The sequence below is a fragment of the Coregonus clupeaformis genome, chromosome 9, assembly GCF_020615455.1.
Source record: "Coregonus clupeaformis isolate EN_2021a chromosome 9, ASM2061545v1, whole genome shotgun sequence".
Classification (NCBI taxonomy): domain Eukaryota; kingdom Metazoa; phylum Chordata; class Actinopteri; order Salmoniformes; family Salmonidae; genus Coregonus; species Coregonus clupeaformis.
The window spans coordinates 8,895,807-9,039,985 of NC_059200.1; the positions used below are offsets into that span (position 1 = coordinate 8,895,807).

The 144,179-nt window shown below is 42.8% G+C and overlaps 4 protein-coding genes, 1 long non-coding RNA gene and 2 pseudogenes across 12 annotated transcripts; 2 read left to right on the forward strand and 5 right to left on the reverse strand.

The window, feature by feature from the left end:
* Nucleotides 1–18,396: 18,396 nt before the first annotated feature.
* LOC121573687 (gap junction delta-2 protein-like) lies at nt 18,397–49,117 on the reverse strand. Its single transcript, XM_041885851.2, has 2 exons — nt 47,685–49,117; nt 18,397–20,097 (listed from the first exon to the last, which is right to left on the reverse strand). Exons 1-2 carry the CDS (start codon nt 47,759–47,761, stop codon nt 19,242–19,244), a joined length of 933 nt encoding a protein of 310 aa, XP_041741785.1. The 5' UTR covers nt 47,762–49,117; the 3' UTR covers nt 18,397–19,241.
* A 7,544-nt stretch (nt 49,118–56,661) lies between these two features.
* Nucleotides 56,662–89,070, reverse strand: LOC121573690 (ras-related protein Rab-6A). 4 transcript variants are annotated; one of them, XM_041885858.1, is made up of 8 exons: nt 88,803–89,070; nt 73,520–73,578; nt 67,281–67,334; nt 66,055–66,160; nt 64,784–64,895; nt 63,463–63,556; nt 57,414–57,480; nt 56,662–57,185 (listed from the first exon to the last, which is right to left on the reverse strand). In XM_041885858.1, the coding sequence occupies exons 1-8, from the start codon at nt 88,870–88,872 to the stop codon at nt 57,121–57,123; spliced, it is 627 nt and encodes a 208-aa protein (XP_041741792.1). In that variant the 5' UTR covers nt 88,873–89,070; the 3' UTR covers nt 56,662–57,120. The 4 variants fall into 4 exon arrangements, with proteins under 4 accessions (XP_041741792.1, XP_041741791.1, XP_041741790.1 ...); XM_041885857.1 differs by lacking the exon at nt 63,463–63,556 and adding an exon at nt 64,051–64,144; XM_041885856.1 differs by lacking the exons at nt 63,463–63,556; nt 66,055–66,160 and adding exons at nt 64,051–64,144; nt 66,347–66,452.
* A 13,000-nt stretch (nt 89,071–102,070) lies between these two features.
* Nucleotides 102,071–107,874, forward strand: LOC123491593 (annotated as a pseudogene).
* A 2,278-nt stretch (nt 107,875–110,152) lies between these two features.
* On the reverse strand, nt 110,153–114,405 carry LOC121573693. 4 transcript variants are annotated; one of them, XR_006002083.1, is made up of 5 exons: nt 113,515–114,405; nt 112,521–112,674; nt 112,106–112,304; nt 111,102–111,727; nt 110,153–110,862 (listed from the first exon to the last, which is right to left on the reverse strand). It is a non-coding gene; the product is annotated as an uncharacterized LOC121573693 (long non-coding RNA). The 4 variants fall into 4 exon arrangements; XR_006002082.1 differs by lacking the exon at nt 110,153–110,862 and having other exon boundaries at nt 111,101–111,138; nt 111,219–111,727; nt 113,515–114,403; XR_006002080.1 differs by lacking the exon at nt 110,153–110,862 and having other exon boundaries at nt 111,101–111,727; nt 113,515–114,399.
* Nucleotides 114,406–114,600: 195 nt separating this feature from the next.
* dnajb13 (DnaJ heat shock protein family (Hsp40) member B13) lies at nt 114,601–121,208 on the forward strand. Its single transcript, XM_041885860.1, has 8 exons — nt 114,601–114,781; nt 114,924–115,027; nt 115,131–115,292; nt 115,413–115,570; nt 115,824–115,937; nt 119,389–119,502; nt 119,880–119,956; nt 121,016–121,208. Exons 1-8 carry the CDS (start codon nt 114,714–114,716, stop codon nt 121,167–121,169), a joined length of 951 nt encoding a protein of 316 aa, XP_041741794.1. The 5' UTR covers nt 114,601–114,713; the 3' UTR covers nt 121,170–121,208.
* Nucleotides 121,209–121,304: 96 nt separating this feature from the next.
* Nucleotides 121,305–124,840, reverse strand: LOC121573694 (mitochondrial uncoupling protein 2). Of its 2 annotated transcripts, XM_041885861.2 has the most exons (8): nt 124,685–124,840; nt 124,352–124,504; nt 123,478–123,678; nt 122,657–122,870; nt 122,353–122,550; nt 122,160–122,261; nt 121,903–122,083; nt 121,305–121,659 (listed from the first exon to the last, which is right to left on the reverse strand). In XM_041885861.2, the coding sequence occupies exons 3-8, from the start codon at nt 123,601–123,603 to the stop codon at nt 121,545–121,547; spliced, it is 936 nt and encodes a 311-aa protein (XP_041741795.1). In that variant the 5' UTR covers nt 123,604–123,678; nt 124,352–124,504; nt 124,685–124,840; the 3' UTR covers nt 121,305–121,544. The 2 variants fall into 2 exon arrangements, with proteins under 2 accessions (XP_041741795.1, XP_041741796.1); XM_041885862.2 differs by lacking the exons at nt 124,352–124,504; nt 124,685–124,840 and adding an exon at nt 124,208–124,333.
* A 9,047-nt stretch (nt 124,841–133,887) lies between these two features.
* On the reverse strand, nt 133,888–134,738 carry LOC121574181 (annotated as a pseudogene).
* Nucleotides 134,739–144,179: the final 9,441 nt, after the last annotated feature.

The window sequence follows — 144,179 nt, forward strand, 5'->3', positions numbered from 1 at the left end:
AAAATGAAGGACAAAAACTGATAAAAGATACAAAAGATAAAAGAGACAGAGGTATAGAGAAAATGGCAAAAGAGGTGAAGGTGACAGAAAAACTAATGGCAGAAGTTAATACACCTTTCTCACATACGGATTCAGCAAAAAGACCCCCACCTTACGAGGAAGAAGTAGAGTTTAAGGACATCTATACTCAGCTTCCAGTGATCATTCAGGAGGGTGATTATTGCATCAGAGATGAAGATGAACGAATAATAGAGAGAGGACAAGCAGAAACGACCATAAAGATGAATCCAAACTCCAAAAGTAAGAAGAAAATGAGATGGAACTTGAAGATGATGATGATGATCAGAGTGATTCAGAAGAGATCATGGGTGGATATGACCCTGTGATCAGACGGAGGTTGGCCAGAGCGGAAAGAAGAGGTGATGGAAGTTGGAAGAAGAAGAATACAAGAGATTCGAGTTCTGATGAAAGTGAAGATGAAGACAGTGATAAAGATTTGGAGATTAAAGGTGCTTCATATTCAAGAGGATTTTATCCTACAATGACTAGCACAGAAGAAATAGAAAGAGATATAGACCGATGCATTTTATGCTTGGATAAGGCCAATAATTTAGAAGAGTAAGAGAACTGGAAGAACAACTCAAGAAGCTGAAGATACAGAAGAAAAAACTGCTGAAAAAAGGATCCCAAGAATTGGAGAAGAGGTATACATTGAGGCCAAGACAAGGGAGCACAAGTAAGAAGATGATGCCAGTGATAATTCGAGGACAGAACCTGGAGTATAAGCCTTTGCAGAATATCGATATGTCAGATACACTTGAGAAGCTGCCTACTCTTCAAGATGGAGCATATCCTTGGATTTCAAAATTGGAAGAAATTACGGTGGGAACACAGTCTGCCATAGGAGACATTAAGAGACTTTTGGCTAATCTCCTTGGGATTCCAGGTATGGAATAAATTTTTCAGAGAGCTGGACTTCATCGATATGTGGGGACTGCGGTGAATGATCCTGAATTGTTGGCTGCAAGTAGAAATCGGCTGTGGAGAGCACTGAAAGATACGTTTCCAACAAATGTGCATCCTGACAACATTCTGATTGACCCACTAGGACAACAAGAAAATCCGAGAGCCTATGTGTCAAGAGTTCATCAAGTGTAGAGAAATATTACCGGAAATGATCCAGATGTGAGTCAAATTGAGCAGTCAATTTTGAGAGCTAAACTGCAGATGGGACTGCCCTCACCAGTAAGGAGCAAACTGGCAGAGGTGGTTGGACTTGGAAGCATGACAAAAGGTGTCTATACAGATCATATAGCCCATCAAGTGGATCTGTACCGGAAAAAGGAACACAACCAGAAAGAACAGGACCAAGAAACTCTCAGAAAACTCAATCAAATACAACTGGTGGAGAATAAGAAGGAGAAGAAACAAGCTTTGGTTATGCAGAATCAGTGTGCACCAAATCAACAATCACTGCCACAGCTTCAACTGAACCAGTTCCAACCGCAATTGTACCAGCCATCAATAGCGGGACCAGTTGTTTCATATCCACAGCCAGTTTATGGACAGACACAGAATTGGAGAGGAAGAGGACGAGAAGGCTTAGGAAGAGGAAGAGGAGGAAGATTTAAGCCATACTTCCAGCAATCTTCAGAAGTGTGTTATAATTGTGGACAGGTTGGTCACTTTGCCCGTGAGTGTAATGGGCCAGAAGGAAACACAAGAGGGAATTTCAGAGGAAGATACAGGGGCCAGTCAAGATCATCTGGAGGACTGGTGAACCCTTATAGGGGCCCGGAGCAAGGATTCTAGAGGTGCCCAGAAGATCCGAAAGGGGGGTGTCAGCTGGTAGCATCAGGACCGGAAAAAGATCCAACAATTGAGGTGAAAGTAAACAAACGACCATTGGAAGTGATGGCGGATAGCGGAGCTGCTTTTACCTGTGTTCGGCCTGAAGATGCTACACATCTCCCTATGTCCAATCAACTAATTAGGACAATCGGATTTGAGGGAGGGAAACAGCTGATTCCTCTTACGGAACCAATTGAGCTCTGCTATGAAAATCAGAAAATTACAATACCCATACTGGTATCAGCACATACACCTATTGCATTGTTGGGAAGAGATGCATTGTGTAAATTGAACTGTACAATAAAATGTACACCAGACGGCTGTCTGGTAGAAGTGCCAAAGGAAAAGGTTTACCAATTGTTGATGACGACAGAGATGGATTCTTCTTCAGTATTCTGGATTGGAAATCTCAGTGAAGATTTTTTGAAGCAGGCTAAGATATGGGAGAAATTCATTGTGGCAAACATGCCAGATGCGAGGCTTCCGGAATATCAATTTCATTGTACGCTCAAGCATTTCAAGAATGCTGCCCAATCGAACTCAGAAGAATGGTTGAGTCATCAACCAAAGAAAGTTCAACCTAGCTCATGTTAGGTTGAACTGTGGTCCTCTGTAGCTCAGCTGGTAGAGCACGGCGCTTGTAGCGCCAAGGTAGTGGGTTCGATCCCCGGGACCACCCATACACAAAAATGTATGCACGCATGACTGTAAGTCGCTTTGGATAAAAGCGTCTGCTAAATGGCTTATTTATTTATTTATTTATTTATGTTGCATAATTTTAGGACCACAAGGAGCAGCTATGAAGATAAACATAGACGATTATCTGGATAAAGAATTTGAGATTGAGAAGAGTGTGCCACATGTGACCTTGTTGGTTTCTGAAGGCTATGAGCAATAGCAAATAGGAGAAATGATGACAGAAGCAGAGAAAGCTGTTTTCGTACCGATGAAAGAGAAGTTGGCGATTTGGAGGAGTGAAGATCAGCGATTTCTCAAAATCATGATTTCGGCTCAAGGACAAGGAGAGCCACAAGCTGTACGGATGACACATTAATCTATTTGCAGTGCGAAGATGGATTCAGACCCTATGAAAGAGGAGATGTTGCAACAAGTTCCAGAATGTTTGTGGTCTCAACACAGTACCGATATTGGACTTGTGAAATCAGCCCAATTGAGGTGAAAGTTGAACTTCGACCAGGAGCAAGACCTCCTTGGAAGAATCAGTATCCATTGAAAGATGAAGCAATCCAAGGGATCGAACCACAAATTGAAGGACTTTCGAAAGCAGGTGTTTTGAAGACAATAAAACATCTTCAAAGTTACATGCCTTTGTTGTCTTTGGAGAAACCATGAGGGGTTGATAGTAGCGCCTCTAGACCTATTAGGTCTGATGATTCAGGAAGCACATGGGTTAGCTCATGTTGCAAGGGGGGAGGTTAGGAGAAAGATCACAAAGGAGTATTGTTTTTGGGCACCATATTTGCTTGAACAGGTTGACTATGTCATAGGCAGGTGCACAATCTGTCTGAAAAATAATGTTCGCAGGGGTGTGACTATTCTTCCTGGTCACATTCCTACACCGAGAGGTCCTATGCGTGAGTTGGTTATCGACTTTGTTGATATGATAAAACCAGTTGATGGGAAAAGATACATGTTGGTGGTTGTAGATAGATTTTCACGATGGCTGGAGGCCTGTCCAACCAAGCGAAAAGATGCTCAGTCGGTTGCTAAGTTCTTGTGTAAAGAAGTCATAAGCAGGTGGGGACTTCCCGGTCGAACATCCTCAGATAATGGGAAGGAATTTGTGGATAAATCAGTGAAATTGATGTTGCAAAAATTGGTAATTAAGCAATGTCTTGGAGCAGTTTATCACCCACAAAGTCAAGGGATTTGTGAAAAAATGAACGGTGTCTTGAAAAATCGCATTGTCAAAATGTGTCAGCATACGGGTCTAAACTGGATAGCGGCGCTTCCTTTAGCATTAATGGTGTGTCGCTCAAGTGAGTTGCGTGATCTACGTATGACACCCCATGAACTGGTCACAGGAAGAAGGATGCCTACGCCTTGTTTGCGAACAAGCGGAAAGGGTCCAAGCTTGGTCTTTTGGAAGATGAAATGAGAGCGTACGTTACATATATGGCCAATTTTCATAAGAAGTTGTCCACATATGTTTCTGACAGGCAAAGAAAAGAAGAGGTGCAGGAGAAGCTTGATGAGCAAAAAAGGAGTACAGTGCAACCTGGGGACAAGGTGTTCGTGAAGGTATTTAGAAGGAAGTGGTATAACGAACGCCGTGAAGGACCATTTGAAGTTCGTAGTACTGGAACAGCTGTCCAGGTTAAAGGGTCTCCAACGTGGTATCATTTGTCACATTGTGTTAAAGCGCCTGGAGAAGAGGTGCCACGCGCAGAGAGACAGGATGTTGAAGGCTCAAGAGAGCAGGATGAAGATAGGGAAGAACAGGCAGAAGGAGAGATGCATGACAATATACAGAGTCAAAACCCAGAAGGAGAGATTGTCCATGTTGTGGACAACGTTGATGATAATGTGTACACTTCTGATGATGTCAGAGATGACTCTGCAATGGATGGAAAGGAAAGGAGATTTGGGGACATTGATTTTCAATACGTCCCAGAAACAACAGGGAATATTTCAGTGGAATGTGAAACCATGGAGATCACCAAGGGCAACTATGTTACAGGAGAAGCTGGTGATTCAGTTAGACAAAGTAGGCACAGACCAGTTAGGAGAAAAGTCAGACCAAAACGTTACGAAAACTAGGGTTGAAGTAACTCTAGGAAAGTCAGCTCAGCTTCCATGCCAGTGCACGAGAGAGAACAGTGGTGAAGGGAAATTTAGAGTTCAGTGGGAAGATAGCTATGGCATGAGTTTAGATCTGTTAGGAGCAGTTGCATTGAGAAAGTATGCGTTGCTGAATGATAAGAGAAGACTGAAGATTGAGGGTGATTGCAGTCTCTATGTGTACAATTCCCAGCAGGAGGATCAAGGTGATTATAAATGTATTTTTTATAATCCACAGTTTGAAAGTGAGGGATTACAGTCGGGACTGAGAGTTAATGTAGTGACACTAGTGGTGATAGATGGAAATACAAGTAAAGAGCTCCAAGCTGTAGGGAAAATAGATGAATCAACAACAATGACATCAACACTTCAGCCTAATACAACAACAGTGAGAAGCAATTCAACTCTTTCAACATTGACAGTTATTAAAGCTATACATGTATCACATTTGATTACAATGGCGCCTCAGAAAATCGCTCCAACACCAATTTTAGAAGAAAAGACTGTCATTAGGGTTAGGATGGGTGGTACAGCTCATCTTCCTTGTAGATGTGAGAGATGGAGTGGGGGTGGTGACATTCCTCCCACGTGGAGAGATAATTATGGAGAAGAAGTGTTGTTATCAGGACCAGAAGTAGAAGCTGTGCTACCTAGTCAAAGGAAGTATATTTTGTACAACGATATGAAGTGGAAGAGGGTTATGAGTGATTGCTCACTTATTTTGCGTAATGTTACATGGGAAGATCAGGGAGAATATACTTGTACTTATTTAGAGCCAGCGTTCAAATTTGTTCCGGTTAAGAATTATTGGTTAGAAGGCTATGTAACTCGTAAGGTGACGCTTATGATGGAAGATTTAAAGTCTGTTGAAGTTTCCACAGTCACCAAAGGAGTTCAGGAGCAGTATATTACAGTAGCCACTCCAACAGTAAATAATACACAGAGGACATGTCACTTTGCCACTGGAAATAATTAAGAGTGTTAATACATCAACTAAAGCCACTATTTTAACAGTAACTTTGAAAGAGATGAATGTTACGACGGCGATAACAAAGTTCGGAAATGTGACACAGACACCAACAACAACTTTTCTGAAACTAAAGGATGTAGTAAATGTGACTCAGAAGTCTTTGATACAGATGGAGAGTGCTGTAAATGGTAGTAAGGATAGTGTTGAAATAGGAGAGCAGATGGTAGCAGAGAATGATGTAGATTCATCTGAAATAGTGCAGAATACTATCCCGGAGGTACAGGATGAGTTCTTTAATTTTGATGGAACACCAGAAGATATATCTGATCAATACCGCTCGTTAGGGAAGAGAGAAACTAAATGGAAGGCATATGGATTTGATTCTTCTGTTTTGCAAAGTAAAGATGGATGGGCAGGTAGGAATCTATGGTTCCAGCAGTTAACTCATTCTGTAAGATCAGTGAGGAATCTTGAGGGTCCACGTCTGTTGAGAATTCCAGCACCAGGCACATGGGGTTCAATCTTAGAGACGGTGGCTCAACCTCTATCAACTGCGTGTCAATCTTATGCTTTATCATGGCTGTTGTATCAACAACAATCATTGACAGATATAATGATGTCGTTGTCGAAGCATTTGTTTAGGCCTAGGTTTAATTGTTCTTGGTTAAATGAATTACCCTATGTGAATTTGTTAGATCGGAAGGAAAATCAGTTAACAGCGATTCCTGAAGCATTGGAGGTGAAACCCGTGAGGGCTAAAGCTGTTTTTGTTCAAATAAAACATATGATGGACCGGGTATGTTTATGGGAATATCAGATTGTGATGATTATATGATGACTTTGGGTAAGCATGAACGTAAGGTTAGTGATGAGAAATATAAACTAACTTTTTATGTTCCATTTAGTAAGAAGAGCAGGACTTTGATGGTGAAAGATCAGCTTTTGCCTGGCAATGTGACTATTGGGAATTTTCGAGATATTTGGTGGGTTTGTGGTGATAAAGCCTATATATTCTTACCCTATGGATGGACAGGATGTTGTTACATGTCGACGTTGAAGCTTCCATATGAGGTTTATACCATTCAAAAGGGGGAGGCACCGGACACTGCTAAATCTGATTCTAGGTCTGGAAATAGGGTGAAAAGGGAAATGGCGAAATTTCATAATTTGGAATCCTACCATTGGAGGATAAGTCTAGGAGAGAAGTGGGGACTTGGACTTTTTCCATGGTATGGTGTAACATTTTTGGCAGATCACATTGATAATATTACCTATACTTTGCAGGGTTTTGCAAATGAAATGATACGAGGGTTTAACCTTCTGTCAAATACTCAAAGAAGTCACAGACTGACGCTGTTGAAACATGACATGGCTCTTGACTATATTTTAGCCAAACAAGGTGGCTTATGTTTGGCTATGAACTTGACGGGGGATGATTGTTATACTTTGATCCCCGATAGTTCCGATAATATCACTAGTGTTATAGGTGCATTGAAGAATATAAGGGATGCGTTTTTGTCGATCTGAAGGAGCTGGATGGTCAGCGAAGGCTTGGTTGCAGGATCAGTTAGGCCCAGTGGGAGCAGTGATAGTTCAGATTTTAGTAGCAGCTCTTGTAGCGCTGTGTGTGATGTTTTGCTTTTGTACTTTGTTATTGACTTTTGCGAAGGCTATGATATTGAGATGGGTTGGAGCTGTGATGCCTGGAGACAACACTCAGATGCCGTTGTTAACTGTTACTGATCTAGATGGAGATAAACAAGTGGGACTGGATGGAGTATTGATGGATAGATATCCATTTAGAATATCCGATCATTTTTCATATGTCTTTACATATTATTGTGATATTTAGTATTTTCTTATGAATCAAAGGTGGGATATGGAATGTGATTCATTTTATATATCATTTTATATATCATTTTTATATTATTGTTGACATTGATGTTTTAATTTGCATGTGTTGTTTTGCAAAAGATACTGGTTGGTGTTTTCTTTTCTTCCAGAAGCATATGGGGGATGTGTAGAGTGGGATTCAAATACTCAAACATGGACAATATGAATGGACTGGAGGAAGTGGAACAAGGAAGGTGTGGAAATGTTCAGATTCCATCATCAACGTTGCATTAAAAGTCGACACTGCTGAGGAGATGCAGTGTAGTGGACTACATTCCAGTGTCTGCAATGATATATAGACATATTTGTATGTGTAATACATAATTTGTGTCATATTCTTTCTGTATTAATTTTTGAAGAATTATGTTTTCTGTTGTTGGGTACATGTGGGGACCTCAGATGTTTTTGTTTTTTTCGTGGATGCTTAGGGATATTGGGTCTAGGCAGGGACAGAGAGAATCCACAGGAGGGTCCGATGGGTCGACCAGCCTGAATGTGAACAAGTTTGATTGTACTTTGTTTTCTGAGGTTTTCATGTGTTTTCAATTGCATCATAGTTTAAAATGCATTGATAAAGATTTATAAATTGATCTGGAGTACTTAGGTGGTCGCCTGGGGCAGAGGGGCCGTGAGAGAATTTTACTGTCTTTATTGATTGATGGATATTTGGAAAGAAAGCTGCCAGACAGGCTTTTCGCTCTTACACTCCATAATGATTTGTTTACACTTCATAAAAATGTGTTCACACTACATACATTTTGTTTTATTGTTAAAGTTACACAAGATTTGTCATAATCCTATTCTTTTTGTTTTCAAGACTTAATTAGTCTCGAAGGGGGGAAATATGTAGTATCTAAACAGTTTATGATTTTGCTGACGTTTGCAAATGGTGTGTTAGAGGAACTTGGCTCTGCTTGCGGAAACATCTGGAAAACATTACTATAGGGGCCCCCTAAAACAGAGGAGAGTCTGCTATGTAGAGGCCAGGGATTGGCCTATTAAAACCACCCATATTATGCTATATAGGATATAAATACCATGTTTTTAAACAAAGGATGGAGAGAAGCACATATTAGAGATTGGGTCAGTTGTTCTCCAGATTTCTGCAAGAGTCTGTAAATTGATACTGTAATCTTTGATGTAATAAACCATTATAATCAAGGACAGTGTCAGCGGATTTCTTGTCATCACAGCATATCAGCATCGTTGTCTCGACACCACAAACGCTACCTGCCCCAATGCATAGTGCCAACTGTAAAGTTTGGTGGAGGAGGAATAATGGTCTGGGGCTGTTTTTCCTGGTTCAGGCTAGGCCCCTTAGTTCCAGTGAAGGGAAATCTTAACTCTACAGCATACAATGACATTCTAGAATATTCTGTGCTTCCAACTTTGTGGCAACAGTTTGGAGAAGGCCCTTCAGACACATGTAAGAAGCGGTGTGTTATGATGAGCCTCTGTTGGCTGTCATGGACAAAGTGGCATTTTTATATTATGGTCTGTCGTGGAAATTACCACCAGGGACACCTGAAGTCAATATTAAATTAATCATTCTTTATTATCAGCAAGCTGGAGAGGTTCCAAAAAACGTAATGCACCATAGTACACGTCGGTTGGGAGCTCCGCCGGGGCTGTCCCGTTAATTCTCTTATATACTGCTTACACAGACAAGTTATATTTGCATGATTTACATTATTCATTATTTATAATTAATTAATCATTAACTTTTGGTTCATGCATGTGACCGACCAATACCTCACGAGGCTTCTTCTCTCCAAGCTGAGACCTTGAAACTGAGATATCCCCTTCCGTTGTGATGAGTGTGATAGAAGGAGTCAGGCGCAGGAGGGTAAATCACTGAATACAGAGTTTATTCCATCGTACACAATTGCGCTGGATAGCGACAAACGAAAACAGGCACAGGGGAAACTATCTACTCTGGCAATACACGGTACGGGTAGCTCCAACAATATACAGGCACAGGGGAAATATCTACCCCGGCAATACAAGGTACGAGTAGCTCCACCGAGCTACACTACTCTCACAATAAACAATCACCCACAAGGACAAGGGGGGCAGAGGGAACACTGATACACGGACTAATGAGGGGATAAGAACCAGGTGTGTGTAATTGACAAGACAAGACAAATGGAATGATGATATATGGAGCGGCTGTGGCTAGTAAGCCAGTGACGACGAACGCCGAAGCCTGCCCGAACAAGGAGGGGATGCAGCCTCGGCGGAAGTCGTGACATCCGTTCTCAAAGCAATGTTCTGGGCGTACTGCCAAATTGCTTATACTGATAGTGAGGATTCCTCCCAGGCACGATCAATCAGTCACTTGCATGAACCCAGTCAAATTGGTTATTAGAAAATCACAAACAAAACATTTCTTCACATTCCCTCTTATCACTTTGTGATAATTATCGTAAAATGTTGAGGTAAGCATTAGATTATAGCTTCTATCAAAAGGAGGTTCTGTACTTCTATTAAATTAAGCGAAATCAACACACAAATCCAGACACATCATCCTTTCAAACCCTTCACTCTGGGTTGTACAATCTGAAATATACACAAGGGATCTGTAGACTCGAATTGTTTCCATAGCTCTTACCTATAAAACCAATGCACATATGCTTCATTACACATTTATGGACTCTGGCAATGACATTTCAGCTGGAGCTTTTGTCACCAGTGGCATGTTAATGACAGATCGGTATCTCAATGCATCTTTTGTCTAAATTACTATACATTTTGCAGTGTGCAGACCTCCACAATCAACCTGATACCCCAAATAAACAATTTTGGACAAGCCTAAATCAATTACGGGCACGGTTAACCATCCCCCTCCTCCCCGGCACTCATTCTTCTGGCGTTTCTTCATTTTCTTCTTCAGATAGTGTTTCAGTTCGTCCTCCCAATGGCACATATTCAAAGTGGATGGCCCTTGATAATGTCCCAATTCCAATATCTGGGGAATAATCTAATTTTCTCAAGCAGACAAATCTCTCACCTGAGCCGCCACCACCCTTTACGGTCCATTATGCCTTGTCCATTTTCCGACCAGTACACCAGCAGCATGAGAGATATGAGAGAAGTTTGGACGGGATCTCTCTCCATGCTCACTCCACATGGACTCATGTCGCAATCCTGAGAGAAAAGGCATGAGAGAAAAGGCAGTTGATAGCTTCGACTGGATGCTGTGTACATGTTGCTGGCTCGGACTCCGGTAGAAGTGGTGAAGGACAGGGCCATAGTGAACGCCATTGTCGCCATTACTTCAGCCGGTTAGAGGGGGTGAGGCTCACACTGTCCTTGGTCGAATTATCCTTCCATGTATCTAGATACCATCTGTGGTCACCTTCGCCATAACCTCGAGAGAGGACAGACCAGAACAGCAGTTGAGTTTAGGGCATTTCTGATTCAGGAAATCGAGACAAACTATTCACTCTATGACAAATTATTACTTCTACCAATAATCTTAATACAAATGTCTAAGACAAATGTCAAAGAGAATAACAACACACAGTTGAAACCATTTTTGCAAATTGGCTCATACTCCCCTAACATCTTGGCGAACTCACCGCAGAGTTACAGGTCAGGGAGTTAGAGGGCTAATCCTGAGGGAGAAATCCCGACCATCCAGCAGATCCAATCTGGTGAGATTTGTATTGAAGCAAGACAAAAAATAAAAAAAATAAAAAATAACAACAACAATACACACAAAACAAACAATGCAAATAATTACAAAAAAACTAACAAAAAACAACAATACACAAACAAATAAAAAAACAACAACAATACACTTCTTCCCTTTTGACACGACTCACATCGTGATTCACGCGTCCCAAAAAAACAAACAACACTGCTGGTTAAATCAAAATAACAAATAAAATTAGAATTACAACCCTTGATAATTCCATCTTAAAATAATTGTATCGCATAAGGTAATTCAAGAAATAGTGAAATAGACTAGAGACAAGTGTCCCTCATTCAGCGGCAGCGATCTCTCTCTGTCCTTCTTGTGGTCCGAATCACACATAGGACTATTGTGAAACTTATATTAGTGTTTACATATTACATTTAAATCTCACCCAATGTCTCTAGCCTTTCTAGTGAGGGTGATCAGGCCTCACCAGAAAGTCAGAACAAAGGTCAGAGGTCATTCCACCCCATTAAGTGAGTATTTCTTTCCCTTTTCTTTCCCTGTACCTCAGACTCATTATTTAAAGACATTTCAAACATTGCAAACAGTTTGTGTACCAGGTTTACATTGGGTTTTTCCAGTACATTTCTTATCAAGAGAATGTACATGTGTGCAATCAAAACTTAGACAATAGATACTTCCGAAAATGTAATGTGTGTACCCCTTAAGGTGCATCCTTTCTAACCCATTAAAAACCCACTAAAACCAAAATAAATAAAAATCACACAATAAACACAGTATTAACACCACTAACAAATATTCATAACAGGTGGGTTGTGTGTGGGTGCTGGTGTGTGTGGTAAAACGTAGGGTAAAAATAAACAAAATGGCCAGGCCTTACTTAATTTGGGAGCTCCCATAACAGCCGGATCTGGGTACCTTTATACTGTATAGTACACAGTCTCAATAACTGCTCTCCTAAGGCACCCGCCTCAGGAAGCCTTTCAAAGGGAGAGATACAGAATCATTGGTAAACTTGGTAGTGGACATTCATCAGTCGTGGAATAAAAAAAATAAACATGTACTTAGTTTTCACTATGCTATTTTTCAGTCAGTCCTAAAAATTCTTAATCTTAATCGAGCTTACTGCATCTTGGGCAGAAAGTCTTGATAAAACCATGCGTATACAGAATCATACTTTAGCACCTTCTAAAGTAAACAATCCTAGAGCCCCTTTCTTGTAATCTTGTCATTTTTACCTGTTGCATTGATATATGTCCTGTACTGACATTGTATGGTTTAAAAACAAAACAAAACAAACAAGATCACTTTCTGCTTATTGGAAGGCATTGTTTTCATTTTAGTCTACCCTAACAATGTTACTGTTAATATGTATTACCAATTTCTGTTGGATATTCACTTTCCGCTTCACACTTATTAAATGTATATTATTTTAAGATTAACATGTAATGCGCCGAAATTTATAAAATACATCGGCCAACTCAGAAGGGAAGAGAAAAACTTTCTGGGATCAACATGTATTATAACTGGGCTGTCACTGTCTATCAGTACATTGTAGATGAAGTGCTCTGTCCATAATAAGTCTGTCACCTGAGACAGGATAGACTGGGCCTTAAGTTTAGTTAATGTTCAACATTAATTGGTTCTATTTAACAGGGAATGGGTTTCGTTTCAAAATGTATTACCGGGGTGGAGGAAATCCCATAAGCGTTTACAGTTTTATTGGTTAGGGATAAGTCAGGTCCTGTATCTTTACCAAAAGTAGATATGCGCCAATCTTTCTCTGAGAATTTATTTCCCAGACCCTTTAGACAGTCATACAATGCTTTAACCTTATCTTTATCAAATGATCCATAAAGGGACCACCCTGAACTTCTCAGAATACGTTTTACACCACTTACGTACGTCTACGTGTGGGTGTGCAAGTTGTATATTATTTAAATAATAATAATTTCTTCCATTGTTATCTCTAGTAACCCATTACACTCTTCTTCACAAATTCCTCCTTAACACTAGAGTCCTATTCATACAGGGGTTTAAATATTTACACTAGTGTTCTATTTAACATCGTATTCAGGAATAGTACTCTCTCCTTTCATATCTTCACATACAGATTCCCTATATAACGTTATAAATCAACTTAGGTATTTACATCCACACCACCAGCAATGATCACAGCGCAGCCAGCCCGAGACGTACACATATCATGTTCTCAAGAACATATCTGTGTCTGGGGGCATCAATTAACAGCCCTTAACCATCTTAGCTGTTACCAACTCAAACTTTTCAATGGCTTGTCCTGTCAGTGTTCACTACCTGTATATCGACGGGCGGTGGTGGACAGAACCCCTAGATAACATCATAGATCGAAAAACTCAGCTCACACAGAACTGGTTGGGGTATTCATTCAGACACGCACCTCTTTCACACCGGAGCTAGTCCCCTGACAGCTCTCATTCACTCAGTACTTAATAGTAATAATATCTCTTATTATCTAAATTTCAAACCTCTTAATATCCACATTTCAATCCTCTTATTATCCCAAATGTAAAACCTTTGTTGAACTCATCTTACCACTTATTATCCAAATTTCAATCTCTTAACACTAATAATGTATTTTATAATCCAAATTTCAAATCAGCTTAATATCCACATTTCGATCCTTTTATTATCCAAATTTCAAATCAGCTTAACACGTCCTTTCCACATTCACTTAGTACTATTCCCAAACACACTAAGTAGTCCCAGACTACAGTAGTCCCAGACCACAGTGGTCCCAGACCACAGTGGTCCCAGACCACATAGACAATTCCCAGAAATGCCTATAGACTTGCCGCTACTTCCTATACATATAAAACAACACCCTGTGCTCAAAAACACCTAGTGCTATTACTAGTAGTCCCAAATTACGATGGGTGGTACAAAATCCAATGGGGTTTCCCCGCACAGGTTCGAATCCTTTTCATGACGCCAAATTGTTGTGGAAATTACCACCAGGTACACCTGAAGTCAATATTAAATTAATAATGATTTATTATCAGCAAGCTGGAGAGGTTCCAAAAAACGTAATGCACCATAGTACACGTTGGTCGGGAGCTCAGTCGGGGCTGTCCCATTAGTTATCTTATATACTGCTTACACAGACAAGTTATATTTGCATGATTTACATTATTAATTTTCATAATTAATTCATCATTAACTTTTGGTTCATGCATGTGACCGACCAATACCTCACAAGGCTTCTTCTCTCCAAGCTGAGACCTTGAAACTGAGATATCCCTTTCCGTTCTCAAAGCAATGTTCTGGGTGTACTGCCAAATTGCTTATACTGGTAGTGAGGATTACTCTCATGCACGATCAATCAGTCACTTGCATGAACACTGTTGAATTGGTTATTAGAAAAGCACAAACATAACATTTTCCTTCACAGGACAAAATTAGGTCCATACAGAAATGTTTTGTCGAGATCAGTGTGGAAGAACTTGACTGGCCTGCACAGAGCCCTGACCTCAACCCCATCGAACATGTTTGGGATGAATTGGAACGCTGACTGTGAGCCAGGCCTAATCGCCCAACATCAGTGCCCAACCTCACTAATGCTCTTGTGGCTGAATAGAAGCAAGTCCCCGCAGCAATGTTCCAACATCTAGTGGAAAGCCTTCCCAGAAGACTGGAGGCTGTTATAGCAGCAAAGGGGGGACCAACTCAATATTAATGCCCATGATTTTGGAATGAGATGTTCGAAGAGCAGGTGTCCACATACTTTTGTAGTGTATCATTCTAATAAATAGGGAGAAAGCTAGAGGCATGTTTTAAGTGGTAGCCATTGTCTTCCGGTCAGTGGCAGGCATAGTTCAATGTCAACTAGAAAACTGTATAGATGTAAGATCTTAATTTGATCACCCTGTTGCAGCAGTACTTTCCAGGAAATGTAGAACTTGTTTTGTATTTGAGGTTTTAAAAGGCTTCTGAAGTTTGTAATTTCCACATTGAAATTTCAGATTTGTTGCTTCAGGATTATTTTCCTGCTGTAGCAAACTGGCTCAAATTAAGATCCTACATCTGTAGTTTAGGTGCAGAGCTGGGGTCAGGAGAATAAAAACTATTGTTGACTCTGAATATGATGTTGGTATTTGGAACAGTGTGGATAAGAGTTATCGTTGTAAAGATGAACACAGTGAATTATTTAATGATAGAGTTTTATAAAGAGGGGAATGAGGAGGCATTGTTGCTGTCTGAGTGCTGATACTGTACTTTCCCTCAGTACAATAATCTCTGTGGTGCTAAACATTGTTACTGTCCTCTCTCCATCACCACAGCAACCGGCCCGGCAACCAGACTGCTAACAAAATCAAATTCAACTTAGCTTCTGTGACACATTACTCTTTTGATTAGGAGTTGGATGACTTGTGACTTGTGTTTGCTGAGGTTGTGCCTGCTTGTCTTCCGCTGTCATTGATATGATGCTTATATGTTGGTTTTCAGCGCATGTACTCTGCACGTGCACACACTCCTAATTTCCTCCTGGCCACGTGTCAATGGGTTCATAACAGGGTCTTGATGTGAATAAACAACCCCTACATTCATTACTCCTCATATTGTTATGGATCAAATTGTCCACACGCCTTCAATCTTTACTGTCCCTCCTCCAATCCCACACTGTTTCCAGTGCCCCCCGAGGCACCCCAGGCCCCAGTCACATGGCTGTCTCCACTGACTGGCTGAAGGTTTAATCTCACTAAAAGGCTCCACACCCTCTATCTGGACCACTCTTATCAGCAAAGCCATTAGGTCTAGGATCACTACCGCTCTTATTTCCAATCACTATGTCATATCAGAGGAAGGATTAGGATTACAATAGATTATTCATAGATATTGATATTGTTTTGAAAATACGTAGTTTTGTTATTTGGTGAAATTATCATGTGTTGTATTAGGTTCTGTCTGCTTCCTGTGTCTTACCCATATTAATCCAACATATTTTGGTGTTTGAGGAGGAGTTGAGGCCAAGTGACAGCTGTGGTGTACTGGGAGTCAGTGTGTGCGTGTCAGCAGGAGTGAGTGGGAGACTGGGGGAATCACGTCTAGGTAAAACACACCATTGCATTACACTACATTACACCCAATAGAGTAACTGTTAGCACAAGGTCAGGAGTTTTACTTTCATATCTAGACTGAACGGGTGAAATATCAATGATTCATAGAAACTCAATCTATACACAATAATGTAACCTAACCTCTGAGAGAGATGTACCATTTTTGTTTCTTTAATAATTGATGCTAAAGCAGGTTTTGAATCTCTGTGCAGCTAAAAGCCGCTGGATTGTTAAGTTGTCACTGTGTATTACGAGATAAACTGCAGAGCAGAGTAAGGAGTGCAGTGTAAACATTTCCCACTCTATAGAGAGCTACTGTTGCCAGTCAGTGCATGAGTAGAGTGTACAGTAAAAGTGTAAATTTGAAGTAGGTTAAAACGTTTTCACACATGATCGACCAGTGATTACCAGTGACAGTTGTCCATCCATGACCTCTGACATGAGAGCCAGAAAGCCATTGAATCACCTAACCATAACAATAGGCAGATTCTGAAACCTGACCAGAGATAGCCAGCCACTCCCAAAATGTGTATAGTTGCTTATCTCTTACTCAGAAGACTGAGTGAGATCAGTTGGAATAAGTCCACCTGGGAATATAAATGTCAGACAGGAGAGTGCTGCTGTCTGTCGCTCTTCCTGGACTGCATGAATCATAGTCTTCCTCACACACACACACACACACACACACACACACACACACACACACACACACACACACAGCTCAGTTCACTGAATCCTCCAGTGGGGACACAGGCCATAAGCCTCCATCAAAGAGCCCTAGATGAAAGCCCAAATCAAAGCACCTGGGTTGTGATTTGTGATTAGCGCTTGGGTCAATGTTTGGATTTGATCAAAGCCAGAGCCTGTTTGTGTGGATGTCTCTGGTCTGCTGTGGACTCTGCTCATAGGTCTGCCTCATGATGTGTACTGAGTGGATTTTGGGGCCATGGCAACTAACTCTGCCTGGCTGACTTTGTTTAGCGTACTTATTAATGTTGTTTCCTTTTCATTACCAAGTACTTCATGTTTGCCTGTGGTTTGTTCATGTCTGGTCTGGGTACATAACTTTAATCATACTTTAATCATACCCTGTTATTAGAACAATACTAACATTGTCATAAAGTATTTGCACGGAAATTCAAAGTATCTATGCGTATTCACTACTGTATATTTAAAGTTAGGAGTTCACCCAGTTTATTATATCATCAGTGCCTATAAATGTGCTGCTGAATGTTGGTATCCACTCTGTAAACACATCCTAGTCTTTCTGCTGCTCAATGTATGAAACTGTCCTCTTGATGTGATTTTAACCTTGTGCCCTCTCATAGCCTGCACACTGACATTGGGTAGAAAGCTGAGGCGTTTTGATAATTATGTATTTATTTGTAATTTTTTCCCACATATATATTATTGCTGCAATTCCGGAGCCATTCCAATATTCGCTCCCCATATCCCCATAACAGGCTGCTATGTTCATATCTGATATATCATTTTTCATCTAACGCATGCTGATGATTACATGTCACAGGAGCAGGATGCAAATAAATTAAACAGTCTATTTTTTAAATTACATGTCATGACACAATCTATCCATTCTATGAATGCTTCAGTAACATGCCTTTTTCAAAGTCCATAGGAGAAATAAACATACAGTTTCCATTAGAGAACAAAATCTTTACGAAGAGCACATTAATATGATATATTCTTAAAGCTGGCAATCTATGATTAATCTCCAGCGCCACCCAAATCCCAGCGCCCAACCTGACACACGCCATGCCCCCCCCCCCCCCCACCCACCCATGCCTCATAGGTCAAAAATAAGACTTTATGCAATTATTATTACATTAAACTATTTACAGTAACTTGGAAACATGGCACCAAATTTGGTAATAAAGAAAACAACTTGTGGGTTACACGTTAAAATAATCTGTGAGTAAATACTTCTGTTTCATGTGTAATGGAAAAAGAAGGGCTTGTTGGAATTCCATTAATTCCTTTAGTGCTTCATACTGTAGTCAGTCCATTAAAATAATGCATAATTTTACATTTTAGTCATTTAGCAGACGCTCTTATTCAGAGCGACTTACAGTTAGTGAGTGCATACATTTTTCATACTGGCCCCCGGTGGGAATCGAACCCACAACCCTGGCGTTGCAAGCACCATGCTCTACCAACTGAGCTACAGGAGGGCTACATAATACAGCGCGAGAGGAGGGTGTGCTAGTGGGGGAGCGGGGATGGGGAGAGGAGGTTTCCAGTTTGTGCTGAGGTATAGTTTAGTGTTGATTTTTGATTTTTTTTTTAAGGTGCATCTCCTCTGCTTGGCTCCTTACAGTGGAGCTGCCGCAGGGAAGGAAAATAACTGAAAGAAAGATTTCATTCCCTCAGCAACTCAACTTTGCCCATCATCCCTGCTCTGACTCTGCAGAACAAAGACATACATACTACCTTATCTCTCGCACACACACATGCGCATGCATGCACAGGCATACGTTCTTGCATATGCACACATACTTAAAGAAATGAAGGGACTATGTTTGACCTCTCGCAAAGGCAAAGGATATAATTTTTTAGGTGAGACTTATTTCTTAATTAACTATCCTTATTTCATAGTCTTACAGTAATTAGTCCTATGTCCTCTTTTTACAGTGTGTTCTCTTGGAAGGCACCTAGTGTCACCTAGGATTCAGAGCACAACTCCCCCAACAGTTCAAATCTAACTTTAGTTACAGCAACAAAACTGCCCTTGACATACTTTCTCTCTCTTGTAGAGTCCAAAAAGCTCTTCTCTCCAATAATCCTCCAATATGACCATGTGAAGTCCCTCTGCGCTCCTGAATAATGTTGCAGTGTACATAGAGTTAGTGCCCCTCAGGGTGTGGGGAGCTGGGCTGAGTGTTTGTCCTCCCCAGAAAAAGCTTGCTTGTTCCAGAGGTCCAGGTCCCCCCATGTGGAGGAACCTCTGTCAGACGTAGGCTGACTCACTGGACTGAGTCCTGCCCAGGTTGGGGGCCTGGGACAGATGCGGCACGTCCTTCTTACGCACCTCACAGATGGACTTTCTGCGGGCCTGAACACCCCTGACGGCCGTCTTGATCTTCCTCCAGCCCAGGTGGTTGAGCTCGGCCAGGTTGAGCAGCACACAGATGCCGCTCACCGCAAACATGAAGATCAGGAACACCGTCTTCTCTGTGGGGCGTGACACGTAGCACTCCACCTCCTTCACACAGGGGTAGCGATCACACTCAAACATCCCTGGTACGTTGAAGCCATACAGGAAGTACTGGCCGGCTAGGAAGCCGATCTCCAGCACGTTACGGAACACCACCTGGATGACGTAGAAGCGGGAGATGCCCTCCTGCCGCCGCACCTTGGCACTCTTGGCCTGTGTGAGCCCTCGGGACACATTGGGGATCTCCTTGACCTCCAGATCCTGCTCCTCCTTGCCACTGTCGGGGTTCTGCACCAGGATGCCATTGATGTTGCGCAGCTTGCGGGCGTGGTGATCGCCTCCACGACTGTGGTGACTTGCGTGACCGTGGTCTATATAGGGGTGCAGGATGGAGTAACTGCGGTCACGCTGCTTGGCGGACTGGTGTACGGAGTAGGTGATGAAGCACAGGCTGGGCGTGCACACCAAGATGATCTGGAAGACCCAGAATCGGATGTGGGATATAGGGAAGGCCTTGTCGTAGCAGGCCTGGTTGCAACCCGGCTGCATAGTGTTGCAGATGAACATTATCTGCTCGTCCTCATAGACCTTTTCACCCACTATACCTACTATCAAAATACGGAAGATCACTACTACTGTCAGCAGGATCCTGGAGAGAAAGAAAGAGGGGGGAAGGAAGGGGGGAAGAAGAAGAAGACATAATTTCAGTTGTGTGTTAACAGGAGTGTAAAATGTCCCTGTAAGAAATGTGTCACAGAGCAGAACAAAGAATCATTGTAAGTACTGTGATATTGACAGTATACTGTATGATGTTACTGGTCTATTATAATTCATTAAAATTGCCTCGGCACTGTGTTCGCATGTTGGCTTTGGCTTTTGTCATGCGTGAGTTAGAGTAACATCATTTGTCTTAAGCCAATAAAGGCTGTGATTATGTACCTCAGCTCAACCACAGCAAATCAATAGAGACAAAAGCAGCTCTCACACCAAGAACAAGTTTTATCAGATGTGTGTAGTAGTCTGTGTGTGTGTGTGTGTGTGTGTGTGTGTGTGTGTGTGTGTGTGTGTGTGTGTGTGTGTGTGTTATGTGTGTGTGTGTGCGTGTGTGTGTGTGTGCTTACGTGTGGATGAATCCCTCAGCTGCTGCAGTGTGTATGAAGGGGTGGAGTTGTTGCGCTCTAAATAGCATGCTCACGTGAACACACTACTGAATGTGCACACACTGCTTGAATCAACGCTGTTTCAATGTAATTCGTCAACATATTGTGACGTGTAATCAATGTGGACAATACATTGGATTTAAAAAAAGTCATCAGTATGGAAGCTGATCAAGGTCTAAATGTGTTGATAGCACAGCGGAAATTAGCACAGGTGTTTCCAAAGTTAGGCAGGGTACATAGAGGTAGGCATCTGGATGTTCTCACTGAAGTGCATTACCCCTGATATATCAGTATGAGTCACTGTTCAGACAGAAATCATTGGATTGTGCCTTCACATTTTATTTAAATATACCTCTTTATTTAGGTTGATAGCATGACTTTGAAACAATGATGTTGATTTAAACATACCATTTTACTACCAACATTTGAAAAAGGAAAATAAAATATTTCTAATCAAATCTAAAATTCAACATAATTTAATACCAGTTGAGGTATACCAAACCTTTTTTGATATACACAGTGGGCCGTTTATACAGTGCCTTGCAAAAGTATTCATCCCCCTTGGCGTTTTTCCTATTTTGTTGCATTACAACCTGTAATTTAAATGGATTTTTATTTGGATTTCATGTAATGGACATACACAGAATAGTCCAAATTGGTGGAGTGAAATGAAAAAAATAACTTGTTTCAAAGAATTCTAAAAAATAATTAACGGAAAAGTGGTGTGTGCATATGTATTCACCCCCTTTGCTACGAAGCCCCTAAGAAAGATCTGGTGCAACCAATTACCTTCAGAAGTCACATAATTAGTTAAATAAAGTCCACCTGTGTGCAATCTAAGTGTCACATGATCTCTGTTCTGAAAGGAGAGTCTGCAACACCATTAAGCAAGGGGCACCACCAAGCAAGCAGCACCATGAAGACCAAGGAGCTCTCCAAACAGGTCAGGGACAAGGTTGTGGAGAAGTACAGATCAGGGTTGGGTTCTAAAAAAATCCAACATCCCACGGAGCACCATTAAATCCATTACTAAAAAATTGAAAGAATATGGCACCACAACAAACCTGCCAAGAGAGGGCCGCCCACCAAAACTCATGGACCAGGCAAGGAGGGCATTAATCAGAGAGGCAACAAAGAGATCAAAGATAATCCTGTAGCTCAGTTGGTAGAGCATGGCGCGTGCAACGCCAGGGTTGTGGGTTTGTTTCCCACGGGGGGCCAGTATGAAAATGTATGCACTTACTAACTGTAAGTTGCTCTGGATGAGAGCGTCTGCTAAATGACTAAAATGTAAAATGTAAGGAGCTGCAAAGCTCAACAGCGGAGATTGGAGTATCTGTCCATAGGACCACTTTAAGCCGTACACTCCACAGAGCTGGGCTTTACGGAAGAGTGGCCAGCAAAAAGCCATTGCTTAAAGAAAAAAATAAGCAAACACGTTTGGTGTTCGCCAAAAGCCATGTGGGAGACTCCCCAAACATATGGAAGAAGGTACTCTGATCAGATGAGACTAAAATTGAGCTTTTTGGCCATCAAGGAAAACGCTAAGTCTGGCGCAAACCCAACACCTCTCATCACCCCGAGAACACCATCCCCACAGTGAAGCATGGTGGTGGCAGCATCATGCTGTGGGGATGTTTTTAATCGGCAGGGACTGGGAAACTGGTCAGAATTGAAGGAATGATGGATGGCACTAAATACAGGGAACTTCTTGAGGGAAACCTGTTTCAGTCTTCCAGAGATTTGAGACTGGGACAGAGGTACACCTTCCAGCAGGACAATGACCCTAAGCATACTGCTAAAGCAACACTCGAGTGGTTTAAGGGGAAACATTTAAATATCTTGGAATGGCCTAGTCAAAGCCCAGACCTCAATCCAATTGAGAATCTGTGGTATGACTTAAAGATTGCTGTGCACCAGCGGAACCCATCCAACTTGAAGGAGCTGGAGCAGTTTTGCCTTGAAAAATGGGCAAAAATCCCAGTGGCTAGATGTGCCAAGCTTATAGAGATATACCCCAAGAGACTTGCAGCTGTAATTGCTGCAAAAGGTGGCTCTACAAAGTATTGATTTTGGGGGGGTGAATAGTTATGCACGCTCAAGTTTTCTGTTTTTTTGTCTTATTTCTTGTTTGTTTCATAATAAAAAATATTTTGCATCTTCAAAGTGGTAGGCATGTTGTGTAAATCAAATGATACAAACCCCTAAAAAAATGCATTTTAATTCCAGGTTGTAAGGCAACAAAATAGGAAAAATGCCAAGGGAGGTGAATACTTTCGCAAGCCACTGTAGCATGTTTTAACCACTCCTACAGTGAGGGAAAAAAGTATTTGTTCCCTGCTGATTTTGTACGTTTGCCCACTGACAAAGACATGATCAGTCTATAATTTTAATGGTAGGTTTATTTGAACAGAATAACAACAAAAAAATCCAGAAAAACGCATGTCAAAAATGTTATAAATTGATTTGCATTTTAATGAGGAAAATAAGTATTTGACCCCTCTGCAAAACATGACTTAGTTAGGCTGAGGGAAGGAGGTTCTCACCCAAGATTTGACGGTACATGGCCCCGTCCATCGTCCCTTTGATGCGGTGAAGTTGTCCTGTCCCCTTAGCAGAAAAACACCCCCAAAGCATAATGTTTCCACCTCCATGTTTGACAGTGCGGATGGTGTTCTTGGGGTCATAGGCAGCATTCCTATGACCCCACTTATTTTCCACCATAATTTGCAAATAAATTCATTAAAAATCCTACAATGTGATTTTCTGGATTTTTTTTCTCAATTTGTCTGTCATAGTTGACGTGTACCTATGATGAAAATTACAGGCCTCTCTCAACTTTTTAAGTGGGAGAACTTGCACAATTGGTGGCTGACTAAATTCTTTTTTTCCCCACTGTATAAGATGGAAGTAGAGACCTAAGCGTTGTTGTTCACTAGTTTACTCCAATTAGTGTACCCCACCTCTTTAAGGAATACCTGGGATAGGATAAAGTAATCCTTCTACCCCCCCCCCCCCCCAAAAAAAAGAAGAAAAAAAAAGAAAATATTGTAAAGTGGTTATCCCACTGGCTATATGGTGAATGCACCAATTTGTAAGTCGCTCTGGATAAGAGTATCTGCTAAATTACGTACATGTAAATGTAAATTAGGGGAGGGGTGGCAGGGTTAGAAAGTAATAAAGGAAAATATATATTTTAGAAATGTCCTTGTTTTCAAAAGAAAATCAATTTTTTGTCCATTAAAATAACATTAAATTGATCAGAAATACAGTGTAGACATTGCTAATGTTGTAAATGGCTATTGTAGCTGGAAACAGCTGATTTTTAATGGAATATCTACATAGGCGTACAGAGGCCCATTATCAGCAACCATCAGTCCTGTGTTCCAATGGCACGTTGTGTTTGCTAATCCAAGTTTATCATTTTAAAAGGCGAATTGATCATTAGAAAACCCTTTTGCAATTATGTTAACACAGCTGAAAACTGTTGTGCTGATTAAAGAAGCAATACAACTGGCCTTCTTGAGACTAGTTGAGTATCTGGAGCATCAGCAATTGTGGGTTCGATTACAGGCTCAAAATGGCCATAAACAAATAACTTTCTTCTGAAACTCGTCAGTCTATTCTTGTTCTGAGAAATGAAGGCTATTCCATGCGAGAAATTGCCAAGAAACGGAAGATCTCGTACAATGCTGTGTACTACTCCCTTCACAGAACAGCGCAAACTGGCTCTAACCAGAATAGAAAGAGGAGTGGGAGGCCCCGGTGCACAACTGAGCAAGAGGACAAATACATTAGAGTGTCTAGTTTGAGAAACAGACGCCTCACAAGTCCTCAACTGGCAGCTTCATTAAATAGTACCCGCAAAACACCCGTCTCAACGTCAACAGTGAAGAGGCGACTCCAGGATGCTGACCTTCTAGGCAGAGTCGCAAAGAAAAAGCCACATCTCAGACTGGCCAATAAAAAGAAAAGATTAAGATGGGCAGTCTGAGATATGGCTTTTTCTTTGCAACTTTGCCTAGCAGCCCGGAGTCGCCTCTTCACTGTTGACGTTGAACGGATTATCTCCACATGTGTAGTTCCCACCATAAAGCATGGAGGAGGAGGTGTTATGGTGTGGGGGTGCTTTGTTGGTGACACCGTCTGTGATTTATTTAGAATTCAAGGCACACTTAACCAGCATGGCTACCACAGCATTCTGCAGCGATACGCCATCCCATCTGGTTTGGGCTTAATTCGACTATCATTTGTTTTTCAACAGGACAATGACCCAACACACCAGATTAAGTGAATGTATTTAAGTTGAAGTTTTACCCTAATTTCAATGTTTACAACTTTAGATGAAAACAGTACTGGTTGATGACTTTTTTCAAATCCAATGTATTTTCCACGTTGATTCCATTTCACAATACGTTGACAAATTACGTTGAAACAATGTTGATTCAACCAGTGTGTGCCCAGTGGTTATGCCTGATACGGTTCAGGTGGAAGAGGAAATAGAGGGGATTTCACACTCATCAACACTCCTTAGCTGAATGAGAACAAACAGTCACAGAAAAACTATTCAGACTTACACATACAAATGTGTGTGTGTTTGTGTCTGTTTGCATGTATGCATGTGTTTATGTGTGTGTTGCTGTGTGTGAGTGGATAGAGAGAAGGAGAGTCTCAGTCATTGCTGTGAATAATGAACATGTGGGTCCCTGCATGAATATCCAATATCCAAACATTAGACAGATAAGAGATGAGCTCTCTCCCTCTCAGCTCTGCCTTTGGAGACATGAGCTGAGAGCCTAATCCCACACCCCCTCAATCTACCCAGAACTACTACATCCACACACAGACACACAAGATCTAAACACCATTATATTGTAGGCTACTGTACTTTATCAATGCTTCCTCACCTAAAAATTGTTTATGTACTGCAATATGCACCACTGGCATCAGTGGATATGTAAACCAAATGACATCAGCTATGTTTAAAATTCACTGCTAGTGCTGCCCTGGAGCAATGCTCCGCCCCTCCTGCTTTTTCTCCCTCCCTTTCTGTGTATTGATTATTTAGCACACAATATTGGTTTGACTGATGGGGAAGTGTTCAATGGGACATTGATTGAGTGTGTGCACTTTATTTGGACCACTAGCCTGTAGAGTTCCTCAGAAGATGCAGACTTCCATGTCCACTGTAGCTAAGCAGCTTAGATAGACTCCATTTACGTGCCATAGGCAGCTACCAGTGGCTGTTCAATTAACTGTAGCATTGCTGAACACATGTGCTGTCTTTTTCCCCCTCTCTCTCTCTCTCTGTCCCTCCCTCCCCCTCCATCTCTCCTGTTCTTTCTCTTCTAGTTTTTTAATAGCGCAGTGTCAAAGGAGATCCCGGTGTGTCTTTAAAATTAGCCCCACACCCACTCTTCATGGTTGGTTACCACAGCAACCACCTACTGAACCAGTCAGAGCGGAGGCTCAGAGAGAGAGAAGAGAGAGCAAGAGATGGCAGGATCATCAGGGTCGAAGGAGTAAGAGAAACAATAATTGTGTGTGAGGGGGTGAGAAGTGACATAAACCTAGATAAAGGTAAGAGACAGGCAGATGTACAATTAGAAAGACATGCTGAAGCAGACGGAAAGAGAGGCAGAGGTGATGGAACAGATTCCTAGCCGTGCAGCAGAGCAGAGGCAGACAGGGTATAACATGTGTTACTGTGGTACAGATTAAATAGAGCAGCATGCTGCTGCAGGACTGTTCTCACACCACCTGGGCCTTGTGCGTGTGTGTGTGTTTGCGTAAGCGCATGTTTGTGTGTGTATGTGTGTTTGCATATGTATGTGTATGCGTGTGTACTTGAATGTGTGTGTAAGTGTGTGTAAGTGTGTGTGTGTATATTCCATGTATATCCCTTGTTTGTGCAAGATGGCATGTGCGTCTGGCCGTTTGGAGCAGCTGTGAGTGTGTACGCTACACTGCCTCTCATTGTGTTTGAAAATAAAATAAAAGAGATCTTTATGCCTTTGGTATTTCAGAGGTGAAATGCATGCCATGTACATGCACATTGTCACACACTCCCGCTCTTACAGTACACAAGTGTATGCAGGGAATAACACAAGCAAACACACAATACACACGCAGACACACAGCCATACATACAATACACACACATTCGTTTTCTCATGTACAGTTGAAGTCGGAAGTTTACATACACTTAGGTTGGAGTCATTAAAACTCGTTATTCAACCACTCCACACATTTCTTGTTAACAAACTATAGTTTTGGCAAGTCAGTTAGGACATCTACCTTGTGCATGACACAAGTAATTTTTCCAACAATTGTTTACAGACCGATTATTTCACTTATAATTCACTGTATCACAATTCCAGTGGGTCAGAAGTTTACATTACCTTTAAGCAGCTTGGAAAATTCCAGAAAATGATGTCATGGCTTTAGAAGCTTCTGATAGGCTAATTGACATAATTTGAGTCAATTGGAGGTGTACCTGTGGATGTATTTCAAGGCCTACCTTCAAACTCAGTGCCTCTTTGCTTGACATTATAGGAAAATCAAAAGAAATCAGCCAAGACCTCCGAAAAAAATTGTAGACCTCCACAAGTTTGGTTCATCCTTGGGAGCAATTTCCAAACGCCTGAAGGTACCACGTTTATCTGTACAAACAATAGTACGCAAGTATAAACACCATGGGACCACGCAGCCGTCATACCGCTCAGGAAGGAGACGAGTTCTGTCTCCTAGAGATGAACGTACTTTGGTGCGAAAAGTGCAAATCAATCGCAGAACAACAGCAAAGGACCTTGTGAAGATGCTGGAGGAAACAGGTACAAAAGTATCTATATCCACAGTAAAACAAGTCCTATATCGACATAACCTGAAAGACCGCTCAGCAAGGAAGAAGCCACTGCTCCAAAACCGCCATAAAAAAACCAGACTACGGTTTGTAACTGCACATGGGGACAAAGATAGTACTTTTTGGAGAAATGTCCTCTGGTCTGATGAAACAAAAATAGAACTGTTTGGCCATAATGACCATCGTTATGTTTGGAGGAAAAAGGGGGTTGCTTGCAAGCCGAAGAACACCATCCCAACTGTGAAGCATGGGGGTGGCAGCATCACGCTGTGGGGGTGCTTTCCTGCAAGAGGGACTGGTGCACTTCACAAAATAGATGGCATCATGAGGAAGGAAAATTATGTGGATATATTGAAGCAACATCTCAAGACATCAATCAAGAAGTTTTAATTTTTTTATTTTTAGGGGGTAGATCAGCTTTAATATTTCAGATAGATTGTAATTGTCTGCATCACTTCCAATCCCCCATATGTTTTTTATCTCGCAAATATATATATATATATATATATATATATATATATATATATATATATATATATATATATATATATATATATATATATATATATATATATATACACACATTACATTTACATTTTACATTTAGCAGATGCTCTTATCCAGAGAGACTTACAGTTAGTGAGTGCATACATTTTTCATACTGGCCCCCCGTGGGAATCGAACCCACAACCCTGGCGTTGCAAACACCATGCTCTATCAACTGAGCTACACGTATATATATATATATATATACAGTGGGGAGAACAAGTATTTGAAACACTGCCGATTTTGCAGGTTTTCCTACTTACAAAGCATGTAGAGGTCTGTAATTTTTATCATAGGTACACTTCAACTGTGAGAGACGGAATCTACAGAAAATCACGTTGTATGATTTTTAAGTAATTAATTTGCATTTTATTGCATGACATAAGTATTTGATACATCAGAAAAGCAGAACTTAATATTTGGTACAGAAACCTTTGTTTGCAATTACAGAGATCATACGTTTCCTGTAGGTCTTGACCAGGTTTGCACACACTGCAGCAGGGATTTTGGCCCACTCCTCCATACAGACCTTCTCCAGATCCTTCAGGTTTCGGGGCTGTCGCTGGGCAATACGGACTTTCAGCTCCCTCCAAAGATGTTCTATTGGGTGCAGGTCTGGAGACTGGCTAAGCCACTCCAGGACCTTGAGATGCTTCTTACGGAGCCACTCCTTAGTTGCCCTGGCTGTGTGTTTCGGGTCGTTGTCATGCTGGAAGACCCAGCCACGACCCATCTTCAATGCTCTTACTGAGGGAAGGAGGTTATTGGCCAAGATCTCGCGATACATGGCCCCATCCATCCTCCCCTCAATACGGTGCAGTCGTCCTGTCCCCTTTGCAAAAAGCATCCCCAAAGAATGATGTTTCCACCTCCATTATTCACGGTTGGGATGGTGTTCTTGGGGTTGTACTCATCCTTCTTCTTCCTCCAAACACGACGAGTGGAGTTTAGACCAAAAAGCTCTATTTTTGTCTCATCAGACCACATGACCTTCTCCCATTCCTCCTCTGGATCATCCAGATGGTCATTTGCAAACTTCAGACGGGCTTGGACATGCGCTGGCTTGAGCAGGGGGACCTTGCGTGCGCTGCAGGATTTTAATCCATGACGGCGTAGTGTGTTACTAATGGTTTTCTTTGAGACTGTGGTCCCAGCTCTCTTCAGGTCATTGACCAGGTCCTGCCGTGTAGTTCTGGGCTGATCCCTCACCTTCCTCATGATCATTGATGCCCCACGAGGTGAGATCTTGCATGGAGCCCCAGAACGATGGTGATTGACCGCCATCTTGAACTTCTTCCATTTTCTAATAATTGCGCCAACAGTTGTTGCCTTCTCACCAAGCTGCTTGCCTATTGTCCTGTAGCCCATCCCAGCCTTGTGCAGGTCTACATTTTATCCCTGATGTCCTTACACAGCTCTCTGGTCTTGGCCATTGTGGAGAGGTTGGAGTCTGTTTGATTGAGTGTGTGGACAGGTGTCTTTTATACAGGTAACGAGTTCAAACAGGTGCAGTTAATACAGGTAATGAGTGGAGAACAGGAGGGCTTTTTAAAGAAAAACTAACAGGTCTGTGAGAGCCGGAATTCTTACTGGTTGGTAGGTGATCAAATACTTATGTCATGCAATAAAATGCAAATTAATTACTTAAAAATCATACAATGTGATTTTCTGGATTTTTGTTTTAGATTCCGTCTCTCACAGTTGAAGTGTACCTATGATAAAAATTACAGACCTCTACATGCTTTGTAAGTAGGAAAACCTGCAAAATCGGCAGTGTATCAAATACTTGTTCTCCCCACTGTATATACATACATCCATACACAGACACATATCCTTTTTTAAATTATATTTCCCTTCATTACTTTCCAACCCCACCACCCCTTCCCCAATTAGAGTAAACTAGTGAACAACAACGCTTAGGCCTCTACTTCCAGCCCATACATACTATATACATTTTATGGACACAGTCAAATTCTACAATAATTATATTTTGTTTGTTGTTACTCCTGAACTTCCTCCGATCGTTTTCATGACGTCCATCTGGTTTGCTTCTATATGCCATATTTTTCTAACTGTGCTCTTTCACAAAAGCTCTCAACCTATAACCTATATACGTATTATGGGCACAGTATGCTTTACATGAGTTATCTTGTTGTTATTAGTTGTTGTTATTAGTCCCATCCTTCAGCTCCATTCAACACCTCCCATCTATCTCTTAACACCAACCATATTGGATTTCTATTTGCCATATACAGTGGGGGAAAAAAGTATTTAGTCAGCCACCAATTGTGCAAGTTCTCCCACTTAAAAAGATGAGAGAGGCCTGTAATTTTCATCATAGGTACACGTCAACTATGACAGACAAATTGAGAAAAGAAAATCCAGAAAATCACATTGTAGGATTTTTAATGAATTTATTTGCAAATGATGGTGGAAAATAAGTATTTGGTCACCTACAAACAAGCAAGATTTCTGGCTCTCACAGACCTGTAACTTCTTCTTTAAGAGGCTTCTCTGTTCTCCACTCGTTACCTGTATTAATGGCACCTGTTTGAACTTGTTATCAGTATAAAAGACACCTGTCCACAACCTCAAACAGTCAGACTCCAAACTCCACTATGGCCAAGACCATAGAGTTGTCAAAGGACACCAGAAACAAAATTGTAGACCTGCACCAGGCTGGGAAGACTGAATCTGCAATAGGTAAGCAGCTTGGTTTGAAGAAATCAACTGTGGGAGCCATTATTAGGAAATGGAAAACATACAAGACCACTGATAATCTCCCTCGATCTGGGGCTCCACGCAAGATCTCACCCCGTGCGGTCAAAATGATCACAAGAACGGTGAGCAAAAATCCCAGAACCACACGGGGGGACCTAGTGAATGACCTGCAGAGAGCTGGGACCAAAGTAACAAAGCCTACCATCAGTAACACACTACGCCGCCAGGGACTCAAATCCTGCAGTGCCAGACGTGTCCCCCTGCTTAAGCCAGTACATGTCCAGGCCCGTCTGAAGAAAAAAAAAAAGTTTGCTAGAGTGCATTTGGATGATCCAGAAGAGGATTGGGAGAATGTCATATGGTCAGATGAAACCAAAATAGAACATTTTGGTAAAAACTCAACTCGTCGTGTTTGGAGGACAAAGAATGCTGAGTTGCATCCAAAGAACACCATACCTACTGTGAAGCATGGGGGTGGAAACATCATGCTTTGGGGCTGTTTTTCTGCAAAGGGACCAGGACGACTGATCCGTGTAAAGGAAAGAATGAATGGGGCCATGTATCGTGAGATTTTGAGTGAAAACCTCCTTCCATCAGCAAGGGCATTGAAGGTGAAACGTGGCTGGGTCTTTCAGCATGACAATGATCCCAAACACAACGCCCGGGCAACGAAGGAGTGGCTTCGTAAGAAGCATTTCAAGGTCCTGGAGTGGCCTAGCCAGTCTCCAGATCTCAACCCCATAGAAAATCTTTGGAGGGAGTTGAAAGTCCGTGTTGCCCAGCGACAGCCCCAAAACATCACTGCTCTAGAGGAGATCTGCATGGAGGAATGGGCCAAAATACCAGCAACAGTGTGTGAAAACCTTGTGAAGACTTACAGAAAACGTTTGACCTGTGTCATTGCCAACAAAGGGTATATAACAAAGTATTGAGAAACTTTTGTTATTGACCAAATACTTATTTTCCACCATAATTTGCAAATAAATTCATAAAAAATCCTACAATGTGATTTTCTGGATTTTTTTTCTCATTTTGTCTGTCATAGTTGACGTGTACCTATTATGAAAATTACAGGCCTCTCTCATCTTTTTAAGTGGGAGAACTTGCACAATTGGTGACTGACTAAATACTTTTTTCCCCACTGTATTTTTCAACTGTACTGTGATGTTTTACAAATGTTCTGAACCTTTCTATTCTCATTGTTTCTACAGATCGTGAATTGAAAATAAACATTTTTGCTAAAAGTACTATTATATTATTGATCGATTGACTATGACTTTTCAGATCACCCAGTAGTGCTATCTGCAGGGTTAGTTCCAGGTAAATATTGCAATCCTTTAGCCATTCCTGGACCTGTGTCCAAAAACAAGCTACAAATGGACAGTACCAAAACAAATGATCTAATGATTTTGTCTCTTCACAGCAAAATCTGCAGAGCTGGGAAGATTGTATCCCCCATATAAATAACATTCTATTGGTAGCAAGAATTTTATATAAATAATTTAAATTGAAAAATTATACGTTTTGAATCCGGCGTCGTTTTGCGTATCAATTCATAAACACTATGCCATGGAATCGGTACGTCAAAAATCTCTTCCCAACTATTTTGCAATCTATATGGGACGGCTGTCAATCCTTTGGTCCTTAAATGAAACTGGTATACTTTTTTATTTATCACAATTTTCTTTAACCAATTATATTCTTTAATGCAAGGCCGACAAGTTCCTTACTTTTTCCCCCTTCCACTTTCCTTTTCCGTTTTTGCGGTAATGCTGCAATTATTTGGTTGTAATTTTGGGTAGAGCAGACATTTCCATATGTTTTTGTTAGCTGCATGTGCGACATAACTCCACCAGTCCTACCGATAATACCATTTACGAAGATTATACCTTTTTTTTTTTTTTTGTCAAAAAAAAACGTTTTTATCATTTAGTATATTTGAGTTTAACCACAATATTTGTTGTATTATTTGTTCTATCGTTTCTGGAGGATTAAATTGAAATTGCAACCAACTTTCTATGGCTTGTTTTAGAAATAGTGATATTTGGGAGATGATTTCCTTTTCAAATAACTTAAAGTGAGAGGTTGTAATCTGAATAAAGGGAAAAAGGCCATTCTTGAACATTGGGTGAGACAATCTTACTAATTTGCTAGAGAACCAGTTCGGATTTAAGTATAACATTTGTATGACTTAAGCTTTTAGTGATAGGTCTAATGCTTTAATATTTAATAATTTCTGTCCTCCGAATTCATATTCATTATATAAATAGGCCCGTTTAATTTTGTCTGGCTTGCCGTTCCAAATAAAATTGAATATTTTTTTCTCATATAATTTAAAAAACTGTTCGCTAGGTGTAGGCAAGACCATAAGCAAATAGGTAAACTGGGATAATACTAAAGAGTTAATCAGGGTGATTTTTCCACAAATTGACAGGTATTTACCTTTCCATGGTAGCAAGATCTTATCTATTTTTGCTAACTTTCTATTAAAATGTATTGGAGTGAGATCATTTATTTAATTTGGGATATGTATTCCGAGTATATCCACATCACCATCAGACCATTTTATTGGTAAACTACATGGTAATGTAAAGATTGTATTTTTTAGTGATCCAATATGTAATATAGTACATTTACCATAATTTGGTTGTAATCCAGAGAGGTTAGAAAATGTATCTAAATCCTCTATGAGGCTGTGGAGGGATTCAAGTTGTGGATTTAAAAGAAAACATGAATCAACAGCGTACAATGACACCTTTGTTTTTAAGCCCTGGATTTCTAATCCCTTGATATTATTGTTGGATCTGATTTTAATAGCTAACATCTCGATAGCAATAATAAATAGATATGCCGATAGTGAACAACCTTGTTTCACACCTCTTGACAGTTTAAAACTTTCTGAGAAATAGCCATTATTTACTATTTTACACCTAGGGTTGCTATACATGATTTTAACCCAATTTATAAGAGATTGTCCAAAATTGAAATGCTCCAGGCATTTATATATAAACTCCAGTCGTACTTTATCAAATGCCTTTTCGAAGTCTGCTATGAATAGTAGGCCTGGTTTCCCAGATTTTTCATAGTGTTCTATTGTTTCCAGTACTTGCCTTATATTATCTCCAATGTATCGCCCATGTAAAAAACCTGTCTGATTAGAATTAATAATGACCGACAATACCTTTTTAATTCTCTGCGCTATACATTTTGCTCAAATTTTTGCATCAGAACACTGAAGTGTAAGGGGCCTCCAATTTTTTAAATGGACTGGATCTTTATATTTTCCACTTGTATCCTGTTTCAGTAATAATGAAATCAGACCTTCTTCTTGAGTGTCTGATAATCTACCATTTACATAGGAGTGGTTAAAACATGCTAATAACGGTCCTCTGAGTATATCAAAAAAGGTTTGGTATACCTCGACTGGTATGCCATCAAACCCTGTCAAGAAGTTAATGGTTGATCGCAAATGGGTCTTCCAAATGTACAATGACCCCAAGCATACTTCCAAAGTTGTGGCAAAATGGCTTAAGGACAACAAAGTCAAGGTATTGGAGTGGCCATCACAAAGCCCCGACCTCAATCCTATAGAACATTTGTAGGCAGAACTGAAAATGCGTGTGCGAGCAACGAGGCCTACAAACCTGACTCAGTTACACCAGCTCTGTCAGGAGGAATGGGCCAAAATTCACCCAACTTATTGTGGGAAGCTTGTGGAAGGCTACCCGAAACGTTTGACCCAAGTTAAACTATTTAAAGGCAATGCTACCAAATACGAATTGAGTGTATGCAAACTTCTGACCCACTGGGAATGTGATGAAAGAAATAAAAGCTGAAATAAATAATTATCTATACTATTATTCTGACATTTCACATTCTTAAAATAAAGTGGTGATCCTAACTGACCTAAGACAGGGAATTTTTCCTAGGATTAAATGTCAGGAATTGTGAAAAACTGAGTTTAAATGTATTTGGCTAAGATGTATGTAAACTTCCGACTTCAACTGTAAGTGTTTGTCTCCTTGATGGTTTGACTGGACTTGGAGGTTAGTCTCTATGAAGTGAGGGGTATTGATGTTTCTTCTCAGCAAGGCATTTGACAGACACTGCTAGATGAGGAGCAATTGGTGTCCTGTTCCAAAAAGCCAATGGCAAAGACCCTTATTATACCTCCTGTATCTCTGGGCTTTGAAATGTGAGAATGTATACAGCTTTGGCAGCTGATTGTCCTGCCAATGTATTGAATGTATAATAGAACAAGACAACCTTCTGTAGGGGATAGTGAGGTAAGTTGAGCCATTTTAACATTCAGCATCACTCCGTCAAGGGAAATATAGTATTATTTCTAACAAAGACATCTACATATATTTCAGGATGTTGTGTATCCCTGGGAAATAATCAGAATTCATGGAAACATTACAGTTTAGAAAACATCCAGTTTCCAAAAAAAGTGGTCTCTTGGGGTAGGTTGAGCCACGGGACAGGGTAAGTTATGCTGCCTACACATTTCTGTACTGAATGAAATATTACCATGTCTATCTTTATTTCCCAAACACAATTCAACACAATCACAATAGGTTCTTTGTTATTTAATAATTGAAAGCATATTTTAACACCGGCTTAACACCTAACAAACACTGTACTTTTTTTTACACCTTTAACATAGGCCAGGCCCTGTTGTTACCTCATATCCCAGCCATAATGCCTTGCATTACGCCTAGGAAGAAAACACTTACATTTGCTGAACTTGGCATTGGCTCAACCATTGGATCAACTTACCCCAATGCAAACATTTTGACTATATTAGCCCACACAGCTACAAGGATGCACTAGGTTTAGGACCTCATATTGAAGCTTATAGAGACCCCAACTGATGTATAGAACAATCTTAAAATCTTAAAAAACTATCTACTTTGGTTTAGATACAAGCATCATGAAACCTCTAGCTCAATAAATTCATTTGACTTGGTGAAAATCCGTTTTCTGCACTGTCAAGTCTTCACAGAGATGCTCTGAGTGAGTTTGTGTTGCAGCAGTTCCCTTGGTGCAGCCTGGTCACTATGAGTGATTGTCATGATTGTTCAAACACCTGCTGTGTGCTGCATCAGTGAAGCGGGCCCTGCCCAGGCATGCGTCTCCACACCTACACAACACTACACAAGCTGTCTGTTCACACTCCCACTGCATAGGACTATATGGTTTCTAACTCCTAACCTACCTATAATCAACATGACGCATGTGTTCATTATGCCTCGTTAGGGGTCATCAGAGACATTACTGTAACAAACCATGTTAAGTTTGGCATTGATATCTTTAAAAAATAAGGAAACTATTAACAATGAACTTTTTTGACTATGTAACGCTAATGCTTAAAATAATTGTAAAAAATCTTCTTCTCATGGACTAAAAGTCAGATTCACTACAAATATGGTCTTTGCACTCATCACAATAGTCCCTGAAGAGTTTGAGAAAATAATATTGATGCATTCAAAGATGGCCATACTATACTAGTTGATGCGTATTAGCACATACGCTAATATGCTAAAATATGCTAAGAATACTTCAAAACTCTTCTCATGAACCATATATAAATAGTTGCTGCATTCAAATATGGCTGCACTGTACCTGTAGATGCATGTTAGCTCATATGCTAATGCTACACATACTTGTAAAATCTTCATCTCATGAACCATAAGTCAAATTGACTCCAAATGTGATATATAGACTCAATTAATTAGCCTCTAATGAATTTGAGAATGATTAGTTGCTGCATTCAGAGACGGCCACGCTACACCACTACATGGCACCATATCACACCAGGGCTATAAGAACTGAACCTATGGACATGGGGCCATGAAATTTGGAATGTAAACCTTATGTATATGTCCTTAGAAGCTGTGTGAATATAAAGTCACTGCAACCTTAGATGGCTGCACCAGACCAGTTGGTGGCACTATAGATGTCATTGGCACCAGTGGCATAGGATACTAGAGCAATAACTATTGACCGAGTGGACTTTGTCTCATGCAAATGAATGTGAGATTTAAATTGTGCAGATGAACGATGGGAAATATAGTGAAAATAACATTGAAAATATTTCACAAATCTGAAACATAAACCATTAGTCAAATTGACCCCAGAATTGATATATAAACTCAATACATTAAGTAATGACTTTAAAAATGATTACCTGGTGCATTCAAAGATAACCACACTACAGCACTAAACTAAACTTCACTTGTGTCATCCTTGTGGTATTGAGAGATAACCATAGTGATGCTTTCACTGATTGCACATAAAGGAAGATAGTTCCTACATGATATAATGCTTGCTTTGTTATCCAACTGATCTTGTGTCCTTTCTGTCATCCTGTGAACCCCTTTCATTGCTGCTTACAGCTATATTGTTTAATATATTATTGTATTGAATAGGGTTGGATATTTCCATGTTTTGTATTTCCTTAGAAAGGCACAGGTCATTAAGTTTCCCTCCCATCTATTAGACTCTGCAGAATTCCCAGGGTTGCTTTTCCTGCAATGCTTGACTAGGGATATGTGATGGTGGTGCACAGTGTGAGTTTTACTGCAGTACTGAACTGTTGGTTTATGCAAGTGTTGGACTGTCTGTGTGTAGGTGTGAGATGGTTGGGATTCCGTGTGTGTGTGTGTGTGTGTGGTATTCTGCTGTGGAACAGGATAATGAGCATTGAGTAGATTGCTGCATTAGCAAAAAGCAGTGGAAGAAGGTCATCTACAAACATCAGAGTTGTTAAACCATGCAGAGAGAGAAAAGCCTATACATTAGAGCAATTTAAGGCAGGAAGGCCCTTGGGCCCTCACCAGCAGAATATCCAATGCCCACTGCAGATGATCAAAAAGATTTTAGACTATCATTAGAAGTTCGCTGCTTTTTTGGAAGCTCTTCAATCAAGCCAAAGGCGTAATGTACACGAGGCCATTGATTGGTCCAGAAGATCAAGGATGGGGATCCAGGCCCCACATCTACACAGCGCTGTCCTACGGCATCAAAGCTCCGGCCTCAGATCACTCACAGCAAGACAGGCTGAAAAATTATCATGTCTTACATCAGTCAATCTAACACTGGCTGCGTTTACACAGGCAGCCCAATTCTGATCTTTTTTTCACTAATAGTGCACTTTTGACCAATCAGATCAGCTCTTAAAAAGATCTGATGTGAAAAGATCTAATGTCATTGGTCAAAATACCAATCAGTGGAATAAATATCAGAATTTGGCTGCCTTTGTAAATGCAGCCACTGAGTGCCCTACAGTGTGTCCTAAACCCTGTACATGCGTCCTTTGTTCTGATTGTGTCCACATCCTGATTGTGCCCACATTTGTAAACAGGTGTAGACGATCAAAAGACACATAGTGACCTAATTATGATCAGATCTTCCTGACGACCTCCGGAGGTAGTGAGGCACGCATTGTGTCTGGATATCTCACAAGTGTAGACAGATCTGGACAGTGAGTATGGTAACATGCACACAATAATGAGATTATTGTGGATAGTCAGATTAATATAATAGTTCGATTTAATACATTTACATGCTTTGCAAGAAGAATGATTTCCCTAAAAATCTTGTTTACATGGACACATCTGAAATCAGGCTCCCTGATGGCACTCTGATAAATGCAGAAAATCATCAATCAAAATAAAAGTTATACCACAGCAACCATGTTATTTTTGGGAAACATATTTGAGTTCGGACATAGAATTAGTTTTCACATACACACTTTATAAGACGCATACATTCAGTTGTTCTGAACTCACTTCACTCACGCTAAAGAGGGAGGCTCGCTCATCTGGTTCTAGCACATGTGCAGATCAAATACACAGCTGGAATGTCAATTAAGGTGTTTACATGTCCTAATAATTCAAAAGATTGCTCAGAAAACTACGTCTTAATCGGCATATGCTTACTTCGATTTTGACCTTACGCCGATTAAGATAAGCAGAGTAAAGTGTTTACATGACTATTGTATAATCTGCCTACTGCCATAATCAGTTTAACATCAAATTATTACTGTGCATGTAAACGTACTCAGTGAAACCATTTGAATCATCATTATTCCGCATTAAAATCATTTACAGATGGCACCATTGACTTATGTCATCAATGTGTCTTAAAATTAATACATAAATATTATTTTAGAAATAATATCTGTCAAATAGTAGTCCCCTGTAGCTCAGTTGGTAGAGCATGGCGCTTGCAACGCCAGGGTTGTGGGTTCATTTCCCACGGGGGGCCAGTATGAAAATGTATGCACTCACTAACTGTAAGTTGCTCTGGATAAGAGTGTCTGCTAAATGACTAAAATGTAAATGTAAATAATTTCCATACAGGGAGGGACCAGGAATTTTGGTCTCAATGCGGACACAGTGGACGGATGAGAGACACATTTTAATACCATGTGTAGATGCATATCTGAAAATGTGGCACAATCAGAATATAGACAAGTTCAGGACCAACGATGCATGTTAGCGCCAGGTATAAACGAAGCTCTAGAAAGCCACAGGATCGACGTAAGTGACGAAATCATACTTTTCAAGGTTTAACATCTTCAGATCTGCATATGTATTGCATTTGATCAGTGCTCATAATGAGTATACACAGCAACCAGCGTGCTTATACACAGTTGTGAGTTACTATAGAAACAGCCTGTCCAGATGAATGTACCAGTGATGAAGGCGTTCTTGGCTGGTATGCAATGTGATGTGAACCACCCTGCAGCCTCAGGCGATCCACCACAGCCAGGTCTCTAACTGGAGACCCAATTAGCTCATCCAGCTAAAGAGCATGTCTGATTGCAGCCCAAGTGGATAATTGAGTCTCAAAAGCTATCTTTGGATTTAGGATGATGTCATAATCATAAATCGGAGCAGGCTACTAGAGCTCTTAAAGTTATGCTGAAAGGTAGAAACAGCCAGTACACTGAGCATAGAGCCGGTGTCTGTTGAAATATCTGCAATGTGAAAATGGTTTATACTTGAAATGGTGTGTTGGTAGTATTGTATGGCCTTGAAGGCTTTATAGCCAATGCATTTTATGCATAGCCTCTAAATGCTCTGTAGCTGTCCTGTATTGCTTCTACAGTATACTTCAGTTTAGCTGATGTGTAGGCTGTCTAACCTGTGTGTTTATAGCTCCAGTGTTAGGTCCTATGGTAGCTCCTGTAGTAGCTGGTGAGTTGGCTGGACATGCAGGCCCTGGCTCTCCCAGAGGCTCTCACACACATTCATCCACACAGCAGCTGTTGCTGTCAGCCTCCAGGGGCAACACCGGCCCTGAGCACTGACACCAGATGAACTGAGAAAACACACATCACACAAATGCGCGCGCACACACACGATGCTCACAGACTCATGTATACACAAGGTCATGATCTCACATGCTATGTATACATTTACATTACATTTTAGTCATTTAGCAGACGCTCTTATCCAGAGCGACTTACAGGAGCAATTAGGGTTAAGTGCCTTGCTCAAGGGCACATTTACGTCATTTAGCAGACGCTCTTATCCAGAGCGACTTACAAATTGGTGCATTCACATACTAGCACTCACAAATAGGCATGCATACAGACAGAACTAGCAGTAACATATACATTATGGACAGTGCACTAACACCAAGGGCACAAAAACAGAGAGCTGTCACATAATGTTCAGCCACACATACTGGACACCCAGAGTGAAAATGTAATGTAATCTCATATGGAGCATATCTCCATAATAAGACACAGCTAATTTCATAATGAACGAATCTCTCTCTCTCTCTCTCTCTCTCTCTCTCTCTCTCTCTCTCTCTCTCTCTCTCTCTCTCTCTCTCTCTCTCCTCTTTTTTTTTCCTCTCTCTCTCTCTCTCTCTCTCCTCTCTCTCTCTCTCTCTCTCTCTCTCTCTCTCTCTCTCTCTCTCTCTCTCTCTCTCTCTCTCTCTCTCTCTCTCTCTCTCTCTCTCTCTCTCTCTCTCTCTCTCTCTCTCTCTCTCTCCCTCTCTCTCTCCTCTCTCTCTCTCTCTCTCTCTCTCTCTCTCTCTCTCTTCTCTCTCTCTCTCTCTCTCTCTCTCTCTCTCTCTCTCTCTCTCTCTCTCTCTCTCTCTCTCGATATATATATATATATATATATATAAAAACACAACTTTTACTCCACTACATTCCTAAAGAAAATTATGTACTTTTTACTCCATACATTTTCCCTGACACCAAAAAGTACTCGTTACACTTATCAAGAGAACATCACTGGTCATCCCTACTGCATCCGATCAGGCGCCTACTGCATCCGATCAGGCGGACTCACTAAACACAAATTATGTCTTGAGTGTTCCCCTGGCTCTGTAAAAAAAAATATATATAAGTAATGTCAAATGATTTATACTTTTACTTTTGATATGTAAGTATATTTTAGCAATAACATTTACTTTTGATAGTTAAGTATATTTAAAAAAAAATACTTTTAGACTTTTACTCAAGTAGTATTTTACTGGGTGACTTTCACTTTTAATTGAGTCATTTTATATTAAGGTATCTTTACTTTTACTCAAGTATGACAATTGGGTACTTTTTCCACCACTGCATGCCACTGATCATGATAACAACCTGTGCTGCCAACTCAGATCGTCTGCACATAGAACCATCCCCTCTTTTTCTCCCTCTCTTCCCTCCTTCCTATGTGTATTCATGCTCCAAACACCTCTCTTTCCTCAGCCTCTGCAGCTTTATCCCTTCCTCCCCATCCATCCATCTCCTCATTTCCATTGTTTCATCTCTCCCTGATCTCCTAGTCCTCCATTATCCCCTCTCTCCCCTCCTCTCTGGCACTGACCCCACAACAGCATTGCAGTGTAGAAAATGATGCATCAACACACTTCCTTTCTCTTTTACCTGCAAGGTGTTTAACTCTGATTTAATACAGGAACCCCCAGGCTTATTTCTCCCTTACAAAGCATTACAGCTTTGTAAGGGAGATCACAGGTGTGTGTGTTTGTGTATCTCAAATGGAAGCAGAGAAAGAGGGGGAGTGTGTGAGGAGAAAGGTTATAGAGGACAGTTAGGACAAACACACAGAGAGAGTATACACCACAGTGACTGCAGGAGGAAGCAAGAGACTTGATTTGAAGTCAGAAGATAATCTAGTCAGCAGGATTATACCAGAACGGTCATATATACATGCATTCTAATCAGACCACTGCTAATTAAATATCCTTCCACATAACACAAGTGACCTGACCCTGAAGTATAATGAGTCTACCAGAAACACTTCTCTGAAATAGCAGTCTGACCACATGAAACACAACTTCACAGCCTTACACCAACACATTACAGTAGCCTAAATAATCATCCTTTATACTAGCTCGACGACACACTAAAATATTTCCGCTGCTCTGTCGTTCGCTACATACAGTACTTGAAATGAGACCGCCATCATTGAAGTCATTTGTGGTGACGAGGGGCACGAGGGGCGTTGTACAAAACAAAGTCATCAGCGATAGGATCATCTCTAACCAATCAGAGTATCAAGGCCAATTACGAATTCTCAAAACGCTGCTGTACCCACATGTGTTCTGGCTCTGGCCCAGCCCATCGGTTTCTGCACCAATCAGATGGCCCCGAATGTGTTCGCATTCAGTGAAGGGTTGGGGAGGTACTCAGATCCAGACTCATTGCGGAGAAGAAACGAACGTCCGTGGGCATAGCGTTTGCCTAGAGCAAGGAGTCTGGGTAGCCAGGCAACCTGTATACACTATGAATGTATCTAAACACTTAGTCCCGTAGCTGCAATAGCTATAAGCATCTAAGTTCACACAGACAGGCATAATGGACCACCACAGAGATATCAGTTACTGCTAATGTCTAGAGGCCAAACAGACAGTTCTGTTGGCCAAACAGATTGAACATGGCCCAAACACTAAGGGATCATTTACAACACACCCTCATGTCCTCCCAAGCAGCATCGACCGACCTGCAGGAGCAACCAGAAGAATCTAACTAGGCTACTGAGGGACAAAATGTACAAACTTCCAGCCATCAAATAGGAGACCAAAATCTGTGGTGCACTATAGGGCCAACCATTTCACATTACCACTTTAGTTATTTACATTTTAGTCATTTAGCAGACGCTCTTAAAAGAAGTGAAGTGTAAGTGAGTGTTAGTTCACAAAAGCAGGGGGTGGGGTGGGGGGGGTGAGAAGGTGATGTGCTGTGGGATTATTTAACATACTCTTTCAGATGTTTTCGGAAGATGGGCAAAAGCACTGTGCAAAGTGAAAAAATTACCATAAACCTCATAATAATCTGGCAACATGATTTCATTTGAAACTTTTCTTAAACAATTTGTGTTATGAAGAGGCTATTTATGTATTGCTCAGTTTAGTAAACTCAAGTTAAATAATCGCCTCCAATTTGATTATTTAGGTGATTATGTAACTGAAGTTTAGTAAATTGAGCAATACATAATTCATAATGCGCATTGTTGAAGAAAAATTTCTAATTAAATTATGCTTCCAGATTATAATGAGGTTTATGGTAATGTTTGCACTTTGCACAGTGCTTTTGCGCTACAAAAATGTCCTCTTAGTCTCTCTATGTAGCCTAGGGGAGAGTGGGGTACAGTGGGGTAAAAAAGTATTTAGTCAGCCACCAATTGTGCAAGTTCTCCCACTTAAAAAGATGAGAGAGGCCTGTAATTTTCATCATAGGTACACGTCGACTATGACAGACAAAATGAGAAAAAAAAATCCAGAAGATCACATTGTAGGATTTTTTATGAATTGATTTGCAAATTATGGTGGAAAATAAGTATTTGGTCAATAACAAAAGTCTCTCAATACTTTGTTATATACCCCTTGTTGGCAATGACACAGGTCAAACGTTTTCTGTAAGTCTTCACAAGGTTTTCACACACTGTTGCTGGTATTTTGGCCCATTCCACCATGCAGATCTCCTGTAGAGCAGTGATGTTTTGGGGCTGTCGCTGGGCAACACAGACTTTCAACTCCCTCCAAAGATTTTCTATGGGGTTGAGATCTGAAGACTGGATTGGCCACTCCAGGACCTTGAAATGCTTCTTACGAAGCCACTCCTTCGTTGCCCGGGCGGTGTGTTTGGGATCATTGTCATGCTGAAAGACCCAGCCACGTTTCATCTTCAATGCCCTTGCTGATGGAAGGAGGTTTTCACTCAAAATCTCACGATACATGGCCCCATTCATTCTTTCCTTTACACGGATCAGTCGTCCTGGTCCCTTTGCAGAAAAACAGCCCCAAAGCATGATGTTTCCACCCCCATGCTTCACAGTAGGTATGGTGTTCTTTGGATGCAACTCAGCATTCTTTGTCCTCCAAACACGACGAGTTGAGTTTTTACCAAAAAGTTCTATGTTGGTTTCATCTGACCATCTGACATTCTCCCAATCCTCTTCTGGATCATCCAAATGCACTCTAGCAAACTTCAGACGGGCCTGGACATGTACTGGCTTAAGCAGGGGGACACGTCTGGCACTGCAGGATTTGAGTCCCTGGCGGCGTAGTGTGTTACTGATGGTAGGCTTTGTTACTTTGGTCCCAGCTCTCTGCAGGTCATTCACTAGGTCCCCCCGTGTGGTTCTGGGATTTTTGCTCACCGTTCTTGTGATCATTTTGACCCCACGGGGTGAGATCTTGCGTCGAGATCGAGGGAGATTATCAGTGGTCTTGTATGTCTTCCATTTCCTAATAATTGCTCCCACAGTTGATTTCTTCAAACCAAGCTGCTTACCTATTGCAGATTCAGTCTTCCCAGCCTGGTGCAGGTCTACAATTTTGTTTCTGGTGTCCTTTGACAGCTCTTTGGTCTTGGCCATAGTGGAGTTTGGAGTGTGACTGTTTGAGGTTGTGGACAGGTGTCTTTTATGCTGATAACAAGTTCAAACAGGTGCCATTAATACAGGTAACGAGTGGAGGACAGAGGAGCCTCTTAAAGAAGAAGTTACAGGTCTGTGAGAGCCAGAAATTTTGCTTGCTTGTAGGTGACCAAATATTAATTTTCCACCATCATTTGAAAATAAATTCATTAAAAATCCTACAATGTGATTTTCTGGATGTTTTTCTCTCAATTTGTCTGTCATAGTTGACGTGTACCTATGATGAAAATTACAGGCCTCTCTCATCTTTTTAAGTGGGAGAACTTGCACAATTGGTGGCTGACTAAATACTTTTTTCCCCACTGTATGTTGAGAATTTTTTTACATTCAGCATCACTACATCAAGGGAAATATAGTATTCTTTCTAACAAAGATAACTACATATATTTCAGGATGTTGTGTATCCTTGGAAATAATCAGAATTCATAATAACAGTTTTGAAAACTTAGCTTAGCTTAGCAAAAAAAGTGGTCTCTTGGCACAACTTACCTCGGGTATGGGGTAAATAGAGCATAGGGACAGGGTAAATAGAGCATAGGGACAGGGTAAATAGAGCATAGGGACAGGGTAAATAGAGCATAGGGACAGGGTAAATAGAGCATAGGGACAGGGTAAATAGAGCATAGGGACAGGGTAAATAGAGAATAGGGACAGGGTAAATAGAGCATAGGGACAGGGTAAATAGAGCATAGGGACAGGGTAAATAGAGCATAGGGACAGGGTAAATAGAGCATAGGGACAGGGTAAATAGAGCATAGGGACGGGGTAAATAGAGCATAGGGACGGGGTAAATAGAGTATAGGGACAGGGTAAATAGAGCATAGGGACAGGGTAAATAGAGCATAGGGACAGGGTAAATAGAGCATAGGGACAGGATAAATAGAGCATAGGGACAGGGTAAATAGAGCATAGGGACAGGGTAAATAGAGCATAGGGACAGGGTAAATAGAGCATAGGGACGGGGTAAATAGAGCATAGGGACAGGGTAAATAGAGCATAGGGACAGGGTAAATAGAGCATAGGGACAGGGTAAATAGAGCATAGGGACGGGTAAATAGAGCATAGGGACAGGGTAAATAGAGCATAGGGACGGGGTAAATAGAGCATAGGGACAGGGTAAATAGAGCATAGGGACAGGGTAAATAGAGCATAGGGACAGGGTAAATAGAGTATAGGGACAGGGTAAATAGAGCATAGAGACAGGGTAAATAGAGCACAGGGACAGGGTAAATAGAGCATAGGGACAGGGTAAATAGAGAATAGAGACAGGGTAAATAGAGAATAGGGACAGGGTAAATAGAGCATAGGGACAGGGTAAATAGAGCATAGGGACAGGGTAAATAGAGCATAGGGACAGGGTAAACTTTTTAAACACTTTGTACTTTTTAAAAACACCTTCAACATAAGATCAGGCCCTGGTGTAACCTCATATCCCAGCGATAATGCCTTGCATTACACCTGGGAAGAAAACACTTCAATTGTGGCCTAGAGGGGGGGCGAACCCAACTGTGGAAGGCATTTTTCATAATTTGAACTTGACTAATCACATGAATGCAAGGTATCTTCAAAATACTATCCATATTATGCATAAAACAGACAAAATGTAATCATCATTTGTATAGGGTATATTGATTAGCCATAGGCTCAACTTTCCCCTGGACAGATGGCACAATTTACCTTAAAGCTACCATTTTTACTAAATTAGCCCACAAAGCTACAAGGATGCACTTTCATGCTAGGTTTAGGACCTCATATTGTACCTTATTGAGACCCCAACTGATGTTTAAAACATTATTTGAACTATCTACTTTGGTTTAGATACAAGCATCATTAAACTTATAACACAGTAAATTAATTTGACTTTGTGAAAATCAGTTTTTTGGACCTAACTTGCTTACCACTTTTTCCATGTGGTTTCTTCCTTCACAGACTCCATGAAATGACGACCTCTTCCTAAATATTTGGTCACATGATTTTGTGTATGGTTTCCTAGAAACAAGGGGTGCCTCAACTAACCCTTTGGCACGACTTACACCACTCTCCTCTACTGTATATAGCCACATACTCTGATAGACATTATGTACACACACATACACAGACACACACAGAGATGGATGGGAGAGGAGGTCAGGCGTTGCCCTAGCTGCAGGGGACTACCTGGGGTTGAGGTTAATGAGCACAGCAGTGTAGTTGGCCTCCATGCTAACACAAGTAGCCAAGCTCTGTAGCCAAGCTCCCCAGCTCAACACGGAAGGACAGAGAGAGAGAGTACACTAGATGTATTCTCTACTGCACTGTACTGCAATCTGTGTGTGATTATTCCATACATAGGGCGAGTGCAGTTTACCAGTAACTCACATTGTGGTTAATGGGTGGAAAATCACACTTTGAATTTGACTAATCATACAGGCGAGAGACAATGAAGCAGATTTTTTACACCCCAGAAGATATTACATGTTTGTCCTCAATACATGTCTCCACTGCTAATAAGACTCCAATCTGCTCATGCATGACCTTCTACCACTACACTGCAGTAACTAGAGAACACACAAAACCAGACTTCAGTAGACAGCCTCAATTTACACAAGAAGCAATCTCGTCCTTGCCAAGTTCAGAATAATTTCTTCCACCTTCAACTCCATCTCCGCTCTCTTCCACACCTCCATTTCTGTCCTCTGTCTTGGTCTGTCTCTCTCTCTCCTCTTCTACTAGAGATCCCCCATTGCCCCTCCATCAATACCAGGGCCAATAGTTGGAATCAACACAGGAGCTCGGCTGAATTAACCCTAATGCCTAGTAATACCAGCTATGTATTATGTGCAATTAGCTTATCCCTTAACTAATGATGGGCACCAGAAGGGCAGGGAGGGCCAGTGAGGGGAGGGGAGGCTGAGACTAGAGGCTACTGATGGGACACACACACACTTTCAATCAGAAAAACACAATCATCACACAAACATACAAAAATTAAGAAGAAAAAAAACTTTTACACACACATACACACTGGTGATGAGTGGCAAGAAAGTCTTACCTCCCAATCATGGTAGAATGTTGCTGGACAGCAGCCTCGAGAAGCCGCTCCAGAATGGTCCACTCCCCCATGGTCATCGAAAGACAGGTTCAGCCTACAGAGGAACAGGGGCTCCGGGGCTCTCCCCCTCTTCCTTCCCCTCCTCCTCCCCCTCCTCTTGGGCTCAGCGCTCCTGACAGTCCCCAGCCGGGGGGGGCGCATCCACCCCCGTCCTGCACCAGCTTCTCCTGACCCCTACTCGTTGACCTGGCCGATGGTTCTCTGTGGGAGTGAACGTGTGTGTCCTCCCTCGGTCCGGTCCTGTTCTTCTCTTCCTGGCAGAGGAGCGGTGCCGTCTCTCTCTCTCTCTCTCTCCCTCCCTCCGCAGTGAAGCTTGTCCTCCCCGTGCCGCACCACTCAGATCTATGCTATAGCTCACTGTATCTGACAGCCATGATCTCGCTCTCTCTCTCTCCCTCCTCCTTTATATCTCCCTCCTCCCCCTTTTTCTCCCCCTCACTCTCTCTATTCCCTGCCCTCTCTCTCTCTGTCCTCCACCCTACACCCAGGTCTCTCCTGGTACCTCAGATGCACTCCTTCCCATCGGTGCGAAGCTCTTGTCCTTGCACTGTGTTCAGTACCTTCCCTGTAACCTTCCTCCTCAAACCCAGCACACTGTACCCAGCTGACCCTTCTTCTGCTCACCTCCATGCAGAGCCGTAGACACACTCACACACAAAAACTCGATGACCGACTGTCACGGCCCAGGATCCTAGCTGCATTTACGACACTAGACTGTAAAGACACATTTGCACATAAAGCTCCTGCCATGCACAGTATTGCTTACTGAATTTCCTTGTCATGAGAAACGGTGGCTCCTCCCCCAATCACTACAAGAAACTGTAAAAAGCCCGCCGGCACATACACATACACACTGACACACACACTCCCTCAGTAACAAATCAACTGCCTTGTTGCATACACTGAGGCAGTGGTGCTGCAGACCTGCTGTCCTGTATCGTCCCTCTGGCTAATTTCAGCAGAGTCCTCCGCCTGGAGTCATGTCTGCCGCAGAGAGCAGGGATGAGTGGCTATCCTCCTGTAAAACTATTTCTGGACTCCATCATCTCGCTCCTCTCCTTTCACTCTCTCACTAGCTCTGCTCTTTTTCTCTCCTCGCTTCCTCCTTCCCCCTCTCCTTGTGTTTGTGTGTTGAGCTTAGTCTCTCTGTGATTACTTATTTCTCTCTAGGTCTCACTCCTTGTTCCTCACTATACTTTCTGCGCTCTCGCTCGCTCTCTGGTTCGCTCTATCAATGTCACACTCCGTAAGCATGCCACACTCCCCCCCCATACCTGCTCACTCTCTTTCCCTCTCTCTACCCTCTTTCCTTCTCTAGTAAATGTGCTTGGATTGCTACTTCACTTGTGCTTGCAAGAATTCCTCCCTCCCTTGTGCCGTTCTCTCCTCCTGTACTATTGGAATAAGCAATTCTACCGCCACCTCTCCTTCCCTGCTTTTTTTGGCAATCCTCTGTCTCAGTGTGGAGTCTTGGCAGAGCTATCTTTCTCTCTCACTGTCGCTCTGTCTCTAATCACCCTCTTGTACACATGGTCGCTCTCTTTTTTTTCTCACTCTCGTTCTTTCTGTTACACATCACCCGGCTCTGGCTTTTGTTGAGAGGATTACAGGAGAGAATCATGGTTCTGCACCTCCTCCCTACCCCCCTACACCTATTTATCTCTGCCCTCACCTTCTCACCCTCTCCTCTTACTGTATTTTCCTCCCCCTCCTCCTCATTCACTTTATCACATTCTGTCCATTTCCCCTTCTCCATTCCACCCTCTTCTCTCTCTGGTGAGATGAGCACAGTACAGTATTCTGCCGTGACATTGAAATCTGCATTCATTAGATTAATATTATGGCGGTGTGAGACTGGCTTGGCACCTAAAACCCTCACAAACTTTTACAGATGCACAATTGAGAGCATCCTGTCGGGCTGTATCACCACCTGGTACGGCAACTGCACCGCCCGCAACCGCAGGGCTCTCCAGAGGGTGGTGCAGTCTGCTGAACGCATTACCGGGGGCAAACTACCCGCCCTACAAGACACCTACAGCACCCAATGTCACAGGAAGGCCAAAAAGATCATCAAGGACATCAACCACCCGAGCCACTGCCTGTTCACCCCCCATTCATCCAGAAGGTGAGGTCAGTACAGGTGCATTAAAGCTGGGAACGAGAGAATGAAAAACAGCTTCTATCTCAAGGCCGTTAGACTGTTAAATAGCCATCACTAGCACATTAGAGGCTGCTGCTGCCTATTGAAATCACTGGCCACTTTAAGAAATGGAACACTAGTCACTTTAATAATGTTTACATATCTTGCACTACTCATCTCATATGTATATACTGTATTCTATTCTATAATATTCTACCGTATCTTAGTCCATGCCGCTCTGTCATTGCTTGTCCATATATGTAATATTCTTAAATTCCATTCCTTACTAGATTTACATTTACATTTTTAGTCATTTAGCAGACGCTCTTATCCACTGGCCCCCCGTGGGAATCGAACCCACAACCCTGGCGTTGCAAACGCTATGCTCTACCAACTGAGCTACATCCCTGCCGGCCATTCCCTCCCCTACCCTGGATGACGCTGGGCCAATTGTGCGTCGCCCCATGGGTCTGTATTGGGTATATGTTGTGAAATGGTTAGATATTACTTGTTAGATATTACTGCACTGACAGAGCTAGAAGCACAAGCATTTCACTACACCCGCAATAACATCTGCTAAACATGTGTATGTGACAAATAAAATTTGATTTATATACTGTAGGCTACCCCCACCCATCCACCCACAGACACACACACACACACAAACACACTCTACCACACCTGTGTATAGCCAACAGTAACAGCATCAAGGGGAAGACAGGGCAGACAGAGATATGGATTCTTGGGCCATAAGGTGAAAGAGAGGGATGTAAGAGTTAGGGAGAGAGGGAGGGAGGAGTGGGGGTTGGGGTTCAGGTTGCGTGCAGGTTTGTGAGAGGTGAGTAGGACACGTGCATGTGTGATGTCATGGTAACAGTGCATGCATTGTTATTGCATTCCCTTTTATAAAACCAGCCACGGCTTCAGCAGGCAACCAGGCTAGAGGGAGCAAGTTCAGAACCACAGCCCTTACACAGCAACATCTGCAGTGACTCAAGGATTGACTTATCTAGCTCTTTGTACATGTGTATGTGTTTGTGTGTGAGAGCAGATAGGGAGGGAGGGAGCATTGTGTGTTCAGCATATTGGGCGAGGGGGCTTAGGGTCTCATCCTCATCCAGGACACATGGTTTATCAGTCCTGTGGTAGGCAGACAGAACGCAACAGCTCTGACTGAGGTGCATCAGTGGAATATGTTTGGGCCTGGGTTAGTAGTTAGTGACAGAGAGAGGTTCTGGAGAGCTGTTGTCAGCTGGCTGGGGCTAGGAATGAATGAGCATAAAGCTCTATGGCGCATGAGAGAGAGACGCAGGTGTGTTATCAGTGACCTGGAACAGCCAGCTTAAACACAGACACATACGCATACACACACAGGCACAAGCAAACAATGAAATACACACACAATATTATTCATACAGCAATGCATTTATGAATTGCATTAATGAATTAACAGGAAAATGACATCTTAGATTAACGGATATTCCAAAAAGACTATTTTAAAGCTGGAATTCTTATGATTTTCTTGTCACAAAGATGCTGATCATTAATAATAGATGTTGCTATTCCCTTGTCATAATCCTGTATTGATAATCCATATTTTGGGCTTCAAGCTTGAATGTTGATTATGAATCAAATAGGATGAAAAGAACTCGGACATTTAATAACCCAAAGTGTGAAGTCAGGGAGTGATATCCAGCTACCCCTACAGTACTCTAGAGAACACTGTTCACGACCTCAATGTAGGCAATGTCATGAATAGAATAGGGGTCACTTAACAAAAATAATAATGATTGTGTATGAACTACGTAGGTCAATGTGTCTCTGAAGGGAGGGGGGATGCAAGGATTGGTGTGCAGCAGACCTCAGGGGTGTGTAGGTAATGTTAATCAGGGAGCAGACTCCTCTAAACACTATCGTTCTCCTGTGGATTTTTCTGCACATGGGCCCCTGTCCAGTCTTTGGAGAGGCTGCCATCTAGTGGCTGTACAGGCTCTCAGCAGGACAGTAAAGGGATGAGCTCCAGTTGATTAATACATCAGTATCAACTCAGCTACCCTTTCAACTTTAGGTGAGTTAAACCAAACCCAATAAGAAAATGCCAAGTAAAATAAACTGTGATAGCTGGGAGGCTGTAATCACCAACTGATATGAGAGCAGACAAATGGTGGTCTTGTAGCTTACTGGACATTGAGGTTGTCAGAAAGTGGATGCAGTGTTGATGGTGAGTGGAGACAGGCAAGATTAGAGTATACATTCTGACATTACCCAGTAACTTCCCCTTGAAACAGGATGGAGCCTGCCCTGACATCTAATCCCTTGTTGGGGTGCCTTGTAAGGATCCGACGGCGAGCGAGTAAATTGCCTCTTCCATCAATCCTATTAGCCAATGTTCAATCATTTGAAAATAAGGTAGACGACCTAAGATTACGGTTATCCTTCTAACGGGACATTAAAAACTGTAATATCTTATCTTTCACCGAGTCGTGGCTGAACGATGACATTGATAACATACAGCTGGCGGGATATACGCTACATCGTCAGGATAGAACGGCTGACTTCGTTAAGACAAGGGGTGGCGGTCTGTGTATATTTGTAAACAACAGCTGGTGCAAAAAATCTAATACTAAGGAAGTCTCAAGGTTTTGCTCACCTGAGGTATAGTATCTCATGATAAGCTGTAGACCACACTATTTACCAAGAGATTTTTCTTCTATATTTTTCGTAGTTGTCTATATACCACCACAAACCAATGCTGGCACAAGACTGCACTCAATGAGCTGTATAAGGCCATAAGTAAATAGGAAAACGCTCATCCAGAGGCAGCGCTCCTAGTGGCCGGGGACTTTAATGCAGGGAAACATCAATCCGTTCTACCCAATTTCTACCAGCATGTTAAATGTGCAACCAGAAGAAGAAAAAAAAAAAAACTCTAGACCACCTTTACTCCACACACAGAGACGCATACAAAGCTCTCCCTCGCCCTCCATTTGGCAAATCTGACCATAACTCTATCCTCCTGATTCCTGCTTATAAGCAAAAACTAAGCGGGAAGCACCAGTGACTCGGTTAATAACAAAGTGGTCAGATGACGCAGATGCTAAGCTACAGGACTGTTTTGCTAGCACAGACTGGAATATGTTCTGGGATTCTTCAGAAAGCATTGAGGAGTACGCAACATCAGTCACTGGCTTCATCAATAAGTGCATCGATGACGTCGTCCCCACAGTGACCGTACGTACATACCCCAACCAGAAGCCATGGATTACAGGCAACATCCGCACTGAGCTAAAGGCTAGAGCTGCCGCTTTCAAGGAGCGGGACTCTAACCCGGATGTTTATAAGAAATCCCGCTTAGCCCTCCGACGAACCATCAAACAGGCAAAGAGTCAATACAGGACTAAGATTGAATCGTACTACACCGGCTCTGACACTCGTCGGATGTGGCAGGGCTTGAAAACTATTACAGACTACAAAGGGAAGCACAGCTGCGAGCTGCCCGGTGACACAAGCCTACCAGATGAGCTAAATTACTTCTATGCTCGCTTCGAGGCAAGCAACAATGAAGTATGCATGAGAGCACCAGCTGTTCCGGATGACTATGTGATCACGCTCTCCGTAGCCGATGTGAGTAAGACTTTTAAGCAGGTCAACATTCACAAGGCCGCAGGGCCAGACGGATTACCAAGACGTGTACGCCGAGCATGTGCTGACCAACGGGCAAGTGTCTTCACTGACATTTTCAACATGTCCCTGACTGAGTCTGTAATACCAACATGTTTCAAGCAGACCACCATAGTCCCTGTGCCCAAGGAGACTAAGATAACCTGCCTAAATGACTACCGACCTGTAGCACTCACGTCTGTAGCCATGAAGTGCTTTGATAGGCTGGTCATGGCTCACATCAACACCATTATCCCAGAAACCCTAGACCCACTCCAATTTGCATACCGCCCCAACAGATCCACAGATGATGCAATCTCTATTGCACTCCACACTGCCCTTTCCCACCTGGACATGAGGAACACCTACGTGAGAATGCTATTCATTGACTACAGCTCAGCGTTCAACACCATAGCGCCCTCAAAGCTCATCACTAAGCTAAGGATCCTGGGACTAAACACCTCCCTCTGCAACTGGATCCTGGACTTCCTGACGGGCCGCCCCAAGGTGGTAAGGGTAGGTAACAACACATCTGCCACGCTGATCCTCAACACGGGGGCCCCTCAGGGGTGCGTGCTCAGTTCCCTCCTGTACTCCCTGTTCACCCATGACTGCATGGCCAGGCACGACTCCAACACCATCATTAAGTTTGCCGACGACACAACAGTGGTAGGCCTGATCACCGACAACGATGAGACAGCCTATAGGGAGGAGGTCAGAGACCTGGCCGTGTGGTGCCAGGATAACAACCTCTCCCTCAACGTGATCAAGACAAAGGAGATGATTGTGGACTATAGGGGAAAAAAAGAGGACTGAGCACGCCCCCATTCTCATCGACAGGGCTGTAGTGGAACAGGTTGAGAGCTTCAAGTTCCTTGGTGTCCACATCACCAATGAATTATCATGGTCCAAACACACCAAGACAGTCGTGAAGAGGGCACGACAAAGCCTATTCCCCCTCAGGAGACTGAAAACATTTGGCATGGGTCCTCAGATCCTCAAAAAGTTCTACAGCTGCACCATCGAGAGCATCCTGACTGGGTGCATCACCGCCTGGTATGGCAACTGCTCGGCCAGGCGGTGTCAGAGGAAGGCCCTCAAAATTGTCAAAGACTCCAGCCACCCTAGTCATAGACTGTTCTCTCTGCTACCGCACGGCAAGCGGTACCGGAGCGCCAAGTCTAGGTCCAAAAGGCTTCTCAACAGCTTCTACCCCCAAGCCATAAGACTCCTGAACAGCTAATCATGGCTACCCGGACAATTTGCACTGTCCCCCCACCCCCACCCCGTCCCCCTTTTTTACTCTCCTGCTACTCTGTTGATTATTTATGCATAGTCACTTTAACTCTACCCACATGTACATATTACCGCAATTACCTCGACTAGCCGGTGCCCCTGCACATTGACTCTGCACCGGTACCCCCCTGTATATAGCCTCCCTACTGATATTTTACTGCTGCTCTTTAGTTATTTGCTTTTATTTTTTTTGCTTAACACTTTTTTTGTTTTACTTTGCATTGTTGGTTAAGGGCTTGTAAGTAAGCATTTCACTGTAATGTCTACACCTGTTGTATTCGGCGCATGTGGCAAATCAAATTTGATTTAATCATACCTGACAGAAGGCCAATACTTTGTCCTTCACCTTGTCTGAATTTACAGCACCAGAAAACACTCCCTCTAAGGACGACAGCTAGTTTTGGCCATGTGTCATAGACTGCTTAAACATTGCCCCATATGACCCAAATATGTTGTGGGGAAATGATTTACAGACTTAAAAAACATTCAATTAAAATATTTTCCACACTGACAAAACACCAAGTTCAAAGGAAATAACCAGACTAGTCCCTCTTTCCAGATTGTCTTGTCTAGCATTTATCAATTTATTATTCAACTATCAAAAAAATGACATTTCAGTTAGTAAATGCAGACCTTTCTTAGGGATGTTGATAAGACACTGATGAATTCTAGCAGTGCAAATTATGAGCTTCAGTGCACAGCGACGTGGCGGCGCATAGCAGTGACAGTTTATCTCTAACATCCAGTTAAAACCATTCCAAAGAAAAAAGGTTACGAACTAAGACACTACAAAAAGAAAGTGGACTTTCCTCCAGAAAAATACACACAAAAACATTGCACTGTTTTTTTCTTCAGTTAAATCAGCATTTTGGGGTGGAGTAGAGGGGTAGTGATGTCACCAGAAGAGCTGGGGGACATGTTCAAAAATCAGGTGGTTGACAAAATACTCTATTAGCCGTTTAGGGATCATCCCAACAACAATAGTATTAACAGTAATAAAAATGAAGAAACGATCTATTAGAAATAAATATTACAAGTCATTATTATAATTCTCATTAACAAAAGATCAAAACCAAACAAAAACAAGCAAAGAAAACAAAAAAACTCTAAAGTGTCGATACTATAACATTAAACCAAACCTAACAAAGCTAGGAAAACTCAAAACCATGGAAGCCCTCTACAATTAACACTTTTAAAAGGCATGTCACCATATATTATGAAGTTGGGTTTGTGTTGAATTTGATACTTTTTTCAACATACAAAAATCTTTTCAGAAACACTACTGTTCTCCAAAGCAATATATTTTCATCTATGATCATTGGACTCTTTAGAAAAAAGTAAAGACCTAACCAAGAGATAATAGAAAATGGCAGCCAAGGTGAAGATAGCATTTATTCATTTGTGAGGACAAGGGGACAAATTAAGGACGGTCGTGTAGTGCTAGTGAGACTGCCCTTGTGTTGTATTGTGTCATGTTATTGTGGTGAGACTAGTTCTTGTGGTTTCCCTACATTGTGTCGTCATGCCATGTTTCTGTGGAGTGACACAGTATGGCTGATCTGTGCTGGGACTGGCATTAGAAAGGGAGGTTGTTATGCTCAACTTTCACCTGTCACCCAGTGAGTGATATTGATTGGGGGCTGCTGAGCTGTAATAATCTATTCAGGACCCACTTATGGCAGAAACATTCCACTCAGTATCTATGGGTCTAGGTCCCTCACAGGCTGCCATCATAGATTAGTCCCCTGTAGCTCAGTTGGTAGAGCATGGCACTTGCAACGCCAGGGTTGTGGGTTCGTTTCCCACAGGGGGCCAGTATGAAAATGTATGCACTCACTAACTGTAAGTCGCTCTGGATAAGAGCGTCTGCTAAATGACTAAAACGTAAATGTAAAATTGTGCAACCAAACATTTCCGTATTACAGAAAAACAGGATACAGTCTTTGAAAAAACAACAACTATTGCCCAAGTAGAGTGAAAGTTCAACTGAAATAAAATAGCATTCACATCCATACTGTGCTTGTTAAGCTTAAGGTCATCTCAGTGAGAGAGCGGGTTACCACAACGACAAGGATGATGGACAGGTAGTGTTCTTCTCTTTCAGGCTGGGGAGAAGGAGTCAGGATTCAAGGGGTTCAGACAGAGCGGGAGAGCAGTGAAGCAGAGAGAAAAGGTACAGTATAGAGAGACATAGGGGGGATTGAATAAGCCAGGGTGAGAAGGATCAAGAACAACAAAGCGCAGGAGAGAGAGAAACAGAGTGATAAAGAGAGTCTTGAGTTAGCAGGAGCAGCCTCCTTCGCTGATGGGCTGTTCTGGGGGCTTCTCCAGCTTTATGTCAATCACTGGGGGAGGAGGGATTAAGGACCAACTCAAAGAGCTCAGACAGGAACACGAAGTATTTTCAAACACTTTGCATCTTCTCAATATGTTTCAATAAGTTTACAAGCTAGCCAATAGTTGTCTGTAAATGTTTGAATACAATCTGTATTGCCACTGAGTACAATCTACTATTGCCACTGAAAAACATGCATAGTCAGTCACACACGTGTTTCTGTGTAGAGTAAGGATACTGTCTTCTCTGCTCTTGTCCTGTGTGCTCTCCATGCCAGGGAGGGCAGCAGCCACACGTCGGAACAGCTGCAGGAGAGAGAACAGACCTTGTCTGTCAGAGTCAGAACACTCCAACCTTCCTGCCTTGACATCAGGCCTGCAGCTTTGTGTGCTCTCAGTCTTCTTAGCACATTGTCATTGGTAGGGCTGGCACAATTACCATGGAACTGACGGTTATGAATGAAGACTGTCATGAAAATAAAATAACTAAGAAATATATTTATTTGTCGAATGAACAGCTGGCTGAAGACGGGACGGCCGGGCATTTGCACGGTTGAGTCGGTTTCTGCTGTAACATGGACTCTACAACGTTGCTCCTTGCTGAAACAAGCAAGGTGTTGTAAAGTCTTAGGTTGCCTAGGCATCACACCCCTCCCTGCAGCCTAGGTTGAAGATGAAAAAAGACAAAAGGATTCTAATATCCCACAATGGGACAAGCTATGCTAGTTTATTTGCCACATGGAATAATAACTTGTCCTAACCTTTGTATTTTTTAGGGGGTAGATCAGCTTTAATATTTCAGATAGATTGTAACTTCCATCAATGTAATTGTCTGCATCACTTCCAATCCCCCATGTGTTTGTTTTCCTTGCATACATACATATATATACACATACACATATATACATATATATACACATATATATATACATACACATACACACACATATACATATGGGTATGTATATATGTATATGTTTATATATATGTATACATACACACATACACATATACATACAGTGGGGGAAAAAAGTATTTAGTCAGCCACCAATTGTGCAAGTTCTCCCACTTAAAAAGATGAGAGAGGCCTGTAATTTTCATCATAGGTACACGTCAACTATGACAGACAAATTGAGAAAAAGAATTCCAGAAAATCACCTTGTAGGATTTTTAATTAATTTATTTGCAAATTATGGTGGAAAATAAGTATTTGGTCAATAACAAAAGTTTCTCAATACTTTGTTATATACCCTTTGTTGGCAATGACACAGGTCAAACGTTTTCTGTAAGCCTTCACAAGGTTTTCACACACTGTTGCTGGTATTTTGGTCCATTCCTCCATGCAGCTCTCCTCTAGAGCAGTGATGTTTTGGGGCTGTCGCTGGGCAACACGGACTTTCAACTCCCTCCAAAGATTTTCTATGGGGTTGAGATCTGGAGACTGGCTAGGCCACTCCAGGACCTTGAAATGCTTCTTACGAAGCCACTCCTTCGTTGCCCGGGCGGTGTGTTTGGGATCATTGTCATGCTGAAAGACCCAGCCACGTTTCATCTTCAATGCCCTTGCTGATGGAAGGAGGTTTTCACTCAAAATCTCACGATACATGGCCCCATTCATTCTTTCCTTTACACGGATCAGTCGTCCAGAAAAACAGCCCCGAAGCATGGATGTTTCCACCCCCATGCTTCACAGTAGGTATGGTGTTCTTTGGATGCAACTCAGCATTCTTTGTCCTCCAAACACGACGAGTTGAGTTTTTACCAAAAAGTTATATTTTGGTTTCATCTGACCATATGACATTCTCCCAATCCTCTTCTGGATCATCCAAATGCACTCTAGCAAACTTCAGACGGGCCTGGACATGTACTGGCTTAAGCAGGGGGACACGTCTGGCACTGCAGGATTTGAGTCCCTGGCGGCGTAGTGTGTTACTGATGGTAGGCTTTGTTACTTTGGTCCCAGCTCTCTGCAGGTCATTCACTAGGTCCCACCGTGTGGTTCTGGGATTTTTGCTCACCGTTCTTGTGATCATTTTGACCCCACGGGGTGAGATCTTGCGTGGAGCCCCAGATCGAGGGAGATTATCAGTGGTCTTGTATGTCTTCCATTTCCTAATAATGGCTCCCACAGTTGATTTCTTCAAACCAAGCTGCTTACCTATTGCAGATTCAGTCTTCCCAGCCTGGTGCAGGTCTACAATTTTGTTTCTGGTGTCCTTTGACAGCTCTTTGGTCTTGGCCATAGTGGAGTTTGGAGTGTGACTGTTTGAGGTTGTGGACAGGTGTCTTTTATACTGATAACAAGTTCAAACAGGTGCCATTAATACAGGTAACGAGTGGAGGACAGAGGAGCCTCTTAAAGAAGAAGTTACAGGTCTGTGAGAGCCAGAAATCTTGCTTGTTTGTAGGTGACCAAATACTTACTTTCCACCATCATTTGCAAATAAATTCATTAAAAATCCTACAATGTGATTTTCTGGGAAAGAAAATCTCAATATGTCTGTCATAGTTGACGTGTACCTATGATGAAAATTACAGGCCTCTCTCATCTTTTTAAGTGGGAGAACTTGCAAATTGGTGGCTGACTAAATACTTTTTCCCCCACTGTATATTTGAGTTTAACCACAATATGTGTTGCATTTTTATTTTTTTGTGATCCAATACGTAATATAGTACATTTACCATTATTTGGTTGTAATCCAGAGAGGTTAGAAAATGTTCTAGATCCTCTATGAGGCTGTGGAGGGATTCAAGTTGTGGATTTAAAAGAAAACATGAATTAACAGCGTACAATGACACCTTTGTTTTTAAGCCCTGGATTTCTAATCCCTTGATATTATTGTTGGATCTGATTTTAATAGCTAACATCTCGATGGCAATAATAAATAGATATGCCGATAGTGGACAACCTTGTTTCACTCCGACAGTTTAAAACTTTCTGAGAAATAGCCATTATTTACTATTTTACACCTAGGGTTGCTATACATGATTTTAACCCAATTTATAAGAGATTGTCCAAAATTGAAATGCTCCAGGCATTTATATATAAACCCCAGTCGTACTTTATCAAGTGCCTTTTCAAAGTCTGCTATGAATAGTAGGCCTGGTTTCCCAGATTTTTCATAGTGTTCTATTGTTTCCGGTACTTGCCTTATATTATCTCCAATGTATCGCCCATGTAAAAAAAACTGTCTGATTAGAATGAATAATGTCCGACAATACCTTTTTAATTCTATGCGCCATACATTTTGCTCGAATTTTTGCATCACAACACTGAAGTGTAAGGGGCATCCAATTTTTTTAACGGACTGGATCTTCATATTTTCCACTTCTATCCTGTTTCAGTAATAATGAAATCAGACCTTCTTGAGTGTCTGATAATCTACCATTTACATAGGAGTGGTTAAAATATGCTAATAAAGGTCCTCTGAGTATATCAAAAAAGGTTTAGTATACCTCGACTGGTATGCCATCCAACCCTGGAGTTTTCCCAGAATTAAAGTATTTAATTGCATCCAGAAGTTCCTCCTCTGTAATTTCACCTTCACATGAGTCTTTCTGTATGGCTGTTAATTTTACATTATCAATAGAAAAAACATCTCTACAATTTGCTTCAGTTAGAGGAGATGGAGGCGACTGAAACGAAAACATATGCTTAAAGTACTTTGTTTCCTCCTTCAAAATATAATTTGGTGAATCATGGGTGACTCCGTCATTTGTAACCAGTTTCAATAAATTCTTTTTGGTAGCATTCCTATGTTGAAGATAAAAAATGTTTTTAAAAATTGTCCTCTGTAGCTCAATTGGTAGAGCATGGCGCTTGTAACGCCAGGGTAGTGGGTTCGATCCCTGGGACCACCCATACGTAAAAATGTATGCACACATAACTGTAAGTCGCTTTGGATAAAAGCGTCTGCTAAATGGCATATTATTATTATAAAAAAATAATTTGATGCATTTTTCCCCATATTCCATCCAGTTTGCTTTATTTTGATAATATATTACACTTGATCTTTCTTGAATAAGTTTCTCCATTTCTTTTAGTTTTTCCTCTAATTTATTCTGAGCCTCTATGTTACAGTTTTTATTGCTATCTATCTGTTCTGTTAGACTTGTCCTAACCTTTGTTATCTTCAACCTAGCCTGCAGCAGCAGCACATGCAGTCAGGAGTGGAGTAGAGGAGAAAATGTGAATTGTTTTGCTATTCCAAGCGGTTATTACGATGACGGCTGTCATTTGGCTGAACAATTAGTCATCCAAAATTCCATGACCGTCACAACCCTGGTCATTAGAGGCATTGAATTAAATACATGTCAATTGGTTTAAGGTGGACAGCAGTAAACATATACATTTCCTCCTCAGGGTTAAATACCATCCCATACCTGCTGGAAAGGAGTTTAAGATCATGCAGATCTAATTATTTAAATATAATCCTTTGATACTGGTCGGAGAAATCACTTCAAATCAAACCTGGGGTGAGGATTTATTTTATTTTTTAAACATGTACAGTGGAGAGAACAAGTATTTGATACACTGCCGATTTTTGCAGGTTTTCCCACTTACAAAGCATGTAGAGGTCTGTAATTTCCAGAAATCCAGAAAATCACATTGTATGATTTTTAAGCAATTAATTTGCATTTTATTGCAAGACATAAGTATTTGATACATCAGAAAAGCAGAACTTAATATTTGGTACAGAAAACTTTGTTTGCAATTACAGAGATCATACATTTCCTGTAGGTCTTGACCAGGTTTGCACACACACTGCAGCAGGGATTTTGGCCCACTCCTCCATACAGACCTTCTCCAGATCCTTCAGGTTTCGGGGCTGTCGCTGGGCAATACGGACTTTCAGCTCCCTCCAAAGATTTTCTATTGGGTTCAGGCCTGGAGACTGGCTAGGCCACTCCAGGACCTCGAGATGCTTCTTATGGAGCCACTCCTTAGTTGCCCTGGCTGTGTGTTTCGGGTTGTTGTCATGCTGGAAGACCCAGCCTCGACCCATCTTCAATGCTCTTACTGAGGGAAGGAGGTTGTTGGCCAAGATCTCGCGATACATGGCCCCATCCATCCTCCCCTCAATACGGTGCAGTCGTCCTGTCCTCTTTGCAGAAAAGCATCCCCAAAGAATGATGTTTCCACCTCCATTCTTCACGGTTGGGATGGTGTTCTTGGTGTTGTACTCATCCTTCTTCTTCCTCCAAACACGGCGAGTGGAGTGTAGACCAAAAAGCTCTATTTTTGTCTCATCAGACCACATGACCTTCTCCCATTCCTCCTCTGGATCATCCAGATGGTCATTGGCAAACTTCAGACGGGCCTGAACATGCGCTGGCTTGAGCAGGGGGACCTTGCGTGCGCTGCAGGATTTTAATCCATGACGGCGTAGTGTGTTACTAATGGTTTTCTTTGAGACTGTGGTCCCAGCTCTCTTCAGGTCATTGACCAGGTCCTGCCGTGTAGTTCTGGGCTGATCCCTCACCTTCCTCATGATCATTGATGCCACACGAGGTGAGATCTTGCATGGAGCCCCAGACCGAGGGTGATTGACCGTCATCTTGAACTTCTTCCATTTTCTAATAATTGCGCCAACAGTTGTTGCCTTCTCACCAAGCTGCTTGCCTATTGTCCTGTAGCCCATCCCAGCCTTGTGCAGGTCTACAATTTTATCCCTGATGTCCTTACACAGCTCTCTGGTCTTGGCCATTGTGGAGAGGTTGGAGTCTGTTTGATTGAGTGTGTGGACAGGTGTCTTTTATACAGGTAACGAGTTCAAACAGGTGCAGTTAATACAGGTAATGAGTGGAGAACAGGAGGGCTTCTTAAAGAAAAACGAACAGGTCTGTGAGAGCCGGAATTCTTACTGGTTGGTAGGTGATCAAATACTTATGTCATGCAATAAAATGCAAATTAATTACTTAAAAATCATACAATGTGATTTTCTGGATTTTTGTTTTAGATTCCGTCTCTCACAGTTGAAGTGTACCTATGATAAAAATTACAGACCTCTACATGCTTTGTAAGTAGGTAAACCTGCAAAATCAGCAGTGTATCAAATACTTGTTCTCCCCACTGTATATCCCATCTACCAGACCTAAGGCCAAAGTGGATGGTCTGTCCCAGTGTGCCTGGGGGAACATTCTGGTCTTTAGTTATTATGGTCAACATGGGATGGATGGGCAAGAGTTCTGAGACTAATCCAAGGATCCCATTTAGTGTAAAGCAAGCCAGCGTTAAGAGAGCATGAGCACTGCACACTTCACACACACACCCATGCTGCGCTCTACCTGTTTGACATTGTAGCCTGTCTTTGCACTTGTTTCAATAAACAAAACATTCAGCTCTTTGGCTCTCTGTTCCCCTTCCTCTGTGGTTATCTGTCTGCAATGTCCCACAACAACAGACACACACAGGTACCCACACATACGTACAAAAACACATGAACGAGAAAAAACAAAAGAAAAGTGAAGATCATGAAGTGAATGATGAACATGCCGTGTTTCCTCCTGCTATCGCTGCTGCAACCTCTGCTCCGTCTAAAAGTGCCCACACAGCCAGACTCTCTCTAAAACACCTCAGAGCACCAACTTAGCTCCAGGTTCAATACACCACATAGGATTCAAATGAAAGGCTCTTAAATCTAAAAAACGGTCAATCAATGGGTATTATAGAATGTGCCTGTGCAAGCGGTTTCACAAATTCTAATGACCTTACATATTCCATATAAGGTTTGGGCTTAACTAGACCTTCCCATCCATCATTATTGTAGCATTTGACCCTAAACCTCTGACTGTGATGAGTGCCCTTTTCAAGAGTGAGCGGAGGCAGTAGCAGCATGGACGGAGAGCACGACTCAGCCACACACACACACTCACCTGCTTGACGTTGTATCCTGCTTTAGCACTAGTCTCAATAAACATTACATTTAGCTCTTTGGCCTTCCTCTCACCCTCTTCAATAGCAACTTGCCTGTGGTAGATAAGAGGGTTAAACATGCAGAACAGTAGCTTACGGTCAGTTCATAGAGAATCTACAGCATGTCAATAATTTGACATGCTGTAGACAGCATCAATCAATCACAAAAAAAATTGGTATAGTACAAAGAAGTTGTTTTAAGGCATAAAAGCAGAGGGTTATAGTGGCAAACCATGTGTTAAAATAAAAAGGGCGGTTTCGTTATCACAATTGTTTGAACACACAAATGGATAAGACATGACTCAAGAGACATGCAATGATCTGTTGAATCTCTGAATACTTAAAATAATTCTAGCCCATGCTGAGCTCTAAAGGCTGTCTCTGTTTGTGGACTATTCAACCCCAGCCAGATCTGTCTCTAGAGAGCCTGTACCAAGGGACAAGGCTTATAAGTCCCTGCTCTGCTGTCCCTAAACGGCAGTGTTTCTCTCGCTAAACACAGGAGGGCCTAAAGGTCTCAGTCAGGAACTCACTGTGGCGCCAGTCTTAATCACTCTACAGTAACAATCAGTCAAATCATTAGTATGCTCTAATGGAGAGAGCCCTCCAGGACCTGGTCTGAGGAGGACTGAAGAGCTCCACAGGCTTACTGACACTCTACACTGACATCACCCTTCCGTTATTATGTCACACCTTTTGTCTGCAAGGTCAGTCTTGTTTCCCACCAGCATGATGATGACATCACTTCCTCTCTCCGTTCTGACATCATCAATCCATTTTGTGGTTTGCTGGAAAGAGTTGACGTCTGATGCAAGAGGAGAGAGGGATGGGGAGTTCAATGTTAATCTCCATGTTGTGACAAGTACTGAATTATGGTAATGAGCAGAAGGACAGAAAGACAGTGCAAATATAGAGACAGTGACAACAAATAAGGTATCATTAAACTAAGTAAATCCAGCTCCCATTTCCTTTCTATTTATCCATCTAGGCTACTCTTATTATTTAGCCATATCCTTGTATTCTACCTTCCTGTCTATCCTCTCGTCTGTCAAGCTAGATGTGGTGTCTGTTTTTCTGAAGAGACAGACTTCCTCCTCCAGTTAAATAGCCCTGCTGCAGCTCCATGTCTCCTTACACAGCATCTCCCCCCTAACGGTCCTCACAGACACACATGGTAGGGGAGACGTGAAAAAGGTGACATCTCTGAACATTACATTGAAAGCCTGCAATTCCCGCAATATGTTATTTCATATTGTGGCAAAATAGGCCTCTGAAGCAACATCAAAGCTGCCAATATCAATTATTTTGAATGAAACCAATAAGAGATTCCATTCTTTTGTACATGTGTGACAACAGAACTAGGAAGTCATAGGTGGCCATAATGGAAAAAAACAGACATTAAGAACGATAGGCACAGAGAACTCAAGATAAAAAGGAAAGCTTGAAAAGAGATGAGGTTGCTCTGTTGGGGGAAAACAAGATGATAAATCTGCCATTCATGTATTCATGACCACAAATCTAGGAAACCACTAGACTATTGATTAATTCAATAGTTCTTTAGTATTATAGATTTAACCGACTGATATTGTAGCCTAATTGGGTTGCATGTAATATCCTACCGAATGCTTTGCGCTCCTAGTATCAATAAACAGATTAGTCTAATCTTTTTCTATTTATTACAGAAACAGAGAAGCTTTCACAGACAACAATTATGCAAAAAGTTAACTTAAAAAAATTAAGAATGTGTCCAATTGGACTCGCATACAAAAAAAGAGTGGGAGGAAAACATCAACAAACAAGAAAAGGGGACAAAAAGGGAGAAAAGATATCTGGAAGGATGAAAAGGAGGATGGGAAAACAGAAAAAAATAAGAGGGACTTGAGCCAGCGGTGAAAAATGAGGACATCTTTCTGTTTTGGTCGGCATCCTTCCATCACTTTTCCATCAATAGGGGCCGCACTCACTTGTGATGTCATAGACTACCACGGCCACGGTGGAGTCTCGTATGTAGCTAGGAATCAGACTCCGGAAGCGCTCCTGGCCGGCTGTGTCCCAAAGCTGCAGTCTCACCTGAGCAGCATGTTAGCACCAGCACACAGGGAGAGAAGGAGAAGGGGAGAGATGGAGGAGAGGGGCAAGAGGGGAGGAGAGGAAGAGGTGGTGGTAAGAGAGGGGAGAACTGGACGAGGGTTGAGGAGGGGTGGGGAGGGTCACGCACGCACGTCGAGTGGGCGGGGCGCGGAGGGGAGTACCTACTTGTGATGTCGTATACTACAACAGCGGCGGCGGAGTCTCTGATGTAACTGGGGATGAGGCTACGGAAACGCTCCTGCCCAGCCGTATCCCACAGCTGCAACCTGATCTGTGGCGGATGGGAGGAGAAATAAAGGAAAAGGAAAAAGAAAGGATGAAAAGAAAATGAGAGAAAACGAGCGCAAAAAAACATGAGGTAAGAAACCATAAAGAGTAAAGAAATAAAACTGAATCAACTTATGAGAGAAAGCGAGAAAGCGAGGGCTGCATGCAGGGAGTGTGTGACCATAGGAGGAGTGGTGAGGGCCAGGGGAATCATGGGTACTAGGCCTCATTTCTGAAACCTTCTTCCCTCGTTCAAGCTGAAACATTCTTCACTCGTTCAAGCTTGATGTTTAATTTCAACATGAGAATGAAGAGAATATGAGCAGATGGGAAAAAGGGAAGAAAAGCATGAGTTTGTCTGGAGGAGAGAAAGCTAGCAGGAAGGAAGATACAAGGTAGGCTCCAATCCCAGGCCCGGACGACTCTCCGGCTTCTTTAAGGTTCTAGTGTGTGAACTTGGGCCAGGAAAAGACACCGTTAGAGCAGACAGAATCAGGTCACAGGATACCCAGGATCCCCAAAGTCCCAGAAACCACCAGTGGCAAGGATACAGTACGGACTCAGAGACCTGTGTGATTGGGTGGGGGGGGGTGCGTGCGTGCCAGTGAATGGGTACATCTTTTAATTTCAATGAGACTGGATTGAAGGGAGACATTTTCAAAATCACCATAATGAAATGTAACATTACTCAGTAAAATGATAACATAATGCCACAGTCATGACTAACACAGACTCACTTAAATATGAACAAATTCCACTCATAATCAGTATATTATGACAAATCAGCATATTAGCACTTCATGGAATTTAAAAAAGAGAAAGTAAAACTTACTGTTCTGTCTTCGAGGTACATGGTTTTTGACAAAAAATCTATTCCTATTGTGGCCTGGAAATGTAAAAGAATGAAGAGAATGAGACAATGTTCTCCTAACAATTATGATGGTAGATTGATAAGGAAAGGCTTTAGTACTGTAGTTAAACTAAACTGAAATGAAGGAACATATTGCCTATACACTTAAAAAAAGTTAAACTCATTATTATTAAGTAACTGGTTCCACAGCGTTTACTCAACTTTTCGATCAAAGTGTTAGCTGAACTTAACTTATTTAACTTATTTAGTTGGGCCAAAATTAGCTCCAACTTTGAAAAAAAGTAGGCAAAAATTCAGTCAACTTTAAATGATGTTTGCGCTCAACTCATGTTCATTCAACTAGAAATTATTATTTGGGCATCTTCACTAAACAAGGCTGTGGAACTAGTTACATACGGTGCTTTTGACAGGCTACAATGTTTTCAACTTCCATATTTGACAGACGCTGACATTCATGATTACATTGTGCATATTCATTTTTAAAAATATGATTATATATTTTTTATACCCCCTTTTCTCCCCAATTTCGTGATATCCAAATTGGTAGTTACAGTCTTGTCCCGTCGCTGCAACTCCCGTACGGACTCGGGAGAGGCAAAGGTCGAGAGCCATGCATCCTCCGAAACACGACCCTGCCAAGCCACACTGCTTCTTGACACACTGCTCGCTTAACCTGGAAGGCAGCCGCACCAATGTGTCGGAGGAAACACCGTACAACTGGCAACAGTGTCAGCGTGCATGCACCCGGCCCGCCACAGGAGTCGCTAGAGTATGATGGGACAAGGACATCCCGGATGCCCAAACCCTCCCCTAACCCGGACGACGCTGGGACAATTGTGCGTCGCATCATGGGTCTCCCGGTCGCGGCCGGCTGTGACACAGCCCAGGATCGAGCCGGGATCTGTAGTGAGTGCATATTAATTTATACAGTAATTATTATTCGACATGTCCTCACCTGGGATTTGAACTCTCTTGGTTCACGGCGTACCGATCTTCCTGCTACACCACCATGTATGTGTCAATGACTGATTTCACCTATATTTGCTACACTTTGCAATTCAAAGTAAATCTCGGCTCTGTTAAAAATACATTCAAGTAAAACTATTTTATTTATCATAGTGATTAAGGAGTAACATTAAAACAGAGTAATATGCCACACAACATTAGACAACTATACAGAAAACCCCCAAATTGCTGAAATGAGCAAATTAAATCAATGATGAGAATAGTCAGATTAACGGATAATAGACACAGACATGGTGGCATAGCAGGAAGATTGGAATGCTGTGAAGTGAAAGGGTCATCCACCCCTGAGCAAATTAGGGTTAAGCTCAAGGGCACAGACAGATTTTTCACCTTGTCGGCTCAGACATGTTGAATAACAATTACTGTATAAAATGAACATGCACAATGTAATCATGCATGTCAACATGTGTCAAATATTTAAGTTGAAAACATTGTATGTCAAAAGCATTGTGTGTGTAACTAGTTCCACATACTTTTTTAGTGAAGGTGCCCAAATAAGAGACAAAGTGGAGTCGCAATTCAACGGCTCAGACACGAGATGTATGTGGCAGGGACTCCAGACAATCACGGATTACAAAGGGAAAACAAGCCACGTCGCGGACACCAACGTCTTGCTGCCGGACAAGCTAAACACCTTCTTCGCCCGTTTTGAGGATAACACAGTGGGCTCTTGGACTGTGGGCTCTCGTTCTCCATTGCCAATGTGAGTAAGACATTTAAGCTTGTTAACCCTCGCAAGGCTGCCGGCCCAGACGGCATCCCTAGTCGCGTCCTCAGAGCATGCACAGACCAGCTGCCTGGAGTGTTTACGGACATATTCAATCTCTCCCTATCCCAGTCTGCTGTTCCCACTTGCTTCAAGATGGCCACCATTGTTCCTGTACCCAAGAAAGCAAAGGTGACGGAACTAAATAACTATCGCCCCGTAGCACTCACTTATGTCATATCACCTCCACCTTACCTGACACCCTAGACCCACTTCAATTTCCATAACGTCCCAATAGATCCACAGCTGATGCAATTGCCATCGCATTACAGTTCAGCCTTCAACACCATAGTACCCTTCAAGCTCATCATTAAGCTTGGGGCCCTGGGTCTGAACTCCACCCTGTGCAACTGGTTCCTGGACTTCCTGACGGGCCGCCCCAAGGTGGTGAAGGTAGGAAACACCTCCACTACGCTGATCCTCAACAAAGGGGCCCCACAAGGGTACTCCCTGTTCACCCATGACTACGTGGCCACGCACGCCTCCAACTCAATGATCAAGTTTGCAGACGACACAACAGTAGTAAGCCTGATTACCAACAATGACGAGACAGCCTACAGGGAGGAGGTGAGGGCCCTGGCGGAGTGGTGCCAGGAAAATAAGCTCTCCCTCAACATCAACAAAACAAGCAGCTGATCGTGGACTTCAGGAGACAGCAGAGGGAGCACGCCCCCATCCACATCGACGGGAACGCAGTGGAGAAGGTGAAAAGCTTCAAGATCCTCGGCGTACAAACCACTGACAATCTGAAATGGTCCACCCACACAGACAGCGTGGTGAAGGCACAACAGCGCCTCTTCAACCTCAGGAGGCTGAAGAAATGTTGCTTGGCCCTTACAAACTTTTACAGATGGACCATTGAGAGCATCCTGTCGGGCTGCATCACCGCCTGGTACGGCAACTGCACGACCCACAACCGCAAGGCTCTCCAGAGGCTGGTGCAGTCAGCACAACGCATCACCAGGGGCACATAGCCTACCCTCCAGGAAACCTAAAGCACCCGATGTCACAGGATAGCCAAAAAGATCATCAAGGATATCAACCACCCGAGCCACAGCCTGTTCACACCGCTATCATCCAGAAGGCGAGGTCAGCACAGGCGCATCAAAGCTGGGATCGAGAGACTGAAAAACAGCTTCTATCTCAAGGCCATCACTGTTAAATAGCCATCACTAGCCGGCCTCCACCCAGTACCCTGCCCTGAACTTAGTCACTAGCCGGCTACCACCATGTTACTCAACCCTGCACCTCAGAGGCTGCTGCCCTATGTACATAGACATGGAATCACTGGTCACTTTAATAATGGAACAATAGTGACTTTAATAATGTTTACATACTGTTTTACTCATTTCATATGTATATACTGCATTCTAGTCAATGCCACTCAGACATTGCTTGTGTTAATATTGATATATTTCTAGTTTTTTTTCCTCATTTCTTTTAAATGTGTGTATTTGTATTGTTGTGAATTGTTAGATCATACTGCACTGTTGGAGCTAGGAACACAAGCATTTCGCTACACCCACAATATAATCTGCTAAATATATACAGTACCAGTCAAAAGTTTGGACACATTCAAGGGGTTCTCTTTATTTTTACTATTTTCTACATTGTAGAATAATAGTGAAGACATCAAAACCATGAAATAACACCTATGGAATCATGTAGTAACCAAAAAGGGTTAAACAAATCAAAATATATTTTAGATTATAGATTCGTCAAAGTAGCAACCCTTTGCCTTGATGACAGCTTTGCACACTCTTGGCATTCTCTCAACCAGCTTCACCTGGAATTATTTTCCAACAGTCTTGAAGTTCCCACATATACTGAGCACGTGTTGGCTGCTTTTCCTTCACTCTGCGGTCCAACTCATCCCAAACCATCTCAATTGGGTTGAGGTTGGGTGATTGTGGAGGCCAGGTCATCTGATGCAGCACTCCATCACTCTCCTTCTTGGTCAAATAGCCCTTACAGCCTGGAGGTGTGTTTTGGGTCATTGTTCTGTTGAAAAACAAATGATAGTCCCACTAAGCGCAAACCAGATGGGATGGCGTATCGCTGCAGAATGCTGTGGTCACCAGCAAAGCACCCCCACACCATCACACCTCCTCCTCCATACTTCACGGTGGGAACCACACATGCGGAGATCATCCGTTCACCTACTCTGCGTCTCACAAAGACACGGTGGTTGGAACCAAAAATCTCACACTTGGACTCATCAGACCAAAGGACAGATTTCCACCGGTCTGTCCATTGCTTATGTTTCTTGGCCAAAGCAAGTCTTCTTATTATTGGTGTACTTTAGTAGTGGTTTCTTTGCAGCAATTCGACCTTGATGGCCTGATTCACGCAGTCTCCTCTGAACAGTTGATGTTGAGATGTGTCTTACTTGAACTCCGTGAAGCATTTATTTGGGCTGCAATTTCTGAGGCTGGTAACTCTAATGAACTTATCCTCTGCAGCAGAGGTAACGCTGGGTCTTCCTTTCCTGTGGTGGTCCTCATGAGAGCCAGTTTCATCATAGTGCTTGATGAGTTTGCGACTGCATTTGAAGAAACTTTCAAAGTTCTTGAAATTTTCCAGATTGACTGACCTTCATGTTTTAAAGTAATGACAGACTGTCGTTTCTCTTTGCTTATTTGAGCTGTTCTTGCCATAATATGGACTTGGTCTTTTACCAAAATAGGGCTACCTTCTCACAACACAACTGATTGGCTCAAACGCATTAAGGAAAGAAATTCCACAAATTAACAAGACACACCTGTTAATTGAAATGCATTCCAGGTGACTACCTCATGAAGCTGGTTGAGAGAATGTCAAGAATGTGCAAAGCTGTCATCAAGGCAAAGGGTGGCTACTTTGAAGAATCTAAAATATATTTTGATTTGTTTAACACTTTTTTGGTTACTACATGATTCCATATGTGTTATTTCATAGTTTTGATGTCTTCACTATTATTATACAATGTAAAAAAAGAGTAAAAATAAATAACCCTTGAATGAGTAGGTGTGTCCAAACCTTTGACTGGTACTGTATATATTTAGCAGATGAGATTGTGGGTGTAGCGAAATGCTTGTGTTCCTAGCTCCAACAGTGCAGTAGGATCTAACAATTCACAACAATACAAATACACACATTTAAAAGAAATGAGGAAAAAAAACAAGAGATATCAATATTAAGACAAGCAATGTCTGAGTGGCATTGACTAGCATGCAGTATATACATATGAAATGAGTAAAACAGTATGTAAACATTATTAAAGTCACTATTGTTCCATTATTAAAGTGACCAGTGATTCCATGTCTATGTACATAGGGCAGCAGCCTCTGAGGTGCAGGGTTGAGTAACCGGGTGGTAGCCGGCTAGTGACTAAGTTTAGGGCAGGGTACTGGGTGGAGGCCGGCTAGTGATGGCTATTTAACAGTGATGGCCTTGGAGATAGAAGCTGTTTTTCAGTTTCTCGATCCCAGCTTTGATGCGCCTGTGCTGACCTCGCCTTCTGGATGATAGCGGTGTGAACAGGCTGTGGCTCGGGTGGTTGATATCCTTGATGTTCTTTTTGGCTAACCACCAGTGCAGAGCTTGCTCAGGAATGGCAGCAGGCAGGTGTGAGTGCATCTGCACGCACAGTGAGGCGAATACTTTTGGAGGATGGCCTGGAGTCAAGAAGGGCAGCGAGGAAGCCACTTCTCTCCAGGAAAAACATCAGGGACAGACTGATATTCTGCAAAAGGTACAGGGATTGGACTGCTGAGGACTGGGGTAAAACATTCTCTGATGAATCCCCTTTCTGATTGTTTGGGGCATCCAGAAAAATGCTTGTCGGGAGAAGACAAGGTGAGCGCTACGATCAGTCCTGTGTCATGCCAACAGTAAAGCATCCTGAGACCATTCATGTGTGGGGTTGCTTCTCAGCCAAGGGAGTGGGCTCACTCACCATTTTGCCTAAGAACACAGCCATGAATAAAGAGTGGTACCAACACATCCTCCGAGAGCAACTTCTCCCAACCATCCAAGAACAGTTTGGTGATGAACAATGCCTTTTCCAGCATAAGTTGGAGCCAAGTTTTGGCCAACTAAACATTTTAAGTTCAGGTAACACTTACCAAAAAGTTGAATAAAAATAAAATAAAAAGGCTGTGGAACCAGTTACTTAATAATAATAAATTAGTTGAAACTATAATTTTTTTTTACAGTGCAGTCAAGCCCAGCACTAACACACCTGACTCAAATGGCTATTCATAAAGACCGACTAGCTGAATCAAGTGTGTTAGTGTTGGTCTGGAGTAAAAGCCTGCTGACGCTGTAGTAGGACCAGGACTAGGGTCAGGCATTGAGACCAATGACGTCATAAACCTAGCCCTAACTATCATATCCAGATTAAATTGTGTCTGTAGTCTAGCCTCACCTGATAGGTGTTGTCGAAGCTGTCGTACATGAACCTGGTAATCAATGAAGTCTTCCCCACTGAAAAACAAGACAGACGCATGTTATGACCAACATTTTTATGACCCCATTAATCTGTTTAATAAAACATGTATTACAGTCTTGAAGGGCAAGTAACACACCAGTAGGACTGGCAGATAGCACTGACAAAACAGACACGTCTCATTTTACATAGCTAACACAGAAATAGAATGAATCATTCAATTTCTATGAACCAACATGTTATAGCCTGATTTGGTGCAGCAACTCCTCAGTCAATTTGCAGGCCACAGCTCAGCACAACTGTATGACTTCACTCCACCAACCAACCATCAAGAGGCCTGGAGTAAGAGTCCATGAGGAGCTGTCTGTTGAGTCTGCAGGCTCACCATTACAAACCCAACACCACAATATAAACTGCAAATCAACTAGTGATTTCAGAGTGAAATAACATCTGTAAAAATTATAAGAAATTATTTAGGGTTTTTGAATTGACTTGGAAAAAACCCTCTAAGGAATGCTGGGAGATTCTCAGTGGCAGTGTCGGCCCAGACTTGGCTCTCTGCCGCCAACACTCCCTCTTCCCCACCCTGCACTGGCATGTGACAACACTCATGGGAAATTAGAGGGGGATTAAAAACAGGGAAAAGAGGCAGAGGAAAAGCAAGAAGAATGGACAGCATTTTGTTTCATTGCTCCAGACTACCACATTGTGGAATGCACAAGTATTAATTTCCAGTACAACCTGCCCCTCCCTCCTCCTTTCTACCCCTTCCCTGTATGTCTCACCCGGACCCTCTATCATATTACCGCTGTGTCACTGTTGCACCTGGCTGGGTAGGCCTCAAGTCATGGATCCTGAGCAGAGCTCTCAATAACACAGCCTCAGAGCAGTGTTCAGAATCACAGTACACACAGCAATCTGTACCATCGATATCCCACTACACTAAACAACACTGGGACGAATGTGTGCAGGATTTGCGCACTAGGGACAGGTAGTAGTGTAGATTTTGCTACATTTAATAGGCCTACTAGCTAGGGGAGATTGGGAAACTGTGGCTCAGCCTGACCTTATGGTCCTGTCATTCATTCAGATGATGAGACACACCATTACACAAGGTTAGGTTAACCATGTTAGAGGGCCAGATGGGGAGCCTGCCCATTGTGTGACCTCTAAAACACACCAAGGACAAGCCTAGCAGCGAGCCCCCCGTGTAGCTCAGTTGGTAGAGCATGGCGGTTTGCAACGCCAGGGTTGGGGGTTCGATTCCCACGGGGGGCCAGTATGAAAAATGTATGCACTCACTAACTGTAAGTCGCTCTGGATAAGAGCATCTGCTAAATGACTAAAATGTAAATGTAATGTGTGGCCCTATGGCCAGGGTGGGAAATTAAAATGTTGGTCCACCAGCCACTGTGGCAGGTAGATAAAAACAAAAACATCTACCAGACACTCAGATTTTTTACCAGCCCAAATTTTTTTTCCAACAAAAAAAAAACTACGGGTGAGCATGCTATGTTTTTCTAAAACCATAAATGTATCACTAGTAAGAAGTAAAATGGGGTATATAGCTTCATTTAATTTTATTTTTGTGACCTGCGTCTTTTAACCAATGTTAAAAGAAAATAGATGTAGAACTGTTTCTGTTTTTACTTTTCTATCTACAACTGAACATCAAGAACCAACAAAGTACCTACTCCACCACAAAAGACTGATATGGCTTATTTATTATTATAGTTCAGGGGTCTATGCTGAGATTTCTATATATTTTTTTACAAGTAGTACTTCTAAGTAGAAATGTAGAAGCACACAAATAAATCTAGGAGAACATTTAAAGTATGAGTGTCATAATGATAAATGACTAAAAGTTAATCAAATCAAAAAGTTTAGGAGTGATCCATGCTCAAATCAAGCACAATCATTAGGTGAGACAAAAATATTCAGGTGCTGCTTTAAGAGACGGGCCGTTACCATGGTAACTTGGGCACTCCCTTGTTTGATTTGATATGGAGAAAAAAAATCTCAGACGGCGATGTCTTCCTAGCAGCAGACAGTTGCAGCAAACTCAAACGAACATTAAAAAACAACCTAGCGTGTGAACACAATATATAACTGACCAAGAAACACAAGGACAAAGTCACACTTTAGTAGTGTTTCTTGTCAATTCGACCAACTTCTACATGTGACCTTTGGATTTAAAAAAATAATAATTCCCAAATGCTCTGTGTGACCACCCGCCACCGTGGCTGGTGAAAAATACATTCTTACCCGCAAATTACAAAATGTACCCGCATTTGGCAGGTGTTAATTTCCAACCCTGCTTATGGCTGCCTTTCTTCTGTGGGCAGTGCAATGAAACTGGAGACTTCTCCTTGAATGCATGAGAATGGAGCAGCTCTTGTGCCATTGAGTGATGAAAAGAAGGAATCAGGGCACAAGGGGAAGGAGATACGTGGCACCAATCCCCAGCATGGGCTAAGTATGGAAGGGAAGATAAGAGTGACATTCTTGTGACATAGGAATGCCAGACGGCAAAGGCTCCCACTACATGTAAATCATTCTGTGGAGCAACTGTAACTCTGACCAGTATATGAACATGACATGATGTGACTGAGAATACCTTGTAGCTGCCACAGGGAGAAATGGAGGGAGAGAAGCAGAGAAACAAAAATGGCTGGATTCCCAATCGAACAGTACAGCTTTTCCCATTGCCCATATCAAATGTTCCTGAACATTAGAAGGTAGGACTTGACCCCATTATGGCCCACCTGTAGCATTCCTGACAGGAATCCCTTTGGGGTAGTTGGAGTTCAAGACTGCCCCCTTCCCTGTTTTTGTCAGTGCTGCTGGTAGGGAGGACGGTATGCACTATGCAGGGCAGACTATCTGGTCGAGAGAGACCCCACAAAAGACTGAGGGGAATAGCCAGTTGACAGAAGCAGACATACTCAGAGGAAAACATGTCTACTTCAGGAGTCAATATGAAGATGAACCACATGATACTGCTGCAGACGACACTAGGACTAAAACTGGTACATTGACATCATCCACTGCATGTATGTGAGCCCGGACTGCCCTGGTGACTTGGTCTACTCCAGTTCAAAGTGTGGTCAGACAAAAGGACGTGCCCGTTTTCCTGAGTACTATGACACTTAAGGATTCCACATCCTTTGGTTCGGCTGGCGAATCGAACGAGTGTGCTCCCATACCAACGACCTTCGCTTCACAAACTCTGAAAAAGCGGCAATAGTACCGTTTGTCCATCTTGAGAGGCTGTAGCCAGTATACACTTCCTCAAAATAGTCAGCATTAATCTAAGATAACTCAAGAAATCTGTCATTGACATTTTTGTATCCAACTAGTATGTTTGGTGCAGTATTTCTCAAGTGCAAAAATTTGCATAAAACGAGTCGTCTATCGTTGAATGACAAACACTTAATTGAAGAATCCCTACTGTTGAGCAATCACCGACAAAGGGGCATAGACTTTGGCTTGCGAACTTTGGCTTGCCTGGAGAAATGTATTTCTGTGCACAAACAGACAAAAAAACTTGAAGGCCAATACATCATAATAAACTCAGCAAAAAAAGAAACGTCCCTTTTTCAGGACCCGGTCTTTCAAAGATAATTCGTAAAAATCCAAATAACTTCACAGATCTTCATTGTAAAGGGTTTAAACACTGTTTCCCATGCTTGTTCAATTAACCATAAACAATTAATGAACATGCACCTGTGGAACAGTCGTTAAGACACTAACAGCTTACAGAGTGTAGGCAATTAAGGTCACAGTTATGAAAACTTAGGACACTAAAGAGGCCTTTCTACTGACTCTGAAAACACCAAAAGAAAGATGCCCAGGGTCCCTGCTCATCTGCATGAACGTGCCTTAGGCATGCTGCAAGGAGGCATGAGGACTGCAGATGTGGTCGGATTCGCGTTTATCGTCGAAGGAATAAGCGTTACACCGAGGCCTGTACTCTGGAGCGGGATCGATTTGGAGGTGGAGGGTCCGTCACGGTCTGGGGCGGTGTGTCACAGCATCATCGGACTGAGCTTGTTGTCATTGCAGGCAATCTCAACGCTGTGCGTTACGGGGAAGACATCCTCCTCCCTCATGTGGTACCCTTCCTGCAGGCTCATCCTGACATGACCCTCCAGCATGACAATGCCACCAGCCATACTGCTAGTTCTGTGCTTGATTTCCTGCAAGACAGGAATGTCAGTGTTCTGCCATGGCCAGCGAAGAGGCCGGATCTCAATCCCATTGAGCATGTCTGGGACCTGTTGGATCGGAGGGTGAGGGCTAGGGCCATTCCCCCCAGAAATGTCTGGGAACCTGCAGGTGCCTTGGTGGAAGAGTGGGGTAACATCTCACAGCAAGAACTGGCAAATCTGGTGCAGTCCATGAGGAAGAGATGCACTGCAGTACTTAATGCAGCTGGTGACCACACCAGATACTGACTGTTAATTTTGATTTTGACCCCCCCTTTGTTCAGGGACACATTATTCAATTTCTGTTAGTCACATGTCTGTGGAACTTGTTCAGTTTATGTCTCAGTTGCTGAATCTTGTTATGTTCATACCAATATTTACACATGTTAAGTTTGCTGAAAATAAACGCAGCTGACAGTGAGAGGATGGTTCTTTTTTTGCTGAGTTTATATGCACTATGCAGAAATCGCTCCATCAATTCCTGGTTGCTAAAATAAAAAGTTCACCTAATTTCATTTTGTGACAGAACCACCACAGTGCATTCGTAAAGTATTCAGACCCCTTGACTTTTTCCACTTTGTTACATTACAACCTTACAAAAAAAAATTAAACACACACACACAATACCCCATAATGACAAAGCGAAAAGTTATTTTTACTTTTTGCAAATATTACAAATACAAAAATACCTTATTTACATAAATATTCAGACCCTTTGCTATGAGATTATAAATTGAGCTCCGGGTCATCCTGTTTCCATTGATTGGTGTCCACCTGTGGTAAATTCAATTGACTGGACATGATTTGGAAAGGCACACACACACACACACCTGTCTGTATAAAAAGGTCCAAAAGTTGACAGTATCTGTCAGAGCAAAAGCCATGAGGTCTAAGGAATTGTCTGTAGAGCTCAGAGACAGGCTTGTGTCGAGGAACAGATCTGCAGCATCGAAGGTCCAAGAACAGTGGCCTCCATCGTTCTTAACTGGAAGAAGTTTGGAACCACCAAGACTCTTCCTAAAGCTGGCCGCCCGGCCAAACTGTGCAATCGGGGGAGAAGGGCCTTGGTCAGGAAGGTGACCAACGACCAGATGGTCACTCTGACAGAGCTCCAGAGTTCCTCTGTGGAAATGGGAGAACCTTCCAGGAGGAGAACCATATCTGCAGCACTCCACCAATCAGGCCTTTATGGTAGAGTGGCCAGACGGAAGCCACTCCTCAGTAAAAGGCACATGACAGCCCGCTTGGAGTTTGCCAAAAGGCACCTAAAGACTCTCAGACAATGAGAAACAAGATTCGCTGGTCTGATGAAACCAAGATTGAAATCTTTGGCCTGAATGCCAAGCGTCACTTCTGGAGAAAACCTGGCACCATCCCTACGGTGAAGCATGGTGGTGGCAGCATCATGCTGTGGGGATGTTTTTCAGTGGCAGGGAGACTAGTCAGGATCGAGGGAGAGATGAACGGAGAAAAGTACAGAGAGATCCTTGATGAAAACCTGCTCCAGAGCGCTCAGGACCTCAGAATGGGGCGAAGGTTCACCTTCCAACAGGACAGCGGCCCTAAGCACAGTCAAGACAACGCAGGAGTGGCTTCGGGACAAGTCTCTGAGTAGCCCAGCCAGAGCCTGGACTTGAACATCTCTGGAGAGACCTGAAAATACCTTTGCAGCGATGCTTGAGAGGAGCTGCAGAGAAGAATGGGAGAAACTCCCCAAATACAGGTGTGCCAAGCTTGTAGCGTCATAACCAAGAAGACTCAAGGCTGTAATCGCTGCCAAAGGTTCTTCAACAAAGTACTGAGTAAAGGGTCTGAATGCTTGTGAAAATGTGATATGTTAATTTTTTTTTATAAATTTGCAAACACACACAAAAAAACTGTTTTTGCTCTGTCATTATGGGGTATTCTGTGTAGATTGATGGACAAAAACAATTTCATCCATTTTAGAATAAGGCTGTAACGTAACAAAATGTGGAAAAAGTCAAGGGGTCTGAATACTTTCCGAATACACAGTGTAGCAAATCATTGGACCATCTAAACCGTTGTGAAATATATTTTCCATAAGCAAAAATATTTACATTTTCAGCTGGTGTACAAAATCGAAAGTAAAAGACGCAAAAACTTAACGGGAAGCATAGAAATAAAACAGAACAGATCTACCGCTTCTTAGACTTGCTTTCAATGAGAATGACAGATCTATAACTCACATTACCATGTGAATTTGGCCAGGTCGCCCAAAAAGTTACATATTGCAGCTTTAACGATGATAGTCTATTGAATCTCTCAGAGAAGATTACTGTTTCGGATGGGAAGAATGTGGATGCCTTTACTCTCCTGTACAAATCTGTACAGAAAAACAGCTGGACACACTAGGAAGCTGCTACTGACACTTCAGTGTGAGAACGAGACTTGCAAAGAGGGCTAGTTCCACCCATTCCCCTTCTCTATAGTGAGCCCTTCTTCTGACCCACTGAATGTTGTTAATCTCAGCCCAAAGAGAGGATACGAGAGCAGAGGGAGGGTGGAAGACAAATGACACAGAGAGGAATGTGTAAAAAATGTGTGAGTTGGCCTCAATTCTCTTCAGCTTTTAAACTCTCCCCTCTCTCACACCTTTTAATTATTAATATGCACTGCTGGCAATCTATGTACCTAAGAAGGTGAGTGAGTATCTGTGTGCCCTACCTCTTTTTAAACAGGTGAAATATCTTCCTTAGAAGACCGATCCTCAAACTCACATATCCTCTTCTCCTTTCCTCCCAAACCCCTCATCCTTTCCAGACCCCTCCAGAACTAGCATGTGCACCCCTCCTCTCCAAACCTCCACCTCCCATTTCCATCATGGTAGGACCCCAACCCCCCCCCACCCCACCCGGACATGAGCCTCCTGTCAGCTCTATCCCCCTATACCCGTTCCCACTCCTATTGTTCTGTAGTCAGTGCCAGTGGGCAGACAAAGGCGGTCTGCAGATGGGAAAGTTCAAAAGAATGTTTAATGAGCCAAAATGTAGAGGCCCACCACTTCCTAAATACAAAATTGCATTGAATTAATAGAAACACAAGAGAGTTGTCTAGCAAGGGAGTTGTTTGTTTAACATTATTTTTACTTACCATGTAAAGTCACTTAAAAATCTATACTCAGCTTAATGGGAGTCTGTGGACATTACATATCAGACAAAAACCTATGAGTGTGAAGTGTGTTTGTGTGTGTTTCCCAGCGGTGAGGGATTTATACTGACTAGGCCTGTGTGTGCACATGAAAAGGCAGCAGGTACTTTCTCACTCTGATCCAGTGTTACTCTCACACCAGTGCAGAAAACCCTACTTACATAAATGTCTGTGGGGTGAGGTCAGTAGGGGCAGGACGATATCAGTATCCCGATACTCGTTAGTATCATGGCAAAGAAACAAAACACGAAGCAGATTTAACTTCTTTAGCACTGGTTCTAGTGGCATGCATTTAAAATGCGTGGCTTTCTCGTTGCTTTTCTTTTGCAAAATAACTATAGCAGCTGTATTTCGCTCCAGTAGCTGGCATATTCTGTCCGGTCATAATTCACCTGTGTGAACATGGCGGTTCTCAAAACCTGACAACAGAAAGAGTTGGCCAATACTATCCAAGAGATTGTTTGTTAGGAAATTACCTCAGCCCTCGAATTGCAATTAAAACCGATAAATGAATCCCTTGCACTTCCCACTTCTAAAGTGGATACAGTGCATTCGGAAAGTATTCAGACACCTCTACTTTTTTCCACATTTTGATACGTTACAGCCTTATTCTAAAATGGATTAAATTGTCCCCCACCCCAATCTACACACAATACCCCATTATGACAAAGAAAAAACATTTTTAGTTATTTATGTAGATGTATTAAAAATAAAAAACAGAAATCACATTTACATAAGTATTCAGACCCTTTACTCAGTACTTTGTTGAAGAACCTTTGGCAGGGATTACAGCCTCGAGACTTCTTGGGTATGACGCTACAAGCTTGGCACACCTGTACACTACCAGTCAAAAGTTTTAGAACACCTACTCATTCAAAAGGTTTTTTCTTTAATTTTACTATTTTCTACATTGTAGAATAATAGTGAAGACATCAAAACTATGAAAACATGTAGTAACCAAAAAAAAGTGTTAAACAAATCAAAATATATTTTATATTTGAGATTCTTCAAATAGCCACCCTTTGCCTTGATGACAGCTTTGCACACTTTCTACAATGTAGAAAATAGTAAAAATAAAGAAAAAACCTTGAATGAGTAGGTGTTCTAAAACTTTTCACCGGTAGTGTATTTGGGGAGTGTCTCCCATTCTTCTCTGCAGATCCTCTCACGCTGTCAGGTTGGATGGGGAGAATCGCTGCACAGCTATTTTCAGGTGTCTCCAGAGATGTTCGATCGGGTTCAAGTCCAGGAATTGGCTGGCCCACTCAAGGACATTCAGAGATTCTTGTCCCGAAGCCACTCCTGCGTTGTCTTGGCTTTGTGCTTAGGGTCGATGGCCTGTTGGAAGGTGAACCTTCACCCCAGTCTGAGGTCCTGAGCGCTCTGGAGCAGGTTTTCATCAAGGATTTCTCTGCGCCATTAATCTTTCCCTCGATCCTGACTAGTCTCCCTGCCGCTGAAAAACATCTCCACAGCATGATTCTGCCACCACCACCATGCTTCACCGTAGGGATGGTGCCAGGTTTCCTCCAGACGTGACGCTTGGCATTAAGGCCAAAGAGTTCAATCTTGGTTTCATCAGACCAGCGAATCTTATTTCTCATCGTCAGAGTCCTTTAGATGCCTTTTGGCAAACTGCAAGCGGGCTGTCATGTGCCTTTTACTGAGGAGTGGCTTCCGTCTGGCCACTCTACCATAAAGGCCTGATTGGTGGAGTGCTGCAGAGATGGCTGTCCTTCTGGAAGGTTCTCCCATCTCCACAGAGGAACTCTGGAGCGCTTTCAGAGTGACCACCGGGTTCTTGGTCACCTCCCTGACCAAGGCCCTTCTCCGCCGATTGCTCAGTTTGGCTGGGCGGCCAACACATGGAAGAATCTTGGTGGTTCAAAACTTCTTCCATTTAAGAAATGGTGGAGGCCACTGTGTTCTTGGGGACCTTCAATGCTGCAGAAATGTTTTGGCACCCTTCCCCAGATCTGTGCCTCGACACAATCCTGTCTCGGAGCTCTACAGACAATTCCTTCAACCTCATGGCTTGGTTTTTGCTCTGACACGCACTGTCAACTGTGGGACCTAATATAGACAGGTGTGTCAAGGGGTCTGAATACTTTCCGAATGTACTGTACCTACTCAACTAAAAGTGGAAAGTTTGGGGACAGTGGCCAGTGTGACAGAGGGGCGACTCCATGACCTGGAAACAGCGTGAAATAAGCTAGAAGGGGAAATCGATCTCCCAACATTTTAAAACAGATTCACAAAAGAAAAAAAATCCTGTTAATTCAATGTGCGGGTCACGGTGTATGATTGTACGAATCCACAGTTCTTAAATTGTTCACCTCGCAGCGGATTCAGGGGATCTGACCTATGCAGAGATGAGGAGCAGCATCTCCTCAGACCTGAGTGCCCAACAGCTGAAACAGAGAGCGACCTACAACAATGTGAGATCCCAGCTACGCAAGCTAAACCGGAGATGCGGCTTCATCCACCCGGCAAAACTCATCTTGACCTTCCAGAATACAACATGTTTTCCACTGCCAAGGAGGCTCAAGACTTATTTGATTAGCACATCAAGCCCAACACACAATGGGACGAGTCGACAGATTTAGGCTAACCCCAATTTGGCTGGCTCAATATTCAGGTATGCTATCCACGCCAGAGTATGTGAGCGGAATTGAGCAGTTGGAAATCCAGCTCATCGCGCCGGCGCTCCACGTCCTTTCCAACCTCTCTGCTAAAAAACGCTCCTTGCTTAAAGGGGGGGAAACTGCCACTCCAAATTCACGCCATTCATTAAAATCACGATTTAACCAACACCCATCTATTTTTGTGACTACCTGGACCTACCATTTAGGTTTGAAGTATTGAAACCAAACCATATGATTTGAATAGGCTGTGACTTACTTAGAATTAAATACAAATTAAACGAAAAATGCCTTATTAGGCTCCATCTACAGTGCCTTTGAATTCATTTTTAGAAACATGAGTTTGGCCAGAGTCTGTGGCTTCAGGCTCATGCCTAGCGAGCAGGTCAGCAGCGGAGAATACCCTCTCAGTGCTTGCAGAGCCACTGGGGATGCCAAACACCCTTCGGGCCCCTCTTGCCAGGCTGGGCAGGGATGCGTAGTCTTTATTTTTTTCTGTAGGACGGCCTAAAGGATTTTAGGTAAAGTAACCCTATCAAAATGGAAAGCTCTTTGAAAGAGGTAATATGCCAGGCCTATTGGGCCAAAATCAATGATGGCATATTGTAAAGATAATAGAACGAAAATTTAACTTTTAAGATCAGATTTTGTGTTTATAAATACTTTGCTACAATGACACAGTTAGCTAGCTACCCACCTCCTTCCTTTCTGTTAGCATGTGCACCTAGTAAGTACACCATCATGCTTTCGGGATACCCGTCTTTTTTGATTCCACAATTATTCTTTAGTTGTGGACTCTACATCCCCACACACCACACAGCGCTTGATCCTCATCTTTGTAAGTTACAATGATTTTTCACCAGTGTGTTTTATCAGTTTCTTTATGAAAAAATTTAGCGTACTAGATGAAAGTCGCTAAAGCAAGGGGCTATAGCAACACACAAGTAGACTAAAAATGCATGCTGGGCAGGGCATGCACTGAGCTCGTGACGTGAGCACTACTGGAGCAAAATTGGAGCTGGCGAGAAGGCCGACGCTTCAGCCTTTGGGAAACTCGCTCCACCCTCCAGTCAAATTGGACATGCTCCACTCCTCGCTCCACTCACATACTCTGATCCACGCACAATCACGCAGCGTAGCCAATGGCTGTGATGCTGCCCTCAGCACAAAACAATGAGAGAACCCCCTCATTTGGGTAAAAGGTACACAATTGTTATTAGTGAACACTGGACTTCATTATTATATTGCCTATGTTCCAGGACATTTAGACAATGACTCCACGCCAACTAAAGAGGAATGGACAATATATAGTGCATTCAGAAAGTATTCAGAGCCCTTCCCTTTTTCCACTTTGTTACATTACAGCCTTATTCTAAAATTGATTAAATCAATAAAAATCTCAATCTACACACAATACCCCATAATGACAAAGCGAAAACAGGTTTAAAAAATGTTTGCAAATGTCCTACAAATAAAAAACAGAAATACCTTATTTACATAAGTATTCAGACCCTTTGCTATGAGACTCAAAATTGATTGGACATGATTTGGAAAGGCACACACCTGTCTATATAAAAGGTCCCACAGTTGACAGTGCATGTCAGAGCAAAAACCAAGCCATGAGGTTGAAGGAATTGTACATAGAGCTCAGAGACAGGCTTGTGTCGAGATCTGGGGAAGGGCGCCAATACATTTCTGCAGCATTGAAGGTCCCCAAGAACACAGTGGCCTCCATCATTCTTAAAATGGAAGAAGTTTGGAACCACCAAGACTCTTCCTAGAGCTGGCCGCCCAGCCAAACTGAGCAATTGGGGCCTTGGTCTGGGAGGTGACCAAGAACCCAATGGCCACTCTAACAGAGCTCCTCTGTGCAAATGGGAGAACCTTCCAGAAGGACAACCATCTCTGCAGCACTCCACCAATCAGGCCTTTATGGTAGAGTGGCCAGACGGAAGCCACTCCTCAGTAAAAGGCACATGACATCCTGCATGGAGTTTGCCAAAAGGCACCTAAAGGACTCTGACCATGAGAAACAAGATGCTCTGGTCTGGTGAAACCGAGATTGAACTATTTGGCCTGAATGCCAAGCGTCACGTCTGGAGGAAACCTGGCACCATCCCTACGGTGAAGCATGGTGGTGGCAGCATCATGCTGTGGGGATGTTTTTCAGCGGCAGGGACTGGGAGACTAGTCAGGATCGAGGGAAAGATGAACAGAGCAAAGTACAGAGAGGTCCTTGATGAAAACCTGCTCCAGAGCGCTCAGGACCTCAGACTGGGGCAAAGGTTCACCTTCCAACAGGACAACAACCCTAAGCACACAGACAAGACAACGCAGGAGTGGCTTCGGGACAAGTCTCTGAATGTCCTTGAGTGGCCCAGCCAGAGCCCGGACTTGAACCCAATCTAACATCTCTGGAGAGATCTGAAAATAGCTATGCAGCAACGCTCCCCATCCAACCTGACAGAGCTTGAGAGGATCTGCAGAGAAGAATGGGAGAAACTCCTCAAATACAGGTGTGCCAAGCGTGTAGCGTCATACCCAAGAAAACTCTAGGCTGTAATCACTGCCAAAGGTGCTTCAACAAAGTACTGTACAGTAAAGGGTCTGAATACTTACGTAAATGTGATTTCAGTTTAATAATTTTAATATATTTGCAAACATTTCTAAAAACCTGTTTTTGCTTTGTCATTATGGGGTATTGTGTGTAGATGAGGGGGGGGCAATTTAATCAATTTTAGAATAAGGCTGTAACGTTAGAAAATATAAAACAAGTTAAGGGGTCTGAATGCTTTCCGGATGCACTGTATTGAAGTGCCATACAGACTGAGGTTGCTTCCTTGTGGGGCTACAGCACATTGCATCCCTATGGGCTAAACTGTTTAGGATAGATGGCTTCCCCCCCTCCCCCATGTTTAAGGTAATTTAGTCCATATTGCTAATAATAATAATGATATTTGACTGTTCAGGCTAGCATTTATTTAGCTAACTTTTTTCCCCCATTTCTATAATTGTTTGCCCTTCATTACCCACCCTAATTATTTAAGTCTGTAAACTTAAATGTAAAGGTCTGAAGGGGTAAATGGTTACTTATTTTATGTCTTACTATTATTTATTTCTCAATACCTTATGACCATAAAAAAATTAGTTTTTAAAGACATTTCATAGGTAAGGCTGCCACTCACGGTTATGCTGCAACCCTGTAATGATAGTGCAGGGCGGGGGGAACTGGGTAGGGAGGGCTGCTGTTTGTGGGTGAGGACAGGGGACTGGGGGGAACCTAAGGGGATAAATCAGGGGACGATGGTGGGAAGGGGACTGATAAGCAACCTTGGTTGATGGGTGGGATGGGAAAGGCATGCTTTATTTGGGTTGGGGAGGATGTGGACTGAGGGGGTGAATGGTTTGGGTTATCTTTGTATGCATTTATTTGATTTGTTTTTGTACCTGTAACCCCCCCTCTGAAAAAGATAAATGACAAAACTGAATAAAAAAAAGTTGGTCACAAAAAAGGAAAACAGCCCTAATGATGGAAACAAACATGTCATCCAGTCACAAATATTGCGATACTGGTATCATCACAGCCCTAGAGGTCAAGCTTAATTCCTCTGGGGCAGAAAGCAAACTAAATCACAGCCGTATATCCTCCACATTACTACTCCCCTCCCCCAATCTCAACAGAAACACATCACACAGGTTTGTCAGCAGTACAAGCAAACACATAAATCTAATTGAAGTGTAGCATGGGTTCTGGTTAGAGGAGGGGGATGTTTGTTGCTGACAGTGGTATATAGGATAGACCACTTTATAGCCTTGCCTATGATGAGAGGAACAGATTGACGTACAGCCCGCCTCCATACCATCCCACCCCCTCAGCAGTGCTGTGATCAGGCTGGTCACCCAGGCATCATTCCAGTCCTTGGCTCTCCCTCAATGCAGTATCATACATATCCATCATACTACTGCATTTGCATTCTAAAGCCCCAAACCCCACTCTTTCCTGCTCAATTAGATCTTTCTCTCCTTGTGTCTCAAAGAATTGTGATTGAAACAGGGAGCCCATCCACTAACTAGAGGTCTGAGAAACCAACTAAGTGGTGAGAGCTCCAGAGGGCTGAAACCTGTTGTCATCTTGAATGGAGTCAGGGAAGACACAGAGATGTGATAAGCACTGTGGTGCAGGTTCTGTTGACAAATCCACAGGTGCAGGCTAACAAAAGGCCTCTGAAAACCACAGGCCTCAAATCAGGGTGGTTCTGTCTGCAATCTATGTTGTAGGAAAGTTGGGTTACGAGTATCGCTGATCCATCCAGCATATACAATAGCGCAACTGATTCTCAGAATCAGAGATAGACAAGTGGTTTTATAAGAATGGTGTTGCTTTTTAAAGGAGATATACAATTGCCACCACATCATGAGAACAGAGAGCTGTTAAAATGTACAATATGAAGTCCCCACTCCCCCACATGAGAGAAAAAGACAGTACTGGCTGGCAGGCATGAGTCTATAAATCAACCATATACCCTTGATACTTGGTTTGACATCCAATGCGACGTCTTTCTTGGCATAGAGGCCGTCTTTGGCAAGAGTGACGACTGAGATGGTTAGCACCGAAAACTTTACAGCTGCTCTGAACACAAAAGACAAATCTGAAATCTCTGACTGATTGAATAAACACACCATAGCAAACCCTAGCTATATAGGGGCTAGTTATTGTACAGTCGTAGTATGTAGCATCTAGCTAGGTTAGTGGTTCATGTTTTGATTTATTTTAGTTAACGTTACAAGCCGTGTGTGAACTAGCAACAACTCGTCTCCCAACAACAGCTTGTTAGTTTAGTTAGCTAGCTAGTTAGGCTAGCAAGTTTCCGGACCTGTGTCGAAAACATTAGTTAGGATAGCAAACTGGCTTAAACTGCCAACTAGTTACCTAACTAACCATAAATTAGTTAGCAACGTAAACATTTTATATCACAGAAAGATGCAATATCACTGATCGGTAATCGTAGCTAGATAATACTGAGACCATGGCGATTCAATTATGGCAGTCGGTGGATATCGATTTAAAAGGGACTCGCCCAGGATGAACAGGGCTGGCATTAGCTGGCTAGCCAGCTAAAAGCTAAGTTTGCTAGCAAGCTATTGACCACATAACTAGCTATTTAGCTAATGTCTAGTTTCAAAATATATACCATCTTCAACCTAGGCTAACGTTACCCAACACAGTTTTCAATGTACACTTACCGCTCTGCTCGCCAAGAAAGACCAATTTAAATTTCCTTAGAGGGTTTCCAAAATCTCCTGCCGCGGACATGACTGCAGTATTGCTAGGCAGGCAAAGGCAAGTTGTAGACTGTGGAGAAACACACTAGGGCCCTACTTTATTGAGCTAGCTAGCCAGTTCATTAGCTACCTAGCATTAAGTAATGCTCCTAAAGTGCAGTTTCTTGGCCAGACCGGCAGTGGGTGAGTTTAATAGCTAAATGACTCACTGGCTAGCTAAACGGCAGCACTCCAACCACTGTGCTGTGAGCAGCATTTGCGTGAGCAACAATAGTGGAATCGGCGGTTTGTCTTCAAAATAAAAGACCCCAATTGAAACATACAAACAGATTTAAAAAAATAGTAGAATCATGCCAGAATTGGCCTAGATAATGCGTAAACTCTACATAGTTGTGTTCTGTGGCTGTCACTGAGTAGGCTGATAGACCATTTCATGGATATACAATCCATAGGTTAGGCTGTACAGTGCATATAAGTATGCCCCCAATTAAATTCTGAATTCAAATACGTCCACTGCTATTTCAAAAGATTATTACATGTTTTTGTCAAATTAGCTAATAATTCTCATTTGTTGAATTTACATAACAACATTCCAACCTTGTTTAGCATTATCTAGTCCAGTTGTGGCATCATTCAACTATTTTTATCTGATTGCATCAGTTTCAATAGAGCGGCAGGTAGCTTAGTGGGTACCGAAAGGTTGCTGGTTCTAATCCCCGAGCCGACTAGGTGAAAATCTGTTGATGTGCCCTTAAGCAAGGCACTTAACCCTAATTGCTCCTGTAAATCGCTCTGGATAAGAGCGTCTGCAAAAAATTTTTTTTAAAAAAAGTATTACTTTTATTTTGAAGGCGAACCGCCTACTCCACTACTGTTGCTCACGCTAATGTTGTTCACAGCACACTGGTAGAACGCCCACTCGCTAGCTGTTTGTCACAACCTAATCTTTACGATGACTGACACAAGGCTCCACCAATACAATGCAATTGTGGCATCCGATGCAGTGGCGTAAATTATGTCATTATGGCCCACAAGCGTTGAAATATATTGTAATGACCCAGCTGGGTCATAAAGGAAAAAGAGATGGACACCAGGTGTGCAGGGCAGAACACAGGTTTATTCCTAAACTGGGCTATTGTTCAGGCCACAGCCCACGCCGCTAAATTCCGAACGTACACAAATATACCATGTCAAGTTAAGGGTCACCCTCATAGGAGCAGATCAGGTTCCCGAACAGAAGAGAGAGAAATGAGACAGTAACATGCATTTAAAAACCCCGCGGGATTACCCATCATACCCCCCCAACCTTTCCGTCTGTCCTGGCATATTTAACCCCCGCTAGCACCCATGAGAACAATAACACACCCACGAACACAGAACACAATACCGGGTCGTTACAATATGCTATACCCGATAATATATTTCTTAATGGGATCTGTACATTAAAACGTGGCTTGCCGCTTTTGTGTTTTGTTCTCGTGTCCTAAATTAGCATATTTCATTCAATTCCATACATTATTTGGGTCAGAGAGGAAGAGGCGACATTTTTGCATGGGAATGTACAGGTAAAAGTCAGTAAATTAGAATATTTTGAAAAACTTGATTTATTTCAGTAATTGCATTCAAAAGGTGTAACTTGTACATTATATTTATTCATTGCACACAGACTGATGCATTCAAATGTTTATTTCATTTAATTTTGATGATTTGAAGTGGCAACAAATGAAAATCCAAAATTCCGTGTGTCACAAAATTAGAATATTGTGTAAGGGTTACATTTTGAAGACACCTGGTGCCACAAACTAATCAGCTGATTAACTCAAAACACCTGCAAAGGGCTTTAAATGGTCTCTCAGTCCAGTTCTGAAGCCTACACAAACATGGGGAAGACTTCAGATTTGACAGCTGTCCAAAAGGCGACCATCGACACATTGCACAAGGAGGGAAAGACACAAAAGGTTATTGCAGAAGAGGCTGGCTGTTCTCAGAGCTCTGTGTCCAAACACATTAATAGAGAGGCAAAGGGAAGGAAAAACTGTGGTCAGAAAAAGTGTACAAGCGATAGGGATCACCGCGCCCTAGTCAAGATTGTGAAAAAAACCCATTCAAAAATGTGGGGGAGATTCACAAGGAGTGGACAGCTGCTGGAGTCAGGGCTTCAAGATCCACCACCAAGAGACGCTTGAAAGACATGGGTTTCAACTGCCGCATACCTCGTGTCAAGCCACTGTTGACCAAGAAACAGCGCGAAAAGCGTCTCACCTGGGCTAAGGAAAAAAAGAGCTGGACTGCTGCTGAGTGGTCTAAAGTCATGTTTTCTGACGAAAGCAAATTTTGCATTTCCTTTGGAAATCGAGGTCCCAGAGTCTGGAGGAAGACAGGAGAGGCACAGGATCCACGTTGCCTGAAGTCTAGTGTAAAGTTTCCACCATCAGTGATGGTTTGGTGTGCCATGTCATCTGCTGGTGTCGGTCCACTCTGTTTCCTGAGATCCAGGGTCAACGCAGCCGTCTACCAGCAAGTTTTAGAGCACTTCATGCTTCCTGCTGCTGACCTGCTCTATGGAGATGGAGATTTCAGGTTCCAACAGGACTTGGCGCCTGCACACAGCGCAAAATCTACCCGTGCCTGGTTTACGGACCATGGTATTTCTGTTCTAAATTGGCCAGCCAACTCCCCTGACCTTAGCCCCATAGAAAATCTGTGGGGTATTGTGAAAAGGAAGATGCAGAATGCCAGACCCAACAACGCAGAAGAGTTGAAGGCCACTATCAGAGCAACCTGGGCTCTCATAACACCTGAGCAGTGCCAGAAACTCATCGACTCCATGCCACGCCGCATTAATGCAGTAATTGAGGCAAAAGGAGCTCCAACCAAGTATTGAGTATTGTACATGCTCATATTTTTCATTTTCATACTTTTCAGTTGGCCAACATTTCTAAAAAATCCCTTTTTTGTATTAGCCTTAAGTAATATTCTAATTTTGTGACACACGGAATTTTGGATTTTCATTTGTTGCCACTTCAAATCATCAAAATTAAATGAAATAAACATTTTAATGCATCAGTCTGTGTGCAATGAATAAATATAATGTACAAGTTACACCTTTTGAATGCAATTACTGAAATAAATCAAGTTTTTCAAAATATTCTAATTTACTGACTTTTACCTGTATATACACATCCGAGCATGTCTCTGTCACAGATTACAGGGAGGTTGGTGCAGTGGCTCTTGTCGTGTTCAAAACAACTGAAACTCGTAAATCTCCGACTTCAGTGCATTCAAGTCAACTGCGAACTCGAAAAAAAACGCGCTCCGACATGAAAAAAACTACATTTTGAATGGTTATCCAACTCGAAATTCCAAGCCGGAAACTCGGGCATCTTTCTAGAGCTCCGACCTCCAGATTATTGATGTCATGATTGACCTCGTTTTTTTCCAAGTTCCCATTTGTCGTGAAAGCACGATAAGGTCCTGTCCAGTGGTGTAAAGTACTTAAGTAAAAATACTTTAAAGTACTACTTAAGTATTTTGGGGGGGGGGTATCTGTAATTGACAATTAATATTTTTGACAACTTTTTTACTTCACTACATTCCTATTTCAATTTCTTTATACTTTTACTTTTGATACTTAGGCCTAAGTATATTTAAAACCAAATACTTTTAGACTTTTACTCAAGTAATATTTTACTGGGTGACTTTCACTTTTACTTGAGTCATTTTCTATCAAAGGTATCTTTATTTTTACTCAAGTATGACTATTGGGTACTTTTTCCACCATGGGTCCTGTCCATGGTTCTGTCAAAAGGTTGCTTGATGAGGACACCACTGTTCCAGAGCCAGCGGTCTGTGTTACGGAGTCTAGTTGTTAGGTAATCGACTAGCTGGGCTGTTCCCCGGACTCCGTGTGTAGGGACTTGTACAATGCTTGAACAAGGCTATTGAACTTGACATTTGTATCTGTCTTTATTATTTTATCCAATGTGGGAATCTATTTTCTCATAACTGATGGGATGACTAACTTAGAAAGAATGCATTAATGATTAAAGCATAAAAGGTCTGTACTGTACTGATATAAATTGTTTCACCTAACAAGCTGTGATTAATGTGAGGAGCTGTTTTAGGGAGTAGGGGAGGATAAGAACTTGTCTCAAAATACTAGACTACACTGCTTCTTTGTGATCTGTGAACCGTCCAAGGACATGGGTACTGCAAAAAAGTGATGACTCTACAGGTTGTTATGATAAAAACGTATGCCTGGCAACAGGGATGCGCCAAGGGACTGGGACCAGCCGGTGCGCCAACGGATAGGTTGGGCAAGTCTAAACCACGCCCAACCTCTACCCTGATAGGCCCAGCAGAGAGCGGGAACTAAAAACTGTCCGAGTATTTGAAGAAGAACCTGTAACAATGGATTAGTTCTCTGTCTGCCCTGCGTGGTATTTCAGTGAGCCCGTATACGAACCTTCATACTTATCATACATACATTTTGCATATAATAAATTTAGCTTGGATTGAAGATCTCTTGATTCTTATTCCAATACCAGATTTGAATTACGCAATTTATAACACCAACATATCATACTCAAACATGGTATCAGAAGTGGCTCGAAAACCACACGTTTGTTATTTTTGTAGCTACGTACAGTATAGGCGCAGTTACGTTCCATATGCGAACACACGCCGTTTCCTACTGCTAACGTTAGTCACAACACTAATCAACTCATTGTTAGCTGGCTAGCTAGCATCACTACCTACCTCGATGGCTGAAGGCAAAGAGATCTCATATTCCATGGTTCTCACAGGGGACTGGAATACTAATTGGGACAACTTCAGGGACGAATTCGAGGACTACGCGCTGGCGACCGGTCTACATTAGAAACCCAACGAGGTCCAAGCGGCAACTCCGAGGACCTTAATCGGCAGCGAATGCAGGCACATCTACCGGCACAATCTCACCCTCACAGCACGACAACAGTGTGATGCAAAGGCTATACTGAATGCATTGGAGAATTACTTCAAACCCGCCAGGAACGTCATTTACGAGCGGTTCGTTTTTGGAAGCTGCAACGTTGTAACCTGTTTGAGAGAAAGATTGAAAGATGGGCGATTGAAAGATGAACTGATTCGTGACAAAATACACTGCTCAAAAAAATAAAAGGGAACACTTTAACAACACAATGTAACTCCAAGTCAATCACACTTCTGTGAAATCAAACTGTCCACTTAGGAAGCAACACTGATTGACAATACATTTCACATGCTGTTGTGCAAATGGAATAGACAACAGGTGGAAATTATAGGCAATTAGCAAGACACCCCCAATAAAGAAGTGGTTCTGCAGGTGGTGACCACAGACCACTTCTCTGTTCCTATGCTTCCTGGCTGATGTTTTGGTCACTTTTGAATGCTGGCGGTGCTTTAACTCTAGTGGTAGCATGAGACGGAGTCTACAACCCACACAAGTGGCTCAGGTAGTGCAGCTCATCCAGGATGGCACATCAATGCGAGCTGTAGCAAGAAGGTTTGCTGTGTCTGTCAGCATAGTGTTCAGAGCATGGAGGCACTACCAGGAGACAGGCCAGTACATCAGGAGACGTGGAGGAGGCCATAGGAGGGCAACAACCCAGCAGCAGGACCGCTACCTCCGCCTTTGTGCAAGGAGGAGCAGGAGGAGCACTGCCAGAGCCCTGCAAAATGACCTCCAGCAGGCCACAAATGTGCATGTGTCTGCTCAAACGATCAGAAACAGACTCCATGATGGTGGTATGAGGGCCCGACGTCCACAGGTGGGGGTTGTGCTTACAGCCCAACACCGTGCAGGACGTTTGGCATTTGCCAGAGAACACCAAGATTGGCAAATTCGCCACTGGCGCCCTGTGCTCTTCACAGATGAAAGCAGGTTCACACTGAGCACATGTGACAGACGTGACAGAGTCTGGAGACGCCGTGGAGAACGTTCTGCTGCCTGCAACATCCTCCTGCATGACCGGTTTGGCGGTGGGTCAGTCATGGTGTGGGGTGGCATTTCTTTGGGGGGCCGCACAGCCTCCATGTGCTCGCCAGAGGTAGCCTGACTGCCATTAGGTACCGAGATGAGATCCTCAAACCCCTTGTGAGACCATATGCTGGTGCGGTTGGCCCTGGGTTCCTCCTAATGCAAGACAATGCTAGACCTCATGTGGCTGGAGTGTGTCAGCAGTTCCTGCAAGAGGAAGGCATTGATGCTATGGACTGGCCCGCCCGTTCCCCAGACCTGAATCCAATTGAGCACATCTGGGACATCATGTCTCGCTCCATCCACCAATGCCACGTTGCACCACAGACTGTCCAGGAGTTGGCGGATGCTTTAGTCCAGGTCTGGGAGGAGATCCCTCAGGAGACCATCCGCCACCTCATCAGGAGCATGCCCAGGCGTTGTAGTGAGGTCATACAGGCACGTGGAGGCCACACACACTACTGAGCCTCATTTTGACTTGTTTTAAGGACATTACATCAAAGTTGGATCAGCCTGTAGTGTGGTTTTCCACTTTGATTTTGAGGGTGACTCCAAATCCAGACCTCCATGGGTTGATACATTTGATTTCCATTGATCATTTTTGTGTGATTTTGTTGTCAGCACATTCAACTATGTAAAGAAAAACGTATTTAATAAGATTATTTCATTCATTCAGATCTAGGATGTGTTGTTTAAGTGTTCCCTTTATTTTTCTGAGCATTGTAGTACTGGGAATTGCAAATGAGGACACGCGTCGGGGTCTACTAAGAGAGAGAGAGGCTTAACATTAGTAACTGCCATTGAAATGTGCCGCACTGACATGAGAATGAGAGCAATGGAAATCGAAACCCCACGCACCGACGCTGAAACTGTTCACGCTGTTGCCAGTAGTGTTGCCAACTCCTCAGTAAGGAAAGTAGCTATTGGCTGTCCTAAAAGTCACTAAATGACGTCATCACCTAATTTGCATAATTGGCCATGTGCATGTAATTGTGATAGACGCTGTAGGAGAGAGGAATAATGTCGTGGGAGAGAAAAAAATCAGCAAAAAACACCTTACATTTACATCAGCCAGTGGCGGCTTCCCGCATGCGCGATTCAAGAACATCTCCTGCTCTGACTGGGCCGCCTGTGAGTGCTTTGGGACGGGGGTGGGGGTGGGGCCCACGGCAGCAACGTTGCTCGTTGAGAAGAGTAAGAACGATACGTGCATTCACGTCAGAGTCTCCAAAAGTCTCCAATAACACCAGAAAAAGTTGCTAGATTTGTTGCTAGTCGCTTTTTTGAAAATGTGCCGCTAGAGGGGTCTGAATACTCGCTAAACATAGCGACAAAGTCGCTAAGTTGGCAACACTGGTTGCCAGGCAGACATTCAGACAAAACCAATCAAGGCAGAGTAATTCACCACGAATGGTGAACACAGACAGCCCCATAGCATGCAAATACTGTGGAAATGCACACGCACAAGGCAAAGAGCACTGACCTGCCTACGGAAAACCATGCAGAGCTTGTGGAACTAATAATCACTTTGCAAAAGTGTGTCTCAAAAGCAAAAGAAGGGTGAGTGAGGGAAAGATTCACTGTGTTGATTTTGTCACTCAGTGTTCAGAACAGTGAAAGTGACATTTACATGCATGAATCCATTGGGGCTGTACACTCGAGGGAAGAAATGGTTTATGACACTACGATTACACAACAAGCAGCAGCAATGTCAACTGGATTCCGGTGCTACGTGCAACGTAATGAGCTACAAAGACAAAATCAATCTGGCACCTGACACATCTCTTGCCCAGCGATACTAGACTAAAGCTGTACTCAGGAGAGCTAATGAGCTCTATGGGCATCTTTGAGACCGAATATGTTTTTCGGGGACACAAACACAAGCTGGAGTTTGAGATCGTGAAAACCAGTCAACATCCTCTCCTCTCAGGCTCTACATGTGAACACCTGGGACTGATGCAGTTCACCGTACCAAATGACCTGCACATCGTGGAGCATGTCCAGCATGGACCCCTGTCCAAAGAACAACTACTCAGCAGATATGACGATGTATTCAACAGGCCCGTTGAATCAGTGCCTGGGGAGGTACACTTTGAATTGGATGAGAGCGTCACTCCAGTCCAGGGTGATCCTCGCAATGTGCCCATTGCAATGAAAGTGGCTGTGAAGGCCCAGCTGGACAAGTATGAGGCCGATGGCCACATGACATCTGTGACTGAATCAACTGACTGGATCAGCAATATGGTCATAGTGAAAAAAACAGAGAAGCTGAGGGTCTGCATCGACCCAAAGCATCTGAACCAAGCACTGAAACGCTCCCACTACATCATGCCGACACTGGAGGATGTCCTCTACAAGCTTCACAAGGCCAGGATTTTCACCTTGGTGGACGCCCGAGATGCATTCCTTCAATGCAAGCTGGACGAAGAAAGCAGCTTCATGACTACCTTCCGGACCCCCTGTGGTTGGAAACACTGGCTCAAGCTCCCGTTTGGTGTCTCAGTGGCGCCTGAGGTATACCAACGCAAGCAGCACGTGTTACTGGCTGGGCTCAAGGGTATTGAACCCATCTCTGATGATGTCCTGATAGTAGGCTGTGGTGACACAGACGAAGAAGCAGAACGCGACCACGATGTGAAGCTCCTGGCACTGATGGAGCGCTACCGATCAGTTAAGCTGCGCCTTGGCCTGAAGAAGCTGCAGTTCAAGATGAAAGACGTCCACTTCCATGGCCACATTCTCTCGGCCAAAGGCCTGAAGCCGGACCCAGACAAAGTCATAGCAATCCTCGACATGCCAAACCTGTCTGATTCAAAAGTACAGCGTCTCATCGGCTTTGCAAACTATCTTTCAAAGTTCATGCCACACCTATCAGCACCTATCAGCAGCCTCTGCGCCGGTTGCTGGACAAAGACACACCATGGCACTGGCTACCCAAACACGAGGCCGCAGTGCAGGAGATGAAATATCTGGCTTCATCCATGCCAGTGTTGCACTACTATAACGTCACGAAGCCTGTCACAATCCAGAGCAACTCCATCCAAAGTGGACTTGGATGCTGCCTTATGCAGGAAGGCCAGCCCGTTGCATTTGCCTCGAGAGCGCTCACCCCCACCGAACAAATCTATGCACAAATTGAGAAAGAGTGCCTCAGCATCGTCTTCTCCTGCCAGCGCTTCCATCACTACTTATATGGTCGACAGCTGGTCACCGCTGAAACTGACCACAAACCACTCATTGCCATATTCAGTAAACCTCTCCTCAACGCGCCCAAGAGGCTTCAAAGCATGCTCTTTGTGGGGATCTATTTTCTTATAACTAGATGTGATGCCTAGCTTAGAAAGAATGCATTAATGATTAAACATAATAAGTTTGTACTGTACTGATATAAATTGTTTAACATAACAAGCTGTGATTCATGTGAGGAGCTGTTAGGGAGTAGGGGGAGATAAGGCTTGTGTCTCACATACACAAACACTGCCTCTTCGTTAAACCGCGCTCAAGGATGTGTACTGCAAAAGTGCTGACTCTCTGGACAAGTTGTGATGATAACAACTTATGCCTGGCAACAGTGAAGCGACAAGGGGCTGGGACCAGCCTGTGCGCCAACGATAGGCTGAGTAAGTCTAAACCACGCTCAGTCTCTACTCTGATAGGCCAGCAGGGAGCGGGAACTATCTCTGTCAGAGTATTTAGGGAAGAACTTATAACAATGGATTAGTTCTCTGTCTGCCCTGCGTGGTATTTCAGTGGACCCGTATATACGAACATCATATTTACCATTGAAGTGTTTTGCATTAATTAAAATACTAGTCTATTATAGAAGACGTGTATTGACCTCTTTTTGTTCCCAATACCAGATTTTAATTGACGCAACTTAACATCTTGTACATCCGCGACATACTGAGCAGGGCAACAGCACAATGTACAGGCAGAGGCACTACCTATCAGCGGCATGCCATCTGTTCACTACAGCAGGAACAACAAGATGTTCAACAGATCAATCAGGCAGACTACCTAAACGTCACAGATCACCACCTAGCCCATATCAGGCAACACACTGACAAGGACGAACAGCTACAGTGAGGGAAAAAAGTATTTGATCCCCTGCTGATTTTGTACATTTGCCCACTGACAAAGAAATGATCAGTCTATAATTTTAATGGTATGTTTATTTGAACAGTGAGAGACAGAATAACAACAAAAAAATCCAGAAAAACGCATGTCAAAAATGTTATAAATTAATTTGCATTTTAATGAGGGAAATAAGTATTTGACCCCTCTGCAAAACATGACTTAGTACTTGGTGGCAAAACCCTTGTTGGCAATCACAGAGGTCAGACGTTTCTTGTAGTTGGCCACCAGGTTCTTTGCAGATCTTCTCCAAGTCATTAAGGTTTCGAGGCTGACGTTTGGCAACTCAAACCTTCAGCTCCCTCCACAGATTTTCTATGGGATTAAGGTCTGGAGACTGGCTAGACCACTCCAGGACCTTAATTTGCTTCTTCTTGAGCCACTCCTTTGTTACCTTGGCCGTGTGTTTTGGGTCATTGTCATGCTGGAATACCCATCCACGACCCATTTTCAATGCCCTGGCTGAGGGAAGGAGGTTCTCACCCAAGATTTGACGGTACATGGCCCTGTCCATCGTCCCTTTGATGCGGCGAAGTTGTCCTGTCCCCTCAGCAGAAAAACACCCCCAAAGCATAATGTTTCCACCTCCATGTTTGACGGTGGGGATGGTGTTCTTGGGGTCATAGGCAGCATTCCTCCTCCTCCAAACACGGCGAGTTGAGTTGATGCCAAAGAGCTCCATTTTGGTCTCTTGATACACTGCCGATTTTGCAGGTTTTCCTACTTACAAAGCATGTAGAGGTCTGTAATTTTTATCATAGGTACACTTCAACTGTGAGAGACGGATTCTAAAACAAAAATCCAGAAAATCACATTATATGATTTTTAAGTAATTCATTTGCATTTTATTGCATGACATAAGTATTTGATACATCAGAAAAGCAGAACTTAATATTTGGTACAGAAACCTTTGTTTGCAATTACAGAGATCATACGTTTCCTGTAGGTCTTGACCAGGTTTGCACACACTGCAGCAGGGATTTTGGCCCACTCCGCCATACAGACCTTCTCCAGATCCATCAGGTTTCGGGGCTGTCGCTGGGTAATACGGACTTTCAGCTCCCTCCAAAGATTTTCTATTGGGTTCAGATCTGGAGACTGGCTAGGCCACTCCAGGACCTTGAGATGCTTCTTACGGAGCCACTCCTTAGTTGCCCTGGCTGTGTGTTTCGGGTTGTTGTCATGCTGGAAGACCCAGCCACGACCCATCTTCAATGCTCTTACTGAGGGAAGGAGGTTGTTGGCCAAGATCTCGCGATACATGGCCCCATCCATCCTCCCCTCAATACGGTGCAGTCGTCCTGTCCCTCTTTGCAGAAAAGCATCCCCAAAGAATGATGTTTCCACCTCCATTCTTCACGGTTGGGATGGTGTTCTTGGGGTTGTACTCATCCTTCTTCTTCCTCCAAACACGGCGAGTGGAGTTTAGACCAAAAAGCTATATTTTTGTCTCATCAGACCACATGACCTTCTCCCATTCCTCCTCTGGATCATCCAGATGGTCATTGGCAAACTTCAGATGGGCCTGGACATGCGCTGGCTTGAACAGGGGGACCTTGCGTGCGCTGCAGGATTTTAATCCATGACGGCGTAGTGTGTTACTAATGGTTTACTTTGAGACTGTGGTCCCAGCTCTCTTCAGGTCATTGACCAGGTCCTGCCGTGTAGTTCTGGGCTGATCCCTCACCTTCTTCATGATCATTGATGCCCCACGAGGTGAGATCTTGCATGGAGCCCCAGACTGAGGGTGATTGACCGTCATCTTGAACTTCTTCCATTTTCTAATAATTGCGCCAACAGTTGTTGCCTTCTCACCAAGCTGCTTGCCTATTGTCCTGTAGCCCATCCCAGCCTTGTGCAGGTCTACAATTTTATTCCTGATGTCCTTACACAGCTCTCTGGTCTTGGCCATTGTGGAGAGGTTGGAGTCTGTTTGATTGAGTGTGTGGACAGGTGTCTTTTATACAGGTAACGAGTTCAAACAGGTGCAGTTAATACAGGTAATGAGTGGAGAACAGGAGGGCTTCTTAAAGAAAAATGAACAGGTCTGTGAGAGCTGGAATTCTTACTGATTGGTAGGTGATCAAATACTTATGTCATGCAATAAAATGCAAATGAATTACTTAAAAATCATACAATGTGAAATTCTGGATTTTTGTTTTAGATTCCGTCTCTCACAGTTGAAGTGTACCTATGATCAAAATTACAGACCTCTACATGCTTTGTAAGTAGGAAAACCTGCAAAAATCGGCAGTGTATCAAATACTTGTTCTCCCCACTGTGCTTTCTTGAGCAGGGGGACCTTGCGGGCGCTGCAGGATTTCAGTCCTTCACGGCGTAGTGTGTTACCAATTGTTTTCTTGGTGACTATGGTCCCAGCTGCCTTGAGATCATTGACAAGATCCTCCCGTGTAGTTCTGGGCTGATTCCTCACCGTTCTCATGATCATTGCAACTCCACGAGGTGAGATCTTGCATGGAGCCCCAGACCGAGGGAGATTGACAGTTATTTTGTGTTTCTTCCATTTGCGAATAATCGCACCAACTTTTGTCACCTTCTCATCAAGTTGCTTGGCGATGGTCTTGTAGCCCATTCCAGCCTTGTGTAGGTCTACAATCTTGTCCCTGACATCCTTGGAGAGCTCTTTGGTCTTGGCCATGGTGGAGAGTTTGGAATCTGATTGATTGCTTCTGTGGACAGGTGTCTTTTATACAGGTAACAAACTGAGATTAGGAGCACTCCCTTTAAGAGTGTGCTCCTAATCTCAGCTCGTTACCTGTATAAAAGACACCTGGGAGCCAGAAATATTTCTGAATGAGAGGGGTCAAATACTTATTTCCCTCATTAAAATGCAAATCAATTTATAACATTTTTGACATGCATTTTTCTGGATTTTTTTGTTGTTATTCTGTCTCTCACTGTTCAAATAAACCTACCATTAAAATTATAGACTGATCATTTCTTTGTCAGTGGACAAACGTACAAAATCAGCAGGGGATCAAATACTTTTTTCCCTCACTGTACAGTCACTGAAGTCCAGGTTCTCACAGGTTGGCCGTACCAGTTTGCAAGGCAAGGCCAGCCTGACAAGGTCATCATGGACAATGGCCCACAATTCACTGCACAGTTCAAGTGTTTCGCCTCAGAATGGGAGTTTGACCACGTGACCTCCTCTCCAAGGCACCCAAAGGCAAATGGCAAGGCAGAGTCAGCTGTCAAGATTACAAAAAACCTGTTAAGCAGGGCCTTGCGTGACAGCAACGACCCCTGGAAAGCCGTCTTACAGTGGAGGAACACACCCACCGAAAACATGGACAGCAGCCCAGCACAACGCCTTCTGTCCAGACGTCTGAAGACTACCATCACCGTAGCTAACAAGCTACTTGAGCCCTGCGTCATGGTTGGCTTCACAGACAACTGCGCCACTGAAAGCAGCTCGCTAAGTGCTTCTACGACCGGACTGCTCGAGACCTACCAGAGCTGGAGGTGGGTGAAACGATAATGATGAAACCGCTGCCGGGAGACCACACAGGACTTTGGAGGCTGGGCACGTGTCTACATTGAGTTGCACCATGTTCTTACCTGGTGGATGTTGGTGGCTCCCGGTATCATCGCAATCAGTTGGATCTGCGCGTAGCAGAGCAGACAACAAACCAGAACATGCCATACACTCACCTAGATGAGCTGGATCAAAGTCCAGGCCTAAGGGCGCAGAATTGAGACATGAGCCAACTGAAGGTGAGGCTTCTACCCCATCAAGCTCTCCAGCTCCTGGCCCTAATCCTACCCGTCAGAGCCCATACTTACTCACGGGTGGGTCGGCTGTGCAAGCCACCGGACAGGCTTACTCTGTAAGCAAGGGACTGTGTTAACTTGTCCTCTGTTTATATAAAAACAAAAAAAACAAAGAGGAAGATGACAACTGAAGTAAAAAGAAAATGTAATGCTTTTTCAATTGTTGTGCCGTTATGTTTGCACTTTCTATTGAAAAGGATCATGTTACGGAGTCTAGTTGATAGGTAATCGACTAGCTGGGCTGTACCCTGGACTCTGTGTGTCGGGACTTGTACAATGCTTGAACAAGGCTATTGAACTTGACATTTGTGTCTGTCTTTATTATTTTATCCAACATCATACTGAATCAATCTGTTGTCGGACTTTGAACACAATGTCTTCATTCCCGTAAATACAAGCAAAGGTTCTTGCAAAGATGTCATGTTATATACTTGTTTTGCTGTATCAGACTCTCATACTTGTCTTTTACTGCCTTTGATTAATACATGAAAGAAAATGCAAATAAAACAGAAGCAAGGATCATTTGAAAGCGGAACTAAGATATTGTCCTTATTCCGATATTACATTTGAGTCAGGTGGACCAACCGGAAGCTTTTTCTCAGAACCTCGTGTACATGTGCAACAACTAGATACTGCTAAATTGTGAATCTAACATACTTTCGAGATTTATGACTTGATTACTTCAGCTTAAAATTTGAGCAATTAATCCTGTCATTCGCAAGGTAATGTCCCTTCTACCAAGAAATAGCATATTTGATACAGGTTGTAGTTAGCTGGCTAGCAAGAAGGAAGGTCAAACATGTCAGTATATCATATCAAAACACTTGTATGATAGATTGTTTGTTTTCTATCCAGTGACAGGCCTCATTGGCACTTCATTCACGTGCATTGGACCAAGCAGCATTGTTATTAAGGTAAGTTAGTTAAAAGCATAAGCCTATAAGCAGTCAATTGCTGGTTGTTCCAGGACACAATAATTACAAGGTCAGGTTTCATTCAATGGGGTGGTAGCACAGAGATAGATACTCAAGTGCCCAAAAGTCTGTTTTAGCATGGGCAGCGCCATTGAGGGATTTCATCATTTTGCAGTAGTCAACTGGGTGGGACTTCCTATGGGTTAAGGAAGGGATCAGCAGGAGGTCACCAGGAGGGATCAGCCAATGAATTATACCTGTGAGGAAACATTCCAAAACTGCAGGTGGCAGTAAATCACCAACCTTGGCTGTATACCTGTTCAAACACACACTCATAGAAGTATTAGAAGAAAATTGACTACTTCAAAATGGAGATGGCCTCAATCGCGCTGCCCGTGCACTCAGACTCCATAATGGGACAGATACAATGTCTAAGTCTATGGGTGGTAGCTAGCTACCTCTTGATGTCTGTTTCTTTTATTTTTAGGGCATCAGTATCAGTGAAACATCCGATTCAGGGTAAGTCCTCCCCCAATAACAATAATAAGTTACTATTATGTGTATACATTTAGACTTTATAGGAAAGCCTTAGGAAGTGATTATATTAGTGATGAGTAACCAAGGATTTCTGAAGGCTTCGGCCCTTTCACCAAATTGTGCCCAAAAAACAGTTAATTACTCTGAGCTTTTTTATCTGTTCACAATGCACATTAGTGACAACTGGTCAGCAATAAATAGCAGCGTGTGAATATCAGAACTGTTTTTTTTAACATTGTTTTCAATAAAACTGGCGCAGCAATAAGTCGTTGGCTTTAGTAGCCTATAATCAGGTGAAATACCAGGTTCGCAATCTTACATCATGCTTGCCTTTTTTGCCTTCAAGTTTACTCTTTTTCAAAAACTGAATCTATGGCATTATTTAGGATGCTTAAGACAAAGCTTTATACTATACTAAATAAAAACATTTGAACAACAGTGCAGAAAGTGTGGTTTCACAAAACAATTTGAAATAGTGTGCTTTCAACGTGATTCGACCTCATACCCTCAAGTCCCTCACTGTTCCCTACTCTACCTGCTAAACTACCAATCAGGTGAAACTTTTTATACAAAACCTAACTATATTTGTAAATCCGGTGTTTGAAAGCAGTTTTTAAATCTAGGAAAGCACTGGAACCACGACAAAATCAGTGGTATCTCACATTTTGCAACACACGGTTTGAAAAAGCACGTGATCAAACAAAGCTTCGGACATCATTGATGACTGACTTCTGATGAAGTGATACACGCATAAGAACACTGCTTCAAAGTTAGCTGCTTAGCGATTTCGAAGCATGCATCGGAGCTCCGGTATCAAACTTAACATCACTAAGATTATATCCTGAAAGTGATATTGGCACTTATATAATTACCTAAGTGTATCTAGGCTATCTGTTTGACTGGATAACTGTTTTCTACAGGGAGTCTGGCTTTTGCCAATGAGACAATACAGGACCATGCCTACCCATGGGATTGGCAAATATAAGCACCTGTTACCCAAAGAAGTGGAAAGACTGTCCTTAGTAGATCACTTGTATATACACTGCTCAAAAAAATAAAGGGAACACTAAAATACACATCCTAGATCTGAATGAATGAAATAATCTTATTAAATACTTTTTTCTTTACATAGTTGAATGTGCTGAAAACAAAATCACACAAGGTCTGGATTTGGAGTCACCCTCAAAATTAAAATGGAAAACCACACTACAGGCTGATCCAACTTTGATGTAATGTCCTTAAAACAAGTCAAAATTAGGCTCAGTAGTGTGTGTGGCCTCCACGTGCCTGTATGACCTCCCTACAACGGCTGGGCATGCTCCTGATGAGGTGGCGGATGGTCTCCTGAGGGATCTCCTCCCAGACCTGGACTAAAGCATCCGCCAACTCCTGGACAGTCTGTGGTGCAACGTGGCGTTGGTGGATGGAGCGAGACATGATGTCCCAGATGTGCTCAATTGGATTCAGGTCTGGGGAGCGGGCGGGCCAGTCCATAGCATCAATGCCTTCCTCTTGCAGGAACTGCTGACACACTCCAGCCACATGAGGTCTAGCATTGTCTTGCATTAGGAGGAACCCAGGGCCAACCGCACCAGCATATGGTCTCACAAGGGGTCTGAGGATCTCATCTCGGTACCTAATGGCAGTCAGGCTACCTCTGGCGAGCACATGGAGGGCTGTGCGGCCCCCCAAAGAAATGCCACCCCACACCATGACTGACCCACCACCAAACCGGTCATGCTGGAGGATGTTGCAGGCAGCAGAACGTTCTCCACGGCGTCTCCAGACTCTGTCACGTCTGTCACATGTGCTCAGTGTGAACCTGCTTTCATTTGTGAAGAGCACAGGGCGCCAGTGGCGAATTTGCCAATCTTGGTGTTCTCTGGCAAATGCCAAACGTCCTGCACGGTGTTGGGCTGTAAGCACAACCCCCCACCTGTGGACGTCGGGCCCTCATACCACCCTCATGGAGTCTGTTTCTGACCGTTTGAGCAGACACATGCACATTTGTGGCCTGCTGGAGGTCATTTTGCAGGGCTCTGGCAGTGCTCCTCCTGCTCCTCCTTGCACAAAGGCGGAGGTAGCAGTCCTGCTGCTGGGTTGTTGCCCTCCTACGGCCTCCTCCACGTCTCCTGATGTACTGGCCTGTCTCCTGGTAGCGCCTCCATGCTCTGGACACTACGCTGACAGACACAGCAAACCTTCTTGCCACAGCTCGCATTGATGTGCCATCCTGGATGAGCTGCACTACCTGAGCCACTTGTGTGGGTTGTAGACTCCGTCTCATGCTACCACTAGAGTGAAAGCACCGCCAGCATTCAAAAGTGACCAAAACATCAGCCAGGAAGCATAGGAACTGAGAAGTGGTCTGTGGTCACCACCTGCAAAACCAGTCCTTTATTGGGGGTCTATTGCTAATTGCCTATAATTTCCACCTGTTGTCTATTCCATTTGCACAACAGCATGTGACATTTATTGTCAATCAGTGTTGCTTCCTAAGTGGACAGTTTGATTTCACAGAAGTGTGATTGACTTGGAGTTACATTGTGTTGTTTAAGTGTTCCCTTCATTTTTTTGAGCAGTGTACTTTCTAATACTGAAGCCACCAGCTTACACTCTTACCATATCAACTTTCTAATAAAACATATTTATGGTGCCTTCAGCCTAAGAAAAAGAGAGACAGCAGATGAAGCAGATCAAAACGGCAACAGATGCAGAGTATGGTACTCTGACCGTGAAAGTGTCTGGGTATGACATGATCCTAGTGGAACACTACTCCCAGTACATCTACAACCTCTGCAATCGGCTAGGTGTCAAAGTGGCTGAGCGATAGATTTCAAGACACTGTGTTACTGGCCTCACTCTGTGATTTTATGTCCCAAATATCCATGTCTGTTGCAAAGTTCATAATGCTTCAATAGGAGGCACATATTTGGCCCTCTTGCATAGCATGGAATTACATCATCCAAGGTCTTTGATTTATTAATTGATTGACAATTTGTCAAATACATACATAAGGGCGCTCCAGCCGGTGACGCCTCCACATACAATTGAAGAAAATCATCAAGGATAACACAATAAAGCTTAACAGCTTATTTCCATTGTGGTTCTTAACAAACCTTAAAGGAATGAACTATTCTCTTCTCATCTCAGCTATGCATTGCCCACTAAGAGCACAGAAGTCATGGTCATGCCGGAGCAAGGGACCAAGATGTATGTAGAAGCCATCCCCATGAGCGAATTGTTCAAGTAATAGTGTTTTGAGTGTTAATAATGTGTTCTCTGAACTTTTGGCAGTTGCACTGACATAACTTTTCACTCTAGAGCATTAATAAGTGTTTTGTATTGTGTTCACAGCTCAGCCAACTAAACACCACATTATGCCCCATCTTTATGGAGGTTCTGTTGAAGAATCAGCCAGAGGGGGTTCAACTCTCTGTAAAGCCAGTGAGCATCTTCCGTCTGTGTTGACCTCTGCATGACTTTTCTTTTGCACATGGATCATATCCTATATCTATGTAAACTTATTTTGTTAGTAATTGTTCAATGTCATAACACTTGCTTTTATGTTTCCCCCAGCACACAGAGGCAGATTACAAAAGCCTGTTTCAAGGCACGTCCAGAGCTAGGGGGACTGATGGCACAGATGACCTAGTGAGAGCAAAGACTGTCCACCCCACCCTTTTACCTCAACTGTCATCATACTTTTTCTGACATCTACCTTTTCACCTTTGAAGCAGTGGATGCCTATGCATATTTTTTTCCATCGTATTTTATTTTAATCATGACATGTACATATAATAAATGAGTTGTGGGTGAATGTAGGACATATACATTGCTGTTGTAGCTTCAAATAAAATATTTATTCTAAAATCCAACTAGTTGGTGTCACGATTGTCGTAATGAGTGGACCAAGGCGCAGCGTGAAATGCGTACATCTTTTATTGAGTACTATTAACAATAACAAAACGAAACGAAACGTGAAGTCCTCGGTCATAAACACAAACCTACACGGAACAAGATCCCACAAATGACAAGTGCACAAAAGGCTGCCTAAGTATGGTTCCCAATCAGAGACAACGAGCAACAGCTGTCTCTAATTGGGAACCACCCTGGCCAACATAGAAACACATAAACTAGAATAAGAACATAGAAAACGAAACATAGAACTACACATCGAAACTGACACCCTGACTCAACATATAAGCGTCCCTAGAGCCAGGGCGTGACAGTACCCCCCCCCAAAGGCGCGGACTGCGACCGCGCCAACTAAACCCAACAGGGGAGGGGCCGGGTGGGCATTCCGCCTCGGAGGCGGATCCGGCTCCGGGCGTGACTACCCCCCCGTAGCGCCCCTGGTCTGGTCTGGCCCCGCTGGCTGGAGCTGGACTGGACATCGGTGGAGCGGATTGCTTAGGCTCCGGTGTGGAGCAGCTGACCGGTACCTGACCAGGCACCGGTGAAACAGGCACGGGCTGTGCCGGACTGACGATGCGCACCACAGGCTTGGTGCGGGGAGCAGGAACAGGCCGGACCGGGCTGGCGACGCGCACCACTGGCTTGGTGCGGGGAGCAGGAACAGGCCGGGCCGGGCTGGCGACGCGCACCACAGGCTTGGTGCGAGGGGCAGGAACAGGCCGGGCCGGGCAGGCGACGCGCACCACAGGCTTGGTGCGAGGGGCAGGAACAGGCCGGGCCGGGCTGGCGACGCGCACCACAGGCTTGGTGCGAGGGGCAGGAACAGGCCGGGCCGGGCTGGCGACGCGCACCCCAGGCTTGGTGCGAGGGGCAGGAACAGGCCGGGCTGGGCTGGCGACGCGCACCCCAGGCTTGGTGCGAGGGGCAGGAACAGGCCGGGCCGGGCTAGCGACGTGCACCACTGGCTTGGTGCGGGGAGCAGGAACAGGCCGGACCGGGCTGGCGACGCGCACCACAGGCTTGGTGCGAGGGACAGGAACAGGCCGGGCCGGGCAGGTGACGCGCACCACAGGCTTGGTGCGAGGGGCAGGAACAGGCCGGGCCGGGCTGGCGAAGCGCACCACAGGCTTGGTGCGAGGGGCAGGAACAGGCCGGGCCGGGCTGGCGAAGTGCACCACAGGCTTGGTGCGAGGGGCAGGAACAGACCGGGCCGGCGACGCGCATCACAGGCTTGGTGCGAGGGACAGGAACAGGCCGGACCGTACTGGGAACACACACCACTGGCCTTGTGCGGGGATCAGGAACGGGCCGGACCGGACTGGTAACACACCCCAGTACCTCTCGCCGTGCCTCTACACTCTCCTTCCCTCTAATGACCAATGGCCCCCGTAACCTGGTAGCCTTCTCTCCTAGTCCACAATCTCGCCCTGTAGCTGCCTCCAGCAGCCCCGTCGTCCATGCCGTGTGCCCCCCCAAAATTTTTTTCTTGGGGTTGCCTCTCGCCTGTCCGACGACGGCCCGGTTGGCGCCGCTTCTCCTCTCCTGCCTGGGTCTCCCCCTTCATCGCCCTCCAGTAACGGACGGCCTCCTCCTCCGTTATCCTCCCCCAACCGAGGAGGACATCTACCAACGTTACCTCCGGCGTTTGCTCCTGGAAACGCTGCTTGGTCCTGTTTTGGTGGGATCTTCTGTCACGATCGTCGTAATGAGTGGACCAAGGCGCAGCATGAAATGCGTACATCTTTTATTGAGTACTATTAACAATAACAAAACGAAACATGAAGTCCTCGGTCATAAACACAAACCTACACGGAACAAGATCCCACAAATGACAAGTGCACAAAAGGCTGCCTAAGTATGGTTCCCAATCAGAGACAACGAGCCACAGCTGTCTCTAATTGGGAACCACCTCGGCCAACATAGAAACACATAAACTAGAACAAGAACATAGAAAACGAAACATAGAACTACACATCGAAACTAACACCCTGGCTCAACATATAAGAGTCCCTAGAGCCAGGGTGTGACAGTTGGTTTATTCTTGGTGTATAAATTGCTTCATCGGATGCGAAAAGCAAGAGTAAGGTCAATCAGTGTACTGAAAACATGTATTTATCAATGGATTAACGGTGGTTTGACTGATTGCATAGATAAAGCACAACCAGAGGCAGACGTGTTTATGGCCTGGCTGACAGTATGCGTTGACAGAGTTAGAGGCGAAGCGGGCCAAAATCTGGTCATGTCTAGAAGTGATACAGATTTTGTAAAAGTTGTCATAGTCCCGTTTATTACGAGAGTTTGCGTGTTCTACAGCAGACAGGACTTGATTTCCACATAATCGCTAGCTAGCAGTACCATTGGGGAGCTCGCTACAACTCCCTAATAAATATACTTTCTACTGAGCACTACATTCCATGATGTAAATACAAACATGAATTGTTATCAGCCAGTAATATGGCATGAGAGAGAAAAAAAGAACAGTCATTGGCTGCTTAGATTTCATTTTTATTATTATTTTCCTTTAAAAACACCAAAAACATGTGGAACTCTTTATAAAAAATACAAAAAAACAGTGGAACCTTCGCTCTCCTAATATAAAGTCGAACCCTCTCCACTACCCTCTTCTCCACTGCCTCCTGTCCCCTCTTCTGTCTCCTCTTCCATTTATTCCCCCTCCTTGTCTCACTGCTCCTCTTTTCCCTTCCAGTCCCCTCTATTTTTTCTCCTGAAAAGTAACAAAATATTGTCTGGATAGATATGTTAGACCTGGTGGAGATGTTTGAATAGGTGTAAGTATTATAATGGCTGATACAACCCTAACCCTTGTTTGATTGGTTAGTGTGTAGTCCTAGATTTGTTTTATCTGCTGTATGTAGTGTGGTGTTTTGTATGTTAGGATATGTTATGTATATTTAGATGTGTGTTAACTCCCACTGATGTTCCTTAACATTTTATTTACCTTACCTTGTTTTACCTTGTTCCCAGCATCTGGGTTCTTGTGCTTAAGACAGGAGAGGAAGAGGGTGAGATGGAATATATTTAGCATGTCTGGGTGAGGAGGGCAAAATAAAATATTCTTACCCATCATCTCTCTTCTCCTCTTTGTCCCGCTGCCAGATCCATCCATATAACCTCACTAACAGGTAATCTAACAGGTCAGTGAGGCGTGAGATTACTGTGTCCATGTACTCATTGTCCTGGAGGTGATATGTGAGCTCTGAGATGTCTCGCAGCAGGCTACCACACTGCTGGCATCTTTTGGTCTTGGTCTTGCTCAAATGGCTGGCAGGGGTGTCTTAAGTGGGAGGGGAGGCCTCTGGCAGGGGTGTCTTAAGTGGGAGGGGAGGCCTCTGGCAGGGGTGTCTTAAGTGGGAGGGGAGGCCTCTGGCAGGGGTGCGTCTCAGGCACACGTTGTCAAGGGAAATCAGAGGGTTGTCCCTGTATGTTTTGTTGAGTTGCTTCTAACCCTCCAACCTATTGAACACTGCGCAGAAGTGCTGACAGGGTTTCTAAGCCAATCCTTGCAGGTGTATGTTGGCATGTTGTTGCCAGGGCCAAAACTGGAGTACTTCACATTCAGCTCGAAGTTTCTTTAATCATAATAAATAAGAATACGAGATCAGGAAAATCATCAAAATGTTATTCATTTGACCTTACTTCTGATTGGTTTTTAGAAGAAAATAAATCCATGACCACTACAGAGAGCAGTTCACTGAGGCTGCAGTTTTTGTATCCCTCTAAGAATGAATGCTTGAGGGTCTCATTCTGCCTTTCAACACCATTGTTTGTGAAAATGGCCAACTTGAGAGATTCGCCCCTGAACACATTCACCCATCTCTTTTGACAGAGACATGACATTGTTGAAAATAACTACCAAAACAAATATGCAATATTCAACTGACAAGGCATCTAATCATACAAAATGCATAGTAAGAATTAATACATAGAGATAGACAATTTATGCCCACCTTGGCTTGAGGTAGCCATTTGATGCTGAACCACCTCCTGAGCTTCTCATTGGTCTCCCAAGCTGTTGTGTGGTTGAGGGCAAGGACACGCTTGTGAAACTCTTTCTCTATGGGATTGCCTGCAGAAGACTGAGGACTTCGTCCTGGCAGCTGACTCCATTGTCCTTCTTGTGTATCCATTCCACCCAGACTTTGGACTCTAAAGGGAATAATACATTGCATGACATTTAGCAGACACTTATGGAGAGTATGCACTCAACAAATGCAGTAAGAACATCAAGATCGTCTATGCAAAATAATGCTAACAAATGTAGTATACATACCGGTACTACATCATTACAGAAAAAAATTAGCTATTGCTATGCCAGAAACAGTCGGTATGAATTGTTATCCATAATAATGTGCCACATCTCACCTTGGAACACATACTCCAGGGCACCAATCTGACTCAGAGAAGTCCACCATGAAATGTGTTGGCTTCCAAGCAGGATTCCACTACTGGTAGACCTGAAGGGCCTCCTTGATGTCCACTGTAGCCTCTGTGTTACAAACACACCAACGCAGCATAGCTGATGAAAAGAGGCACAGAGTACATATATATACACATATACATATATATATATATATATATATATATATATATATATATATATATACACATATATATATATATATATATATATATATATATATATATATATATATATGAGAGAGAGTCTAGGGGAGCACAAGGCATTCCAACAGATCATGTTGTTAGGACTGAAATTGCATCTGTATCACTTGCTGTATCACTTTGCTGTTTGTATTAAGGAAAACATTTCTACTTAAATTTTCAGAGCCTTGTTGACACTTGGACAGACAGGGGCTGTCACATTTGCTACCCTCCAAGCGAGGATACAACAAAACTGCTGTTCTGCCTGCAGACAGACCTGCTGGCAGCAAAGGCTTCTGATGCACTATGGGCAACAGATGTGCCTGTTGGATGCAACGTATCGCACCTGCAGGTACTCTGTGCCTCTTTTCGTCAGCTATGCTGCGTTGGTGTGTTTGTAACACAGAGGCTACAGTGGACATACATACATATACATATATATACACACACACACACATATATACCCAGAGGGTAGAATCTCCTCCTTGTACGAGGGGGTGGATCCTCGTATCTGAACAGATCGGAAACAAAGATTTCTATGTGCCTCTTCACCTCGCTGACCTTTCTAGCCCCTGCCAAAGCTAGCTTTTGAATGTGCCCTTCAACCCTGGGGTCTACCGGCTCACAAAAGTCAACTGCCTATAATAGAATCAATGGAAACCAACCATTTTCATTGTTTAGTGATAGGACAGAGAAATTATCTTGGGAGAATCTCAATAGGGAAGGGGCATAAAGATGGCGGCCCCCATGTACTTACCACAAATGCCCCGTTTGCCGTATTGTACATTGCTCTCCATACTATTTTTTTTGTATCGGCATTAGCACAGTATAAATGATCCCAAATATCCAAGACCGCAGCAATTTCAAAAAAATTACATACAAGTACATTGTGCTGATTTACTGGCACATTCAACCATGTTGCACGCTGTAGTTTAAGAACTCTGTAGGTAGAGCTAAAAACAATGTCTTTATATCTGAATTCCTCCATCTTTATGCACCTTCGCCAATGCATTGCCTTGATTCCTCGCGTCCTCTCTGCTCGTCTCCCTCTACCATCCTTCATTAACAAACCTTCTCCCCGCCATTTTTTACCGACTCAAGCTCACAGTCTTCCTCGCTCTCTCTCTTAGACCTCCTCTGCCTCTTTTTCCCTCCATTCCTCCTCCATCATCCAAGTATACGTCTCCTTATGATAATACTGCACTTCTTCTGACATACATCTGTTTCTTGCTTTCTCAAGGGACGCCATTTACGAGGCTCCGCAAGTCCTCTGATCGGTTCGACTCCAAACTACGCCAATGATAAACAACCCCCTCAAAATGTGTACCCCTTCTAGCCATGAAAAATCTATTCTCCAGCAGGTGGCGGTTTTTATATGGAGGTCATTAGAGTGTCGAATTTGGTTAACCCCCCAAAAGTGTATTTACAACGTGTGGTTTATTTGATCGAATAGAAAACGCGTAATGCTTAGGTTGTTACGAGTGTACTGATATAATTAGGACACGTGACATCCCGGCAACTTTGAGAAAAAACATTTTATATCAGAGTTGTGCCTGTTCGCACGCTCTCATTGTCTAGAATCTTCCCACCTGATCTTGCCTCCTCCCGACTGCCTTCCATTTTTTAAGACACTTCTTCTCATTAGAGCGGCCATTTGAGTTGAGTATCTGGTCAACATAATGGATAATCTGTTGTTGTGACTACATTGGTTGTGACCTTTGATTTGGCGCCATCCATCGGCAACTACCAATAAATACATTTGGAGCGTCCCTCATCCATGGCAACCAAATCCAGAAAGCTCAAACAACTGTCGTTTCCATGTTTTTATTTTGTTACCGTAAGAGCTAGTTAACAGTAACGTTGCTAGTTAGCTACGCTAATTTAGCTATCTATATTTGTTTAGCTTTTCTTAGTTTGGTTTTCATATATTACATGTTCATTTTATTTTGATCGACTATGGGGAGGGATTATTATGCGGCATTGGAGATAAACAGAAATGCAACAGATGCAGACATAAAAAAATCGTAAATTTAGTTACTTTTTTAAATCTTTGTCTCAAAATGGCACAAGCTAAAACAATGTTTACATACATGACATTAGCTAGCCTACTAGATACGTTTTCATAAAAACAACAACAATGCCTAGCTATATTTTTTGTTCCTGTAGATACCGACGACTTGCCTTGAAGTACCATCCTCACACAAACAGCAAACCGGGTGCTTATGAAAAATTCAATCAACTTGCCGAGGCCTATGATGTTTTGAGTGACCGTAAGTAAACTTTACAACAATCACCAGTGTAGCCAGTGCTTGGGAAAAGCTTCAGAGACGTCAAGTCACATAAAATGATAGGCCCACAATATTTATTTTTCAGCTCGAAAAAAGGCAACCTATGACAAGTTTGGAGAAGAGGGTCTGAAAGGAGGTATCCCACTTGAGTCTGGGGAGAATAGAGCTTGGACATCAGCATACATCTACCATGGAAACCCAGACAAGACATTCAGGCAGTTTTTTGGAGGTGACAACCCATTCGCAGGTAGGAAAAAGGACATTCAGTATTTTCTTTATATACGTTTTACTTGTTTGATTTATCTAAATTATCTCCATAATAATGACAACTCTTCCTGTTCTTGCATGATAATGCTTCCCTCTTCAGACTTCCACACGAAAGATGGAAATGAAGTGGCCATTGGGTTTGGAGGCCTGCGAGGAAGAGGAGTGAAAACACAAGACTCCCCCATTGAAAGGGACCTTCACTTGGCCTTGGAAGACCTCTTCTATGGATGTACCAAAAAGATAAAAATATCTCGTAGGGTAAGATGGGATCATAATGCCTAATGAGTGTTGAGATGTCCCTCAATCAACATACCTATAGGCCTATATTGAGTAGTTAAAAAAAGAAAAGCTCAAACTTTAAACATTGTTATTCTGTTCAGATGCTGTACTGCTTACTTCAGGTAACCTACAGTGAGGAACATAAAACATTGAGTACAGTATTTGTATTGGGACTCTCAAGCAATTCCCACAGTATCGGATTCAGTGTAAATTTGCTCCACCTCTGAACCAGGTCATGAATGAAGATGGACACACATCCAGTATCAAGGACAAAATACTGACTATCATTGTAAAACCGGGATGGAATGAAAACACTAGGATAACATTCCCAAAGGAGGGTGATCAGGTAAGAGAATCGTCAGTGCTTAAATTACATCTTGTTGTGCTTTTTAGCTATGCGTTTTACAGGTGTCAGTTCCCTCGGGCTCAAACCTGCCACATTAATGTTTGTACACATAAACATCTAGTCGTGCGGGGAGTGTCTGTGTTTCTCTTCTATAGATATAACTTAGCCACCAGTGTTGGGGAGTAGTTAACTACATGTAGTTCAACTAGTAATTTACTACATTTTGTGGTAGCTTGGTGGTAGTTGAACACAATTCAAATCTAGGTATTGTTTTCAGTAGGTTATTACTTTTTTGCCATGTAGCTAACTACTGGAACTACATACTACTTTTTTGCAAAAAATAACATCTTGGCAATCATTTCCTTTCTTTTTCGGCATCAGACCTGCCTGATTCTCACTTGAAACATTATTTGTCTTTAATAGGCATTCTGTTAACATATGACCCCAAACTGATCTCTTCTTGCATCAAAGTTGTCTTTGAAATGTCAGATATACATATACTTTCACGAAGTAGTTTGGATGTAGTGAACTACTTTTTCAAAGTAACTTTAGTTAAGTAAACTATATTTTTTCTTAAGGGTAGCTTTAGTGTAGTTAACTTTTTCCAGTGTGAAGTAATTGGTAGCTTGGTAAACTACACTGAACAAAATAATATAAACGCAACATGTAAAGTGGTGGTCCCATGTTTCATGAGCTGAAATAAAGATCCCAGAAATTGTCCATACGCACAAAAAGCTTATTTCTCTCAAATGTTGTGCACAAATTTGTTTACATCCCTGTTAGTGAGCATTTCTCCTTTGCCAAGAAAATCCATCCACCTGACAGGTGTGGCATATCAAGAGGCTGATTAAACAGCATGATCATTACACAGGTGCACCTTGTGCTGGGGACAATAAAAGGCCACTCTAAAATGTGCAGTTTTGTCACACAACACAATGCCACAGATGTCTCAAGTTTTGAGCGAGCGTGCAATTGGCATACTGACTGCAGGAATGTCCACCAGAGCTGTTGCCTGAGAATTGAATGTTAATTCCTCTACCATAAACCGCCTCCAAAGTCGTTTTAGAGAATTTGGCAGTAAGTCCAACCGGCCTCACAACCGCAGACCATGTGTAACCACACCAGCCCAGGACCTCCACATCCGGCTTCTTCAACTGCGGGATCGTCTGAGACCAGCCACCTGGACAGCTGACGAAATTGAGGAGTATTTCTGTCTGTAATAAAGTCCTTTTGTGGGGGAAAACTCATTCTGATTGGCTGGGCCTGGCTCCCCAGTGGGTGGCCCTGGCTCCCAAGTGGGTGGGCCTATGGCCTCCCAGGCCCACCCATGGCTGCACCCCTGCCCAGACATGTGAAATCCATAGATTAGGGCCTAATGAATTTATTTCAATTCACTGATTTCGTTATATGAACTGTAACTCAGTAAAATCTTTGAAATTGTTGCTTGTTGTGTTTATATTTTTGTTCAGTGTACATAATAATATTAAATTGTCTTAAGAAGGAAATAAATTCCACAAATTAACTTTTAACAAGGCACACTTGTTAATTGAAATGCATTCCAGGTGACTACTTCATGAAGCTCGTTGAGAGAATGCCAAGAGTGTGCAAAGCTGTCATCAAGGCAAAGGGTGGCTACTTTGAAGAATCTCAAATATATTTTGATTTGTTTAACACTTTTTTGGTTACTACATGATTCCATATGTGTTATTTCATAGTTTTGATGTCTTCACTATTAGTCTACAATGTAGAAAATAGTAAAAAATAAAGAAAAACTCTTGAATGAGTAGGTGTGTCCAAACTTTTGACTGGTACTGTATATAAAATAAATAATACAATAAAATAACAATAACGAGGCTATGTACAGAGGGGTACCGGTACCGAGTCATTGTGTGGGGGTACAGGTTAGTCGGGGTTATTGAGGTAATACGTACATGTAAGAAGGGATAAAGTGACTATGCATAGAGGGGATGTAGCTCAGTTGGTAGAGCATGGCGTTTGCAACGCCAGGGTTGTGGGTTCGATAAAATAATGTATGCGCTAACTGTAAGTCGCTCAATAAGAGCGTCTGCTAAATGACTAAAATGTAAATGTAATAATAAACAGAGTAGCAGCAGTGTCAAAAAACAAGGGGGGGGGGGGGATCAATGCAAATAGTCCAGGTAGTCATTTGATGAATTGTTCAGCAGTCTTATGGCTTGGGGGTAGAAGCTGTTAAGGAGCCTTTTGGACCTAGACTTGGTGCTCCGGTACCGCTTGCCATGCGGTAGCAGAGAGAACAGTCTATGACTTGGGTGGCTGGAGTCTTTGACAATCAGTCTGACAAAACCCATTCATAAACATCAATATCCTCATTCATAAACATTAATATCCTGCCAGGCAGAATTGAATCTATATTTGACCGGCATTTTAGCTATCGATGTGACGTTTGGTGGCGCCTAATCAGTCAGTTCAGTACCTGCCTGGCTGAGTGGCAGTGTGGGTGGGATGAGCGAGCTCACCTGGCAACCAGAGCGCAAAACACGTGAGGAAATAAAACTCGGTAGTCTGCCTGAAAAATTAATTCCAAGACCAATACATTTTTCTAATATCTTTCATATTAACATATTTGATCATTTTCTGTTCTACTCTCATTTTAATTCAAGTACTTTTCAAGTACCAACTTGAGAAAATGTCTGATTATCAAGTTATTCCAGTACTTGAATTTCAGAGTGCCAAATTAAAGTATTTTAAGCACCTCAAGCAACTTGTGGGAACCCTGTTATGGTATGGGCAGGCATAAGCTACAACAACGAACACAATTGCATTTTATCAATGGCAATTTGAATGCACAGAGATACTGTGACGGGATCCTGAGGCCCACTGTCGTGCCATTCACTCGCCGCCATCACCTCATGTTTCAGAATGATAATGCAGGATCCCATGTCGCAAGGATCTATACACAATTCCAGGAAGCTGAAAATGTCCCAGTTCTTCCAGACTTGTCACTCACTGAGCATGTTTGGGATGCTCTGGATCGATGTGTACGACAGCGTGTTCCAGTTCCCGCCAATATCCAGCAACTTCGCACAGCTATTGAAGAGGAGTGGCACAACATTCCACAGACCACAATCAACAGCCTGATTAACTCTATGCAAAGGAGTTGAGGCAAGTGGCGGTCACACCAGATACTGACTGGTTTTCTGATCCACGCCCTACCTTTTTTTATTTTAAGGAATCTGTGACCAACAGATGCATATCTGTATTCCCAGTCATGTGAAATCCATAGATTAGGGCCTAATTTATTTATTTCAATTGACTGATTGCCTTATATGAACTGTAACTCAGTAAAATCTTTGAAGTTGTTGCATGTTGTGTTTATATTTTTGTTCAGTGTACATTTTCAGAGTACCCTCCCCAACACTTTTTGCCACGTTGTGCTCATTCAAGTATTTGACCTGGTTGTTTCCCCCAGGGACCCAACAGTATTCCTGCAGATATTGTGTTCATTGTGCGGCAGAAGAGTCATCCCCGGTTTGCAAGGCAACACAATGACCTGGTCTTTACAGCCCAGATCTCTCTGGAGAAGGTGAGAAGGTCAAAGTCTGACCCTGGAGGGAAAGTCCAGAGAGAATGTTTCACTCAATAGTCTGCTTTGTTTAACTCTCTTCAAATCCCTGCGAAGAGTCACCTGGTGCTTTATCCAGGTCAAAATGGGTCACTAAAGAATAATTTATTGCAGATCTACTGTGCAACGATTGTGTTCTGACTTGGTTATTAAGCAAGGGCATTCTGATACCAGTTGTGGTTTAATATTACACTTTAGTTGGCAAATGTTGAGTAGCATATCTAAATATGTCTCCCATGTTGAGTAGAATATCTATATTTCTTCCCAAATACTTTAGCCATCAAATCTGCATTGAGATCTTTCACCCCACAATTAGTATATTCCTCCTCCTCCCACAGGCTTTGACTGGATTCACTGTTGATGTGGAGACACTAGATGACAGGATACTCAATATCCCCATCAATGACATTGTGCAGTGAGTAGTGCTTTTACTATTACCGTATGGGTGGTAACTTCTTGACTTTGTTTATGATTGTAAGACAATTTCACTACATTAGTGTAATAGAAATAGAATGAATAGAACAGGCATCCACATTCAGGTCAATTATGGCATACTGTATGGACTGGCAGCCATTGAGTGTACCCATGCCTAAGACAATTCCATGCGGAAGCGTTCAAAAATAAACAAATTAATGAGACCAGTGCCGTTGCTGGATTCTACAGGATTAGCAATGAAAACGTGACCAGCAATAAAGTGGCTGTAGATCATTTTAAAAACGTCTAAATTAAAGTAAAGCAGTTATGCGGAAGCTGGTCCCTTGTTGAAGAGTGTCGCAAAAAGTTATGGGATATTTGAATCCTCTAGTTTTAACCTGTATATTTTGAACCTAGACCCATGCCAGGAAGTAAAATCAGGCATTGTACCCTTCAATCTGTGCTGTATCGCATTAGTGGAAACCAAGACTTCTCAGGGCAGGTCTGCCGGTTTTTACTAGAAGTGACTTTTTGTAGCAGGTTAGGATAATTAAGTTAAGGGTAAGCTAAAATGCTAATTTTCCGACACGAACATATCTAGCTACAACCAGGCCTGCCCTGAGAAGTCTTGGTTTCCACTAATGAAATGCGGCGTGATTTGTTGAGTCAACTCAACTGTCTGACATTACAAAAAAATGCCATTCCATGAGCCACATCAGTTATCATTGAAATGAACATTCTACATTACCATGGCAATCCAGAATTAGTTGATAGAACATTCCAAATTACCATGGAAATTGCATCACAATACCAGGCAGCCATTGCGAGTGTACCAGTCCCGTTCCATTTGTGATTAGTGGACGCTACTACAGACTCGCAACCACCCTGCTGGTTTTAAGAGACCATAAAACAGTATGTGATCATGGTTTAGTAAAATAATTCTTACAGGACGTCATTCGTACATGATTTGACAAAAGTGCAAGTGAAGGTTCTGAATGGGATATCCCTGTATGTCAAGAGTTTCAATGACTTATGCTAAAATTCTCACTTCCCCACCCAGTCCCAAATACAGCAAAGTGGTGTCTGGAGAAGGCATGCCTCTGTCCCAGGATCCCCCCCAGAGAGGAGATCTCATCATCCAGTTTGACATACATTTCCCTCAAAAGCTCTCAGCCGAGAAGAAACGCCTGATCAACCAAGCCCTAGCTTTCTGAATAAAACAGCCATTAAATAAAGCCTGATTTCAAACCTGATTGGAAATCGCCTTCCTTGGACCCCTATTTTGAGAATGGTGTTCTTTACCAGTAGGTATAGGTGAGATTCTTGTGAAGTTACTTGCATAAAAGAAGTCAATTAAAAATATCAATTTTATTGTCAGAAGTTAGAGCTTAAAAAGACAATAGAAAGAACAGCTTTTCAGTCTCAGGAACACACTTGAGTGAAAGGTGAATGAAGGAACATACTTGAGTGAAAAATGGTTTAAAAATGGAAACTACAAGGGCCACAAAAAGGTATGTTCATTTTTTGTTGTTGAATAAAAGCAACCACATCAGCACAGAATCACCCTCCACTGCAGCCAATTGCCAGGTCTACAGAGGAGTGGTGTAGTTTTGGCGGCAAGCCATCATGGCACGTTTCAGCTGCTCATATGTAACAAACATCACCACGTTCCACGAGCCCAGTCGGAGGAAAGAGGGCATGAACCTGTAGGGAGAGAATTGAGACAACTCAGATCCAGGCAAAAGTTTCAATAAACCGGAGAAAGAAAACTAATTACCAGGTTGTTAGACATTCATGAATGTTACAAAGCAAGCAGCAACAGCGAACAAACCGCTAAAGCACTGATTGAGGTGTACGCGAGCCCGGCAAAATCATCCATCTGTTGCAACCTAATCCAGAAGACTACTCCCTAGCAACTAAAACACTTATTCATAACACATGGTTTACCCTTTGTAGAAGGCAATGGGTCCCTCCTTGGTCACCATGGCAATAGCACAGTTGAGGGCGTTGCTGTACTGGCCGAGGGCAGAGTTCATATATCTCGTCTTCACCACATCCACAGGAGAGGCAATCACAGTGGTGCAGAATCCTGCACCGAATGCAGATGTGAAGTGGCAGGGGAGGTCATCTGTAGGGTGAATGGGAAGGGTTAAGGAGAGGCATCACAATACCAGAGGGAAGCATGTGGCAAGGCAATGGCTCACCAGTCAGGGGTGTGTTTCTAATAAGTACGTCCTTGATTAGGTCATATGTAACCAGTTCAGTGCAGTTCACGATAGCATTGCGGGCAATGTTTGGGCCAGTACCTGCAAGGTGGGGATGGAAACGTTAGCAATACCACAGACAAAAACATTAGACAAAGGCACAAATGATCCGTGTGATCAAGCAAACAACCACCTCTCCACAGGCCACGCATGCCCTCTTCCTTGGCGATGGTCTTGTAGGCCTCCATGGTGCCATGGTAACGCCGGTTTGGCCCAGAGGAACTAGCCTGTGCCTGGAAGCGCACCTTCACCACATCTGTGGGTTGGGCTAATGCGACTGCCATGGCTCCAGTGGTACAGCCCGCCAGCAGGCGACTGCCAATCCCTACATCTGTAGAGAGAAATGGGCAGTCAGAACAGTGGGAGTAACTTTCAATAGAGAATTAGTATCGATTTAAAAGGTTGAGGTTGGCATACAGTATGTGACGTGTACTCACGGTCAGAGCCTTTGGTGTAGAATGACTTGACAGAGTCGTAGAGGCCAATGCGGACAGAGGCAAAGCTCATCTGCCTCTGGAGCCCTGCCACCAGCCCGCTGTAGAGGCTCCTGGCCCCCTCTGTACGCACCATGGTGGTGATGGTACCAAACACGCCCCGATACCGCACTGCTGTGCCATGACTAGCTGCCGCACCTTTCCCCTCTCCCTGGATCTGTGCAGAACAAAAGGGGCATGGAGAGACTTAACAGACACTGGGGAGGGAGCACTGGCGGATGTGGGAGGAGAATCCAGCCACAAGTGTCCACGATGCTAGGTCCAGGGCCTGCCGATTCCTAGGGCTTAACCATCACCTCCTGGACCGCTTAGTTGGGGGAAGGAAGTCAAGAGGGACAAAATTGAAAGAAATAGAAGGCGCAAGTCAGTTTTAATGTTGGCAAAATAAAATAAGGTGAATACAATTAACCAAAAATGAAAGGGGTCATCTTGGGTCAGTGATGGATTTGGGTATCATATTGTGGACCAACCAAGTTTCCAAATGTGGACCCATGACAGTAATAATGAGTTAAAGAGACAATATGATTGATACAGCAGTAATCTCTCAAGCATCCCTTAATCCCTTTTAGTATGATGGCTCATCACATTTGACCTGTCAAATGAGTTCTTTCACGTGATTTCATATGAGAAACGATGACCAGTTGCAACCACCCTGGGTCCCCAACGGCTGAAGAGGGCAATGCTTGGATTCTCCATTTAATGATGCTACAATAGAGGACCCCACCAGTTCATTTCAACAAAGAGCACATGCTCCTTAGGCTTACCTGTAGCCGGACTTTGGCTGTGTCCAATGGAAAGGTGAATAGGTCAGCAATGCAGGCCGCTGTTCCAGCACCGATAAACTTCACAGCAGCGGTTGGGGGCACGTCCGTAGGTCTGAATCCAACCATTTTATCAAGATGAATGGAATGTGAATATTTAAGAAGACTGATGAGGTGAAGACGAGACAGGGAAGGGAGCCAATTCTGAAAAGGGAGGGACAACACATTAATAATTTTACAAATAAATGGCAATAGTCATCATTTCACTGACATGTTGCTATATCACAATTGTATGTTGGCACAACAAGTGACTAGACTATTGGAGCCTACCGTTGACCTAAGAACATACTGTCCTCAAGGGGCCCAAGCATGTGGAGGAGGGGCAGCAAACTGTTGTTTCAACAGACCTAGCTCTGTGGTCTACTCAATTTGCGGAACTGTTATGAGACAGTGGATCCGCCTGTTGCCATTGGCGGATCCGCCTGTTGCCATGTCAGTAGTGCTTGACTAAACAAATGATTCAAGTCAACAAAGGGAGAGCTGTACCGTTTATGCGATGCTAAACAGATACAATGAGCAAACTATTCAGCCAACACTGTGCGTGCAGGGATAAAATGTAGCGACCGGAAAACTAAAGTATGAACGCCACAACTTCAAAATAACAGACAAGCCTATATTAAAATGTTGAATTATAATACAATTAACGTTGGAGACATTTAAACTTCCTATTTACCTTCTAAAAATGTGGCTTTTACATCTGGAGGTCGGGCGAAAGAAATAGCTTTATACAACCGTTTTTTTAAAGCAATGTTGCACTTGAAGTTGCCACAATGTCTCGTTAGCATAATCCAGTTCCTGTAAAGTATGAATACTTTACCTTCACTTAAGACACCCGGACGGTGAAGGCAGAGATCAGGATTCTCTAAAGGTGTGTCTCTGGTCGAAATTACTTTGAACTATGATTTGGTTGCCTTTTTCTTCCATAGAAAAACGTTCTAAAACGATGTATCCAAGAAACATACTACACATTCTGAAAAACAAGACGGCAACAGGCTTAGTCAACATCTGTAGCCAACACCAACCAGTATACAAGAACATAAAAACACGGTATCACAGCATAACCAGTAACATCAATTATTTAACTTTACATTACATTCTCCATCACTAAACCTTTGACAGGTCGTCTGTAGGCCTATGAACATATGTTTACCGTAAATAGAAGAGTGAAAAGTTGGATCAGGAAAAAACTATGTGAAATCCTTTTGTGTTGATGCCTCGTTATAACACGTGAATTCCTAACCTATAGAGTGAATCCTCGAGTCATACAGCGGTAAAAGAACAGCAGTAGGTTTTTTATAACCCCTTAAACCCTGTTACGTCATGAGAGGGCAGCTGTGTTTGTTCTCAGCACATGCTGGTTGGCGGATACGAGCCAAACTGGCCCTGCCCTGGTCTCGCGTTCACCTTCTAGCTGCTTGTGATTGGCCCATTCAATTGCCACACCTCCACCATTCCACACCACTTCCACCAATACATGTAATGGGTTAATTGCATAATATTTAATTAAATGTTAAATTGTTTATTATAAACTGGGTGGTTCGAGCAATGAATGCTGATTGGCTGACAGTCGTGGTATATCAGATCGTAGTATAGCACCAGTATGACCCGAACATTTTTTTTACTGCTCTAATTATGTTGGTAACCAGTTTATGATAGCAATAAGGCACCTCTGGGGTTTGTGGTACAGTGCATTCGGAAAGTATTCAGACCCCTTCACCTTTTCCACATTTTGTTACGTTACAGCCTTATTCTAAAATTGATTAAGTTGTATGTTTTTCCTCATCAATCTACACACAATACCCCATAATGACAAAGCAAAAACAGGTTTTTAGAATTTTTTGCTAACAAAAAATAAACTGAAATATTACATATACATAAGTATTCAGACCGTTTACTTAGTACTTTGTTGAAGCACATTTGGCAGAGATTACAGCGTAGAGTCTTCTTGGGTATGACACTACAAGCTTGGCACACCTGTATTTGGGGAGTTTCTTCCATTCTTCTCTGCAGATCCTCTCAAGCTCTGTCAGGTTGGATGGGGAGCGTCGCTGCACAACTATTTTCAGGTCTCTCCAGAGATGTTTGATCGGGTTCAAGTCTGGGCTCTGGCTGGGCCACTCAAGGACATTCAGAGACTTGTCCCGAAGCCACTCCTGCGTTGTCTTGGCTGTGTGCTAAGGGTCGTTGTCCAGTTGGAAGGTGAACATTCGCCCCCAGTCTGAGGTCCTGAGCGCTCTGGAGCAGGTTTTCATCAAGGATCTCTCTGTACTTTGCTCCGTTCATCTTTCCCTTGATCCTGACTAGTCTCCCAGTCCCTGCCTCTGAAAAATATCCCCACAGCATGATGCTGCCACCAACATGCTTCACCATAGGGATGGTGCCAGGTTTCCTCCAGACGTGAAGCTTGGCATTCAGGCCAAAGAGTTCAATCTTGGTTTCATCAGACCAGAGAATCTTGTTTCTCATGGTCTGAGAGTTAGGTGCATTTTGGCAAATTCCAAGCGAATGTCATGTGCCTTTTACTTCCGTCTGGCTACCATAAAGGCCTGATTGGTGGAGTGCTGCAGAGATGGTTGTCCTTCTGGAAGATTCTCCCATCTCCACAGAATAACTCTGGAGCTCTGTCAGAGTGACCATCGGGTTCTTGGTCACCTCCCTGACCAAGGCCCTTGTCCCCCGATTGCTCAGTTTGGCCGGGCGGCCAGCTCTAGGAAGAGTCTTGGTGGTTCCAAACTTCTTCAATTAAAGAATGATGGAGGCCACTGTGTTCTTGGGACCTTCAATGCTGAAGAAATTGTTTGGTACCCTTCCCCAGATCTGTGCCTCGACACAATCCTGTCTCGGAGCTCTGCGGACAATTCCTGGCTTGGTTTTTGCTCTGACATGCACTGTCAACTGTGGGACCTTATATTGACAGATGTGTGCCTTTCCAAATCATGTCCAATCAATTGAACTTACCACAGGTGGACTCCAATCAAGTTGTAGAAATATCTCAAGGCTTATCAACGAAAACAGGATGCACCGGAGCTCAATTTTGTGTCTCATAGCAAAGGGTCTGAATACTTATGTAAATCGGGTATTTCAGTTTTTTGTTTTTAATACATTTTCTAAAATTTATAAAAACCTGTTTTTGCTTTGTCATGGGGTATTGTGTGTAGATTGATGAGGAATATGTTTTATTTAATCCATTTTAGAATAAGGCTTTAATGTAACAAAATGTGGAAAAAGTCAAGTGGTCTGAATACTTTCTGAATGCACTGTACATGGTCAATATACCACTGCTAAGGGCTGTATGTATCCAGGCTCTCCGCGTTGCATCGTGCGTGAGAATAGCCCTTAGCCGTGGTATATTGGCCATATACTACACCCCATCAGGCCTTATTGCTTAAATATAAACCAGTTAATGAACAAACAATGTGCTGTATATGCTCATATAGGCTATGCAGGTATAAAGGCAGTGACTGTATTCTCAAAACCATAGGCTATAAAATAAAATTGTATTGGTCCCGTACACATATTTTGCAAATTTTTATCGCAGGTGCAGTGAAACGCTTATGTTTCTAGCTCCAACAGTGCAGTAATACCTAACAATACAAAACAATACACACAAATAAAATGAAAATTCAAGAAACAAATTAAGAAATATCAGAATGAGCAATGTCAAAGTCCGGAATATATACAGTACCAGTCAAAAGTTTGGACACACTTACTCATTCAAGGGTTTTTCTGTATTCTTACTATTTGCTACATTGTAGAAAAATAGTAAAGACATCAAAACTATGAAATAACACATATGTTATCATGTAGTAACCAAAAAAGTGTTAAACAAATCAAAATGTTTTTTATATTTGAGATTCTTCAAAGTAGCCACCCTTTGCCTTGATGACAGCTTTGCACACTCTTGGCATTCTCTCAACCAGCTTTATGAGGTAGTCACCTGTAATGCATTTCAATTAACAGGTGTGCCTCGTTAAAACTTAATTTGTGGAATTTCTTTCCTTCTTAATGCGTTTGAGCCAATCAGTTGTGTTGTGACAAGGTAGGGTGGGTATACAGAAGATAGCCCTATTTGGAAAAAGACCAAGTCCATATTATGGCTAGAACAGCTAAAATAAGCAAAGAGAAATGACAGTCCATCATTACTTGAAGACATGAAGGTCAGTCAATCTGGAAAATTTCAAGAACTGAACGTTTCTTAAAGTGCAGTTGCAAAAACCATCAAGCAATTTGATGAAACTGGCTCTCATGAGGACCGCCACAGGAAAGGAAGACCCAGTTACCTCTGCTGCAGAGGATAAATTCATTAGAATAACGCACCTCAGATTGCAGCCCAAATAAATGCTTCACAGAGTTCAAGTAACAGACACATCTCAACATCAACTGTTCAGAGGAGACTGCGTGCACAATTTGTGATTTTTGGTTCCAACCGCCGTGTCTTCGTGAGTTGCAGAGAAGGTGAATGGATGATCTCTGTATGTGTGGTTCCCACCGTAAAGCATGGAGGAGGTGTGATGGTGTAGGGGTGCTTTGCTGGTGACACTGTCTGTGATTTATTTAGTATTCAAGGCACACTTAACCAGCATGGCTACCACAGCATTCTGCAGCGATACGCCATCCCATCTGGTTTGTGCTTAGTGAGACTATCATTTGTTTTTCAACAGGACAATGACCCAACACACCTCCAGGCTGTGTAAGGGCTATTTGACCAAGAAGGATAATGATGGAGTGCTGCATCAGATGACCTGGCCTCCACAATCACCCGACCTCAACCCAATTGAGATGGTTTGGGATGAGTCGGACCACAGAGTGAAGGGAAAGCAGCCAACAAGTGCTCAGCATATGTGGGAACTCCTTCAAGACTGTTGGAAAAGCATTCCAGGTGAAGCTGGTTGAGAGAATGCTAAGAGTGTGCAAAGCTGTCATCAAGGCAAAAGGTGGCTACTTTGAAGAATCTAAAATCTAAAATATATTTTGATTTGTTTAACACTTTTTTGATTCCATATGTGTTATTTCATAGTTTTGATGTCTTCACTATTATTCTACAATGTAGAAAATAGTAGAAATAAAGAAAAACCCTTGAATGAGTAGGTGTGTCCAAAGTTTTGACTGGTACTGTATATATATATATATATATATATATATATATATATATATATATATATATATATAGGCTATATAATGGTGTGTATCTACAGTATGGACAGTATACAGTGCATTCAGAAAGTATTCAGACCCCTTCCCTTTAAAAAAAAAAAACAGAAATATCTTATTTACATAAGTATTCAGACCCTTTGCTATGAGACTCGAAATTGAGCTCAGGTGCATCCTGTTTCCATTGATAATCCTTGAGATGTTTCTACAACTTGATTGGAGTGCAGCTGTGGTAAATTCAATTGATTGGACATGATTTGGAAAGGCACACGCCTGTCTATATAAGGTCCCACAGTTGACAGTGCATGTCAGAGCAAAAACCAAGCCATGAGGTCGAAGGAATTGTACGTAGAGCTCAGAGACAGGATTGTGTCGAGGCACAGATCTGGGGAAGGGTGCCAATAAATTTCTGCAGCATTGAAGGTCCCCAAGAACACAGTGGCCTCCATCATTCTTAAATGGAAGAAGCTTGGAACCACCAAGACTCTTCCTAGAGCTGGCCGCCCAGCCAAATTGAGCAATGGGGGAGAAGGGCCTTGGTCAGGGAGGTGACCAAGAACTCAATGGTCACTCTGACAGAGCTCCAGAGTTCCTCTGTGGAGATGGGAGAACCTTCCAGAAGGACAACCATCTCTGCAGCACTCCACCAATCACGCCTTTATGGTAGAGTGGCCAGCGGAAGCCTCTCCTCAGAAAAGGGCACATAACAGCCTGCTTGGAGTTTGCCAAAATGCACCTAAAAGGACTCTCAGACCATCAGAAACAAGATTCTCTGGTCTGATGAAACCAAGATTGAACTCTTTGCCCTGAATACCAAGCGTCACATCTGGAGGAAACCTGGCACCATCCCTACGGTAAAGCATGTTGGTGGCAGCATCATGCTGTGGGGATGTTTTTCAGCGGCAGGGACTGGGAGACTAGTCAAGGGAAAGATGAACGGTGCAAAGTACAGAGAGATCCTTGATGAAAACCTGCTCCAGAGCGCTCAGGACCTCAGACTGGGGCAAAGGTTCACCTTCCAACAGGACAGCGACCCTAAGCACACAACTAAGACAACGCAGGAGTGGCTTTGGGAAAAGTCTCTGAATGTCCTTGAGTGGCCCAGCCAGAACCCGGACTTGAACCTGATCGAACATCTCTGGAGAGACCTGAAAATAGCTGTGCAGCGACGCTGCCCATCCAACCTGACAGAGCTTGAGAGGATCTGCAGAGAAGAATGGGGAAAAACTCCCCAAATACAGGTGTGCCAAGCTTGTAGTGTCATACCCAAGAAGACTCTAGGCTGTAATCGCTGCCAAAGGTGCTTCAACAAAGTACTGAGTACAGGGTCTGAATATTTGTAATACAATTGCAAAAAATTCTAAAAACCTTTTGTCATTATGGGGTATATGTAGATTGATGAGGAAATAAAAACAATTTAATACATTTTTTCTCTCATCCATCTACACACAATACCCCATAATGACAAAGTGAAAACAATGTTTTTAGACATTTTTGCAAATATATTGAAAATGAAATACAGAAATATATAATTTACATAAGTATTCACACCCCTGAGTCAATACATGTTAGAATCACCTTTTGCAGCGATTACAGCTGTGAGTCTTTCTGAGTAAGTCTCTAAGAGCTTTGCACACATGGATTGTACAATATTTCCCCATTATTCTTTTCAAAATTTTCAAGCTCTGTCAAATTGTTTGTTGATCATTGCTAGACAACCATTTTCAAGTCTTGCCATAGATTTTTAAGCAGATTTAAGTCAAAACTATCTTGGCCATTTAGGAACATTCACTGTCTTCTTGGTAAGCAACTCAGTGTAGATTTGGCCTTGTGTTTTAGGTTATTGTCCTGCTGAAAGGTGAATTCATCTCCCAGTGTCTGGTGGAAAGCAGACTGAACCAGGTTTTCCTCTAGGATTTTGCCTGTGCTTAACTCCATTCAGTTAATTTTTTATCCTGAAAAACTCCCCAGTCCTTAACGATTACAAGCATACCCATAACATGATGCAGCCACCACTATGCTTGAAAACATGAAGAGTGGTACTCAGTGATGTGTTGTATTGGATTTGCCCCAAACATAACCCTTTGTATTGAGGACAAAAAGTGAATTGCTTTGCCACTTTTTTTGCAGTATTACTTTAGTCCAATAATGGTGAAATCCCTGAGTGGTTTCCTTCCTCTCTGGCAACTGAGTTAGGAAGGAGGCTTGTATCTTTGTAGTGACAGGGTGTATTGATACACCATCCAAAGTGTAATTAATAACTTCACCATGCTCAAAGGGATATTCAATGTCTGCTTTTTTATTTTTACCCATCTACCAATAGGTGCCCTTCTTTGCGAGGCATTGAAAAACCTCCCTGGTCTTTGTGGTTGAATCTGTGTTTGAAATTCACTGCTCAAGTGAGGAACCTTACAGATAATTGTATGTCTGGGGTACAAAGATGAGGTAGTCATAAAACAAATTATGTTAAACACTATTATTGTACACAGAGTGAGTCCATGCAACTTATTATGTGACTTGTTAAGCAGATATTTACTCCTGAACTTATTTAGGCTTGCCATAACAAAGGGGTTGAATACTTATTGACTCATGACATTTCAACTTTTCATTTTTAATTCGTAAAAACGTAATCCCACTGACATGAGGGGTATTGTGTGTAGGCCAGTGACAAAACATCTCAATTTAATCAATTTTAAATTCAGGCTGTAACACAACAAAATGTGGACCAAGTCAAGGGGTGTGAATACTTTCTGAAGGGTGAGCCTTGACTAGAATACTGATATATACATATGAAGTGGGTAAGTGGCCAGTGTTCAATGACTATGTACAGTACATAGGGCAGTAGTCTCTAAAGGTGCAGATATATACCATCTATAACAACACAATTCCACATGCCACTTTATTGTCAGGATTGTTCATTGTTTTATTCCCAAACTCAAGTCTAGAACTCAGGATTGCCCATCTTAATCTTTTCTTTTTATTGGCCAGTCTGAGATATGGCTTTTTTTTTGCAACTCTGCCTAGAAGGTCAGCATCCCGGAGTCGCCTCTTCACTGTTGACGTTGAGACTGGTGTTTTGCGGGTACTATTTAATGAAGCTGCCAGTTGAGGACCTGTGAGGCGTCTGTTTCTCAAACTAGACACTCTAATGTATTTGTCCTCTTGCTCAGTTGTGCACCGGGGCCTCCCACTCCTCTTTCTATTCTGGTTAGAGCCAGTTTGTGCTGTTCTGTGAAGGGAGTAGTACACAGCGTTGTACGAGATCTTCAGTTTCTTGGCAATTTCTCGCATGGAATAGCCTTCATTTCTCAGAACAAGAATAGACTGACGAGTTTCAGAAGAAAGTTATTTGTTTCCGGCCATTTTGATTCTGTAATAGAACCCACAATTGCTGATGCTCCAGATACTCAACTAGTCTCAAGAAGGCCAGTTTTATTGCGTCTTTAATCAGCACAACAGTTTTCAGCTGTGCTAACATAAATTGCAAAAGGGTTTTCTAATGATCAATTAGCCTTTTAAAATGATAAACTTGGATTAGCAAACACAACGTGCCATTGGAACACAGGACTGATGGTTGCTGATAATGGGCCTCTTACGCCTATGTAGATATTCCATTCAAAATCAGCCGTGTCCAGCTACAATAGCCGTTTCCAACATGAACAATGTCTACACTGTATTTCTGATCAATTTTATGTTATTTTAATGGACAAAAAAATTGCTTTTCTTTCGAAAACAAGGACATTTCTAAGTGACCCCAAACTTTTGAACTGTAGTGTATGTTATTTTAACATCCCACTGGGCACAAACTGGTTGAATCAACATTGTTTCCACTTCATTTCAACCCCAAAAAAATCTATGTGATGACGTTGAATCAATGTGGAAAACTGATTCGATATGAAAAAAGTAATCGACATAAGGACATTTCGTATTTTTTACATAAATCCAATGACATGGTGACATTTGTATTTTATTTCACATTAGTTGACAACTCAACCAAATGTAAATTCAAACTAGAAGTTGAACTGATGCCTGTGCCCAGTGGGATGTCTTGGTTGTTTTGAAGTTGGACAAGACGGGCATGCTATGAAAGTAATTCAATTTATGAATCTGATCAAGCTGTAGAAAATATGTGTGGATGTACTAACTTTCAACTTAATGTACCCTTAAGTCTAGTCACATGATTGGAGCACTGACCACCACCACCTCCACACATGGTTAATCATTAAGCCTCTGGCTTTATCAGCAGCCACAGGGGTCCCGGGCTGAGAAGGACCTTCACTGGGAATCAATCAGCTTCCTCAACAGACAAGCTGCCTCGGGATAATAAGGAAAATGTGACACACTCACAACGACGCACGGCTGAAATGATCAAGGTCCCTGAGAGGATAAATAAGTATTACTTTAAAACATGAAATTATATTTAAAAAACAACAGTGCTATAGAACTTTAAGCACTTGACTCTGTTCCTGGCTTTACTTGCCTCTTACCAGTCTCTCGAATATTATTGGAAGAAATTATTTGGGTCACCAAGTCAATAGGGGTCTGCAGTTTGCAAGCTCACATAGGACACTTTTGTATGCATATGCCACTCTAAAAGACAGGATATAGATTGCAAACATGCTCCATTTTGTAAAAGAAAGCAGGTGTGTATCGATTAAACTCTGCCCCACTGCCACTCCCAGGTTGCTTTTCTTTAGTGGTCAAAATTGAATTTTCCAGAGAGAGGATTAATCCCATTAGATAAGGAGTTGTGAGTTAGAGAAGTATAGCACCAACCTACCATTTAGAATTGAGTTTGACAGAAAAAAACAACCCAATTGGGAAAAAAGGGCAGCTTTATTTATATCTATATTTTAGGTAAACTGAATCTATTCCATTTGCATTGCAATATCATTCATAACCTGATTATGAGGTCTCGACCAGCGACAAACCAAGCTTTCACATCTAAATGAAAAAAACGCCACATGTAAACAAATACATAGAAATATAAACTGCTTCATCATAAGCGCAAAACATAATCATAAGTGTAGAACTGTAAACATTTCTTTACACAAAGGAAAATAATTAGGGAGAATAAGAGGAAAGGTCTATGGCTCCGCTCTTCTATTGAAAAGTGGCCATCATTTCACAGGCCATTTGCTGCCAGACCAGTTCTTGTTTTGTCACCACTCCTCTTGCTTCTGTGCTTGCTGACTGAGATTGCTACTCACCTTTCCAAAGGACCCGCACCCCTTCATCTCGGGTGATGGTCCGGTAGGCATCCATGGTGCCGTTGTATCTCTTTACCCCGTCAGCCAGACATACTTGAGCCTGGAAACGCACCTTGACCACGTCTGTGGGCTGAGCAAACATCACAGCCATTGCTCCAGTGGTGCAGCCTGCCATGAGCCGAGTAATGATTCTAGCGCCTGAAGAGAGGTGTGCACAGTCAGTTATGGGTCCCCAATAAATGAAGTGTATGTTAGAGGTCAACACAAGTGAGGTTATAAGGTTATAAATGAGAGCCACGAGTGTAGAACTGCTTCATGGAGTCGTAGAGGCCGATACGGACGGATGCGAAGCTCATCTGCCTATGAAGCCCAGCCCCCAGCCCGTTGTAGAGGCTACGGGCCCCTTCCATACACACCATGGTGGTGATGGTACCAAACACGCCCGATACATTTATATTACTGATACCTCACAGCCTGGGCCCCATGCCCCAACTGAGCCTCCCCTTGAATCTGGAATACAAAGTAGATGCTGACACCTGACTGGGGGATGTTCACCACGAATTGCGCTTACTCATATTCAATCTACATTTGAATTGATTTGTGCAGATCTAATGATCAGTTTTAACCAAGGCCACCTAGCCTCTCATCCATCCTCTCCCCTTACCTGTAGTCTGACTTTGGCCGTAGCCAAGGGGAAGGTCACAAGGTCTGCGATGCAGCCTGCTGTGCCTGCACCAACAAACTTGACAGCCATTGTTGGCGCCAGATCTGTGGGTTTCATTCCAACCATAGCTGTGCCGGAGATGGGTAGCTTGAGTTCAACACAATCAACTCAACAGTAGAACGACGAGGATCAATCTGCTAAGCAACTCTGTCTTTACCTGAGGGGTCAGGACACAGAGAAAATGATTTGATAATCTACTATCACATCACACAGAGCTCTTTTCATAAAGACAGGACAGGTGACAGCTTGTATTTCAACATTCCAATACATTGCATATGAATTTGCACATATACTTGTATGGTTAAGATTCCTTCTGCTTAATATAAGGATTTTGATGTATAGCATTTACTTTTACTCAAGTATGACAATTTAGTATTTTTTCCACCTTTGCTGAAAATAATACCACTCATTACTATTGGTTACTCCAACAGTTTCTGCTAGTCTTACCATAGGTACCATTTCTCCTGGTATTACCATCAAGTAGACCTACTGTTGCTACTTCTTTTTAAATTGAAACCAATTTTAACTGAACAAGATGACATAGGTGACTTGTAAAACAAATTGTCAAAAAAAAACAGCTTTAAGTGTCGGATATAAAACTCAAGTGTATGCTAAAAGTGTTAATGGTCTTCTTCTTTCATATATGAATGCAGTTAATCTATATATTTACCTGTTGACATTTTGTAGGAAAATTGTAATCCAATATATGACAGCAATTTATTTTATTTTATTGTCCTTAATTTGTTACTCCTGTTTGTGTTTTGTCCTTGCTGTTTGAGGGTGGTGAACATTTGCCAAAGGGCTCCTTAATTTATAGTCACATCTTGCGCGCTGCAGCTCAGGACTGCCGTAAAGTTGCGTAGTGGGTCACATCATAATGCTATGTTTATCTCAAATCAAGTGTTTACGGTAGGATAACAAGTTCTGGTCGGATTTACTGGGCTGTTATTCACTTGCCTGGCTACTCAAACTCCTTGCTCCGGCCAAACGCTACGCCACGCCCACTTACGTTAGTTTCTTCTCCGGTTCTATTAACCCCGTGTAGGCGTGTTTTGCAGAAGCTGGAAGTTGATTTCATTCGATTTGGAACCGGGCTGTCTCTCGGGCGTGAGCCAGGTGCCCCGCTCTGTCCAACGGCGAACTCGGCTCAACACAAAAATGTAGTAATTAGTAGGATTCTGTGTTTTCCCATACAAAAGTGATTGCTTTTGATAAAATATATATATCTAAAAAAATCTGCCTTCCCAATGATACTATTTTGAAAATTCAAACATTTATTTTATGGAGAAGAGATGTATGTTTCTGGATGATGCATGATGCTGCCTTGTTGACAACATGCAGATTACTGTTTGAGAAAGGCGCTCTTCCCCTCCCGGCTTTTGCCGATGACATGATGGCCATTACCCGGTTCAACCCAAGCCAGCGTAAAAGAGCTCCCTCGTTGAGTCTGGATCTGAGTACTTCCCAGATGATTTCTAGAATGGAAATCTATTCTAGACAGTCTGATTGGTCAGAGAAACCGATAGGTTGGGCCAGAGCCAGAAAACGCGTGGGTAATGCTGCGTTTAAAAAAAGTATTAATTAGCTTTGATACTCTGATTGGTTAGAGATGATCCAAACGCTGATTACTTTGTTTTGTACAACACCGCTCATTTTGACATCACCACAAACAACTTTAAATATGGCCGTCTCAGACTGAAGTATGTAGTGAAAGATACAGCAGCGGAATAATTCTGTTTGAGTAGTCAGGCAAGTTGTTTACTGTATCTGCACTTTCAAAAATGCTGACCAGAAGTTATTACTAAACTTGTGAAGTTGTTCATATTACTAGTGAAGGTCTTCATTCTAAACATGTGATGTTGTTCATTATGCACTTGGGCCATTTCAGACATGCTCTCCACAGGTTACTAAGCAGAGTAGGATAGAAGTCAGTCAATTTCAGCCTGTATGAGACCATGTTTTTTATCTACTTTTACATTCAGTGAATTTCATATAATTTAATTTGTCTCACTAAAAGATAATAATAGGCCTACAAGATCCACATTTAGTATTCCAGAAACAATATGCTATGAAACATCAAATTATTAAAACCATTATAATATTATTTCTTTCAAACACAGATCGAACTGCTGTTCACTGAGCTCTTGAAATAGACTTACACTTGGTTTAAAATAGGCTATAGACTTTTTTTCAATTTAGAAAAATTATAGAATCTGTGATATTGTTTTTTAATAAGATGGGCATGTACAGTATTTATGTTCGTAAACAGCCGCATGCTTAATTATTTCTTTCACACGTGACGAACATAACAATGACACATCATCTGTCATCTCTTCAACACAGATAATTAATTGACATATTACCTAGTATCCCGCTTACATTTAAGCACACTCACATGTTATTGGTCACAGAATATAAAATAGGTGAGAGTCTAGCCAATCAGGCTGAGGGGCTTGTCTGGATTCCCCAAATTCTCTTACTTTTTTTTCAATAGGTCAGTGAGTGAAGAACTCTCACTACTCTTAGTCCTAGACTGGAATGTGTAAGAGGGTCTGGATGAATGAATTTCGTTTTCCTTGATGGGACCATAACTGAATATCATCAATGATATTCAAGAAATACCTGTAGCTCCAAATTGTGAATAATGCACATTATGTGGCAGTGGCAGACCAATAGATAATTTCACATATCCTTTCTCATTGGTTGTTGTCCACATTTGTTTCTCTCATGCCAATCTCAGTTTTGTAAGCTCCTTCATTGCAGAACCATCAATGTAATGCTCACAGTGTGTTGTGACTAATCTGAGATGGATCATAGCCACTAATTATGGGCCAGGGCCAGCACATACCTGATAAAAATCTGATATACAATAATACATCATTGATAATTAGTGGCTCTCATCCAGAGCCTTTTATCATATGCACCAGTCTCACAGATTTGGGGTGATTTTGTAGGCCTGGTATTTCAAAATAACAGTATGTACTGAGACTCTTTCTTACTCCCCTCAACCCACCCTTGAACCCCCTATTAAACTTAAATGTTCTCTTCCAAGTGAGGGAACCTCAATGCTCCACAGCCAATCCATACACTGGGCTGAGGTGGGAGGGTTTTCAGGGCATCTGTATGCAATCAATCAGAGCACTTACCATCTGTCCAAGAACCACGTCATAAAGGACTTTAGAGCTGCCAGAGTTCACTCAGTTCCTCTTCAAAAGTTTGAACCGGACACTAAAGATGTATGGACTGAGGGAAATTATTGTTTTACAAAGCGAGTATACCTGATACCACCTCAAACGAACTTGAATGGTCACAAAGTGTGAACACTGAAAGAGTGGACTGATTTATTTGAGTGAAGTCAACCCCAGACTCTGAAGGGCTGTCCTAGGCCAGCACAATGGATGCTTGACCTTTCTTTGGGACTCAAATAGAAGTGCAAATTAATGTTACAAAGGCTTTGCCAATTACTCATTATACTGTGTGAAATAGTTCATCTGTCTATGGACTGTTTCCAAATTTCAAATCCAAGGAAATCAGCTGCTTAGAAAAAAAAATTCTGCTCAGTGTGTGTGCGTGCATGCGTGTGTGAAAAGGAGGCTGGAGCTCAGTGTATGTGGAAGAAGTATGTAAAAATTATATGTATCAATAACACACTGACTCAACAGCCACCCAAAAGCATTGGAACACACCACTACACCATAGCTCTGCCTTTGTTCAAGCTCCACAAGGCACTTCCACAGAAATCACTGGCATGCAGTTTGGGCATACTTTGACACATTACAGGGGGAGGAGAGACGGAGCTGCTAATGCCACCTGTCTGTCTTCTTTCTCCAGCTGGAACCAGTTTCCCTGACACATCCTATGAACTTTATACACACACAGGTAAATAACCAAACTATCCTCTACCTCACCAGCCTGCCCTGCCCTCACTTCTCTTCCCGTCTGAAACTTAAAATGATACCAAGATTCCAAAAGTTCCAAGATGGCGTAGTAGTGCAGTTCTGTTTTTGTCGTGTGTCTGTAAATAGCCTGTAAATACCCTGTTTTTTTGTATTTTTCGTACATATTTCCCTATCAGACTTTTCATCCTTCTACAAAATATACTTTCCTGCAACCTGCCTCACTCAATGTGGAACGGATTCTATTATTGACTTACCTTTTATCTAGAATCTCCAGTTGAAACTAGCTAGCCAGCTAACTAGCTACTTGCTATTAGCCACAGTTAGCGGTATTTCACCCAGAACATTGGATTTTTTTTCTGCGGGATTAATTTAATCACTGGACATTAATCACCGGATATTTGGCCAGTCTGCACAGCGCGTTATCGACCCAGAACATATCAGTTTTTCTGCCGGAATCACTGAATCACTGGACCTTCAACTCTGGTTTCATCGCTACCAGCTAGCTGCAACAAAATGGACGCTGTGGTCTGGCTAATCATCCTGAGCTAGGCCCATCTCCCGGCTATCTATCTCTCTGTCAACCGGACGGGACCACCTAGTGTTGACACGGAGCCCCGCCGATCCTACACGACTGGTCTGCCGACGAAATCGTCTGATGTGGTTACGACGTCGACCACGAAGATTCCATCTGCTAGCCCCGGCCCGCTAGCACACGCTAGCCGTGGCCTCTTACTCGCTATTGCTTTAGCAGCCTCCGAACTATCCTATTGCTGTTCACCAGACCTTTGATAACTCAGCTACACAGCTGATGTCTGCTGGACTGTTCCTTTTTACGGTACTACATCCTGTTTATGTTTAGCCTCAGCCCAAACATGGTTAGCTTATTGTTGTTTCGGTTATTTCTAATTGTACTATTTCACTGTAGATCCCCCAGCCCAGCTAAACCTGCCTTAGATAGCTCCTTTGTCCCACCCCCCATACACGCGGAGACCGACTCAATTGATGCCTCCAATGATGCTATCTCTTTCATTGTTACCCAACGCTTAGGTTTACCTCCACTTTACTCATATCCTTCCATATCCTTGTCTGTACATAATGCCCTGAATCTTTTCTACAACACCCGGAAATCTGCCCCCTTTATTCTATGTACCCAACGCACTAGAAGACCAGTTCTTAAAGCCTTTAGCCGTATCCTTATTCTAGTCCTCCTCTGTTCCTCTGGTGATGTAGAGGCTAACCCAGGCCCTGCAGCCCTCAGTATCACTCCTACTCCCCAGGCGCTATCATTTGCTGACTTCTGTAATCGCAAAAGTCTTGGTTTCTTGCACATAAATATCAGAAGTCTACTTCCTAAGTTTGAGTTATTCACTGCGTTAGCACACTCCGCCAACCCTGATGTTCTAGCAGTGTCTGAATCCTGGCTCAGGAAGGCCACCAAAAATTCTGAAATTTCCATCCCCAACTATAACATTTTCCGTCTAGATAGAACTGCCAAAGGGGGTGGAGTTGCAATCTACTGTAGAGATAGCCTGCAGAGCTCTATCATACTATCCAGGTCTGTGCCCAAACTGTTTGAGCTTCTACTTCTAAAAATCCACCTTTCCAGAAATAAGTCTCTCACTGTTGCCGCTTGCTACAGACCCCCCTCAGCCCCCAGCTGTGCCCTGGACACCATATGTGAATTGATTGCCCCCCATTTATCCTCAGAGTTCGTACTGCTTGGTGACCTAAATTGGGATATGCTTAATACCCCGGCCATCCTACAATCCAAACTAGATGCCCTCAACCTCACGCAAATTATCAACGAACCTACCAGGTACAACCCTAAATCCGTAAACATGGGTACCCTCATAGATATCATCCTGACTAACATACCCTCTAAATACACCTCAGCTGTCTTCAACCAGGATCTCAGCGATCACTGCCTTATTGCCTGCGTCCGTAACGGGTCAGCGGTCAAACGACCACCCCTCATCACTGTCAAACGCTCCCTAAAACACTTTAGCGAGCAGGCCTTCCTAATTGACCTGGCCCAGGTATCCTGGATGGATATAGATCTCATTCCGTCAGTAGAGGATGCCTGGTTGTTCCTTAAAAGTAATTTCCTCACAATCTTAAATAAACATGCCCCATTCAAAAAATACAGAACTAAGAACCGATATAGCCCCTGGTTCTCCTCAGACTTGACTGCCCTTGACCAGCACAAAAACATCCTGTGGCGTACTGCATTAGCATCAAATAGCCCCCGCGATATGCAACTTTTCAGGGAAGTTAGGAACCAATATACACAAGCAGTCAGGAAAGCAAAGGCTAACTTTTTCAAACAGAAATTTGCATCCTGTAGCACTAACTGCAAAAAGTTTTGGGACACTGTAAAGTCCATGGAGAATAAGAGCACTTCCTCCCAGCTGCCCACTGTACTGAGGCTAGGAAACACTATCACCACCGATAAATCTACAATAATCGAGAATTTCAACAAGCATTTTGCTACAGCTGGCCATGCTTTCCATCTGGCTACCACTACCCCGGCCACCAGCTCTGCACCCTCCGCTGCAACTTGCCCATGCCCCCCCCGCTTCTCCTTCACACAAATTCAGACAGCTGATGTTTTGAAAGCGCTGCAAAATCTGGACCCCTACAAATCAGCTGGGCTAGACAATCTGGACCCTTTCTTTCTAAAACTAGCCGCCGAAATTGTCGCAACCCCCTATTACTAGTCTGTTCAACCTCTCTTTCATAACGTCTGAGATCCCCAGAGATTGGAAAGCTGCCGCGGTCATCCCCCTCTTCAAAGGGGGTGACACTCTAGATCCAAACTGCTACAGACCTATATCCATCCTGCCCTGCCTTTCGAAAGTATTTGAAAGCCAAGTTAACAAACAGATCACTGACCATTTCGAATACCACCGTACCTTCTCCGCTATGCAATCCGGTTTCGAGCTGGTCATGGGTGCACTTCAGCCACGCTCAAGGTCCTAAACGATATTATAACCGCGATTGATAATAGACAGTACTGTGCAGCCGTCTTCATCGACCTGGCCAAGGCTTTCGACTCTGTCAACCACCGCATTCTTATTGGCAGACTAAATAGCCTTGGTTTCTCAAATGACTGCCTCGCCTGGTTCACCAACTACTTCTCGGATAGAGTTCAGTGTGTCAAATCGGAGGGCCTGTTGTCTGGACCTATGGCAGTCTCTATGGGGGTGCCACAGGGTTCAATTCTTGGGCCGACACTTTTCTCCGTGTACATCAATGATGTCGCTCTTGCTGCTGGTGACTCTCAGATCCACCTCTACGCAGACGACACCATTTTGTATACATCTGGCCCTTCATTGGACACTGTGTTAACAAACCTCCAAACGAGCTTCAATGCCATACAACACTCCTTCAGTAGCCTCCAACTGCTCTTAAACACTAGTAAAACTAAATGCATGCTTTTCAATCGAACGCTGCTGGCACCCGCCCACCTGACTAGAATCACCACTCTCGACGGGTCTGACCTAGAGTATGTGGACAACTACAAATACCTAGGTGTCTGGTTAGACTGTAAACTCTCCTTCCAGACTCACATAAAGAATCTCCAATCCAAAGTTAAATCTAGAATCGGCTTCCTATTTCGCAACAAAGCCTCCTTCACTCATGCTGCCAAACATGCCCTCGTAAAACTGACTATCCTACCGATCCTTGACTTCGGCGATGTCATTTACAAAATAGCCTCCAACACTCTACTTAGCAAATTGGATGTAGTCTATCACAGTGCCATCCGTTTTGTCTCCAAAGCCCCATACACTACCCACCACTGTGACCTGTACGCTCTTGTTGGCTGGTCCTCACTACATGTTCGTCGTCAAACCCACTGGCTCCAGGCCATCTATAAATCACTGCTAGGCAAATCCCCGCCTTATCTCATTGGTCACCATAGCAGCACCCACCCGTAGTCTGCGCTCCAGCAGGTATATCTCACTGGTCATTCCCAAAGCCAACACCTCCTTTGGCCGCCATTCCTTCCAGTTCTCTGCTGCCAATGACTGGAACGAATTGCAAAAATCTCTGAAGCTGGAGACTCTTATCTCCCTCAATAACTTTAAACATCAGTTGTCAGAGCACCTTACCGATCACTGCACCTGTACACAGCCCATCTGAAATTAGCCCACCCAACTACCTCATCCCTATATTGTTATTTATTTTGCTCTTTTGCACCCCAGTATCTCTATTTGCACATAATCTCTTGCACATCTAGTATTCCAGTGTTAATACTATTGTAACTATTTTGCACTATAGCCTATTTATTGCCTTACCTCCATAACTTGCTACATTTGCACACACTGTATATATATTTTCTGTTGTATTTTTTACTTTATGTTTTTTACCCCATATGTAACTCTTTGTTGTTTTTATTGCACTGCTTTGCTTTATCTTGGCCAGGTCGCAGTTGTAAATGAGAACCTGTTCTCAACTGGCTTACCTGGTTAAATAAAGGTGAAATATTTTTTTTTTTTTAATTCCAGGTATGGCTGCCTTACACAGCCACCAGACGCCTCGCTCCCAGTGTACTATGTTCTCTGGTTCAGGGCGGTGAAATAGATCATTCATATTCACTATAAATAAATCAGTCAGTACATCCCTATGAGGTTAGTAGAGCACACTGACCTGACAGAAAACTGGCGTGTGAGTGACAGATCTCTGGACGTGTGTGGCTGTGTGAGGGTGTGTGTTTGTGTGTGAGGCCTCCTTTGACCATAATGCATTTCTCAGATAGTATGATTAGCCCGCCCAATTAGCCCGCCCAACTACCTCATCCCTATATTGTTATTTATTTTGCTCACGTCCAGAGATCTGTCACTCAGTATCTCTATTTGCACATCATCTCTTGCACATCTATCATTCCAGTGTTAATACTAATTGTAATTATTTTGCACTATAGCCTATTTATTGCCTTACCTCCATAACTTGCTACATTTGCACACACTGTATATATATTTATTTCTGTTGTATTTTTGACTTTGTTTTGTTTTACCCCATATGTAACTCTGTGTTGTTGTTTTTATCGCACCGCTTTGCTTTATCTTGGCCAGGTCGCAGTTGTAAATGAGAACTTGTTCTCAACTGGCTTACCTGGTTAAATAAAGGTGAAATAAATTTTTAAAAATATATATATATACTGTACATGTACACCTGCTCCCTCTATGAACATAATAGATCAGAACATGACCTGTGGTCTATATTTCAGCTAATGGGTTTTAGCAAAGGTCCACAAACCCCCTAATGCAAACTGCAAAGTAAGATATTGTCCGTCCAAATACTTTCAAAACCTATGTCACCTTGTGTACATACAGTTGCAGCCAAATATATTGGCACACTTGCACTTTTCTTAAATAATTCACTATTTCTTCTCAACTATGTTGAAATTGAAAATATATTTTGTTCTCCACACCTTGTTATTGGATTTTCAATATTGCAGCACCAATTTAATTTTTTTAAACTTCAGTTTACAATTTTAATGGATAAAATAAAGACAAATTGCATGGACAAAATTATTGGCACCCTGGAGCTAGTACTTGGTTTCACAGCCTTTGACCAAGATTTGTTGTCGCCATCAATTATGTTTGCTCCACCTACTGGCAATTTGGCCCACTTTTCAGCTGCAACCTGCTCTAATTC

Excerpts from the sequence above, each read along its gene's own strand:
- LOC121573687 (XM_041885851.2), bottom strand. The coding sequence starts at position 47,761 with ATGACCATGGGGGAGTGGACCATTCTGGAGCGGCTTCTCGAGGCTGCT. Across the intron at positions 20,098-47,684 it reads CATTCTACCATGATTGGGAG|GATCCTGCTGACAGTAGTAG; the intron begins GTAAGACTTTCT and ends CTTTCTCTCCAG.
- LOC121573690 (XM_041885858.1), bottom strand. The coding sequence starts at position 88,872 with ATGTCCGCGGCAGGAGATTTTGGAAACCCTCTAAGGAAATTTAAATTG. Across the intron at positions 73,579-88,802 it reads CTTTCTTGGCGAGCAGAGCG|TGGGGAAGACTTCATTGATT; the intron begins GTAAGTGTACAT and ends CTTGTTTTTCAG. Across the intron at positions 57,481-63,462 it reads CAGGCTACAATGTCAAACAG|CTGTTCCGACGTGTGGCTGC; the intron begins GTAGAGCGCAGC and ends TCTCTCCTGCAG.
- dnajb13 (XM_041885860.1), top strand. The coding sequence starts at position 114,714 with ATGGGGAGGGATTATTATGCGGCATTGGAGATAAACAGAAATGCAACA. Across the intron at positions 114,782-114,923 it reads GATGCAGACATAAAAAAATC|ATACCGACGACTTGCCTTGA; the intron begins GTAAATTTAGTT and ends TTGTTCCTGTAG. Across the intron at positions 119,503-119,879 it reads CCCAGATCTCTCTGGAGAAG|GCTTTGACTGGATTCACTGT; the intron begins GTGAGAAGGTCA and ends CTCCTCCCACAG.
- LOC121573694 (XM_041885861.2), bottom strand. The coding sequence starts at position 123,603 with ATGGTTGGATTCAGACCTACGGACGTGCCCCCAACCGCTGCTGTGAAG. Across the intron at positions 122,551-122,656 it reads CTACACCAAAGGCTCTGACC|ATGTAGGGATTGGCAGTCGC; the intron begins GTGAGTACACGT and ends TTCTCTCTACAG. Across the intron at positions 122,262-122,352 it reads CATGCGTGGCCTGTGGAGAG|GTACTGGCCCAAACATTGCC; the intron begins GTGGTTGTTTGC and ends CCCACCTTGCAG.